This window comes from Camelina sativa, chromosome 12 (assembly GCF_030686135.1).
Source record: "Camelina sativa cultivar CO46 ecotype springtype chromosome 12, ASM3068613v1".
In the NCBI taxonomy this organism is placed as follows: Eukaryota; Viridiplantae; Streptophyta; class Magnoliopsida; order Brassicales; family Brassicaceae; genus Camelina; species Camelina sativa.
Genome location: NC_141891.1, coordinates 36,761,702 through 36,902,972, shown reverse-complemented (window position 1 = coordinate 36,902,972; position 141,271 = coordinate 36,761,702). Strand labels below are relative to the sequence as shown.

The 141,271-nt window shown below is 36.3% G+C and overlaps 13 protein-coding genes, 1 long non-coding RNA gene and 6 pseudogenes across 32 annotated transcripts; 7 read left to right on the top strand and 13 right to left on the bottom strand.

Moving 5' to 3' along the window:
* Positions 1–19,035: 19,035 nt before the first annotated feature.
* On the bottom strand, positions 19,036–20,463 carry LOC104730545 (casein kinase II subunit beta-2-like; annotated as a pseudogene). Its single transcript, XR_015575169.1, has 4 exons — positions 20,310–20,463; positions 19,769–20,005; positions 19,386–19,661; positions 19,036–19,295 (listed from the first exon to the last, which is right to left on the bottom strand). The product of XR_015575169.1 is annotated as a casein kinase II subunit beta-2-like (transcript).
* Positions 20,464–22,806: 2,343 nt separating this feature from the next.
* On the bottom strand, positions 22,807–23,660 carry LOC147933209 (uncharacterized). The gene is made up of 4 exons (XM_087477334.1): positions 23,507–23,660; positions 23,203–23,296; positions 22,974–23,116; positions 22,807–22,895 (listed from the first exon to the last, which is right to left on the bottom strand). Exons 1-4 carry the CDS (start codon positions 23,658–23,660, stop codon positions 22,807–22,809), a joined length of 480 nt encoding a protein of 159 aa, XP_087333460.1.
* Positions 23,661–24,426: 766 nt separating this feature from the next.
* On the bottom strand, positions 24,427–24,893 carry LOC147933208 (uncharacterized). Its single transcript, XM_087477333.1, has 2 exons — positions 24,757–24,893; positions 24,427–24,685 (listed from the first exon to the last, which is right to left on the bottom strand). Exons 1-2 carry the CDS (start codon positions 24,891–24,893, stop codon positions 24,427–24,429), a joined length of 396 nt encoding a protein of 131 aa, XP_087333459.1.
* A 4,489-nt stretch (positions 24,894–29,382) lies between these two features.
* LOC104754811 (putative F-box/LRR-repeat protein At5g41840) lies at positions 29,383–34,579 on the bottom strand. 3 transcript variants are annotated; one of them, XM_087478106.1, is made up of 5 exons: positions 34,294–34,579; positions 33,751–33,865; positions 30,317–31,328; positions 30,077–30,217; positions 29,383–29,999 (listed from the first exon to the last, which is right to left on the bottom strand). In XM_087478106.1, exons 3-5 carry the CDS (start codon positions 31,295–31,297, stop codon positions 29,595–29,597), a joined length of 1,527 nt encoding a protein of 508 aa, XP_087334232.1. In that variant the 5' UTR covers positions 31,298–31,328; positions 33,751–33,865; positions 34,294–34,579; the 3' UTR covers positions 29,383–29,594. The 3 variants fall into 3 exon arrangements, with proteins under 3 accessions (XP_087334232.1, XP_087334230.1, XP_087334231.1); XM_087478104.1 differs by lacking the exons at positions 33,751–33,865; positions 34,294–34,579 and adding an exon at positions 32,928–33,057; XM_087478105.1 differs by lacking the exons at positions 33,751–33,865; positions 34,294–34,579 and adding an exon at positions 31,439–31,562.
* A 2,302-nt stretch (positions 34,580–36,881) lies between these two features.
* Positions 36,882–40,477, bottom strand: LOC104754820 (uncharacterized; annotated as a pseudogene).
* Positions 40,478–41,084: 607 nt separating this feature from the next.
* LOC104754830 (uncharacterized) lies at positions 41,085–44,738 on the bottom strand (annotated as a pseudogene).
* A 12,201-nt stretch (positions 44,739–56,939) lies between these two features.
* LOC147933207 (uncharacterized) lies at positions 56,940–58,809 on the top strand. The gene is made up of 3 exons (XM_087477331.1): positions 56,940–57,441; positions 57,549–57,724; positions 57,928–58,809. Exons 1-3 carry the CDS (start codon positions 56,940–56,942, stop codon positions 58,807–58,809), a joined length of 1,560 nt encoding a protein of 519 aa, XP_087333457.1.
* A 3,613-nt stretch (positions 58,810–62,422) lies between these two features.
* LOC104732782 (uncharacterized) lies at positions 62,423–64,393 on the top strand. 12 transcript variants are annotated; one of them, XR_015575151.1, is made up of 8 exons: positions 62,423–62,734; positions 62,850–63,097; positions 63,217–63,328; positions 63,428–63,489; positions 63,573–63,637; positions 63,744–63,824; positions 63,920–63,968; positions 64,062–64,393. It is a non-coding gene; the product is annotated as an uncharacterized LOC104732782 (long non-coding RNA). The 12 variants fall into 12 exon arrangements; XR_015575148.1 differs by having other exon boundaries at positions 64,057–64,393; XR_015575152.1 differs by having other exon boundaries at positions 62,424–62,734; positions 62,929–63,097.
* Positions 64,394–64,778: 385 nt separating this feature from the next.
* On the top strand, positions 64,779–68,163 carry LOC147933206 (uncharacterized). Of its 2 annotated transcripts, none has more exons than XM_087479432.1 (6): positions 64,779–65,089; positions 65,351–65,986; positions 66,075–66,176; positions 66,315–67,024; positions 67,109–67,229; positions 67,328–68,163. In XM_087479432.1, exons 1-6 carry the CDS (start codon positions 64,880–64,882, stop codon positions 67,607–67,609), a joined length of 2,061 nt encoding a protein of 686 aa, XP_087335558.1. In that variant the 5' UTR covers positions 64,779–64,879; the 3' UTR covers positions 67,610–68,163. The 2 variants fall into 2 exon arrangements, with proteins under 2 accessions (XP_087335558.1, XP_087335559.1); XM_087479433.1 differs by having other exon boundaries at positions 64,834–65,089; positions 66,340–67,024.
* Positions 68,164–96,500: 28,337 nt separating this feature from the next.
* On the bottom strand, positions 96,501–98,086 carry LOC147933205 (uncharacterized protein At3g43530-like). The gene is made up of 4 exons (XM_087477330.1): positions 97,349–98,086; positions 97,104–97,263; positions 96,646–97,022; positions 96,501–96,563 (listed from the first exon to the last, which is right to left on the bottom strand). Exons 1-4 carry the CDS (start codon positions 98,072–98,074, stop codon positions 96,501–96,503), a joined length of 1,326 nt encoding a protein of 441 aa, XP_087333456.1. The 5' UTR covers positions 98,075–98,086.
* Positions 98,087–100,829: 2,743 nt separating this feature from the next.
* On the bottom strand, positions 100,830–103,740 carry LOC147933204 (putative F-box/LRR-repeat protein At5g41840; annotated as a pseudogene). Its single transcript, XR_015573984.1, has 4 exons — positions 103,558–103,740; positions 101,904–102,929; positions 101,614–101,754; positions 100,830–101,526 (listed from the first exon to the last, which is right to left on the bottom strand). The product of XR_015573984.1 is annotated as a putative F-box/LRR-repeat protein At5g41840 (transcript).
* A 743-nt stretch (positions 103,741–104,483) lies between these two features.
* Positions 104,484–107,322, bottom strand: LOC147933203 (putative F-box/LRR-repeat protein At5g41840 pseudogene; annotated as a pseudogene).
* Positions 107,323–108,391: 1,069 nt separating this feature from the next.
* On the bottom strand, positions 108,392–111,965 carry LOC147933202 (putative F-box/LRR-repeat protein At5g41630). Its single transcript, XM_087479881.1, has 5 exons — positions 111,850–111,965; positions 111,637–111,707; positions 109,443–110,423; positions 109,154–109,300; positions 108,392–109,058 (listed from the first exon to the last, which is right to left on the bottom strand). Exons 3-5 carry the CDS (start codon positions 110,418–110,420, stop codon positions 108,597–108,599), a joined length of 1,587 nt encoding a protein of 528 aa, XP_087336007.1. The 5' UTR covers positions 110,421–110,423; positions 111,637–111,707; positions 111,850–111,965; the 3' UTR covers positions 108,392–108,596.
* A 5,130-nt stretch (positions 111,966–117,095) lies between these two features.
* LOC104730578 (uncharacterized) lies at positions 117,096–118,744 on the bottom strand. 2 transcript variants are annotated; one of them, XM_010449768.3, is made up of 7 exons: positions 118,605–118,744; positions 118,240–118,414; positions 118,080–118,141; positions 117,853–117,988; positions 117,691–117,766; positions 117,553–117,618; positions 117,096–117,467 (listed from the first exon to the last, which is right to left on the bottom strand). In XM_010449768.3, the coding sequence occupies exons 2-7, from the start codon at positions 118,368–118,370 to the stop codon at positions 117,249–117,251; spliced, it is 690 nt and encodes a 229-aa protein (XP_010448070.1). In that variant the 5' UTR covers positions 118,371–118,414; positions 118,605–118,744; the 3' UTR covers positions 117,096–117,248. The 2 variants fall into 2 exon arrangements, with proteins under 2 accessions (XP_010448070.1, XP_010448078.1); XM_010449776.3 differs by having other exon boundaries at positions 118,240–118,378; positions 118,605–118,736.
* On the top strand, positions 118,637–119,342 carry LOC104754858 (uncharacterized). The gene has a single exon (XM_019236314.2). It carries the CDS (start codon positions 118,637–118,639, stop codon positions 119,150–119,152), a length of 516 nt encoding a protein of 171 aa, XP_019091859.1. The 3' UTR covers positions 119,153–119,342.
* Positions 119,295–121,847, bottom strand: LOC147933201 (putative polygalacturonase). Its single transcript, XM_087479281.1, has 5 exons — positions 121,127–121,847; positions 120,639–120,759; positions 120,359–120,533; positions 120,201–120,271; positions 119,295–120,119 (listed from the first exon to the last, which is right to left on the bottom strand). The coding sequence occupies exons 1-5, from the start codon at positions 121,466–121,468 to the stop codon at positions 119,482–119,484; spliced, it is 1,347 nt and encodes a 448-aa protein (XP_087335407.1). The 5' UTR covers positions 121,469–121,847; the 3' UTR covers positions 119,295–119,481.
* A 6,189-nt stretch (positions 121,848–128,036) lies between these two features.
* On the top strand, positions 128,037–129,700 carry LOC147933200 (uncharacterized; annotated as a pseudogene).
* Positions 129,701–130,024: 324 nt separating this feature from the next.
* On the top strand, positions 130,025–133,602 carry LOC104730605 (uncharacterized). 2 transcript variants are annotated; one of them, XM_010449799.2, is made up of 17 exons: positions 130,025–130,175; positions 130,330–130,476; positions 130,561–130,611; positions 130,700–130,875; positions 130,977–131,054; positions 131,159–131,270; positions 131,485–131,569; positions 131,678–131,729; positions 131,810–131,871; positions 131,951–132,066; positions 132,156–132,277; positions 132,413–132,481; positions 132,659–132,716; positions 132,830–132,903; positions 133,010–133,058; positions 133,143–133,222; positions 133,332–133,602. In XM_010449799.2, exons 2-17 carry the CDS (start codon positions 130,371–130,373, stop codon positions 133,392–133,394), a joined length of 1,353 nt encoding a protein of 450 aa, XP_010448101.1. In that variant the 5' UTR covers positions 130,025–130,175; positions 130,330–130,370; the 3' UTR covers positions 133,395–133,602. The 2 variants fall into 2 exon arrangements, with proteins under 2 accessions (XP_010448101.1, XP_019091863.1); XM_019236318.2 differs by having other exon boundaries at positions 130,101–130,175; positions 130,371–130,476.
* Positions 133,558–136,086, bottom strand: LOC104730594 (GDSL esterase/lipase At5g41890). The gene is made up of 5 exons (XM_087477515.1): positions 135,815–136,086; positions 135,118–135,248; positions 134,575–134,817; positions 133,932–134,199; positions 133,558–133,859 (listed from the first exon to the last, which is right to left on the bottom strand). Exons 1-5 carry the CDS (start codon positions 136,068–136,070, stop codon positions 133,627–133,629), a joined length of 1,131 nt encoding a protein of 376 aa, XP_087333641.1. The 5' UTR covers positions 136,071–136,086; the 3' UTR covers positions 133,558–133,626.
* A 1,697-nt stretch (positions 136,087–137,783) lies between these two features.
* On the top strand, positions 137,784–140,762 carry LOC147933199 (putative lysophospholipase BODYGUARD 2). The gene is made up of 4 exons (XM_087477889.1): positions 137,784–138,486; positions 138,687–139,021; positions 139,276–139,475; positions 140,138–140,762. The coding sequence occupies exons 1-4, from the start codon at positions 137,931–137,933 to the stop codon at positions 140,463–140,465; spliced, it is 1,419 nt and encodes a 472-aa protein (XP_087334015.1). The 5' UTR covers positions 137,784–137,930; the 3' UTR covers positions 140,466–140,762.
* The last annotated feature ends 509 nt before the right edge of the window (positions 140,763–141,271 follow it).

The following is a 141,271-nucleotide window of genomic DNA, read 5'->3' as shown; positions in this document are numbered from 1 at the left end:
AAACTTGCGTAAACCATAGAAAATTTAGAGTTTTAGTTGTATAATAATGATTCACTATCTTTAGTAGTTCAAATTACCCTAGAAACCTTACACCTTAACATATTGGCAAATCTCTATTGATAAAATCGCTAAATGAAACCTCGAGGGTCACTAAATGGAAGCAAAATCGTCACAACCTCAAGTTTTAGTCGCTAATAAGTAGCATGTATGTAGGTAATTTGTAACATTCTGTATATTTAGTCGCAAAATGTGACTCTTTTGTAACGCTCTATTCTTAATCAGTCACATTTTGTGACGTTTTTGAGACTACCTAATATACATCACAAAATAAAAATCTTAAATTCTACATATTATGAACAAAATTTTTTATATAAATCACTCATGAGCACTCATAGTACTAGTATAAAGTACATGTAATAGTAGATTTAGTGAAACATTGTTTTCATCAATTAGTTTTGAAATTTTTTCTCCATTGCAACACATTCTCATTAAAGAACAAGTAACATTTAAGATAGATTTAGAACTTATAGATGTTTAGTTTATAATCATTGAAATTTAAGACTTTGAGAAAGTTATTATTGATAAGGTCGAGCAAAACAAAGAATAAACATAAAACTAAACATGTAAATGAATATCAAATGTGAAATTTGAAATTAAAAATATCGAGAGTGGGTAAACAGTCTTAAAGGAGTAGCCAAATCAGGTGTTAGTCGCAAATTCTTCAGGTGTTAGTCACAATAGCGTCGCAAATATGTCGCTAAAAGGTAGCAGAAGAGTGACATATTCACGTAGTCCTAACAGCGTGGCAAATCAGTCGCATATTGTGACGTTTTTGAGACTACCTAATATACATCACAAAATAAAAATCTTGAATTCTACACATGATGAACAAAACTGTTTATATAAATCACTCAGGAGCATTCATAGTAGTAGTATAAAGTACATGTAATAGTAAGATTTAGTAAAACATTGTTTTCATCACTTAGTTTTAAGATTTTTTTTCATTGCAACACATTCTCATAAAAGAACATGTAACACTTAAGATAGATTTGGAACTTATGGATGTTTAGTTTATAATCATTGAAAATTAAGACTTTGAATAACTTATTATTGATAAGGTCGAACAAATCAAAGCATAAACATAAAATTAAACATGTAAATGAATCTCAAATGTGAAATTTCAAATTAAAAATATTCAGAGTGGGTAAACAGTCTTAAATGAGTAGTTAAATCAGGTGTTAGTCGCAAATTCTTCAGGTATCTGTCGCAATCTCGTCGCAAATTGTGACCTCTTTGTTACTAAATCAGGCTAAAAATGAAGTTGCAAATAAGTCCTCAATATTCGGCGTTTTTGCTACTATCATTACCGACTAATTAACGAGTCACATAGTAGTCGTAATTTGTGACAGTTATGCGACCAATATTTATTCGTCGCGAATTAGTTCTAATGTGGTCGCTAATTTGAGACTCTTTTGTGACTTATATATTTCATCGTTAATAAGCGACATTTTTCCCTCCAATTATTCTGTAGTCGTTGAATCATCCAAAGTAGTCTCATAAGAGTCGCTCTATTTTGCGACCAAAAAAATAGTCACAAACTGGAGTCCTAAAATGCATGTTTTCTTGTAGTGGCTGGTGGCACGGCTGGGCGGAGATGGAAGCTCAACCATCACCATTCTTTGCTCTTTTGTTGCTTGTCATCTCACCAAACTGAGAAATTGACACCGGATTCGGAAAAAGGAGAGAAATCTGTGTTAGTAAAGCCAAAAATCATCCAGATCCGTGAAGAAACGAAGAAGTTGTGATGATTTAAAGTTGTTTTTTTCTTCAATTTTGTGTTTTTGATAAGTGAAGAAGGAAATGAAGCCGTTAAGTTTAAAAGGAATGGTGTCGATAGACATCGATCCAATTCTATGAATGAGTTTTGGTTCAGCCCACTTCTTCCCTTCTCTCCTCAGGCCCAGTAACAAAATCCATATTGCTCAAGCCCAATAGCCCTTTTCTTCTTCAGTCCATTACCTGTGTCGACCGACATCCAGGTGGTGTCGGTCAACACTCACCTTTGATTCACGATTTTCTCTGAAGCAATTAGACTCAAAACAAAAAATTAAAAAGTTAGTGGGTTACCTCCCACCAACTGCTTGTTTTAAGTCATTAGCTTGACTTGACAACTGATTAGGCTGAAGATGCATCTTCCAAACGCACAATGTATTCGTCTAGTATCTCGGCTTTTGTCCAATAGTGCTTCATCCTCTATCCATTAACAGTGAATTTCTTGCCTTTGGAGTTGAGTAACACAATATTTCCATATGGTCGGACCTCCTTGATGGTGAAAGGAGCGGACCAACGGGAACTATTCTTATCGGGAAATAACTTTAAGCAAGAGTTGTATAAGAGAACTTGATCATTAGGCTTAAAGTTCCTGGAGATGATCTTATTATGATAAGCTTTGGTTCTCTCCTTGTATAGCTTAAAGTTCTCAAATGCATGATACTACAACTCATTCAACTCATTCAGCTGAACCAACCTCCTCTCTGAAGCAGCCTTAGAATAAAAATTCATCAACTTAACAGTCCAAGCAATCTTGTTCTCAAGCTCCACTAGAAGATGACATGCTTTCCAATAAAGCAGATGAAACGAAGTAGTGTGGAGTGGTGTCTTATATGCACTCTGATATGCCAAAACTGCATCGTCTAAATTTGCAGCTCAATCCTTCATTGTCACACCCACTGTCGTCTCAAGAATCTCCTTAATCTGACGGTTGGAAACCTCAAATTGACCTAGCCCTGGACGTTCGGGTACCCGAACCCGGTCGGGTTTGGATCTTCTGAGCTTCAGATCTTCGGATCTTTAGACATAGAATTTGATAGGGTATTTTGTAGAATCGGATCGGGTTCGGGTAATTTTGGGTGCACCTGATGTGTGTAGAATTTCACTCCAAATCTTTTACCTGAAAAGACTACACGACGACTGAAAGTTCACAGTTAGTCAATTGTAGTATTTTAGGATCGATCCCACAGAGTGTAATAGCAAACACAATTTGAATGAAAAGGGAAAGCACTATGGCTAAGACTAAATAAGAGATTGGGGGTTTTGCTTTTCCTAATAACTATTGCAAATAAATAAAAAGGGTTTAAAACTATAAGACTAAGGTGTTGGGCGTTTTGGGAGTCATCTTAGGGTTCTCATGGTTCTAAGCAATATTAAGTGTAAGATCTAACATGTAAATACTAATTTTCAGTGTAGGTCCTCAACTACGAAACACTAATGAACTAAGAGCTTCTTTATCGGGAGAATTTAGAAGGAACTCTTAGCATTACTATGATTAAAAATAAATCAAAAATAGGAAAATAATAAGAATTTGGTTCTTATTTAGGAGGTTTAAGGGGTTTCTCATTGTTGTTTGTAAGGGGTTTCTTAGAATTTTCCTTAGACCAAAATAATAATAAAATAAACAATATTCTTCAACAAATCAAAGGGACGTTTCTAATATAAGGAATGTTGGAAACGTTTCTTACTTGACACCATTTTTATATTATTAAAAAATGATTTAAGAAACAAACCAATGAGTACAGTGAATCCCTAAGAGGTGGTGACGTATTGATTTCTGATTGGACGAAAGTTTTGTTATGAAAAAAAAGGGAAAATGACACCCACACCCACTTTCTCCTAAAGTAATGACACTTACACCCACTTTCTACTATCCCTATACTTTTCTTATGTCAAATTACAACTTACACCCTCTAACTAAACTAACCTTCTCTTTCTACTTTTTTTTTCCTTCTCATCTCTCTCTCTAACTTTTCTCTTTCTTTTCTAATATTTTTTTTCTTTTACATTTATTTTTCATTTTCATTACTAAATTTTAAGTTTAGTAACTTTAGTTGGTGATAAACATACTAAATTTTAAGTTTAGTAACTTTAGTTGTTGACAAACAAAAAAAGTTAACCTTATACCCTAAATCTTAAATCCTAAACCCTAAACCATACACCTTGAACCCTAAATCCTAAACCATGAATTAAAAATATAGACACATCATCCACAAACCTAAATCTAAACTTTTAACCTTAACCCCTAAATCCTACACCTTGAACCTTAGACAATACAACTTGAACTCAAAACATAGACATTGAATCTATATACCATCTAAAGTCTAAACCCTAAACTATGGTGATGTTTGAACATGCAACAAACTTGTCAATAAATTTCATCTGGATTGCTTGTCCACGTGGTCAGAGTTTGGTGGATAGGCTTAGAGATTAATAATGACCATGTTTGTTGTGTAGTATGCTTCTAGTGACACTTCTAAGTTCTAATATCTCTAATTCTAGCTTAAAATAGTACAAAAACATTTGGCTAAAAGACATCTAAGTGGCTAAACTATAGTGATGTTTGAACATGCAACAAACTTGTCAATAAATTTCATCTGGATTGCTTGTCCACGTGGTCAGAATTTGGTGGATAGGCTTTGAGATTAATAATGACCATGTTTATTGTGTAGTATGCTTCTAGTGACACTTCTAAGTTCTAATATACCTACTTCTAGCTGAAAAATAGTACAAAAACATTTAGCTAAAAGAAATCTATGTGGCTAATTTATCTTGGACAAATTTCTGCTCATGTAAAGAATGAGCAAGATATTATAAGATAAGTATCCATAACTACTAATACACATGATTGATATTCAATGTTCTAAATAAATCAATGTTGTTAATTTTTATTTTGTTTATTAACCACTTATGAGTGTATATGTTTCTGGACCAACACAAAATATGAAGCAAGGAGCTCATGGTGTCTATGGATTTAATTGTGTGGATGTTGTATGATGATTCTTTGGTCTGTCTACATTGGTATCCACAAAAAAATATCCACATGATCACATCCATAGCCACCATTCAACTGCTATTCTTCAGCTTAATGTCTAGATATGCTTTGTAAATTCATGGAGACCTATCCATAGTTTTTCTATCCACTAAACTTTGTTTATTTTTTTTTAAAGTGAATAGTTTTGGTTTTAGGTTCAATGGTTTATGTTCTAGGATTTAAAATTTAGAATTAAAGGGTTTTGTACTTATTTGGTCTATGTTGTGTTATGGATAATATGCTATGGATAAAGATCTAACCAAATTTATGTATGTATATTTTGTATGAATAAACACAAGTAACTATCTATTAACAATACTGCAATTGATTATCCACTTATAATTGAACAAATGTTCAACGACTGATGGATACTGTATAATCTAAAAATTCATAAAAAATATAGCAATATGTATCTTAAAATGTAGAAAATATATAATCATAATATATTTTATATAAATAAATAGAAAATTTTTTTTATGATAACAAATAAATATATTTTACTTTGTTAAAGTGTTAACAACAAAAAAGAAAAGAAAAAGAGAGAAAAGAAGGAGAGAAAGAGGAGAGGGGCAAAATCATCCAAAATGTGTGGACACATAAGCAAAAAACTTGGGAAAGTATACCATGAGTGGAAAGTGGGTTTTTGTGACACAACTCACATCCAAAGTAGGTGTAGGTGTCATTTTCCCAAAAAAAAAAACTTCTCGTGTTTCTCTTTCTTCCTCTTCTCTCTCTTTCTTTCGCCTTTGCAATCGGAAGAGATTTTTCTCTCAAATCGGAACCAATCGGTGAATCTCCTTCAGCAATCTCTTTCTCGTGGTATGAGTCTCTTTTCGATTGTATGAATTCTTGTTTATTGAGGGTTTAGAAATTAGGGTTCTTTGATCTTTGAAAATTAGGGATATTTGAATAATCAGTGTATGTATGTGTTTTTAGGCATAACTGTAATTAGAATTAACGAAATTAGCCATGATTGATTGCTTTGTGTCTGTTTTTGCAATAAACATGTTAGCAAGCTTCTTGTAATCATTGGACTAGCCACTAAACTAAACCACTAGAGAAGAATATTGACGAAGTTGCTTTCGCAGTCGTATCGTTCTGTGTTATCCGAATATTGGGCCAATAACGAGACCGTACGCAGAGCACTTAATGTTGTGGAGGCAAGCAGTGCGGAAGTCTCTCTCTGATCAGTCTAGAATGATCAGACCGTAAGTCATCCTAAATGTTTTCTTTTGACATGTTTAAACAAGGTTCGGGCCTTTTCCCTGATCATAAATATTTTGATGGGATGATTGGCAGTTTCACATGGTAGAGGCCACATATCGGGTGAAGGAGGCACGAAAGCAATTGTACACTGAAAAAGGTAGGCATCCAGAGAACAAAGAAGTTGCAGAGGCAACAGGGCTGTCGATGAAAAGGCTCATGCCGGTTCTACTCTCTCCTAAACCTCCGAGGTCGCTAGACCAGAAGATTTGAATGAATCAAAACCTCAATCCTTCGGTTTGCCTCTCGTGACACAACAAAGTCCATATACATAAACATAAGTCTTCTTGTTAGTTTATAATAGTGATATGAGATGGGTGTGTAAATTATGCAGGAAGTGCTAGCAGATCCTGAAGCAGAAACATCAGAAGATATTCTGATAAAGCAGTTCATGAGGCAGGACTTAGACAAAGTGTTGGACTCGTTGGGAATGAGGGAGAAGCAGAACGAGAGAGAATGAAGACGTTGCAAGAGATCAGAGAGTTGATGGGAGTTAGCCGGAGAGTTGACACAGTTTTAGATCACTCTTTTCTGCTACTCCTTATTGATTTATATTTTGTTCTCTTGCTTATCGTAGAACTAGCATGTATCTTTTACTTGATCAAATTGGATCTATTTTGTGTGGGCTTCTCTTCAATAGCTATGGTGAAAGGCTTCTTTTGGTTGGTTGGATTGTATGTACCAATATATCTTAGTATAGTGGAACCAATTTATTTTCACATTCCACATCTTCTAATTGCTTTAGTTATTATGGTCTATAATTCTTGGTCATTTTCTTGTTCTGCTTGTTTGAGGTGGCCAATGGAGGATTACAATTTTTTTCAAAACTAAGAACCTAACTTATAAGAGCTTACCATTAGAGGAGTACAATTTTAATTAAGAAACAAAAAGTTCTTATTTTATAAAAGTACACTTTTTAATACTAAAAAATGTAAGAACCCTAAAATATGAACCTACCAATAAAGATGCTCTAACAAGCTATTCTCATAGAATGAAAGTCTAAAGTCTTCACACTCCGTTACTCAACTTTCACAGGCAACGACGCATGTCAACCAGCTAGTTAAACAAGTTCGATACATTCACCAAACTTCGCAATTCAACTTACACAGGTTATGAGCAAGGTTTCGGTATAACACTAGTTCAGAGAAGTAGGATAACGCGGTTAACACTCCCGTTCTCTAGATCAGCACTTGGTGATCAATCCAAGGACATGCATTAAGATAAAGATGTCCCAAAATAACTCTAATAATAAACTGAAAATAAGATCTAACAAACTAATTGAAGCGAACCATGAATTCCCCTTGAATCACCCCATAGAACCCAACAAATAAAACTACTCGCTCATGATGCAAAGAAACGACATTGATATTATATAGAACAGCATCAAAAACGAATCAATAAACAAAAAGGGGTTGGTTCAAAGTAAACTTCTCTATTTGTCACAAAAGTAACTTGATCCCAAAGCAAAGATAGCATGAAGTAACTAGAAAGAGTAGAAAGAGAGATATTGGTGACTTCGGCGATGGCTTCTAAGAGGAGGTGAGAGAGGACAAGCTTCTACGGTGGTAAAGGAGTCTATGGTCGTCTCTAGATCGGCTGCTGGTGGCATGGATGAAGAACTTAGAGGCACTAAGGAAGCACACCTTGAAACCCTAGGTCTTAAGAGTATTTATAGTCACAAAAGTAACTTGATCCCAAAGCAAAGATAGTATGAAGTAACTAGAAAGAGTAGAAAGAGAGATATTGGTGACTTCGGCGATGGCTTCTAAGAGGAGGTGAGAGAGGACGAGCTTCGACAGCGGTTAAGGAGTCTCTGGTCGTCTCTAGATCGGCTGCTGGTGGCATGGATGAAAAACTTAGAGGCATAAAGGAAGCACACCTTGAAACCCTAGGTCTTAAGAGTATTTATAGGGTTTTGTCTTGGATTAGGGTTTGTAAGGTTAGAAATGTCTTTTCTTGCAGGACAAGGGGCGGCGAAATAGGCTTCTGGACCGTGGAGGAGGCTTGGACTGGGCCGCCGTGATGGTCGCTGGTCAGGCCCTGAATAAAAGCTCATCGGCTGGTCGGTTCTTCTTACGTTGGTTTATAACACGTCTTGGTAAATCGGGCATAAATTCCGGATGGCTGGATGATTTGACTTGGTTCCACTTCGAGGAGAAGACGACTCTTTCAGCTTTCCATAGACACCAAGAACGTCAAAATGTGAGTACGGGAAGGTCTTCAAAAGTGGCCCGTACTGAAGAGCTCTGAAACTTTCTTAAAACGTATTTTCCTTGTCTTTTGGTCCAAATTGTTATAAAACCTGTAAAACCTTGTTGAAACCTGAAATATTTGATAATAGATCTTTTATACTTGAAATCCTATCAAACTCTTCCTAAATGCATATGAAAACTATAGCTAATATGAGTAAAATAATGATGTTATCAGCACCCGAAATCCAAACTGAGTTTCGGATATCCGATGGATTTCAGTATTTTTATCTGAACTTGATAAAAATACACGAAATTGGTATAAAAACTCAAACTAACATTAAAAACCCCTAAACAAGATATAACTTAAATCTCAAATACCAAGTAGAATGTATCAAAAGCAACCTAGAACTGAAAGATTGAAGAGTAGAAATGAAAGTCTTAAAGAGATGAGAAATTCAAACAGAATGCTAGTCTAAATTCTAAAGTTTAAAAGAGAGAAACAAGTAGCTAATGTCATCTTCTAAAAAATTCCAAGCTTTTTTCCCAAAACCGAACCAAACTAAACCAAATATTCAGCAGTCTCAACTTGAACCAAATTAACAGAAACATAATCTCTCTTAAAGTTTTTACTAGGTACTAAAAAACCCGTGTTGTGTTGAACATTTTCAATAATTGTGTTATTGTTGAAATGATTTTAATAAAGATCGTAATCATTCAATCGGGTTATATATTTAATTTTGACCCGATCCGTAAAGATGATACTTAAAAAATGTTAAGATAGATAAGTATGTTTTAGGTTTTTCGTCAAAAGGAAAAAAAGCTAATTATATAATTAACATGTTTGCTCCCGCACCTGATGATGTTTTTTATTTGATCTATAACGTTAACTAATAAATAAAAATGTTAGAAGTATCAATTTTTTGTAGTAATCTTTATTTTCGTCGAACAAAAGATACATTATATAAAAATAGTAATGGCAACTTTTTAGGATTCGTAGAGATGTTAGCGGAATTTGATCTTGTGATAAAAGAGCATGTTTTAAGGATTACTAATGGAAGTATTTATCATCATTATCTTAGTCCTAGTATTCAATGAACTGATTCTTTTAATTTCTTCAAAAATTAAATAAAAAATAATTATGAGGACTGACGAAGCCAAATATATTTCTGTGATTTTGGATTGCACTTCCGATCGATGCTAGCAATCAAAAGCTAATGTCAATAATTTTAAGTTGTATGTCTTTTTCCTCAAATTGTTTTAAAGTAGAAGAGTATTTTGTTGAATTTATTAAAGTAGATGACATAACGGATCAAGAGCTTTTTGAAGTGTTAAAGGATGTATTAAAATCTCAAGATTTTGATATAGATAACGTGAGGGAGATAAGGTTATGACAATGGGTCGTCTAATATGAAAGGATGCAAACAAGGTGTACAAAAAAATACTTTTGGATTTGAATCATAGAGCATTTTATACACCATGTGCTTGTCATAGTCTTAATTTAATTTTGTGTGATAATGGAAAAAAATCGGCGAAGGTTAAAGATTTTTTTGGGGGTAGTACAAAGTTTGTACTCTTTGTTTACTAATTCTATAAAGAGGTGAGATATTTTGAAAAAGAACAAAAAAAGTTATCACCAATCCGATGGAAAAGTCGTGTTGAGAGTATTAAGTCTATATGATTTCAGGTTATGGATATACGAGTGTTTATTTGAAGTGGCTAGCTGAAAATGATAATGATCCAATGATTTAAAGAAAATCTAAATCTTTAGCATTGAATGAGCTTAGTAGTTTTAAATTTTTGTTTTCTACTATTATTTGGTTTGACATATTGCATGTGGTAAATATAGTTAGCAAAAAGTTACAGTCAAAACTCAAAGGATATGCAAATTGATGTTGCAATTACTAAGGTTAGTGCATTAATTTCTTATTTTAAGAAATACTATAGAGAGATTGGATTTGTTGATGATATGACAAAAATAACCTACAATAAAATTTTAAGAGTAAATTAAAATATTTTTTAGTTTTTATATACGACATAAACATCTCTTAAATTTATCTTACTATTCATACAATTTTCATATAGAGTCTTAAGATTCATTTAACATGAAAATGTTTTTTTTTTGTCAACCATTGGGCCACAACAGGCCGATCCATTAGCCTAATCTCTACATTCGTAACGAGACTCGATCCCGGGTGTGATGGTGTCTTGTGTATTAAGGATTTATCTTTGACCACTGCACTAAGTTCACTTCACATATCAAAATGTTTTTTGTCAATATATTGTGAAAATATGAAATTTATTATATTACAAAATTGAAATATTATTAATAAACATAATTTTTTTATATATTTTAAAATGTTTAAAAAATGAATGCTAATATGGGTTTTTTTGTTTGTTCTATTTGTTCTTCATCAATTTTTTGGGGAGTAACATATTTGTTTTATTATTCCTCATATTTTTAGGAATATAGTGGAACAAATATTATTTTTAAATGGTAAAAAATTTGAGAAATGAAAAGGAATATCACATTTCTCATCATTATTTTCCTAAAGTGTGGTTAATAATTGCAGCTTAAAGGACTGGCTTTAATGGCTATTGAGAATGAATTTTTGAAGAATTAGATGTTGAAACTTTGATTGAGGATTTTGCTTCAAAACATGTAAGAAGAATGCTATTATTCACTAGAACAATGTCTGATTTTGCCTATTTTTCTATGAAAAAACAGTTACATCAGAATCGATGAGTTAGGATGGAAGGAGTAGCTAAAAAAAATGGTGACGATGATGAAAAAGATTCTCGCACCGGGTGTAGGCTGCTGGTAGCCGATGTCCAAATGGGCCTTTTTTTTTTGGCGATTACTCATAAGCGAGCCCACAATGTTAAAAGGAAAAGGAATATTGATCCGATCGATCTCTCACATTCTGGTCGAAATGGAATCCGATCGCGAAGCGTCGATGGCGTCTAAGGCGGGGGAATGGTTGGAGAAGTACACACAGGAAGAGATTGATCAGATGCGCGAGGAGTGTATACGCTTAATTGAGGAAATGGATCGGGAGAAGATGGCGAGAGACGAGGAGGTAATCAATAGTAAGGATAGAGAGGCGATGATAGAGGATTACAATGCGGAGGAGATGAATATCATTGCCAAGGAAAAAATGCAACGAAGGCGCAGAGAGAGGTTCGTGAGGCATTTCAGGAGGCGGAGTCAGACACCTAAGAAGAATTCCAAATCATCATCCGCGGAAGAATCTTTCACCAGTGACTCTGACGACGAGATGGAGGAAATGAAACGCCTCATGGAGAAAGCTATCCAGGAGAATATGACTTGGACTTTGACGGCGAAAGTGTTATCTTTGCAAGTAAGAAAGCTTTCTCAGAACCAAGAAAAACTGAATGTTTCGTGTTAAGAAAATAAAAGTTACAGGAAAAGGCAATGTTTTAAAATCCGACCCGGATTACGAACCGGACTACCTCTTGGGTCACCGGGTCACCGGGTCAACCGGGTTCGACCACGGGTCAATCGCACATCTGCAGAAATCTTCGAACACACATATGTATCCCCTTTCACGCCATCAAGATGGTGTTTCATCATATTATCACTTTGGGTCTTTTGATTGAATGACATACGGCCAAGCAATATCACTTTTTCTTTGGACTGAACGGTTTGCAGCTGCTTTTTCTTCATAGTTTTCCACTTCCTCTCTTACCATTTCCTGTTAAATTCACAACATAGAAATATAAAACACAGATCTGAAAAAGATTATACTAATAGTCTAATATTCTAAATCAATTAAACACATGATAATCACAAATAAAGATGAATTTTCAGAATAATAGAGAAAGATTAATATAGAACAACCAACGGTTTCTTACGCAAAGTATGAGAGATCAGAGATGACAAATAAGTTGAAGATGAGAGGTGTGCCATCGAAACTCTAAAGGAATAAAAGGTTTTAAAATAATTGAAACTGTGAAACTTTATATTTTTTTCCAAAAATCAACTGAATTTTTTTGAACCACTAACCGGCCGGGTCAACCGATTCACCGGGTCACGGGTTAATAGCGGTTTTTTCTGGGTTTTGCCGGTTTTATTACTACCGGTTATTAGTACTATTTCCGAACCGGTGAAGTCTCCGGGTCGCGGGTTAACCGGTCGGACCGGCTGGTCCGGGCCGGGCGTGAAAACACTGGGAAAAGGATTATATAGTAGAACTAAAACTAAGCACTACTTCCTAAAAAACCTGCAACTTATTCAACTGCTCCTACAAGTCAGGAAGACACATTCCCATGACTTGACTACTTCAAACTTAATAGAAAACACTTAAGACAACAACTAATACGACTTCATTTCCTCCCCTAAACTGAAAGTCTCTTTTCAGTTTACACTTCCTTCAAGCCAACACCCATCCTGCTCCTGAGTTTCTCAAACACTTCAAGCTTCACTGCTTTTGTCATTATGTCGGAGACCTGATCATGTGTACTGCAATAACCGAGCTGAATTACTCCATCATTCACCAATTCTCTCAAATAATGAAACCTGACATGAATATGCTTGCTCCTCCCATGTAACACCGGATTTTTAGACAACTTAATTGCTGAACTGTTATCGCAGAACATGATAGTACCTTCCTCTTGCTGAAAACCAATCTCACCCATAATGTTTCTGAGCCACACCGCTTGACAAGCCCCATAAGCTGCAGAAACAAACTCTGCTTCAGTCGTAGACAATGTGACAATTGGCTGCTTCTTTGAGACCCATGACACTGCGCCTCCACCTAACATAAAAACGTATCCAGAGGTGCTTTTGAAATCATCTGCATCTCCTGCATAGTCGCTATCCACATATCCAACCAGTTTTTGCTCACCACCATACTTGTACTGAATTCCATACTCTCGTGTACCCTGAACATATCTTAAGATCCTCTTTGCTGCTGCCATATGCTGTTCGTTTGGCTTCTCCATGTATCTGCTGACTAGATTTACTGAATAAATTAAATCTGGTCTAGTTGCAGTTAGATACCTTAAGCTCCCAACAAGCTGCTTAAACGTTGGTGCATTTACTTCTTCTCCAGCTCCTTCTCTTGTCAGCTTGTTACCCGGTACCATTGGATTCTTAACTGCATTACACTCCTCCATACCATACTTCTTCAAAGTTTCCTCTGCATACTTCTTCTGACTAATGAAGATACCTTTCTCATCTTGAACAACCTCCACTCCCAGAAAATATTTCATTTTCCCCAGATCGGTCATAGAGAACTCACTCATCATGGAGATCTTAAACTCTTCTAGCATTTCTGCAGAGTCTCCTGTGTAGATGAGATCATCAACATAAAGACTTACCACCAAGCTGCGTTCGTCTTTCTTCTTTACAAACAGCGTATGCTCACAGTAGCACTTCTCAAAACCTTCTCGCAGAAAGTAGCCTTCAATACGACTATACCAAGCTCTAGGAGCTTGTTTCAAGCCGTATAAGGCTTTTCTCAGTCTGTACACTTTCTCAGCTTCACTACTGACCTCAAACCCTCTTGGTTGCTCCACAAATACTTCTTCCTGCAGTTCTCCATGAAAGAAAGCACTCTTCACATCCAACTGGTAGACAAACCAACCCTTCTCTGCAGCCAGTCCTAATATCACCCTTATGGTATCCCACCTAGCAACTGGTGCGAAGACCTCATGATAATCTATCCCTTCCTTTTGATGATATCCCTTCGCCACCAATCTTGCCTTGAATTTGTCGATTTCACCATTCTCGTTGAGCTTTGTTTTGAATACCCACTTTACTCCAATCTTTTTTGCTCCTTCAGGTAGATCAACAAGCTCCCAAGTGTTATTCTCTTCAATTGATGCGATCTCCTTTTCCATTGCTTCTCTCCACACTACTTGTTGTGCTGCATCATCAAACGACGTGGGATCTTCTATAGCTATGAACATTGCTAAGATCTCTCTTTCATCTTCTTCTACTAGAAATCCTGCATCTCTAGTGTCAAAATCCTTGAACCACACTGGTCTCCTTATCGTCCTCTTGGATCCTTCTCTTATAGGAGCCTGAACTTCTCCAATTGGATTTTGAGCTTCTAAACCGGATTGAGCTTCCTCTGCTACAACAGTTTCTTCCTCTAGTACGCGGTTTTCTTCTTCTGCAACTGCACGTTTTTCTGCAGGTTCAGCGTCAGAGTCATCCCATTGAAGCTCTTTCTCCTCCTGTTTATCTTCCCAGTTCCATCCTCTACTCTCATCGAACTGGACATCTCTACTCGTTACAATCTTCTTTGTTACTGGATTGTATAACCGATACGCCTTTGACTCCTTGCTCACTCCAAAGAACACACACTTGACACTCTTCTCGTCAAGTTTAATTCTTTTCTCGTATGGTACCAGTCCATACGCAATGCTCCCGAACACTCTGAGATGCGTTACTGATGGTTTCATGTTGCTCCACTTCTCCTCCGGTGTGACATCGTTTAGAGCCTTTGATGGACTCATGTTCAATATGTACACAGCATATTGAACTGCTTTCGGCCAAAAACGTCTTGGAACACCGGTTTCAAGCAGCATGCATCTTGTCATGTTCATGATTGTTCTGTTCTTCCTCTCTGCGATTCCGTTCTGTTGAGGTGTATACGCGGCTGTGAGTTGATGTTTGATACCAAATTCTCTGCAGTATTCGTCAAACTCCCTGGAGTTAAACTCTCCTCCCCTGTCAGAACGTAGACACACCAACAATTGACCCAATTCTCTTTCTACTCCAACTTTGAACTCCTTAAACACTCTAAACGCTTCTGATTTTTCTGTCAAGAAGTATGTCCAGCACTTCCTACTGTAATCATCTATGAAATTGATGATGTACCTTTTTCCGCCTTCAGATGATGGAGTGATTGGTCCACATATATCAGTGTGAACCAGTTGAAGCCCCCGAGTAGATCTCCACACACTTCTCTTAGGAATGCTTTCACGGTTCTGCTTTCCTCTCATGCAGACATCACACACAACTCCTTCTGCTTCTTCGCTCAGCTTAGGCATCCCAGTTACCATGTTCTTCTCTGCTAATGTTCTTAAGCTTCCACTGTTGAGATGACCATATCTTCTGTGCCACAAGTCATTTGTCTTCTCCATCACTTGTAAGCACCGACTCTCTTCTCCTCTCTTAGCTTCTCTAACAGTGGCAAAAATTATGAACATCCTGTTTTTTGACATTGTTGAGTGCATTATCAACCTTTTCTCTCCTTTGTGCCACACTTCGCATGCCCCATCTTCAATTATGACTCTTAACCCTTTCTCCTGCAACTGTCCCACACTGAGGAGATTGTTCTTTAGCCCAGGCACAAGGTAGACGTCTGAGATTACCTGAATTCTCCCATTGATTTCAAGTCGTAGCTTCCCTCTTCCGTCTACTGACATCTTCCTGTCGTCTCCCAACTTCACTGTTCTCTTGAAGGTGTCATCTAACTCGATGAACCACTCTCTCGAACCACACATGTGATTACTGCAACCCGAGTTGAGGAACCAGACCTGTTCCCCCTCATCCTTGACTTCCTCTATATGCGCCATCAGCAATAGATCCTCCTCCAGCTCTACATAGTTCGCTTCTTTGTCCCACTCTGGACACTCTGATTTGTAGTGCCCCCTCTTGTGACATTTGAAGCATTCTACATGATCCTTGTTTGCATTGCCTCGACCTCTTCCTTGATATCCACTTCTTCCTCTTCCTCTAGATGAATATCCTCCCCGGCCTCTGGCATTGCTTACTCTCCATTGCCCTTCCACCTTAAGAGCTTTCTCCTCTCCATCGTGTCTGACCATGTTCTGCTCATGAACCCTCAAGGAGCTCTGCAGACCATCAACTGTCATACTCCGAATATCCTTGGACTCCTCAATTGCACATACGATGTATGTGAATTTCTCAGCCAAGGTTCTGAGAATCTTCTCGACAATCTTGGAGTCAGGCATATCTTCTCCAAGATTACGCATGTCGTTTGCTACTTCCATTACTCTTGAGAAGTAGTCTTCAATTGTTTCTCCATAGTTCATCTCAAGAACTTCAAAGGACCTTCTTAGCCTCTGCAGTTGTGCACTCTGCACCCTGTCGTTTCCTTGATACTTCTTCTTCATTGAATCCCACAGCTCCTTCGAGGTATCTTTCTTGAGAATCGATTTCAGAATCGTCTTGTCAATTGAGGCGAAGAGATAGTTTTTCACCTTGTGATCGGTGACTGTCTTCTCTGCAATTCTCTCAAGTAGCTCTGTTCTCTGTGCTCCTGACAGAACCGTTCCTCTTTCTTGACTAGGTATTCCGGTTTCAATCAGATCCCACCACTCCTTGGATCTGATCAGATTCTCCATGAGCATCGCCCAATGCTCGTAGTCTCCATCAAACTTTGGTAACACCATCGCGTCTTTGTCACTCATTCTCTCAGATTAGTAGCAATGGCTCTGATACCACTTTGTCATCTTTGCAAGTAAGAAAGCTTTCTCAGAACCAAGAAAAACTGAATGTTTCGTGTTAAGAAAATAAAAGTTACAGGAAAAGGATTATATAGTAGAACTAAAACTAAGCACTACTTCCTAAAAAACCTGCAACTTATTCAACTGCTCCTACAAGTCAGGAAGACACATTCCCATGACTTGACTACTTCAAACTTAATAGAAAACACTTAAGACAACAACTAATACGACTTCAGAAAGATGAGGTCATCAACATCAACGATGGAGAGGCGGCTTCCAAGGCGGAGGAGATCAATATAGCCGACGAGAAAATGTTCCCAAGGCGTAGAGGGAGACTAATCAGGTACTTAAGGCGGCAGAGCTCCAAACCACAGGATTCCGCCTTCCAAATCGAAGACCATCATCTCCAGCTGCCCATGGCGGAACAATCGTTCATGAGTTATTCAGACGAGTCTGATGATATTGACAAAGGCCCCACATAGCAATTGCTTCTCTTCCTCACCATCTCTGTATTCCACCACCAAAGTGTACTTTAGTCATTGTCCTGCTGCATCACACAGCCTTTGTTCATCTTAAGACCAACCTTCCCTCATAATGCTATGCAGAAATGTCAACAAATAACGTGAAATTGTATCCATTCTCTCTAGATATAATATAATTGAATGTAAAAGTTTATTCAAAAAAAAAAAAAAAGTTTTTACAGTTACTGCCTATGATGCACGGGGACGGCAGTTTGATGACGTCTCCCGTATTAGAAACGTCCCGGGTACGGGTACGGCACGGAAACGGCAAAAAAACGTCTCCAAGACGTTTCTAACAGGGCGGAGACGATGGCAGTTTTGGGGACGGCGGTAATAGGGTTTCAGAAACGTTTCGACGACTTATTCACTTATTTTTCCTCCAAATAAAACATAAAAGAATAGGAAATATCATTAAAGTTTGATTTCTTAAGATTTGACATTACTATACATGTTCACTAATTCCTATATCCTCTGTTTAGTCCTCATCTCTTTTACTTCAAATATGTTTAGAGCTTAGTGTTTGATGGATAACCATGAAACGTAAGCTAGAATCAGTCTTGGGCATATACACAAGTATAGAGGATAGTAATACATACTTGTAATTTTTTTATGTAGAGTCTTATATATGTGTGGTTACTTATATATTTGCATACTATAGATATTTTTATTGACATACCCCTGCCGTACCCGTACCCCTAAAAATTTACTTCGCCGTTTCCCGTCCCCGTACCCGATTCCCGTTCTAGTACCCGTCTCGGTGCAGCATAGGTTACTGCTTCATCTATTTGCAAACAATTAAACATTTTGAAACTGCATATGGAGGAGGATATGCGGTTTCTTACTTGTTTGTCTGAGTATTCTTTTGGTGGTGGTTTTGTCTTAGGGCCTAGCCAATCTTATCTATGTATTGAACCTTAAGCCGTAACTTTGATGTGTTTAGTTTTAGTCGACAACACATCTCTTCCTGTTAGTATTGTCTCAGTGTATCTTTTTGTATCCGATTTAATTTTGATGAAAATTGAGTTTTTTATTTTATTTTTTATTGTTTCAATGTATTTTGTACCAGATTTTGATGAAAAGATGAGTTTTTTTTTTTACTGTTTTCCCTATTAATGAAGTCTCTTTGAGAGCTAAATTTTTTATAATTATCTCAAGACATATTTTGTGTAAGAATTAAGATGGTAGTGAAGCATAAAACAAGACAAAAAGTTTCTCTGCAACCGGATCACTTACTCAGGGTATTGATTAGATGTGCTTACTCCACCCCTTAAGTTAAGTTTTAGCTGCCATACTTAGATCAAGATCACCATCCACGTCATCACATCAATTACTTTGTCTTATATCACCTGAAACCGGATTAGATCGTTGTAAAGGCATAAATACAAGACAAGAAGTTTCTCTGCAACCGGATGACCTAGAGTGAGTCTAGAACGGACACAAAAGAATACTCTTATGGTATGGTTTTAAGCCATCGATTAGGAGGATTACAGCCATCTTTCAAATGATTTGATCGACAAGAAGACAGTTCTTTGTTCTATTTACTTTGCTTATCTTCATAGTAGTATCCCCCAATATGTATGGATACTGCTATGAAGGCATACCGTAGTATCCCCCAATATGTATGTTCTACTATGAAGGCAGTTCTTTGTTCTATTTACTTTGCTTCTTTGCTTATCTTCTACTATGTAGTATCTAAAACGTAAAAAAGAACAAGACACACCTACAAAAGAGAGGGAGAGAGAGACAAAGTCTCTTACTGATACAATTATTTGTATTTGATAACACACATACAAGTCTCTTAGTGATACAATTATTTGTATGTGATTACACACATAAAAGTCTCTTCCTAGTAGTATTCGGTCTTACTTTAAGCTTTTTCCCTTCACGGCTTGTGTAACTTGAACCCAAACACTCTTGGAACATAGCTTTGCATTACCTTTTCTGGCCTCTTAAATTCGTAAGTCATCATAAACAGATGTGAAAATGTTGTCCCAAAGTAAGCTCCATCAATATCTGTTTTTCACATGTTTAAAGAAGAACAAAAAAAAAAACCAAAGATAGGAAATATATACCGAATGCCAAACAAACAAGAAAAAAGGATACTTGCTTGGTATTTTGATGGCGGGTAATACACATCTTCACATTTAGGACAATATATTTTCACGGTACTTGCTCGAGGGATATCGGATAGGCCAACAGGTAAACAAGGTTGGCCACGACAATAAAGTTTTGGGCATCTTCCAAAATCATACTTGTTGTATTTTTTAAACATAGAATTGAGTCCGTTGCCTGTCAATATGTAACGAGCATGAATCATTCCATATAACATCTCGGCTGCAGACTCGATCAACTCGTTCTGTTCTTCTGTAATGATCTCACCTGTTTGTGTAACCCCGTCCGTCGTCAATGCCAAATCAAGCATCAGTAAAAAAGAGTTCCCAAAGACAAACCAAACACATCATATCACATACGAAAGACAGACTTACCACGAGAAGAAGATTCTTCTACATCGAGAATCAAATCGAGAGCATAGTCGTAGTAAGGAACTTGATGGCTGAGTCCACACAAGTTGTAGTCATCTAGGATGTAATCTTCATCGACTTCACATAAGAATTTGTTCCCACGAAGGTTACAGAACCAAGAAATCCATGAGCTGTCTTCTTTGTCAGAACCACTGACCTCTGATTCCTCTGATATATCTACAGGTAAGAAAGATTTGCTGCCTAGAATCATGAACATAAGCTGTGTTTAAGGATCACGTTCCTAACATATATACGTTTGATTAGATGGAAAATGAATGATATAGTTGAATGAAACTATTGCTCTCGAGCCAAGTCTAAGATCAAGTTTCTCTGATAAATGCCCACCCAGAAAACAGTTTTTAATAATCATTTTTTTTCTAATTCGATTTTAAGCAAAGAAGATTGATTTGCTAAATTAGTAAACAGACTCGGAAGCGAATAAAATAAAAATAAAAAATCAGCTATTACAATAGCGATTAGAGGAGGGGAAAGTCGAGAACCTCACCGTCGGAAATGTTAGTCTTGGAGAGAAGAGGGGAAGGAGAATTATGCATCTGCTTCCCCATCAACACGGACCGCTTATTATTATCGTCAGCTTCGTTGATTCGTTCCCGATCGACCAGCTCGGCTTTCGATCCAACTGCTCTGCTCTCCTCTCCCTAAACATGATCATTATGAACGACTGATTTAGCATTTTAAAATTGGTGCGTTTACAGAAGTTTTACGACTAGTTGACCAGTGTGTAATAACGGTTAAAACATTAATGTCAAAGATAAATATAATATATAATTATACAAACGTTTAAAATTACCAAAAACTTCATTAAAACTTGGATAGGGCACTAATTTTCTCAAAACTTGGTGAGGGCATTAAAACTCGTTCACGGTAGGTAGAAGACACCTTCCTAGAACAGTAGAGATAGTTTTAGATTGGATAGGGGATTATTTTTCTCAAAACTTGGTGGCTAGATTTGTTCGATTGTTACTCGATGCAAGATTAATCTTGGAGCGACTCAGTTTTAATGCAATGCATACCAACTCCTTCAAACCTTGTTGAAGAGGACCAACATTATGATCCTGTCTCCAAGGAGCAGCGATTACCAAAACTCTTTCAACCTCTTATCTCGGCCTCATCTGAATACTTAATCCGCTCAAGTGCTCAATCAGTTGTTGCATCTGTGTGATTAAATATGTATTGGTATGTGTGTAGGGTTGGAGGCGATGTTGCCTAAATCTGAGTGACAACAGAATCAGGAGATTTTCAGCGCTTGACTCTCTAAGACATCTGAAGCAGCTTAGTGTGTTGGATGTTTTACATAACCACATCGGCGGCAAGAACCTAGTGGACACAACGAGGTACCTATGTTCTTCGTCGTTCTCTAATTTGGGTGAAACTGGAAGAAAGGTGCCTAGTAAATACAAGGATGCGTATTTGGTGCTTAGAGATTTGATGAAACTTAAGCAGTTAGATATAAGAGGTAACGACCTAATATCAGGGGAAGATTTTAGCTCCTTCGTCTGCCAGGTTGTGCCAACGCTTGTATGGCTTGATGGCCACAAACTCGCAAGTTAAACTGTTTAGGCCAGTTTCTAAGAGCATGGCCAGTGGTGTTCTTTAAGGGCTACTCATACAATTTCTCGTGTAAAAAGAAAAGAAAAATAAAAAAATTGGCCCACAAGAACTCATAATTGTTGCTCTGAGGAGAAGCGGAAGCAACTCTAAAGAAACAGTAAGTGGCAATATTTGGTTGGGTGCTGATTAAATATAAAACACAATTTTTTTTCCTCTTTTTCTTTTTTCTTTTCCCGAATATCTCTCTCTCTTTCCTCTCTCGATAAAACGGTGAATCCAGAATCTCTTCAGTTTTAATTGATTTCAATCGTTCAATCGATTGCTTTTTTCGGGCAAGAGCACAGACACGAGGAAGATGCAGGAGCCAACGAAGATGAAGACACCAGAGCTCAGATTGCTCTGATCGTTAGGCTTGAGGTGGTTGCCGTCACTACCGGCGAGGAAGATGAAGACGCCATCCTCGATCTGTAAGTCTATTTCTCAATTGCTCTGTTAATTTTCATTTTATTTTGTGTGATCTAGGTCAACTTGATCTGATCGAATCTATAGGGTTTAGCTTTTGGTGATGAGCAATGATCTTCTTAGAGATGTTTGACTGATTTTTTTTGGTTTGTTTGTGATGCGAAGATTGTTCATGGGAGATGTGAGTGTGGTTTCAAGATCTGTAGAGATTGTTACTTTGATTGTATCACAAGCGGTGGAGACTAAGGAACTTATGGCTATGGGAACGCTGTTTGGCCTAAAGATGGCTATGGGAATTCTGTATAATATTTTTGTTTCTTTTTTAAATATAATACTAGGGAGGTACCCGCGCTTTAAGCGCGGTAATAAGATTTTAACAACAATAGTTTTGTTACTTCGTGATATGTTACTTTTCTGATTTAATATGTAATAATTGACATATTTAAACATAGTATTTTATCTTTTGAAAAAGTTTAAAATATTTTATTGGATTGTTAAGTACTTTTTGTGTTTGCATATATACAGAAAGGTTTATCTTACTAAAGATAAATAATACTCTCAATGTGAAATATTAATTGAGTCTTTTAAATAAACAACTAAGTTGTAGTAAACAGATATTGAAATTCAATAAGTAAATTCTAAATTTTTAAAAGCATAAGCAATTTCCAATTGTTCAATAAAATAATGTATTATCTCAATTACAAAATAAAGATGAGAGTAATGCAAAGTTGGATTTCAAGTGGCGGTTAATACAAACATACTAAATTTTATAGATATTCAAAATGAGAAAAAAATAAACGGCCAACACCCCATTCTTTACATTTGAGTGCCTGAGCTTTCACCTTGTTGCTTCATCACATGGTTTATATAATAACGTACAGCAAATTCAGACCTATAAATTATAAAGTGTTTTAAGAAATTTTACTTTAACATCATACAAAACTTGTTTTAATATACATAATTACATCTTACATACCCTGGTGATGCTCCAGTCCTTCAAACTCTGGTTTTATGAAGATCTTCGAAGAGGCCAAGGTGTTTTCAAGACACGGTGCACCTACAGACATTTATAATTTTAAGTGAATATATTGGTTACCTTATGATGATTATATCAGAACTAATTTATGTTACATACCTTCATATTCTCCCACCCTCATAAACCGCATTACACATAACACCGGTTCGGATTTGTATATGAGATGGCACCCGCTTGATTGCCATATGGTCATGAATTGAGAAGCGTAGTTGTCTTTGAGACGACACTTCACCGTCTCACACCTACATGTTTATCAAATAAATAAAAATCTTAACAGAGACAACTCTAAAACGTAACTGTCTTAAAGGTAGAGTAAATATATTTTTACTTGCCATTCAACAACATGAGAACAACTTTATTAATATCAATAACACTCGCAGGCTTTCTTCTATCTTCCACATCCATTATACACGCACAAACATCTAGTTTGGGAAAAAGACAGAATTTAGGTTTCCAAAATGTAGCTAATCTATTTTTGGTAAAGTTTAAGTTGTACTTTTCTATGAGAAGGACCAATACACAAAGTTTCATAAATCCTAAAAAGAATCTAGTTTTTCGAATACAAAGATACCAATTAACTATATTGACGGCTTGTACCAAAATAATATAAAATCAATTAAATAAATACTTACCGAAAGAGATGGGATGATCTATTCTTCCACGATATATGTCATCCAAATCCTCGAACCGAAAGTAATTCTTAGGACTCAATGATTCAAGCAGCGTCATATTGGTATCATCTGTAAATTTAATCTGATAAGGATGATGAGTATTCCTCTCCTCCATGGTTGGATTGATCACTTTGAAATTTCTAATACTGTACCACTCACCATCGTCAATATATTTTGGGAGTTTAGCGAGTGTATCGGGTAAATAAGGAGCTTCAATTGTGTCACCTTCCCAGTTTAACAACAATTGTGTAAGAAGTCTTATATACAATAACTGTTAGAACTTGAAATTTAAGTAAAAATCATTCAACTAACAACCCTAACCTTTACATCCACAAGAAGCAGAACTCGTTTGGTAAAAAACTCTCTGACTCTCCAAGAATGTAAGACCTTGGCGTTGATACACCAATTAGTTATTTCGGGTAGCAGATCAGCAATATAATCGAACCTCATGATTTTCTCAAATTAGCTTTTTTCTTGAATCTTCTCTGTTATCGAAAACAAAAAGGAGATTTTTGATTTGTAAGAATACAAAGATTCACGACTAAACGTTGCGTCTTAATCTTTTTAGTTTCTCACCTTTAGTCTGATTATTAAAAATTCTAATATTATATAAATAAATACAGTTTTAATATAAGGTTTGTCACACTTGCATATGTACAAAATACAATTTATGTTAACATATTGAAGATGTTTTCACGTTTTCATTTTTAAAAACTTAACACTTAGATATTAATATGAAAAAGGTAATATTATTAAGGGGAAAAAACTGAAAATCTGATGACAATTGTATGAGCTTTGCAAACTCGATCACACTTCATAATATCTCGCAAACTCCTATCCAACGTTTCAAAACAAAATATGTTCATCATTGGAGACTCATCTCATATAATGAGCTTTGCTTCTCTAATCAACTCGGCAATATGGGATTGACCATCTATCGAATACGTTGTATATTCGTCCACATTGATGGATATACCAAATCTAGAATGAGTTCTCCTACCACCTTTCATAAGTAAAGCAGCTATACCACTTGATGCAACATTAAGAACAATATCATCCCTAGATCGTATATCAGCGCCAAGAATACTCCACAAGAATGTTTTTCCAGTACCACAAAATCCATGAACAAAAAATATACCTCTATTGTTTCAATTCACATCATCAATAATTTCTAGGAAGATATTTTTTTGCTCATCGGTTGACATACGAACCTGTCGTAATCCTCTCTTTGGTCAGCACATTTATAGTTCCTCTCCTCTATGAGAAGCCTATTCTCATTATTATCCATCATAGATTGGTCTGGTTTAGGATTCACAATAGTTGACAGAGAGCTTCCATTAGACCGCATAATCATTTCAATCTCAGCTAAACATAGGTTTGTTATCTGATCCTGACTTAACATTAGACCTGCATTATAGAGTATTTTGATTTTAGTTGACATATTTATGATCAAAATAATAATCGTAAACGTCTGTGTACACCAATATATCTTAAAATTTTCTTATATATATTTATAAAAATAACTATATATGTACTTTGGTTGTTCGTACGGTTCCTTTGCAAATACAAAATATCTTTGCACAATATATCTTTTGTAGCGACCCAGAGATCGAGAGACACTGAATCACCTTTCGAAAGTAATAGTATGACAAACAACTTCCTTCGAAACGGCCCAAAACACCATGTACTTACCTCCTTTATAGCTAAAATATATTCTTTGTCGTCATCCAATAATCCCAATGCAAAGCAGGCATCTTTAAATTCCTTGTACACATCTTTACCAACTGACGAATATGATCAGTTTGTGATATAAGCTCATACTTATTTCCGTTATTCGGAACCATAGAGTCTTTTATATGATCCCAAGTATTGAATTACCCAACATTGGTTACTTTTCCAATGACATCTTAAAATTTAAGATGTAAACTCATATCAAAATAGTGCATAGTACATTAGAATTAATTATTGGAGATTTTAAATTATGGAGCAAAGGTAACGTACCGACCAAGTAATCATCACAATAAGATTTTTCTATTCGTATTTTGAAGGATTCAAACGTGAAACACGATCAGTCAGAGAATACAGACCATAATATAACCTGCACTAAGCAAAACCAGTAATTGTAAGCAAATTTAGATTTTTAAATGCATTGAATGAAATTTTTTTTTAAGAACCTTGGAAAATATTCGAGATTTGATATCAATCATAAGCTCTGACCGACGTCTATATATATCACCTAAGAGATTGTTATATATTCCTAAATATATAAAATTATTTAATAATATAAAATTTGTGTATTTATAATAATAGATATGTGTAAATATATAACATATATATCTCTTCTATATGTTAATTTACTGATTTAAACAATACTTACTTACATCTTAATCTATCGATTATATAAAATCTAAATAAAAGACTACCAAAATATATTTATTTCCATCTTTATCACTTTAAGTTTATAATAAATACAAATAATCATCCATTTAAAGTAATTATATTTAACATATTTATATATTTATTTTCTGAGATATGTTATTTTTTTTTCAACAATAGTTATTTCCATCTTTATCATTTCAAATTTGTAAATTTTATTTGAATCATAAATTTTATCCTTTGGCAGTATGATTTTTACAAATAAAGGTATATAACAGTTATTTGAGTTGTCTAATATGTATATTTTTTTTATTAAATATGTGTAACTGACCGAACTATATTAATTCTGATCTTTAGATTTAATTGGACGTCTGGTGCTTGTTGAAAGCTCTGGATACCTTTCGGCTAACAACGTGCACACTGAACTTTTTTCGAAATAAAAAACGAAGAGTAAGTTTTCCTATTATAAAACTTTCTTACATATTTATCGTCTTAAATTTACCAAATTTCAAAAATTTGAAGATATACACGATTATTTCGTCATTCATTTATGTATAATTTATTAATCTATTATAGAATAAATTAGAACTTTTCAGAAACCTTTATAAATAAATATTTTCATAAATCCAAGCTTTATTAAAAATTTAAGATTCTATTATACAAAAGTCATAAAATAAATAATTCTATTGTTAATAAATTAAATAACCTTTAATGTTACAATTAAAAAAATTAGAATAAATTAAAGAAACAAATATTATAGGAATATTGTAGGGTGAAAAAATTGTCTTATATTTGATCTTGGCTTCCACATCATGTCTTTATGATACCAAACGGATGGGTTTGAAATTTCAGCATAAGCGATTTCTTTGGCTTGAGTAGCTTGTGTATTGAATATAATCCAATCTGAGAATTTAGTTGTTGTAGTCGTTGAAGGAATCATAACATCATCCTCAGGATCATCCTCAGGAACCATCCTCATTGTAGTATTCTTTAGGTTTAACCTGTTCAATATTTTTTTTATAATGAAAAGTAATAATTAAAACATAGAATTATTATCAATTCTCATATAACATCATTATTTAATAATCTACATGAAATTTAAGCTAAAGATAAAAATTAAACAATTTCGTTTCTATATTCCCAAAAATATACATGGCTATTAACGATCATAGTTATCCTGCAAATATGGCAATCCAAGTGTAATCAACTTATGAAAAGAAATTATATATAATAGAAATAATTTAACATGTTGATCATTCCGATTATATAAAATAATACCTGATATTAATTAGAAACAAATTAATTGATCGATATTATCTATTACATTAACAGAAAAATAAAAGAATAATAAGATCCATATGCAATATATTTCTTTAAAAAGATGGAAGATAAATATAAAAATATATTATAAATATTCGATTGAAGAAATTTCTTTTTTTGAATGTTATTATAATTTTGAGAACATAATAAAAGAATTAAATTTATAACCTCATCAAAAAAGCATAATTATTATACCTTTTTTGAAAGGTGCACCAACAACAACTAAAGCTTTATGATTTATGGACTTGCTTTCCAAGAAACCACTATACGAACAAAAAAGTAAAAAGAATGAGTCGATTAATCATAAAAACAGAAAATCAGAATACAAATAAAAAATGTTGAGAAAATGATTAAATAATTAAACGTAAAACCTCAACAAAAAAGCACAATATTATACATTTTTTGTAAGGTGAACCAACAACAACCAAAGCTTTATGATTTATTAATCTTGATTTCCAAGAAACCATTATACGAACATAAAAATAAAAAGAATCAGTCGATTAATCATAAAAATAGAAATTCGGAATACAAATAATTTTTTTTTGTGAACATGATTAAAGAACTAAACGTAAAACCTCAACAAAAAATCACAATATTATACATTTTTTGTAAGGTGAACCAAAAACTACCAAAGCGTTATGATTTTTGGATCTTGCTTTCCAAGAAACCACTATATGAACAGGAAAATAAATGGGATCAATCGATAATCATAAAAAACAGCAAGATCGGAATACAAATATAAATTTGAGAACATGATGAAAGAATTATTGAAATTGATAAAACTATAAATTCAATAGAAAAGAGTTTTTTTGAGAACATGATTAAAGAATTAAACGTAAAACCTCAACAAAAAAAGCACAATATTATACCTTTTTGTAAGGTGAACCAACAACAACCAAAGCGTTATGATAATTGGATCTTGCTTTCCAAGAAACCACTATATGAACAGGAAAATAAACAGGATCAGTTGATGAATCATAAAAAACATTAAGATCGGAATACAAATATAAATTTGAGAACATGATTAAAGAATTGTTGAAATTGATAAAATTATAAATTCAAGAGAAGAGAGTTTTTTTTCTTTTTTCTTTGTTGGGTTATGGTGAAAGCAAACGATAGCATTGTATTTATAGTTGTAAATGATCTATCTTTTTAGGGTTTCCAGTAAGGAGGTGTATTGTTCTCGGGTTTTTTTTTTCCTGCAGAAGCTCATTAATCTATAAACAATCTAAGCCCATTAATTATCTCAAATCTATAGAATTTATAGTATAAAACAAAATTATAGTTGTAAAAAAGATGTTTTCCAGGAAATTTAGGGATTAAATTAGCAAATTCTAGTTTTGCAAATAACTTTTTATGCAATTAGATTATTTCTAAATCGATTTTTGATTTATTTTTAATACGAAAATAGGTAAATTTACATCCAGGGGCAAAATATTTCAACGTCAAGGGCAATTTCATTAATGGTAAAATGGTAAATTTTGCTGAGATTGAATGTGGGACGTTTTCACTTCTCATTTAATATAATTGATAAGTAATTAAAATAATTTTTTATCATTTTAAAATTATTTAAATTTGAAAAATAAACAATAGTTTAAAAAAAATTATTTGAATAATTGAAAAACCTTTATAGGTTTCTCTAGTGAAAGGATGATTTTGGTTTAAATACTTAGTGATTTGATTTGATTAGTTTAATATTAATTATATGATTAGTTTATTTTTTAGCAACCTATTAGACATGGTCTAATGCTGTCCACGTAGGTTTTGAAAAACAACTTGAAGTTGAAGTTAGCCATAGCTCGTTCTCTTTGAAGAGAAACTTTATTGTGATATTTTTGCTTAAGGTTTACAATGACAGAGCATGGTTTATATTGGACAATACTAAGGGAGGAGGAACCTTAGGAAGTTTTGTGCTTCTTGCAGTATCTTCTTGGGAAGTGTTGTGCTCTTCCGGATTGAAACGGGACTCCTATATATGTTTACGTGTGCTGAAAGCATCAACCCTTTATTCTTACTTTTGTTAAATAATGAACGCCTATTTTTTACAACTCCCTCATTTTCTAATCCACAGTCAATAGTAACTCGACATAATCAAGAAACTATGATCCATTTCAAGAAGAGAACAATGAACACTAACCTTATTCAAGAGATAAGAAGAAAAGAGAGACAAATAAAAGATATTAAACATTCTCAGTCGACAAAAGGAGAAAGCAATAACACAAGCCTTTAAAAGGGGAATACAAAGCCAATAAAGAAAAAGAAAGAAGCACACGGCAGAAACAGAGTTTTAGAGTTTTTTCAGCAGCTATGCAAACTTGTAGCCTGATTGCTAAGAAACCATGAAAGGATATTCCTAAAGAAGATTACCCTTTCTAATGGAGATAGTAGTTGATAAGTTGGGGAAGATTAGCCGGACCTCACAGTTGGCTGATGCCACAGTAGGAAGCTCGTGAAGGTCCTTGTATAGTTTCATCAAATCTTCATCTTCTGGTGAATCGTAGTACAATATCACTTGTTCGAGTTCCGGCATTGTCCTTAAGAATTGCATGACCTGCTCTATCTGGTCCTCTATGTCTTCTTCCCGATAACAAATTTCACCAAAGTTAAATATCTTTATAACCTTCACCGGGCTTGATGATAGACAAGTATCAACAACCTTTTCCACCCATAATTCATCTTGATATTTGCAGTCACATTCTTCCTCGTCCTCGTCCTCGTCATCGTCCCAACATTTAAATGCATATTTGTGATGCAGTCCCTAAAACATATAAAAGAATCAGTATCAGAAATCTAAATTATATGTCAGCGGTTGATTTAAAGTTTGTATATGGGTACCTCGAAGACAAGGGTTTGTAGATTTGGAGAATTCTTGAGTAGAGGTAGCAATGGTTCCCATCCTACATCTAATGCAGTCTTAATAGTTAACTGAATAAGGTTCTCGAATACCGGCATTGTTACACGGCAGAGACCAAGTACCTGATGTACAAAAAACCAAATAAACTACATATATAATCACTCATCACTTGTGAATTGTAAACATCAACTTAAAAGGATTAGGAGAAAGATGTGACTAACCTTGATGGTGGCATAAGACAAGTAGAGAATCTTAACATTGCATATTCCCGTGAGAAGTCTTGTTACATTAATCTTGTCCTTTGCAATATTGCCAGATGTCCTTCTAAGTTTGAGCTTAGCTTCAACGAGCGAGTTAAAACTCACTTGATACCTATCCGCGAGAGTATCCGAGTACTTGAGGTAGACCAGATTCGGGTTGTCAAATAACAATGACACAAACTGGTTAAAATCATCACCCTCATCAAAAAATCTAGTCTCACGAAAACGAGAATACACTAGTCTCTTGAGGGCTGGGATAGACACGGTCGCGAAGTAAGGTTTAGGTTCCACACGCTCGTCCCACATCAAATTAACCAGCACTAATTCTTCGAGAGCGCGGCATCCAGAAAGAAGCTTGTTAAACATAGGTGTATCAATCCGAAAACAGTCAAGATGGAGGGTCTTAAGCTTCGGAAGAGAAATATCACCGTCCACCTCAATGCTGACGCCACTCCTAAACTGTATCTTCAGCCTAACCAGTGTCTTGCTCACGAAGATCTCAGAAGGCAGAGTATTTAAAGAGTAGGCACAATTCCGAGACGAAGAGAGGTGTAGATCAATATCTAACACACCACGTTTCAACACTTTGGGTATCCAATCCAACACCTGAGACTCGTCCACATCATCTTCACACTTGAGGTGGAATCTTTTCAACGCAGCATTCTCTTGCAAAGCCAATACACCATTCACAAAAATCATAAAACTTGTAGAATCCTTACTTCGTCGAGGATGGAAATAGATGGAGTCATCAAAATCAAGATTGGGTACATACTTAAGCAAAGGCTTCCATCTTTTTGCTAGAGCAGTAGTTGAAGCAGCTTCTTTTGTTGGAAGAAAGGTTAAGATGTGACAAAGAATGTCGTCTGGTAAACCGCTGATTATATCTCCATAATCATCAAAACCCTTCTTTCTCGAACCAAAACCCTTCTTTCTCGAACCCATCTTGTAACAGAAACAGATCCACCCTTACAACCTGAACAAAGAAGACATGTAACTCCTGTTAGAAAAAGGATTCCAAATTTTAACTTTATCAACTACAAACATAGTAAGAGACACAGAACCAAAATCGTTGGAGAGACATACGAAATGAGAAGTCAATGATATCAGATTATTTGTAGAAACCAAAGAGTCAGAGACAGGCTTCTATAACAAAGCCAGGGAAGCGTAGAAGACGAAGCGTTACGGTTCTATTGGGCTTTGTGTGCATGCGTAAAGTAGCATGCTTTCGTCAAGTGACAACTGAATTTATTACTAGCTTTTTAAAGTGACAACCTTTAACGTTTGGTTCATAGATGTGTTTTGAATGTAATAAGACTAGCATGGACTTGGTGAGAGAATCGTTAACGTTAAGTCTGTTGATACATTTTTAGTATATTTTAATTATAATGTAATTTAACTTGCAGATAATATTTGAAATTTTATTTTTACTTAAATGTAATTTAACTCTAATATTATATAATATATTGATATTTGTAAGGTAAAACTTAACTTGAATACTTATTTTAATTTTCATATTTTAGTTAATAGATTTTAACTCATATCAAAATTAAAATTTAAATATAATTAATAACGATAATATATTTGTAAATATTATTAGTAAAACATTATAAATACTATTAAAATAATATTATATATACTTACTCATGCATAGCTTGTTAGGTATATGCAATTTTATTTTGTAATTTATCACATAATTCAAAATAATAATAAGAGCATATAACAATTAATCAACTTATTAAACTATTGTGGATTTGATTTATCATAAAAAATAAAGATATCTATTACAAATAAGAAATCCTTTAAGAGATTCTCAAATGAGAATTAATTTTCACCCACTTTGTTTTAGAAAAAAACTATATATATAATTACTTTTACTTGGAAGTCCCTGTGGCTCAATGGTTGATTAATGCTTCTACACCAGGAGGTCTGGGGTTCGAACCCGAGATCTCTTGGGTGACAAAAAAATAAAAATGAATCTGAAATCTTATATCATTCCAAATTATAGGTATCTTACTCATTCAGATATTTAAATTTATGATACACAGATCCCATTTATATATAAACTGTTCAAATATTTGTATAAGATTTATAAATATTTTATAAAAAATAGTAGAATTGCTTAAAATTTGTGTAGCTATTTTCTTTTGTTAGTGGATATCCAGATCCCCAGATCCGAAACTAGATACTTGTTTTATGGATTCAATGACTATGGATCTAGTATCCCAAAATTTTAGCTAAACTATTTGTGATGATCACCCTTATCCACAACCAAAGTAACAAAAATAAAAATCTTGATAAATCCGCAAATTCAAGTCTAGATAGTTGTTCATCGATCTGCCGATCTCGAAATGGATATCTGACGAAATAAAAATTTAGTAAAAATAATTTCTATTCACTCTTATTTACAACCTATAAAATAAAAACAATGTCTTGAGAAATTCGCAAATCCAGATCTAGATAGTTGTTTCATGGATCCGACATATCTCGATATAGGTATGTTAAAATTTTAGCCAAACTAATTCATGTTCACCCTATTGAGAAATTGAAAAAGTTTGATGATATGAAATTTTACCTTTTTTTGAGTAAAGCACCGAATACCTCGTCTCGAGATTATCGAGAGCTTTTTGCGCACACACTTGTCATGTTTTTTAGTTTTTTTTTTTTTTTTTTTTGGTAAAATGAGGGGCAATAAAATAGGAGGCGGAGCAAATATAATTTCAAGATATATTTATATAAAAGAGCACTTTTTAGTTCTAGGGTTTTCAGAAGATTTATTTCCTAAATGTAATAAGTTATTCAAAATTAATATTTAGGACTGATTGAAACTCTTAGTAAATACCTTAGTTTAATAATATTAGAAAACAAATTATAATAGTGACCGATTTTATTTTAAATAATATAGTACAAAACAAAACTGAAAAAATGCCCAAAAGATGTTTAAAGTATAATATTTCAAATAAAGCTCCTAAGATATACTGTAAGTATAGACCAACACATCGCCACACATACGAACAATACAATTGTTTTATTAACTACATGAACTATTATTATTACATAAGGACATGCATAAACACACATTAGTTATGTGTACAACACTATAACCATCTAATTTTGATGCTTTGTTTGCCGGAATCTGGTGTTGACCAGTATTAACCAGCGTTGACCGATGTTGACCGATATTGACCGGCGTTGACAAAGAAAAAATTAATTTTTTTTTTATAAACAACAAATTTTGTTTTAAATGATTATATAGTAAAACTTTGCTACAAAATAGTATAATTCAGATATACATTTTCATTTTGTAAATCAATAGTTGGTTTTAATTTTATATCATATAATTTGTATATCATACCATATTATAGAGAAATGTGTTCCCAATAGCAATAATGACATACCTCATGACCAGATGTATACCATCTGTCTGTGTAGATGACTTGGAATCATATAGCCCGTTTCTGAATAGGCTTCAGAAATCTTATTCATTTGAAAACTGAGCAGGAAATGCAACCTCTGTAAAATCTCTAGCAAATCCATAAATGCCATAGAGATCCCTGATTGATAGCTTGTAGCAAATACCTCTAATAAAGAAAGATAGAAATCCTGCCTGCGCATTCTTAACTGTCTCATCATGATAATACACTCCCCTATGGCCATGATCTAACAAACAAGATCTGGCTACATATCATATTGCCTAGATGCAATGGTTCCCAAACTAATCCTATCCAACATAGCTAGAACTTCACCTTCAATACCCATTTGTCTCGTAGCAACCAAATCAAGCGTTCTAGTATGCTTAAAATTAACTCCTATCCATCCATTGAAGAAAAGTGTATCATACTCATCCCAATCCTCTAAAGCATGCCTATTAATGTATTCCAGTGTCTCAAGATCCTTTCTAATATCATCATTCCAAACTCTATGAGGGTGGATTCTTTTACCTTCTATCTTGGGCCAAGGAGGGTGAGATGAAACTCTAGGAGCTAGAGGAGTGGTCGCTCTGACTGGCGGCACGGCTGGGCGGAGATGGAAGCTCGACCGTCACCTTTCTTTGCTTTTTTGTTACTTGTCATCTCACCAAACTGAGAAATTGACACCAGACTCGGAAAGAAGAGAGAAATCTGTGTGAGTTAAAGCTAAAAATCACCCAAATCCGTGAAGAAACGAAGAAGTTGTGATGATTTAAAGTTGTTTTTTTTTTTTTCAGTTTTGTGTTTTTGGAAAGTGAAGAAGAAAATGAAGCCGCCAACCTTAAAAGGAATGGTGTTGATCGACACTGATCCAATCCTGCGAATGAGATTGGGTTCGGCCCACTTCTTCCCATCTCTCCTCAGACCCAGTAACAAAATCCATATTGCTCAAGCCCAATAGCCCTTTTCTTCTTCTTCGGTCCATTACTTGTACCTTGGTGTCAGTCGACACTCACCTCTGATTCACAATTTCTGAAGCAACTAGACTTAAAACGAAATATTTAAAAGGTAGTGAAAACAAAACCAAAAACAGGAAAAAAAAATAGTTAGATCCTACGAATGGGTCACCTCCCATCAATCGCTTGTTTTAAGTCATTAGCTTAACTTGACTATTTTTTTGTAGCAGTATCCTATTCTATTATAACATTGAGAAAATGCAATTGATTACCAAATTTGATCGTATTTTAAATTTGGCAGTATCCTATTTTGTTGTATATGTTTTTTATGCTTTTTTATGAAATTGTAATTTAGGAAAAAATATTAGAAATATAAGATTTCATTAATGGGATTTAGGGATTCACTTTTTACACTAAGAAGAGGCCTCTTAGCCCAACAAAAAGATAATTCAAAACCCAACATATACAACATGAAATCTTCTTATTACAGGAGACCAAATTCTAAAGTCTAAAAAATAATACAACTTCTCATATTCTCCTTCATCTTCTTCTTCTTATTCTCCTTCATCTTCTTCTTCTCGAAGAACACCTAAGAACATCAAAATCAACCAAACACAAATTAGAACATAGATATTATAATATGACCATCTTAATTAATGGACATACAAACAACAAAGTGTTCTAACCTATTTTTTGTTTAAGCCATATGAACAATAAAGTGAACAGCGATTTCCTTTCGGAACTGCAATTCCCTGAATAAAACATAATCGTCGATGAGTTAAAATTGGAAACCATAATCTTTCGTCGATGAGTTAGAATTGGAAACCATAATCTTTCGTCGATGAGTAAAGAAAGAATAAAACTTGAACCATAACCTTTCGTCGATTTATGGAAGTTAATCCGACGGTAGAGAGGAGCAAGAGTCACATCTCCATCTTAGACGGTGGAGTAGATCGGTGTCGTCACAACGTGATGGAAGAGAAGAGCAAAAGTCACGGTGAGAACAAAAGAAATGACACGGAGATGTTAAAGAAAGCTCAAAATAATTGAACCGTTAGAGGGCACTTATTTGATCTTATGGTGAGACTAAACGTCATGTCATCAATCCTGATGATCTATTTCTGTTGGCTATGTGTTAACTATTTTTCTTTTTTGCATTTTAATTATATACTTCTTAAATTAAAATATATACATTACAATTATGAAATAAAAATGTGTTATAATTAGTCTTAGATAAGTATGAATAAGATATTTATTTTGATTTAATTTATTTTAATATTAAAACTATACAACACAATGTAAAACTATTGATAAAAGAATAAATATTCGTCAGCTCTTACCAAATATTAGAACTAATTTCTATATTCTAAACATAGAAATTTAATCTTATTTATGTTATTATAGATTTCTTATATTTTGTAACTAATTTAATTATATAATTGTTTTATTGTGTAAATAATAAAATATTTTCATAGGTGAATCGTAAACCATAAAATCTATACCCTAAAAGGTTTAGGGTATAGAGTTTTAGGGTATAGAATTTAAACTTTTGAGATACATATATCTATATATATATATATATTTGTTTTTTTAACTATTTCATATATTAGTTTTATTTTTCAAATAATGAATTTTTTTGTGAAATATTTAATCCTATACCCTAAACCCTAGGGTTTAGGGTTTAGGGTTTAGGATTCAATATTTCACAAAAAAATTCATTATTTGAAAAATAAAACAAATATATTGATTAGTTATATATATGTAGTTAAGTATTATGTAACAATCCAAAATTAGCTATAAAATATGAACTTTTTACATCTTCATATCTGTTTTTAACTTGTTATAATTAGCATTGACCTTTATTTTTCAATTTTTGTTATTGGTCGGTTATATATATAAAATTTGGGCGGTTATATCATTTATAGAATTTGGTCGGTTATATCATTTATAGAATTTGGTCGGTTATATGTTATTCATGAGCATAGTACTAGTATTAGAAAGAGAAATATCTATTAAATTATTAAACACATGAAAGAAACATGCTTAATTATCTCGTTCCAACAGCAAGTACTTAGCCTAAAACGTTTGACTCGAGAAGGATTACTTTTTTTTTGGGTGGATGTTACAAAGTTGCAGCTAATTAAACGGATAGCCTAAAACGTCTCACTCGAAAAGGAGTTTATCATTTGGCCATGCCACTATTGAGCCGATTGCATCAGAAATGTATTGGATTTTTGAATTTGGTCTCCATACACTTGCAGTACCAATCTTCGAAACTTCTACCCAGACCTTGCTGGAATTCTTGCCTAATGGGACGTGATGGACAACATCTGCAGGATCAGTAGAACACACTCTGCCTTCTGCTACTTTGCGTCCAGAGTTATTACACTCTAACAAGATGCACTTCTTCTTTGCATCTTTCCTAGTATTGGTGTTGGTACTTGTAGCACTCTATAGCACCCAAAAACATCAAAACTACTGATATATCATGGTTTTTGTGGTTTTTAACCATGATATAAAGAGTCTTTTAGTGTCTTTTCATTTGTTTCTAGATTGTTTTTGAGTCTTTACAGGTTTTTAGCATGGAAGGAGTAAAATGGAGCAATTTGGATGTTTTGGAGCATAAATCTTGAAGAATCAATTTGGTCTCGGATGAAAGCAGGAGCATCGACCGACACCAAGATAGGAGGCATCGGTCGACACCCATTGCAAATCGAGACAAGTCTACAAATTTGGAAGTTTTACAAATCTGCCCCAAAGTTTTCCATATTTGCAACATAAGTCCCTGACGTGTTTTAGGACATATAAATAGTGTTTTTAGGTTTTCCAAACCCTCAAGTTTTATTCTATCAAGCTTTATTTTTCCTGCAACCCTGAGAGATTTTTAAGAGCTTTGGGAGAGAGAGATCAGATCTGCTTTGTAGAGAAGAATTCTTGAACTCCTTCTTATTGTTTTAATCTCTATTGCTTATTATTCAGAATTATGTTTTGTTCTTCATTGAATATGTCTGAGTAGTTTGCTTGTTAGGTTTAGGGTTTTTCACAGGGATTTTATGATTTATTAGTTCTGTTTATTTAGGATTCTTTATCTTGCTAGATCTTCATCTTAGGTTGTTCTTCATATTAATCCTTGATTGGCCATCTAGAATTAATACTCTAGGAAAATAAATTGATATGAGAATATAATTGTTTTCCTGATAAAACCTTTTGATGAGCAAAATTATTTTCTGCAAAGAGATTTGATTTAATAATTTTGTGAGCAATCTAAACCTGATTTTATTGCTGATTTTTAACCTAGAATTTTACAAAGAGATTTAGATTTTCTGGTTTTAAATTTAGATATTATTTGCAGTGAGAACTGATTTAATTTACAAAAGTGTTTAGAGTTCTAGATCTGTTCTTAATTGTTTGAATCCTAATTTATTGATTGATTTAATATTTCATAATTTCCTGAGAAATTCCCTAAGCCTAACTTTTTGATCCATTGAATTTACAACAGTCTTTAATTTAATATTTTGCATTGCTTTTATTTTAATTTAATTTAATCTGTTTAGCATAATTGAAAAACTCTATAATTTATTGTGTAGACTTGAGTCCTTGTGGAATTCGACCCCTAAGTACTGCATTGACCTCTTAATTTGAGAGAGTAGCTCTAGGGTAAATTTGAGCATATCAAATTTTGGCGCCGTTGCCGGGGATCGAACCCGGGTCACCCGCGTGACAGGCGGGAATACTTTCCTAGTATTGGTGTTGGTACTTGTAGCACTCTATAGCACCCAAAAACATCAAAACTACTATTAAACATCCATCACAGCAAAATCAAAACTCTAACACAATAATGTATCCAAAAAGAGTATCATACCTGACTAGACTTTCTCTGTATTTCTTCTGGTGCATGTATGTAGTCTATCCTTTGGATTGGCCATGCGATTTTCACATTCAGTGCTTCACCCATCAAATATATTTTGGAACTTGGTCTCCACAAATAAGCATTAGGGTTAATAACACTTTCAACTTGCAAAACAACCGCATTTTGACCTATACGAGTATTATCCACCATTTCGTTTTGATCAGTCGACAACACAACACCCTCAGCAATAATTTCATCTTCAAATAAACCCAAGATTTTGCATCTAGCAACTTGGTCATTTGTTGTAGGATCCTACATTTATCGTGTGTATGGTTAGTCATGAAACAACTGCTGGGACATCGTAAAATATCCCAAATGGTTATTAAAATTTACCTGCTTAGAGCCATCAGTTTGATGAGAGACATCTTCATTGTCCAATATCACTTTATGAGATGGCCATGCTATTTTGGTCCCTACAGCTTCTGGCAGGGAAAATACATCTGTCGTAGGCCTCCAAATACATGCTTCTGGGACAAGTACAGACTTGATGATTATAGATGCCATGTTAGGACCTAATGGAATTCCGCCAATCCTATACTGAGGTTCAGCAGAGCAAAATTCTCCTTCACCAACAACAATATATGTTTTAGAAACCCAATCCAGGATCTTACACCTAACTCCTCTGCTAACATTACTATCCTCAGATTGAGAAGCAGCATTACCACCACTTTTCTTGTCAGCTAATTCCCGGACCATATTCTTCAAGTCCTAAACCTCGATTTGCAATTCTTCAATTTTAGAATCTCTGGCATGAAGGTGTGCTAGCTTGGTAGCAGTAATCCCTCTGCCCATCCCTTTGACGCATCCAGGTTTGTCAATTCCCAACACTTTGCTCACATCATCCTCTTTAATATTAAAAGAACCGCTTGTTGAGTCCATTTGATTATCAAGTGATTTGATTTGTTCCTGAACAAATGAAATTCATGTAGATTGGTCAAAAAACTATAGAGAAGACTTGTTACTTAACAGGAATTATGTACGATTCTTACAATAGTGTCAGCAAACTCGGGCTTCACAGGTCTGCCGTCAGCATGTGTGTGTCCTGCAATCCAGATCTTACTTCTAGTGACCGTTCTAGGGTCTACACTATTTTTATTCTATAAGCAAGTCATAGTATTTATCAGCATTATGGAACTCATAATATAACTTGTATGAAATATACAAGATAGAGAGTTACTAACCATTTTTGACCTAGTCTAAACATTCCTTGGCGACTAGTGGTGTGAGGAATCTGTTTCTTCCTCATTTCTCTAAACTTGTTGCTTTTTTCCTGCACAATGTAATGAGGTTAATTAAATTACAGAACAATAATATGAACATCCTCAAATAAATTTAAACACATTCAACCTTAAAAGCTGCTGTACTCCTACTTTTAATCCAAGAGTTCCAAGTTGCAATAGATGAGATGTTACTTGGTTTTAATGAATTCCTCTCTGTAGTACTCTTTGCATCTCGAACTTGGTTTGACAGCTTAGACTTTCCACTCCTCCAAATACCACCCATTTGTTTTAAAACAGCATCCTTCTGCCACTCTTCTCTTAAATTAAATCGTGCCTATAAGAAAAACATATTTCCAAGAGTTAAACAAGATAATTGAGATGAGTTTATTAAATATAGTAGAATAGAGTAAAACCTGAACTGCTTCCCATAATGTATCCTTCGTCTGCTTATCGACTTTCCTCCAGTCATCAAGTACTACCGGAACATGTTCCCGGACAAGACCAAGAAAAGATGATAGTGTTACTGAACCTTCTCCGTAGTGCTCACCAAGCTCACTGAATTCCACATCTACTTTGTCCTCAGGATCCTTCGCCACTTTACGCATCTTGGTTGGTCCTCTTTTCTTCTTTTCTTTTTCACCTGACTGCGGTGTTTGTACTTCTTCATTGATAGGATAATGAGATTCTTGCTCCCTAGTCTCAGTTCCATCTTAGAATTTAGGTTGATCTTCTGGAAGCATACCATCTGGTATCTGAGAAGGAGTTTCCTCAACAGCTTGTTCTGCAACCCCACCATCTGGTATCTGAGAAGGAGTTTCCTCAACAGTTTGTTCTGCAACCCCACTATTGACGTCCTCAGGATTTTGTTCTGGAACCCAACCATCAACTTCAACGACGTTTTGGTCTAGAACCCCACAGTCAACTTCATCGACGTTTTGCTCTGGAACCCCACCATCTGGTTTCTCAGTAGATTTTATTGGATCAGTTTCTATAATAACAACTTCTTGATTCTCAACACCATCAACGTCACCCAAATTACGTGCCAAAATATTTTGTTTCTTTTGTTTATTAGCTTTTTCGTATCTATGGGAGACCTGGGCTCCAAACCTTGCTGACGTGCACTTCGACGGACTAGTCCTCCTCTTGTCTTCACCATTTTTTTATCCTGGACCACCAACCAAAAAGTTAAATTAGCTACAAATCACAGTTGTTCAAACCTAAGTCAACGTGGACATATTATTCTGCCACTATAATCCCATCACAATCATCCCTAGCAAAAAAAATCTCATCATCAGAAGATTGATTATCCAAATCATCAGGAATCTGGACTGATGAAGGTGCACCAACAAAGTCCTCTACTGTCTCCAACTCGTGATAGCCCCTTAGTGGTGCTGTCATTACAACATACCACAGAGATGAGTCCTCTTCTCTAGAGTAAAAGACTTGTTTTGCTTGTGATGGGAGAATGTATGGATCTCAGAGGTATGCTGTTTGGTTCATATGAAGGTTAACGAGCGTGAATCCGTCTTCTTCTTTCACACCATATCCTCTGTTGGCCCAATTGCATTTGAATAATGGAACTGTGAACATATGGTAGTCAAGAAGAATTATCTCCTTAATCACACCATAGTATGTAACTATGTCAGCCATATGTCTACTATCGCGTGCAGAAGATCTACACATGCTGAAAGCTTCATATGTCACTCCAGAATTTTGAGTCTTCCGCTTAACATCATCAGTGTGAAAGCGATGCCCATTAATAACACAACCTTTATGAGCTTGTGCAATGTATCTTGGTCCAAATGCTAACCACCTCAACTTCTTCGAATGATCTTTCGAGTTAGAAGGAATCTAGTTAATAAGAATATAAAAATGTAAGTGACTGATTTAAAACTAAAGACTACTTAACATATAAATGGATGTGTACAAACCTTTTCTTTAATCCATTCTGTAAACTGGCCAGTATGATATTTCCATAAAACAGTTTCACTTCTAGCGTATCGAACATCCTTAGCTTGCAATTCTTCTAAATGCATCCTGTTTTACCATACAAAACGATGTATATGATATGCAAGATAAGTAAAATTGCGGCTAATTGACAGGGGATGTTTTAACTTACTGTACATAAGGATCCATACTCGCCAAGTTCATGAAAACATATCGATGTGCTACCTCTCTCTCTCTATCTGAAAGGGTCACCTCTCTGCCCTTCTGTAGAGATCGTCCTTCGACAACAAGTCCATCTGTCTCAATATCTTCATTACGGTTTACTGCTTCTTGAACAGGTACTGATTTTTTTAAGAACTCCAAACAGAATGCTATACATTCTCCAGCCAAGTATCCCTCAGCCATACACGCTTCTGGCCTTGCATAATTTTTAACATATGCCTTGAGTATCTTCATGTACCTGCACAATGTAATATCAGTATCCTAAAACTAACACATTTATAAAATAAGACAAATACAATAAATAGAACTTAACCTCTCGAAATGATACATCCAACGAAAGTGTACAGGTCCTCCTAAACGTGCTTCTCTTGCTAGATTTATAGGGAGATGGAACATGATATCAAAATGTGATGGAGGAAAATACCGCTCCAGTTGGCACATCGTCTCCATAATCTCATAATCCAATGAGAGCAGCTTCTCAGGATCAATGGTACGCTGGCACAATCTGTTGAAGAAGTTACATAATCGAGTTACCGCCACCCGAGGTCCTCTTGGAAGCAATCCTCTCAATGCAGCAGGTAACAAATTATGGATGAGTACATGATGATCATGGGACTTTAAACTACCAATCATAGGAGGGTTTATTGAAACAGAATTGGCAATATTTCTGCAGTAGCCATCAGGGCCTCTGAATTTAGCCAACCGCTCACAAAATCTTCTTTTTTCTGCCTTAGACAACCAGTAAGCCGAAGGAGGCAAGTACATTTTCTTACCCCGTACTTCTGAATGCAAGTGTTGTCGAATCCCAATATCTTCCAAGTCTTTTCTTGCTTTCAGGCCATCTTTTGACTTAGCATTCTGCATCAATGTAGATAATAAAGCATCCGATACGTTCTTTTCTACGTGCATAACATCAATGTTGTGTCGCACCGGCAATTCCTAACACATGAAAAGACAAAAATTAATAAAAATCAATTAACTGGCAATGATGTTAATTGACCTTACAAATTAATAAAATATAAAATATTACCTTCCAATAAGGTAAGTCAAATAAGATTGACCGCTTCTTCCATCGCCACTGATCAGAAGTTTCTTCACACTCTTCCTCTGAAATCTCCTTATCTGCTTCCTGAAATCTGTAAGTGTCTCAAAAATTTCAGGACCTGTTTGAATCCTATTCGCAGTCCCTTCCTCAACAGTGTTGTCAAACCATCCTTTTCTGCGTCTGTAAGGATGTCCAGGTCTGAGTCGTCTCCTATTTCCCATATATACATACTGACGACTAAACTTCAACCACCTAGCAGGTGTATCCTTTCCACAAACATTACACGCTTGCTTACCCTTCACTTTACAGCCAGACAATGTCCCTAAGGCTGGATAGTCACTGATAGTCCACAATAACAAAGCTCTAAGTGTGAAATGCTCTTTCAGATATGAATCATAGACCTCTAAACCTTCATTCCACAAATCCTTCAAATCATATATCAAAGGAGCTAGATAAACATCAATGTTGTTACTCGGAGCTCTTGGACCAGGGATCAACATAGTCAACATGATATTCTCAGCCTTCATACACAAAGTTGGATGCATGTTGTAGTTCACCAACAACGCTGGCCACACACTGTATTTGGTATTTTGAATAGCAAAAGGATTCATCCCATCTGTAGAAAGACCGAGTCGAAGGTTTCTCGGTTCAGCAGCAAAATCAGGCAATTTATCATTGACATGAGCCCAAGATATAGAATCTACAGGGTGTCGCATTGTACCATCTTCGCTGGCATTGGTATAATGCCAACGTAAATCCTCAGCCATTTTTTTGGATCTAAACATCCTCCTGAATCTGTCATTGATCGGAAAATACCTAAGAACCTTTCCTGGAATCCCCTTCTTTTCCTCACCACTTTGTTTATCTATCTCCCATCTTGAAGCACTACATCTTGGGCAGCTTTCCATCTCACCAAACTGTTTCCTGTAGAGAATACAATCATTATTGCACGCATGAATGATATCATATCCAAACCCAAAAACCTTCAAGAATTTCTTGATTGTATCCATAGACTTTGGCAGCACATTGTCTTTCGGCAGCATGTCATGAACTATCGTCAATAACTGATCGAAGAAGTTCTCTGATAGTCCGCTTTTCACTTTAATCTGATAGAGGGCCATGATTGCAGAAACCTTGGTGTAATTAGAACATGTTGCATACAATGGAGTTTCAGCATCTCTCAAACTCTTCCTAAATTCAGAGTCTCCAGTAGTTGCATCCTCCTCAGATTCTCCTGGGTTTGATTGTTGTGGACTGCTTTCACATCAAAATAAGCCGTCCTTAGCAAATCATAAGCTTCAGTTTCTGATGTTGGAACGCTATCCGACATCTCATCCTTTCTTTCACCATGCATACTCCAACACTTATTCCTCATGTACTTCCTATCCATACCCTTAATCACTAGATGCTCCACTACTTTGTCTAAGAGTTGATGTGAAACATTGCAACAATCGATGCACGGATAGATAATTTCAGTCCCATTACCCATCCTCCTTGCTGAAGCAGTAACAAAATTAGTTGCCCCTTCCACATACTCAAGGCTAGCCCTATATGTTTAATCAGAAAATTGAAAGTAAATATATCAATAATGTTCAAAATCATATCATATGGAATATACAAAGTTCATATATATCAACAGATTAATACCTTGGAAGCCAAACCCATGTCTTGTCCATATATCCCCAATACGATCACCAAAACTCCACCACAGTTCAAACGATAAGACACTCAAATAACTAGAACGAAAGTACAGAAATAGAAAAAGTTTGAAAAGAACAGCTTACAATGAAAATCAATCGGACCCAAAATCGTGATGCTTTTACCTAGTAAAAAACCGATAAGTAAAGATCGAGACAAAACCCAAACAATTCTAAAGTTTGAGCATAAAAACACAAAACAATTCTCAAGTTTACTAATATCGAATTTTACCTTTATCAGACAAAACACAAAACAATTCTTTCACTGGCCTGCGAGCATAAAAAAACTGGATTAGTGTAGAAATAAAATGCTCAAAATATACTGTAATTGAAAGCTACGAGATCTAAGAGTGAAAGATCAACACATGCATAAACAGATACATCTGAGAATGATATATCGACAAATGGATATACAGACAGATCTGAGAGTGAGAGATCGATATAGATATAAATCATAGAGATTGAGAGTGATAGAGAGGAAGAAGTTATACTCACTCTATCACGACCAAATAAGAGTGGTTGCGAGAATTCTGATGAGAGTAGGAGATCGAGACAGAGACAAAAACGAAGAAGAAGGAGGAATGATTAAGCGAGACAAAGCTTAAGAGACCGAAGGAGAAGACGTTCAGAGAGTAAAAAAAAAAATGGAAGAAGAAGGAGAAACGATTTTTAATTTTACAATCCCTAGCTTTCAATATTTTCCCCCAAATCAATTTTCAAGTCGCGGACACTAAAAAAATTATTTCCCGGTTACTATTATTATAGCGTTTATAACCTGAAAATGCTATTACTAATCGATCCAACTAAGCGCAAGACCAAATTATTTTGCCGCTCAAAATAAGATAGCGTTTATTTAAAAGAAACGCTGTTAAATATTAAGAAAGAAGATAACTATAGCATAACTGAACAAAACACTATATCCCGATGCTATTAATCCCCCGATTTCCTGTAGTGAATATATCCGTCTGGTATCTCGGCTTTCGCCTAATAGTGTTTTACCCTCAGTCAATTAACACTGAATTTTTTGCCTTTGGATTTGAGTAACACAATATCTCCATATGGTCGGACCTCCTTGATGGTGAAAGGACCGGACCAACGAGAACGAATCTTATCGGGAAACAACTTCAAACGAGAGTTGTATAAGAGAACTTGATCATTAGGCTCAAAGTCCGAGATGATATTTTTATCATGATATAAGCTTTGGTTCTCTCCTTGTACAGCTTAGAGTTCTTAAATGCATGATACCGCAACTCATCCAACTCATTCAGCTGAACCAACCTCCTCTCTAAAGCAGCCTTAGAATAAAAATTCATCAACTTAACAGCCCAAGCCATCTTGTGTTCAAGCTCCATTTGAAGATGACATGCTCTCCAATAAAGCAGATGAAACAAAGTAGTGCCGAGTGGTGTCTTATATGCAGTCCGATATGCCCAAAGTGCATCGTCTAACTTCTCAGCTCAATCCTTCCTTGTCAAATCCACTGTCGTCTCAAGACTCTCCTTAATCTGACGGTTCGGGTACCGGATCTTTGGATCTATAGACATAAAATTGAATTGGGTATTATATGGATTTCGGTATTATTATCTGAACTTGATAAAAATACACAAAATTGGTATAAAAACCCGAACTAACATTAAAAACCCCGAAACAATGTATAACTTGAATCTCAAATACCAAGTAGAATGTATCAAAAGATACATAGAACTGAAAGATTGAAGAGTAGAAATGAAAGTCTTAAAGAAATGAGAAATTCAAATAGAATGCTAGTCTAAATTCTGAAACTTAAAAGAGAGAAACAAGTAGCTAATGTCATCTTCCAAAATTCTAAATGGACCAAAAAACATAGTTCCACAGTCTTCTACTCATCTTCTTCTGCCATAAGAAATGTAATCACATAGGAGTCTTCTGTTAGGGTTCCAAACACTGAAAATAAACAAACAAAACATTACAAATGGTAACTTGTAATTAAGTAATTAACATCAAAGAAAGAGAAAAGAAAATTGACCTCTTTGAAGCTCATGTTCAAACTCAACTTCTGCAAGAATTTGTGCATTGTAAGCATATTTTCTTCAAACTTAATGTCTTGTTTTAACCATTGTTCAGTACACATCAAAATCTCCACCATGTAGTGCGTAACACAACTCCTATATGGATCGATTATCCTTCCACTAGTGCTAAAATCACTTTCAGAAGCAACAAATGACATTTGCATTGCAAATAAATCTCTAGCCATCTGATATAAAAGAGGGTACCTCACACTGTTGACTTTCCACCAAGAAAGTACATCATACTCAACTTCCATCATCAAATCCGGATTCGAAACTTCTTCTCTCAGATATGTATCCAATTCAGTAGTATCTCTAACTCCAATACTTCTGAGCAATGTATCATACTTTTTCTCCATCGGGTTGTATCCATCAAAGTCATCATCGAGTGAGTCGAATGCGTCTTAATGCCATTACAGACTGCAATCACACTATCTTTAATTTCAGACATTTCATCCTTCACTATCAAGTTTATAATATGACCAGTGCACCTCATATGCATGAAATCTGCATCCATAACATATCAAAGAGAAACTAATTGAAACTGACTCAGAGCATTGCCATTAGCAGTTTCATTATCAACAATGACACTGAACACCTTCTCTATCCCCCATTCAGAATCACATTCTAGAAGTGTAATCATCTCAGAATGATTAGGATGGTTTACTTCTAGAGTTGCAGAGGACAATGAGTAAAAAAAAATATTATTGCAGAGGACGATGATCAAAAAGATGATTGCAGAGGAGAGGACAAAGAAGACGAAGTACCAGTGCTTTCCTTCGTGAAGTCGCAGAAGGAGGAGAAGACGGTATACGATTTAGGGTTTCAAGCTTGAACAAATGAGAATAAGATCTAATTTTCGGATAAAGGCAAAAAACAGCCTCGATTTTGAAGCTTGGAAGTCAAATGGGCTATAATAAGTTCTACAATCGAAAAAAAAATGAAAAGGGGATTAGGAATTTAATGGGTTGTGCATTGTGTTCGGGTTATTTTGGATCTATTTCGGGTATCAAGTATTACCTGAATCCGATCGGGTATTCGATTTTATGAGACATTAAACCCGATCAGGTATTTTACACTACCCGAACCCGAACCAAACTGCTTACTTTGGGCCAGGTTCAGGTTTTTGTTTCGGATTCGGTTAATAAGCCTAGGGCTAACTTGACCAGTAGTCTGAGGATGATATGGAGTAGCGACACAATATTAAACTCCGTACTTCTGTAACAACTTGTCAAACACTTTATTCATAAAATGTTTACCTCCATCACTTATAACAATCCGAGAAACTCTAAACCGTGGAAAAATAATGGTCGTAAACAAATTCAGAACCACAACAGAATTATTCTTAGGACTTGCAATTGCCTCCACCCACTTAGAGACATAGTCAACAACTACAAGAATGTATTGGTTCTTATAAGGCGAAGGGAATGGTCCATAAAATCAATGCCCCAACAATCAAAAACTTGAACCTCAAGGATGAAATTTTGTGGCATCTGTCTCCTTCTCTGACAAGCATCACAGCGAGAAAAACTTTATGGGCATTTTTAAACATTATCGGCCACTTAAACTTGGCTTGAAAAACTTTAGACACAGTTTAAAAAGTGGCAAAGTGTCCAACATACTCTGACCCATGAAATAGCACATCTGGAACCTTAGTCTCAGCTAGACATCTCCTATAAACCCCATCAGAACAATGCTTGTATAAATACGGCTCATCCCAGTAGAATCTGATAAGAAATCTCAAGAACTTCTTCTTAGCATAGCCTGTGAACTTCTCTTCTTCTACCTCTACAACAAGATAATTCGCTATATCATCATACTACAGTTGATTGGAAGCAGCCAGAGCAGCCACATCCTCATCAATCTCACAAACCGTAACAGCAGAGGATGGGTGTCGAGTGACACTGGTAATAGTGTCGATCAACATTGGTAGTACTATCGATCGACACTAAGCAATTGTGTGGATCATTAGTGTAGAGATGGGGATTGGTGGCTCGACATTGATCCGTCTCGGAAATTATGTCAACCGACACCCAGGTGGTGTCGATCCACACCGACTCTGTAGTTCGACAATCTCGACGATTCTTCACCAAATCAACTTGTGAACCAATATCAATGACATAAACATTATCTTATGGAAGAGAATCATAGATTAGAACATCATCATATATCCTAATCCGTGATAGATGGTCAGCAACTCCGTACTCAATTATTTCTTGTCCTGTACTTCGATATCAAATTCTTGAAGAAAAGAAATCATCTTAACAACCTTGGCTTGACATCCTTTTTCTGCATCAAGTATTTTAGTGCAGTATGATCTGTATAAACTATCACCTTTGATCCAACCAAGTAAGAGAGAAATTTCTCAAAGGCGAACACTACCGCCAACAACTCTTTCTCGGTTGTTGCATTCCTCTGAGCATCATCAAATGTTCTACTTGCATAGTAAATAGCATGAAGCTTCTTACCTTCCTTTTTCTCAACATATCTCCAACTGTAAAATCACTGGCATAACACATTACCTCAAAATTGAAAATCCCAATCCGGTGGATGTACAATCAGAGCACTCACTAGCTCTTGTTCAATCTATTTAAAGAATAAACAACATTCATTTGTAAACTCACACTTGACATCCTTACAAAGTAAAGCTGAAAGTGGTTTGGCAATCCTGCTGAAATCTTTGATGAAGCGTCTGTAGCACCAGCATGTCCAAGAAAACTCCTCACTGGTTTCACACTGTTTCACAGTTGAAGACCTATTATCACTTCAATCTTTGCGCGGTAAACCTCTATACCAGCTTCTGAAACTCGGTGCCCACGCACAATACCATATCTTACCATAAAATGGCACTTCTCCCAATTAATAACCAAGTGTTTCTGCTCACATCTAGCAACCACTTTACAGAGATTATCCAAATAACTCTTGAATGAAGATCCATGAACTGAGAAATCATCCATGAAGACCTCCATGTATTCCTCAATCATGTATGTGAAGATAGGTATCATGCATCTCAGAAAAATCGCAGGAGCATTACAGAGACCAAAAGGCATTCTGCGGTATGCAAAAGTACCATAGGGACAAGTGAAAGTGGTCTTCTCCTGATCATCCCGATTAATCGGAATCTGGAAAAACCCAGAATAACCATCCAAAAAGCAGTGGTATGGATGATTAGCCAACCTCTCAAGCATCTAATCAATGAAGGGTAGTGAAAAGTGATCTTTCCGAGTCGTGGCATTCAACTTTCTTTAGTCGATGCACATCCTGTGTCCAGTGATAGTCCGCGTTGGAATCAGCTTATTTATATCGTTCTTCACCACTGTGACTACTCCCTTCTTGGGAACAACATGCACTGGGCTGACCCAATTACTGTCAGAAATTGAATAGATGATTCCGACATTCAGCAGTTTCATGATCTCCTTCTTAACAACCTCTTGCATATTTGGATTCAGCCTCCTCTCATGCTCAATTGAAGATATCACTCCTTCCTCAGTATAAATCCTATGCATGCATCAATCTGGAGAAATACCTGCAATATCATCAAGAGAATTGCCAAGAGCTTTGTGAAACTTGCGCAGCTTACTTAGCAATAACGTGAGCTCTGCATTCTTTAAAAAGCATTAACAATAACTGAATAAGTAGAATTTTCACCAATAAATGCATACCTTAACCTGCAAGAAGAGGCCTAGATCAAGTGTTTGAGCTTTCTCAATGCTCTAACCCGTGAATGTTTCAGCCTTTGCCGAAGTATAAACAAATTCTTCTTGTGCAACCAACTTTTTCACTTGCTCATTAGCATCAAGAAACTTGAACGTACCCAGCAGCAATGTCATCCAGCTTCCTTAGAAAAACAACCAATGCTCTTTGCTAGTGGATCCTCAAGATGCATCTCGTTAAAAATCTCCTCAACAAGATTAGACAATGTCTCCACATATAAAGTCTGTCCGTCAATCGTTGGTCTCTTTACCAGCTTATCCATATCAAAACACATCTGTAGATCACCAACATTCAAACCAATTTATCCCTTCTTGACATCGATTATAGCTCCAGCTGTAGCCAAGTATGATCTCCCAAGGATAAGAGGATCGTTGGCTCTTCCTCATACTTCAATACCACAAAAACAGTAGGTATCAAACAATCACCAATCCTAATTGGAACATCTTCAAGAATACCGTTAGGAATATGAACTGAGCGCGATCCACAAGTATAAAAGTAATCTTTGTAGCCTTGAAGTCTGTCATCCCAAGGCTGAATACAACTGATCGAGGCATCAAATTAATGCTAGAACGGAGATCACACAAATATCTAGCAAACCTATTAGTGAAGATCGTACAATCTAGAACAAAACCACCATGATCAGAAAGCTTCTATGGAAACTTGTTATGAATAATAGCACTGATTTAAACTGATATCATCATCACACCCTACTCAGTATTCAAATTCTTTGTCACCATCTTCTTCACATATATCCTAAGCATTTGAGGCGTTCTTACTGCATCAATCAAAGGAATCTCAACAATGAGCTTATCCATCATATCCTTGCACTTAGCATAATCTAGCTCTTGTTTGGACTTCCTTAGGTTCTTAGGAAAGGGAATCTTCGTTTTGTAAACCCTTTTAGGAACTGGAATCAAAGGCTTCGGAAATTCTTTTCAGTCAGCAATGAGTGTTGACCGACACCATGGTCTGGTGTCGACTGCTTAGTGTTGTGCATGCCTTATTTCTTTGCGTATCGTAATTCTTCTTTGACAATTGGCTGTGGTGTCAAGCGACACTCTTCATTGGTGGCGGTAGACACTGGCTCCGCTGAAGCAAACTCGTCATTATTTTCATCGATCAATTCCTATAACTTATCCGATTGAAGCTTCTTCTTTTGAATTGGTTGTAGCTGCTTTCCACTCCCCAAGGTCAATGCATTACAAGAATTCTTAGGGTTCGATTCGGTTCTCCCTGGAAGGAATCTTTCTTGCTGTTTCACAGACCCATCACTCTACACAACCTTATTCTCTAGCTTCTTAACATGAATATTCAACGCATCAAACTTCTTGGTTAACTCAGTGTACACAGAATCAATCTTCCCATTGAAGTCCACTGTCAAATTCTGACCTTGCAATATATGCTCAAGCATTGCCTCTATCCTAATCTCAAAAGGCTTTGGAGGTGGAGACTGATACAAAGAGTTATTGTATGTCCTTGTGAAGCTGCTGCCCTATTATTTTTTTCTGATTGTCTGGCTTAGGAGTGTAGCTTGAAGAGTTCCCTTGGTAGTTGTTATGCTGGCTGTTCCCACTATAAGGCTTTTTGCCTTGTTGATTGCAAAATTTCTATCCCTGATAACCAGCTCCATACACAAATTTTACATCCTATTCACATATCTCTAGCTCTGGCTCACAAGTCTCAACCTCGGCAGCAAAATGGACTAAATTTTTTCCCACAAGAAGATTGTGCATTGTATCCAACTTAGTATTCACTTTAGCAAGCTGATTCGCATAATAGTTCCCGTGTAACTCTTCCTCTCAGAATCTGCATGTTTCGTGTTATTGCTGGAAGGTAGATTTTCAATCAAATTTTCAGCCTCATCGGGAAACCTTGTCTTGAAATTTCCATGGTTAGCAGCATCTAAAAGCTAGTTGATACTCCCAGTCAATTCCTCTGAAGAAAATACTTAGCAGTTGCACCTGCGAGAAACCATGATGTAAACAATCTCTCTGATAAGGCTTGAATCTGACCCAAGCTGCCTTGAAAGCTTCATTTGGTCTTTGTTTAAACACGGAGAGTATGACTCTCACTTCATCAGACATTGCATCATCATAGAAATAGATGAGGAAGGCCACCTTGATTTCGTGCAAGGTTGTCAAAGATTTGGGCTTCAACTGTTTCAGCCATGGAGATGTTTCTCATGCACGAGAGTATGGGAAAATCTTGCAGTAGATGTAATCCTCTATAACTCCATTTGCTTTGATCCTCAAAGTGTTCAATGTGGTCCAGAGGGCTCTCATGTGGCAGATTCTGGAAATGACTCAGCCTAATTACTAAAGTGAAGTACGCAAGTTTCAGTTTATAATCATTCCTCGGAAATGGAGGAGGAACAATTGCGGATCGGTTCTCATAAACCAAATATGCCTTGTTGAAGTCTGTGATAGCCTTGATCAACTTTCACTTATGGCCCTGTCATCGAGCTGGTTGCGGGTTGTTAACATGGTTTGCAGTTCCATGTTCACCCGCAGGTCGTGGGTGTCGAGTGACATCGTCGACGTTTTCATCAGTAACCACGATTTCTTCAGCAATCACTCTCCCTTCTGCATCAATCTTTTGACCTTGCTCGTTACGTAAATGGCCCTCTTGATCCCTCAAAACTCTAGCCTCATCAACTCTCAGAATGATTGGATTGACCATCTTCGAAGATTTAGCTGCTTTTCTATTGTCACGCTCTTACTTTCCCAACTCTTGATTTGTAAAATTCAGGGATTGACTAGTTCAAATGCAGCGTTTGCGGTTGCGGTTGTGGTTGTGGTTTCAAGCGTTATTAAGCATTTTGAATGACTGGTTCAGCGTATTAAAATGGGTACGTTTGCGGGAGTTTTACGATTGGCTAACCAGCGGGTGCAATAGCGGTTAAAACATAATAAATATAATATAATTAGATAAATGTTTAAGAACACAAAAAAAATTATTAAACTTGATTTATAGTTAAAAATCACAAAAAGTACTAAAGTAATTATTCAAAAATCAAATAAATTTCATATTGAAATATTTATTACTTTATGCATTTAGATTTTTACCAAAAAATTCATCAAGTAATGTGATCGTAGATAGATCTTCTCTGTTAGATCTCACACTCAATAAATTCCTCACTATGAATCTCAAGGCCAATGTAAATTAATTATGAAAGAGAAATGTTCTTGATGTTTGGAAGAGACACATTTTTAGTTTTCTTAACTCTCACATAAGGGCAGACCCAAGAGAGAGAGTATGGGTTCAGTTGACCCCCCCCCCCCCCCCCATTTAGTTTTTTTTTTAAGTTATATAGTTTTAATTTACCAGTTTAATACTACAATTTATTATAATGAATCCATAAAAATAGTTTATTTAGTCAAAAAACCATAAATCAATTTTTTTTTGTTTAATTTTCTTGTAATATTTTAGTAGCCCAATTCTAAAAAACATTTTATATATGTTTTAATTACAATAAATATAGAAAGAAAATAAAATATTTCTCTCCCTTAATATATCAGTAATATTTAGTGATTTTACATATTGTCATATCATACAAAACCAAAAATAAAAATATAAAATCTCATATTTTCTAATTTTCTTTCTTCAACGAAGAAAAACCTCTAACTTAATTTGCATAAGTCTATTTAACAAAAAAAAACTATATCAAAAATTGATTCTTCAAAATTATATTTTTATCCCAGTAGAAAATGTTTCTAGGTCCGCCATTGCTCTCACATAACGATTTTTGTCATTCAGTTTCATGGAGTTGTAGTTGAATAGGTAGAAATGATCAAGCGAGAGCTGAGAAGAGTCATTGTTGATTTGTTTTAGGAATTTGTTTTAATATTTTTAACAAAAAAAAATTTTTTCTTAAACTTCTGATGAAATTTAATATTTATTTAGACTTTTTTGAACCTATGTGCGATGTGCCATTAACTTTAAATCAAGTTTTTCGGGCTTTTGTATGGAAAAGTTGGCCAAGGTTTGGTTTAAATTTTTATTTTGACAATTTGTAATTGTCTCTACTTCTTCTTAAGTATAGATCTTGGTTTTCTTCTTAAGTATAGATCTTGTTGGAATCTTATTTTCTTGTAGTTAAACTTTATTTTCTAATCTCCACGATCATATCCATACTTTTTTTTCTCTTATCTTTAGTGAGTACAATGGTTAGGTAGAAGATATAAGAAAAAAAATATTTCGATGTCGTTGATTTGTTTTTTATTTAAAAAGAAAAACTCAATCGCAATCGCCCGCAACCGCAAACGTAGGTACGCTTGTGGGAAGCAGCTTTTGGAATTCAGTAGTTTCAAGCGGTTGGGAGCGATTGGGAGCGGTTGGGAGCGATTAGGAGCAGTTTCTATTATTGACACCAATCGCTAGCAACCGCTATCACCCGCAAACACAACGTTTTTGGGAGGTAGCGGGAGAACCAATCAACACCTCATTTGCGGACCGGTCTTATTTGTTCTGGTGCTAGGCTTAGGAGGCATGCACCTGAAACACACAAAAGAAAAGGAAAGTGTGTTAGTAACAAATAAAAAAAATTTAGACAAAATTTAAAACTCAAATCCAATAGTAAATCAAAAGACTCCCTGGCAACGGTGCTAAAATTTGATAAACTCAAATTGTAATACCTAAAGGTACTAATAGCTTTGCAGTTGTAATACGTGGGAGTCGAATCCACATAAACTCAAGATCACACAATAAATTGTAAAGCTTTGTTATTATGCTAAACAAGATGATTTGAATTGAAAATAGCAATGCAAATATTTAAATTAAAGTTGTGTAAATTCTAGATGATAAAACGCTAGGCCTAAGGAAATTTTCAGGAAATCATAGAATATTAAATCAATCATTTAAGTAGGATTCAGTCAATCAAAACCGTTCTTGAACTGTAAACAAGATTGTAAAATAAATCAATTCTTACTGTAAATATTATCTAATTTTAAAACCAGAAATCAAAATCTCTTTGTAAAATCCATGAATTAAACCAGCTTTGAGGACACATTTAGTTTGTTCACAAAATCACTAAATAAAATCTTTTTGTAAAAAATAATTTTATTCACCAAAGGTTTTTATCAGGAAATCAATCAAAATCTCGTTTTTAAATTAATTATCCTAAGTTATTAATTCTATGTGATCAATCAAGAAGTAAGGGAAATAACAACCTAAGATGAAGAACAGAAAGATAAAGAATCCCAATCAAAAATCAATTCAACAAACCATGAAATTTCTAATGAAAAACCTTAAACCTAACAAGCAAATTACTCAGACATAATCAATGAAAAGCAAATCATCTTCTGAATAAATTGCATAAGAAAGAGAATAAATAAGTAAGGAGTTTGAAATCTCTCTCAGCAAAGGTGACTTCTGACATGTCTCTCCCAAAAGCTCTCTGGATCTCTCCTCAAAAGTTGCAGCCAAAATAAAGCATGAGGGTTTGTAAAACCCAAAAAGTACCAAAAAAAAGCATGATGGTTAGTAAAACCCAAAAAGTCTATATATATATATATATATATATGAGAGATAATCTCATAAGTCCCTAAAAATTTTTGACAAATCTCCTATCTCCCTCTGTATTCTTCATACCCCACCTTTTTGAATAATAGGTGGTGAGACGATTTTACCCTTTTTGTTTCAGTGAATTAGATTAAATTTTTTAAATAAAAAAAATCCAGCTTCTTTCGACCCGAGAAACCCGACCTGGTTACTGACCTCTCAACCCAGCCACCGGCGATTCTTCCATCGTCGGAGCTCCTACTGCTGTCGTTCTTCACCAACTCGAGTTGATTAAAGTTGTTCTTCAAAATGCAGGTGCATTACTTCACATTATAGTAGCTTTTGGTTGTTTTTTTTTTGATTTGTAAATTTAGAAATTCAATTGGATTTAGATCAAAGAAAGCTTAGCACATTGGGTGTTTTACAAAGGTTTATGGGTCGATTGAGCTATCTATTAGATAAAAAAGGGATTTGGCTTTCGATTTCAGTGAATTAAGAAGATTAGAACTCGTTTACCATTCGATTTGATTTTGATAGGAGAGAGAAGGTGGTGAAACTGGTAATACTGGTATATTTAGTAAAACTAGTAATACTGATTCATGTAGTACAACTAGTATAACTAGTAGTAGTACTAATTTAGATTTTTTTATATTGGTTGGTTTGGCAGGATACAATATGCGAGAACGTTAGCCTACATTTTAAATTTGAAGGTCGCATGTATAGTATAATGTTCAAGAGGAATATAACATTGTTGATGTTAAAAGCAAGGATACTCATGAAGCTTGGGTTAGTTGAAAGTAACGTTCAGTTGCAGCTGAGCTACAAGCCACTACTGGTAGAAACATTGGAGCATTGTGAGCTTAATGATGATGAGGATGTTAATGTTTATCTAGACTCCGTTAATTATGAGAAGCGAAGATGTATGTTGTTTGTGAATGTCATCCCTTTTGAGCCTCAGCCTGAGCAAGTTCCCATAGTGCCCACAGTGCCCACAGTGCCCATAGTGGACCAAAGTTCTGTTGGCATGAACTTTGAAAACCAACATGCGAACGATGGTGAAATCGGACCTAACGCCATTGTTATCTATGTGGGCAAAGAAAATGTTGTAAAGGGTGATTCTAATAAAGAGGGTGAAGCTATATCATGTGATGAAGGTGATGAATATACTGAACCACGCCCTGTTGTAGAACTGTGTAAGTATATTGAACCATGGGATGACGGTTTAGGTCTGACTAAACTTCAAGAATTTCCAAACAAGAAGGCATTGCAAGATGCGGTGGATAGAGCTTCATTCGCTAATTGTTTTAGTTTTGAAATAGTAAAGTCGGACAAGGTGCGTTATGTGCTCAAATTTCCTAAAGAAGGATGTAACTGGGGTTTACGAGCTGGTAGGATTCGAGATACAGATATTTCTCGATTAGAAGGCACAACAAGATGCATACATGCTCTCGGGCTAGTCAAAGTTCAAGCAACAGTAAGAGACAAGGCACTCCACAATTAGTTGCTTCTCTTTTACATGGTGATTATCCAGGGCAAATGGAAACTCCACCTCCAAAAATTATCATGGATCTTGTCAAGACAAAATTAGGTGTTGATATATCATATTCCACGGCGTTGAGAGGGAAAAATCAAGCTGTTACTGATTTGAAAGGTAGCCCAGAAGAAAGCTACAAGATGTTGCGATGTTATCTACACATGTTAGAGAAGGTTAATCATGGTACAAGATCATATGTGCTTTGCAATGAGAATAATAAATTCATGTACTTGTTCATAGCTTTGGGAGCTAGCGTTTAAGGATTTAAAGTCAATGGGAAAGTTATAACTATGGATGCAACTTTCTAAAGAACGGATATAAGGGTGTTCTTGTTTTTGTGTCGGCTCAAGATCCTAATTGTCACCATTATCCCTAGGCGTTTGGGGTTCTTGATAGTGAGAATGATGCAAGTCGGAATTGGTTTTTGGAGATGTTGAAAACCGTTGTTGGGGATTCTTCTGAAATAGTATTTATGACTGACAGAAATACAAGTCTCATAAAAGCCATAGCTAATGTGTATCCTCCGGCTCATCATGGTTTTTGTATATGGCATTTATCCCAAAATGTGAAAGGTTATGCTCGTAACGTCAACAAAGACGTTGTTGCATGGAGATTCATAGAGTGTAGTAGGTTTTACACAGTGGCTGAGTTCAACATTGCTTACGCTTCTTTTACGACAAGATATCCTTCTGCTACCAAGTATCTTGAAGAATCTACCCAGAAAGAAAGATGGGCAAGATGTGTTTTTCCAGGAGATAGATACAACCTAGACACAAGCATTTGTGTTGAATCGATGAACAGCGTATTTAAAGATGCAAGGAGTTACTTCTTGATACCCATGCTTGATGCAATACTTCAAAAATTCTCTGAATGGTTTAATGAACATCGGAAAGATGTTGTGTCTGGACCAGTCGCAAACAAATTGGTGCCTTTAGTGGAGAACTACTTACAAGATTTATGGGCTACTGCTGAGAAACTAAAGGTGACAGAGCTAAATGGTTTCGAACTTGAATACAATGTCATTGACAGTGACGGAAAGCCTTGTTTGGTGAAGTTGCGATTGAGAAGTTGCAGTTGCAGGTTTTTCGATATACAAAAGTATCCTTGTGTGCATGCATTGGCGTCTTTCATTACATTCCAAAAATATGGAGGTAAGGATATCGAGTTACATGAGTTGTGTTTTAAGTATTATTGGACGGAGCTGTGGGCAATTGCATATTGCAGGACAATTTATTTAGTACCTGATAAGTCTCGATAGGATGTCCTAGATGAAGTCCAAGATATGCAGATCATTCCTCCGGATCGAAAAATAAAAAGGGGAAGAAAGAAAGAAAAAGGTATGCATCTGCTGGGGAAAAACGACCGAAAACTCGACCTAGGACGCAGAATAAAAGGCGGCGGAGACAAGGACTCCAATGGTTGTTATTTGGAGATAATGTTCATGTTTGATTCACCTCTTCATGTATCAATTGTGTTTGGTTTGACTACTCTCTACTTTTTTATGGCATAACTCCCTCTTGAAACTTAATTTAAGTCTATTAATGTTTTCTTCTTTCAAAATATGTGAATATAAGAGAGTAGAACTGGCACAACTAAGATAAAACTGGTAAAAATGGTAAAATTGGTATTACTGAAAATAATAAAATTGGTACTACCTATAACCAGTGTTGACAATACATATTGTATAAATGTTGATATGTTTCTACTATAAATGAATAATTTTCCAAAATATACTAATTTTAATTTATTTATGAAAGAATCTCAACAATTGTTTCCTTACACTTTTAATGCAACTTTGTAAATAATAATCAAGTAAGCATGAAAAAGTTATAGAATTATAAGTTTTAACTTATGAAGTTGCAAAAAGCTTGTAATTGTATGTTAGTTAAGTTTAAGAAAGAATTACTCAAATGCTATCCAAAAGTTGGTTTATTACTCAAATCTATAAATCTTTTAAAAATTACTAGAATCTTTAGTGTCCTGGGTGTAATTACAATTTACCCCTTGGGTTTTGTTTTTCGAATTGGAGTAAATTTTTTTTTAAAAAATACACATCAACAAATTAAAATACACATCAGATATGATTTAACACGTCATTAAGCAGTTTTTTTAGATCCACAGTTTTGTTTTCTCTCGTTTATATCAAAGAGAGGGAAAGTGAATAGTTTTAACTATTCACAAACCGCGAAAAAAAAAATTATCGAAACTCTCGTCTCTCGTCGCCGGCGATACTGTCATTGTCCACTCTCTTGCCGTCAATATCCCGCCGTAATCTCTCTCCGTCATCTCTCGCCGTCTTTCTTCGTCGTCGCACTCTCTTTCTTCAATTCGCTCTCTCTCTCTTCGTCTTCTTCGTCTTCTTCTATCCGGTATGTGTCGACTGTTTAATTTCGAGTTTTCCGGCTGAATATGGGTTTTTTCGATGATTTACGGCTGATTGTCGCTGTTGTTAATGCGGCTGATTTGTTAGATTTATTCGATTCGATGGCTGAATTACTTTTTGTTTTATGTTGCGGCTCAGTTATTTTAGGGTTTACGGCTGATTTGTAACATTTATTCGATTCGATGGCTGATTTACTGTTTGTTTTATTTTGCGGCTGAGTTACGGCTGAGTTGTGACTGAGATATTTTGTGCTTTAGATCTGAGTTATGTGTTTGTGGCTGAGTTATGTTATGCTTTGTGTATGAGTTTGTTTTATGTTATGGCTGAGTTTGTTTTATGTTATGGCTGATTTATGTTATGATTTACTTATGAACTATGAACTATAACAGATGTCGATGGTGATTATTTCTAAAGAACAAGCAAGGGATTACCCTTCAAGACTATACGTTAAAATAGAGTCTAGAGATATCAACACCAATTTCAGGATGAGAGAATTCACTCAGATTAGAGAATCAATAGGACTGGATGCGTGGGAAAAAACGAAGGATGTACCTATTGGAATAATCTTTAAGCTAGTTGATAGCCAATTCGTCTGGTCTGGTAAGGTTGTTCATTTCCTACTATGTAACCAGTTAAGGGTACATAAGAAGGAGCTTTGGTTTGTGGTCGGCGGTCAACCTATCAGGCTTGGGTTGAATGAATTTAATTATCTGACGGGTTAAACATAGACCCAATGCCTACTGAACGGTTTGAACTTGAAGAGGAACACAAAGAGTTCTTCAGACTTTTGAAAGTGCCTGGTGGGGCAGGTCCAACGCTACTTGAACTCAGGGAAACATTAAAAGTGTACCGGGGATGGGTTAACCTTGATCATCGTAAATGGTTGGGGCTCCTGTTCAAAAACGCGGCCGCCGAGGCCGTTTAATCGGCGATTATACACTTGGCGGAGGGCAACCGCCGCGATTTCATCCTATGCGGCAAACAAATCGGAAATCTTAAAATAATTCAATTTTTCACGTTTTTTAAGTTGGAAATATGTTTTTCTTTGTAGATCTATGATGTAGGGACGAAATCTATAAGAAAACAAACAAAAACCGCAAAAAAAAAAGAAGAAAAAAAAAAAACGGCGCTGATTAGGGTTACAGGTCGCATACCAGGGAAGAAGACAGGGGTATATTCGACATTTCGTTTTAGTTAAGTGTATTTCTAAGAAAATAGGCAAAAAGACCCACTGCCTAGTGTCGAACCCTAGTTTACAATGTTTACATTACGCCTCAAACCACTAGACTACACTACAACTTCAGTAAATACTCACAACTTTATCATTTTATACCTATATATACATAAAAATACCTAAAACTAGTCCCCGATTAATCCCCGTGTAATTCCCGATTAATTGATTAGGCGCTAGGCGCTGCCTCACCGCCCGATCAGCGCCTAGCGATTTTTAAAACATGGGTTGGGGCTGTTGCTTCTTCAACACATTGGACTTAATGGTTTGCATCATAACTCTAGAATTCCATATGAAAGTGCCAAAAGAGTTTTTGATGATGAAGCAATGAAGACGTATCCGTCACTACAAGAAAACATGGTTTTTACTACTACAATTGGTGACTACATATGTAGTCGTTATTTTTGGTGACTATCTAATGACTATTGGGCGACTATTTTACGACTATAAATATTTGGTCGTATATTAGTCGCCTTTTTGTGACTACATATAATAGTCGGTATATTAGTCGCAATTTAGCGACTATTTTATGACTATATTGCATATCAAAACAAATAGTCACCAATTTAGCGACTATTTTATGACTATATCGCATACCAGAACAAGTAGTCACTAAATAGTCACCAATTTAGCGACTAATATGTGACTCAAGGTAAAGGTCGCTAAAAAATCGCATATCAGTCGCTATTTAAGAAAATTAAAAAATTTAAAATTTAGCTTTAAACTTTAACCAAACTCCAAAACTTAAATCATAAACTCTAAATTTTTAACTTTCAATTTTTAATCTTAGAAATTAATTCATAAACCATAAAACCAAAACATAATTATTATTATATATACATAAACAAAGCTTTAGAACTTATAAGAAAATTAATCTATCCCAAATCTTAAATCTTAACCCTAAACCCTATACCCAAAACCATTAACCAAACTCCAAAACCTAAATCATAAACTTTAAATTCTTGATCATAGAAATGAATTCATAAACCATAAAACTAATATTTAAAACTATTTACATATTTTCTTTACAAAAAATAAGTTTTAAAAAACCTACTAACTTATAAATTTAAATCTTTAACCAACAATTCAATATATATATATATATATATATATAATTTTCTAGTTCCAAATTTCTAAAACTTAAATCCCAAACCATGTTATAAACTCTAAACCTTGAACTTTATACTCATACTTCAAAATTGAAAATAATCTAAAATTTACATTGAAAGATTTATAATATAGAGGGAAAATGAAATATGGGCCTAAAATTCTTCAAAGCCTTTTCTATTTTTGTGCTTCTTCTTCTGCCGTAATTCATCTCTCTCTCTCTCTCTCTCTCTCTCTCTCACAGAATCCAAATTCACCCTTTGAAATTCCGACTATGAGCGAGCTTGTTGCTGGTGGGTTCGAGATCGGCGATGATTGGATCTGGCCTTTCTAAGAAGGCGACAACTAAAAAGCAGTACAGCCGGTCTCCTGTTCCCCATTGGCCGATTAGCTCGATTTCGTAAGAAGGACGAGTACGCCGAACGTGTTGGTGTCGTAGCTTGGATTTAGTTAGCCGCCGAGGTAATTACCCCTTCTCTCTCAGTTATTTTGACCTTCAAATTCATAAAACCCTAATTTGAACGGGGTTTCATAAAACCCTAATTTGAAAGGGGTTTTTTTTTTTTTTGTAAATTAGATCTGTGTAAGTTATGGAATTGACTGGAAACACAGAGAGGGATAATAAGAAGACTATGATTGTGTCACTTCACTTTCAGCTTGCGGTGAGAAACGATGGGGAGCTGTGTGAGTTGGTTGGTGATGTGACGAATTCTAATGGAGGTGTGATGACTAACATTCACAGTCTTCTTCTCCTCCTTCCTCAATCGCCGTTCCTCAGCTCTCATTCTCTTCAAAGACTAAAATTCACAATCAAGCCAAGCCAAGGTCAGATGTCTTAATATTGTGGGTCATGAGATTTTTTTGAACATTGTTGATTATATAACTATGGTTTTTGTTTGCAACTACATCAGCGATGTTACTTACTCAAACTAGTTCTTATTTAGGTCAATGGAGATGGAAAGTATGAGCGGATAGGTCAACAAGCCTTTGGTGGAGGTTCTTACCAAGAAGAGTGTTGTCTTTTCCCCATCCTTCGTCCGGTTGTTCATGCATGAGGTTTTAGTTTATCCTTCTGTATCTGTCATTCGTTTTTGGGGCTTTAGTTTAACACCATACAGTAGATCTCTATTATATCTTCTCTATATTTAATTGTAGGATGATCTACTATTTAAAGTCCTCCTGCAGTTCCTGTCTGTACCATTGCATAGAGAAGAACTGTAAGTAGGGTAAAACACTGCCTTTTTTGCAAACAGTTACCCAGATTTCTATGAGCTCTTATGGGCGTTTTTTAACTTATAAGGCTTAACGTGGAAGAGCATTCGCGTCAGGATGAGGACCAAACTATTTTCTTCCGTTTATCAAAGGGCTCTCATGTTTAAACCAATGCAGCACCCTTCGTTGTATTCAACCTGTCAAGAATCTACAAAGATCAATTTTCGCATCTAACAGTTTGGATTCCCTTGTGTTACAGATTGACATGGACACAATTCAAGTCAGTAACCTGAATAGGCAATTTATATTCCGTCCTTCTCATGTTGGCTCCAAGGCTAAGGTATATTTGCTTGAGCTAAGTCCAAGAGAATCCAGTTCATAAGAGAATTCATGTGACCATATAGACTCAAAGTTGTTTGGGTTTGTTGAATCCAGTTTAGGAGGTATATGTTAGCAACCTGAGCTCATTCTCCCTCGCTTCAAGGTATGTAAGCAGCCTGAGCTCATTCTCCCTCGTTTGTGTTTGTTAAATCCAGTTTAGGTATATGTAAGCAAACTTCTTTTTTCTCCAGTTCAGCTGATTTCTCTCTGATGGTGTCATTAAGCAACCTGAGCTCATTCTCCCTTGCCTTAAGTTCCTTAAGAGATGCTTCCATCAGCTCAGCTTCCTTTCTCCTTGTCTCGTCTCTGCAGTTTGCTTCAGGTCAAAATCTTTAACATTCATCTCAAAAGCAAAAGACTTCTCATATGGGAAAGCAAAGTAACCTCCTTGATGTTTCTGCATTACCCCAAGATACCTCTAATATTTACTTTCTTTTTTAGTAGTATGATGTATTCTTATATTTAATTATGTTTTTAGTTTTATTTTGTAATACAGTTTTTTTAATATCATGGTTTCATAATAATAAATATAGTATTTATTTTTAATATCAATTCATTCCAAAAACAAACCGTTATTCAATAACTTATATATGTTTAAAAATAATTAATATATATATATATATATATATATATTAAAATAGTATATATAAAATGCTGTATAAATACAATATTTTTTTAAATTAGTCGTCAATTAGTCACTAAATTTAGTGACTACATTACGACTATTTTGCATAGTCGTAAATAGTCGTAGCGTAGTCGCTAAATTTAGTGACTACATTACGACTAAATTTACGACTATGCAAAATAGTCGTAATGTAGTCGCTATTTGGCGACTAATTTTACGACTATTTATTTTAGCGACTCTCGATTTACGACTATTAGTTTTAGTCGCTATTTAGTCGTAATACACCGTTTAGCGACTAAATAGTGACTAATAGTGCAGTCGCTAATTGCTTGTTTTCCTGTAGTGCGTGGGGTCGGTCAGCATTTGAAGCTCTTGTTGATTCCATAAAGATGTTGAACGCTACGGGAAAGTCGTACACCCTTTGTGGGTTTACACCCGTGTTACAGGTTTGGGCGTATGAGTCCATCAAATGCTTTAGAGAACGGTTTGGGAATGCATCAGCTGAAGATGGTGGCATACCAATGCTTCAATGGGGCGGAAACCGTACACATTCATCGCTGGAAACCGCAATTGCTGAAGAGATCAAAGCGCTTGGTGAGGTAAGGTTTATATGTGGTTGAGTGATTGTTTAGTAATGGATGAGTTATGATTTAGTTATGGCTGAGTTATTGTTTAGTAACGGCTGAGTTATGTTTTACTAATGGCTGATTTATGCTTTAGTGTTGGCTGAGTTATGTTTTAGTAATGGCTGATTTATGCTTTAGTGTTGGCTAAGTTATGTTTTAGTAATGGTTGAATTATGCTTTAGTGTTGGCTGAGTTAAAACTTACTGATGGGTTTCATAATCTCTTATGTTACAGCTGCGTGTGATTAATATGGTTATGAAGGAAAATGGCTGCGAGCTATTTCATTCGTGGCCAGAACAAGAAGACGACCCAGCAATCGATCGCCTGATCGAAGACATACATATGAATACGTTTGTTAAAGGTTTTTGGGATGTTAAGGGGAGTGATAAGAAGAAAAAGAAAAAGAAAGCTGAAGCAGTTGTTGAGTCTGAATCTCCTCCCGCAAAGAAGCGGAAAGTCCAGAAGATGAAAGTTTCCAATAGTCAGGAGTTGGAAACTAGTGAAGGAGTTGCACAGGAGAGGAAGAAGAAAGGAAAAAAGGTAAGTGAGGAGGAAGATGTTGGGAAAGATGGGTCGGTTAGAACTATCGAAGATGAGTTGGTTAGAACTATCTACGAATTGATCACTAAGTTATACACAAGGTTTGACACCATTGATAGGAACACTGAAAATGTATCGGCGAATCTGGAGAAGAAGATGGATGAAAGGATTGAAACCAGGCTTGGATCTTTTGAGACGGACCTCAAACAGATGAAAGAGCTCGTGCTTTCAAAGAGCACGACTGACCAGATTTTAAAATTGGGACAGGAACTAAATAACCTGGGACATGGACAGGAACTTCAGACATCAAAAGGTCCACCAAAAGTTCCGGTAATGTCTGATTTATCTTTGTTTTATGGCTGATTTTTTAGAATGTTTAGGCTGTGATTTTTCAGAATGTCTTTGCTATGATATACAGGCAAAAAACTATTTGACATCTCCAGATGCTAAGAAACCAGCTGATACGAAAACAGGGCCTTCCACGAGGAGAAATGCCAAAGAGTTAGAGGCGGCAAAGAAGGTAATGTCTGATTTATCTTTGTTTTATGGCTGATTTTTTAGAATGTTTAGGCTGAGTTATCATAATGTCTGATTTATCTTTGTTTTAGGGCTGATTTTCATAATGTTTAGGCTTAGTTATTATAATTTTAATATACAGGAAAAGAACTATTTGACTTCTCCAGATGCTAAGATGTCTCCAGCTACTAAGAGACCAGCTGATACGAAAACATGGCCTTCCACGAGGAGAAATGTCAAAGAGTTAGAGGCGGCAGAGAAGGCCAAAGAGTTAGAGGCGACAGAGAAGGCCAAAGAGTTAGAGGCGGCAAAGAAAGCCAAAGAAGTAGCTGCGTCAAAGAAGCCCAAAAAAGTAGCTGCGGTTGGAGGTAGAGGTGGAGGTAGAGGTAGAGGTAGAGGTAGAGGTAGAGGTAGAGGTAGAGGTAGAGGTAGGGCGCCTAAAAATCCTACTGCTGCTGTTGTTAAGCCGTTGAAATTTGTACTACCTGGAGGTTTGAATAAGGGAGAAGCTGGTTCAGAAGCAGGTGCAGAAGGTCTTGAGCTTTATAATATTACAGACGAGTTTATTGCTGAAGCCAACTCACTTGAACCTGAATCTGAGGATGATGAGGAGGAAAAGATTAGGCTTGATAGAATTAAAGCTTTAAGGCTGGAGAGTGTTAAGCTGTCAGCGGATGGGAGTGCATTGAATACACAACAAGATCATCCAAGCTGGATTTACCCTAATATTGGAGACAACGGACTGACGTGCATGAGGAAGAACTATTCACCTGGACCTGGAATATATGATCCTCTGGCACCTGTTGATCCGGTCAAGTTGCAGAAACTTTTGGAGTTCCTAAAGAGCGCCGAGTATGACCCTTTAGACCCTTTTGCTTAACAAGTTAATAACAGCTTGTTAACATTAATATTAACTTGTGTTTATTTGTTTGTTAGGAATATTCCGTTAAGCAAAGGCGGAATCAAAATTGAATTCTATAGGGTGCTAATCACCGAACGAAAGGACTGGACAGTGAGGCCAGAAGAATATGGTAAATATGGGTGGCTTACTGATGAAGTAAGTTTATCTTAATGTCTTAGTTATTTTTGTCGTTGTCTGACTTATATTACATTATGGCTGCGTTGTTGTTTACTACTCATTTTTCTGTTGTACAGCACTTGGGCGCGTTTATGAGAGTCCTTAGGTGTAGGTACAAACGAGATCCATTCCCATTCTCCAACAAACGCATTGTGTTTATAGACCCGTGGTTCACCAGTGAAATGGTTCACCGTCATTATCCGATGTTCGAGATGAGACCCAAGTTTTTTACAATAACTGGCAATAGTTATGAAGATTTAGTTAAAGGTTTGATTCCATCAGATGAAAAGACTAATTTGAAGTGGATAGAAGATGTGGATCACCTGTATATTGCTCCACAAACTGGAGGCGATCACTAGGTGGCGCTGCACGTGGATCTCATCAGAAGTCATATTGATTGCTATGATAGCATCGTGGGACAAGTAACCGTAGACAGTGAGCTTAGAATGTTGAATGCTTATAGGGCGTTTATGCGGATGATTCCAGCAATGATGAACGCGAACGTTCCTCACGAAATTCGTACACCTACTTTCAAACAGTTTACCTTCAGGAGGAGGACAGTCTCCAAGGTCCCGCAAAACGTACAGGTTGGTGACTGTGGCGTGTACGCTTTAAAGTTTATAGAATGTCTAGCGCTTGGTGTGTCTTTCGATGGAATCTGTGATCAAAACATCCAGGGTATACGTGTTAAAATGGCAGCAGAAATCTACGATGAGTCACCTGATTTTATGAATCAGTTCAGTTAAAAAACATTTGTATTTCTTTTGGTAGGTAGGACTTGCACTTGGATATGTAAAAAAAAATTTGGATTTCTTTTGGTAGGAATTCTACTTGGATATGTAAAAAAAACATTTGGATTTCTTTTGGTAGGAATTGTACTTGGATATTGAAAATATTTGGATTTCTTTTGGTAGGAATTGTACTTGGATAAGAAAGTCCATTGTTTAGTATCTTTTCAATGTTACGGCTGAGTTATAATTAAATATTAAATAAACATATATGTTATGGCTGAGTTATATATTTCGAACGGCTGAGTTATCTACTTCGTACGGATGAATGAGTTATGGCTGAGTTATGTACTTGGTACGGCTTCGTTTAGTCTTTCGTGCCGTGCCTCGATATTACTAAAAGTGTTGTTGGGGAAGCCCAAACAATAATTCTGTGCCTGCTCAGATCCACACGCGTAATCAATTTATAAAGTTAGCTTTTTCACAATATATTATACAAAATAATTAAAAAATTGAACTCAAAATTTGAATAAAAAATCTTAAAATTCCGACAAAGTGACTAAGTGATGGTTGAGTTATTGACTTACACGGCTGACTTATGAAATATTCGTAAATTTACATTATTATAACTCAACATTTAAATGTACAATTGAATTATGAATATTACAGTTATTATAACCAATAACAAGTAATAATTATAGAGAAAGATTGATTTTTACACATTCTCACCAAGGATGTGTAAAATATACAACACATGACGTTTAGGGGTTAGGGTTAGGGTTAGGGTTGGGGTTTAGGGTTTGAGATGTAGGGTTCAGATGAGTAACATTATTTGATTTTACATAACTCAACATTTAATTGTACAATTGAATTATGAATATTACAGTTATTATAACCAATAAAAAGTAATAATTATAGAGAAAGATTGATTTTTACACATTCTCACCAAGGATGTGTAAAACATACAACACATGACGTTTAGGGGTTAGGGTTAGGGTTGGGGTTTAGAGTTTGAGATGTAGGGTTCAGATGAGTAACATTATTTGATTTTTGGATTTGGTTCTAATGTGTTTTAATGTGTATGGTTTAAGGTGATAATATGGATATACTAATGTTATTACCATTTGAATATTTTTAAAAAATCAAAAAAATCAAAAAAAAATTTGGTTATTTCCGGTTATGGGTCGGATATATTAATATCTAACAATAAATAACCCAAAATATATTGTAATTAAGTAGATTAGCCTAATATAACCGAAATTAAGCCAAATATATCTGAAATAACCAAACATACCAATTAAAAAATATCAAATTGGAAAATTTATTTTATCGGTCGGTTCGGTTTAGTCGGTTATTTAGTCATTCTAATTTGAAGGTTTGTTGAGATATCGTTTATGACGGCTGAGTTATAATTAATCATGACTGAGTTATTAAAATAGATTGATAAAACACCACAACATAGAAAGTTCATATCAATTCCAAAAAAAAAAAAAACAACGGAGCTTGACTAATCTCACAGATACTTGTTCAAGCTCTCAAACTTCTTCTCCAGAGCGTCATATTTCTTTTCCAAATACAAGATCATTTCTTCTTGAATTTCTTCTTGAATCCAAGTCCTGCTTCATCTCATTCTTCTCCTCCTGAATAACCCTAAACGCTTCGCGCACTGCATCAGTCCACCACTTCCTGAAACCGCAGCCTTGACCGGGACCCTTACAAATAGTACATAATTCATATTAGACTAAAAAAAAGTCAGAAGCAGAACACAAAACTCAAAAATAAGAGTACAAAAATCTTTACATCTGTGATGTCATACGGACAACTGAAATAACGTTCTCCTCTCGTGGTAGGATAATTAGAAGTGGCAACGAGAAGCACCGCACCGCAATTACACCCGATTGGAACACCCTTGTCTCGCCTCCGGATTTCGCCGTACCTCATTTTCATATTTATTTCATTACGATTCAGCTCCTACAGTTCCACAAACACAATATTAAGATAATGCTTTGAGATTTCAGATAGTCCAGAGATCTACCTCAGCTAGTGCTTCAGAAGCAGTTTTCTCATCAGCCCTGGAGTTGCCGCCGTAGATATCTCTATTTGCCATCATCTTGACTCGATCTCGATTACTCAAGCAATAAATCACAACAAATCCCATAATTTATACTAAAACAATATATCGAACGACGTCGTTTGACAGTAATATACTTGAAGGCTGAGTTGTGTTCTTTACACGACTGACTTAGGATAGTCAGTTAAATTAACAACTATGTTATGGCTGACTTATGCAACGGCCATAATAATGGTGTTACGGCTGATTTATCCGACGGCCACCCTATTATTACATACCCGCTCGGGAATGCAAAAAGGGTTGTTGGGGAGACGCAAACAATAATTATGTTTCTTGTTATCATCCATACGCTTAATAAAAATATTTTAAACGATTTATTATTAAAAATAAATTCATTAATTTGAATTCAAATTTTTCATGTATTTTTATTTATTATTAAAAAAGGGGCACAGTAATTTGACTAAGTAGTGGCTGAGTTATTGACTTAAACGGCTGAGTTATGAGATATTTGTAAAATAAGGTTAGAATGGCAAAATGAATATTACTATTATTATAACTAATAAAAATAATAATTATAGACAAAAGAGTGATTTTTACACATTCTGATCAAAATGTGTCAAACATACCAAAACATGTCGTTTAGGGGTTAGGGTTTAGGGTTTAGGGTTTAGATGAGGTAACATTATTTGTTTTTAATATAACAATTTGGTTTTGGATATAATGTGTTTGGATTAAGGTGGTAATATGGATATACTAATATGAGTACCATTTTGAAATTAATTTTTAAAAAAATTTTGAAATTAATTTTTGGTTATTTTCGGTTATAGGTCGGTTAGATGAATATATAACCATAAATAACCCAAAATATATTGTAATTAAGTAGATTAGCATAATATAACCGAAATAAGCCGAATATAAGAAAACTAGGCAAACATACCAATACAAAAATACCAAATTGGGAAAAATTATTTTTTCGGTTCGGTTCGGTTTGGTCGGTTATTTAGTCATTCTAATTTGAGGGTTGGCTGAGATACCGTTTATGACTGCTGAGTTATCTTTCCAGAATCGACAATTACAATGAGAGGGAAAGTGAACAGTTTTTAAACCGCGAAAAAAAAAACTCTCTGTCCCTATCGTCGGCAAAATCTAACCCTAATTCCGCCGGCGATAATCTGTCTTTTTCTACTCTCTCGCCGTCATCTCTCGCCGTCCTCGCTCGATATCCTCATTCGCTCTTTCTTCTCTTTGTCGTCGCTATCTTGTTCGTTTCCGTCTAAGCCGTCTCGTCTTCGAATTCCGGTATGTGTCTTCCAATTTATTTTTGAGTTACGGGTGATTGTCGCCGTCTTTGATGGCTGAGTTTGAACTGAGTTATCTTATGCTTTACGGCTGAGTTATGTATTTATGGCGAAGTTATTATATGCATTGTGTTTGCCATATGTTATGGCTGATTTATTTTATGCTTTACTATCAGATGGCTAAGGATATTTCTGAAGAACAAGCAAGGGATTACCCACCAAGACTTTGGCCAGAAATGAAGTCTATTATACATACTAAACAAATTAACACCAATTTCACGATGTTAGAATTACCTCAGATTAGGGAATCAATAGGACTGGATGCGTGGGAAAAAATGAAGGATGTACCTATTGGAATAATCTCTAAGCTAGTTGATAGCCAATTCGTCTGGTCTGGTAAGGTTGTTCATTTCCTACTATGTAACCAGTTAAGGGTACATAAGAAGGAGCTTTGGTTTGTGATCGGCGGTCAACCTATCAGGTTTGGGTTGAATGAATTTCATTATCTGACAAGGTTAAACATAGACCCAATGCCTACTGAACGGTTTGAACTTGAAGAGGAACACAAAGAGTTCTTCAGACTTTTGAAAGTGCCTAGTGGGAAAGGTCCAACGCTACTTGAACTCAGGGAAGCATTAAAAGTGTGTCGGGGATGGGTTAACCTTGATCATCGTAAATGGTTGGGGCTGTTGCTTCTTCAACACATTGGACTTTATGGTTTGCATAATAACTCTAGAATTCCATATGAAAGTGCCAAAAGAGTTTTTGATGATGAAGCAATGAAGACGTATCCGTGGGGTCGGTCAGCATTTGAAGCTCTTGTTGATTCCATAAAGATGTTGAACTCTACGGGAAAGTCGTATACCCTCAGTGGGTTTACACCCGTGTTACAGGCTTGGGCGTATGAGTCCATCAAAAAATTTGGAGAACGGTTTGGGAATGCATCAGCTAATGATGGTGGCATATCGATGCTTCAATGAGGTGGAAACCGTACATGTTCTACGATGGTATCGGTAATTGCTGAAGAGATCAAAGCGCTTGGTGAGGTAAGGTTTATATCTGGTTGAGTGATTGTTTAGTAATGGATGAGTTATGATTTAGTTATGGCTGAGTTATTGTTTAGTAACGGCTGAGTTATATTTTAGTAATGGCTGATTTATGCTTTAGTGTTGGCTGAGTTATGTTTCACTGATGGATCTCATATTCTCTTATGTTACAGCTGCGTGTGACTAAAATGGTTATGAAGGATGATGTACGCGAGCTACTTCATACGTGGCCAGATCAAAAAGACGACGCAGTTGATCGCCTTATCCAAGACATACATGAGGATAAGTTTGTTAAAGGTTTTTGGGATGTTAAAGCAGCTGTTGATTCTGACTCTCCTCCCGCAAAGAAGCAGAAAGTTGATTCTGACTCTCCTCTCGCAAAGAAGCAGAAAGTCAAGAAGGTGGTAGTTTCCAACAGTCAGGGTGGTGGATCTGGTGAATGAGCTGAACAGAAGGTGGTAGTTTCCAACAGTCAGGGTGGTGGACCGGTTGGAACTCTCATTGAGTTGGTGTCTAATTTAACCTCAAGGTTTGACACCTTGGAAAAAAACATTGGAGATAGAATAGAAGAGAGGATGAATGAAAGGTTTGAAACCAGGTTTGTATCTATTGAGAGTGATCTCAAGCAGATGAAAGAGCACGTGCTTTCCTTGGGTGTTGGGCAAACTGGCCAAAACAATGTTGAAGACCTTTGGGATGAACTGTTGTCACAAAACACTTACAAAAATTATAAAAATTTCAAAATAAAGAACCTTCAGGATGAACTGTTGTCACCAAAAAGTCCACCAAAAAGTCCATCAGTACCAGTAGTTCCAGGAAAAATGCACCAAAACTACTCTGTCAACAGTCCTCCGGTAATGTCTGAATTATGTTAATGTTATGGCTGAGTTTCCAGATTGTTTAGGTTGAGTTATCATTATCTTTAATTGTCTTCGCTATGTTATACAGGTAGTTGGCAGTGGTTTGGCTGGGGTCAGTAGGAATCTGAATAAAGAGTTTGATAAAGACGATCCTATTAATTTCATTGAGAAATCTCCAGCTGCTACGAAACCAATCAACGGCCTAACACGAGGAAAAATGCCAATGATGGAAAGAAGGACGAAGAATTAGATGCAAAGAAGATCAAAAAGTTGGTGGCAAAGAAGGCCAAAGATGAGGCAGCGGCTGCAAAGAAGGCCAAAAATGAGGCGGCGGCTGCGAAGAAGGTCAAAGAATTGGCGGAAAAGAAGGCAAAAGATGAGGCGACGGCTGCAAAGAAGGGTGGAAATAATCCGCTAAAGAGAAGAGGTAGAAAGACTACTAACCCTAATCACGTCATTTCAATTGGAATATGTAGAACCTGATTTGAATGAGGGAGTATCCGAAGCTGGTGCAAACGCTGGTGCCGACGCTGCTGACAGCAGTATATGTGATATGACAGCCAATAATATGGCATCCTTGAACCTTAATCTGAGGATGATGAGGAGGAAAAGATTAGGCTTGATAGAATCAAAGCTTTAAGGCTGGAGAATGTTAAGCTGTCCCTGGATGGAAGTTCATTGAATAAACTACAAGCTACACAAGCGAGGATTTTTCCTTATATTGGGGACAACGGACTGACGTGTATGAGGAAGAACTGTTCACCTGGACCTGGAATATATGATCCTCTGGCACCTGTTGATCCGGTCAAGTTGCAGAAACTTTTGGAGTACCTAAAGACAGCCGAGTATGACCCTTTAGACCCTTGTTAATCACATCTTGTTAAAATTATATTAACCTGTTCTTATTTTTTTTAGGGGTACACCATTAGGCAAGTCAACACCAAATATTGAATTATATAGGACTCTCATCACCGAAAGAAAGAACTGGCTGTCTGGTACATTTGGGTGGCTGTCTGATAAAGTAAGTTTAACTATATGTCTGAGTTATTATGTTTACGGCTGAGATATTATACATAATGGCTGAGTTATTATGTTTACGGCTGAGATATAATACATAATGGCTGAGTTATTATGTTTACGGCTGAGATATAATACATAGTGGCTGAGTTGTAATGTTTACGGCTGTGTTATAATACATAATGACAGTAGGTGGCAGTGGTATGATTTGTTATTGTTTACGACTGACTTATATTACATTATGGCTGAGTTGTTGTTTACTAATCAGTTTTCTATTTTACAGCACATGGGCGCGTTTATAAGACTCCTCAGTATTAGGTACAAACGAGATCCCTTCCCATTCCACAACAAACGCATTGCATTTATAGACCCATGGTTCACCATAACGATGATTTGTGATTATAAGATGTTCGATATAAAACCCAAGTTTTTTAAAATGACTGGCAATAATTATGAAGGTTTAGTTAAAGGTTTGTTACCACTAGATGAACCGACTAATTTGAAGTGGATTGGAGATGTGGATCACCTGTATATTAATCCACGAACTGGAGGCAATCACTGGGTGGCGCTGCACATGGATCTCAACAGAAGGCATATTGATTGCTGTGATAGCATCGTGGGACAAGTAACCGTAGACAGTGATCTTAAAATGCTGAATGATTGTAGGGCGTTTAAGCGGATGATTCCAGCAATGATGAACGAGAACGTTCCTCATGAAATTCGTACACCTACTACCAGTCAGTTCGGTTTCAGGAGGAAGAGTGCATCCAAGGTCCCTCAAAACGTAAAGGTTGGTGACTGTGGCGTGTACGCTTTAAAGTTTATTGAATTTCTAGCGCTTGGTGTGTCTTTCGATGGAATCAGTGATCAAAATATCCAGGCTATACGGGTTACAATGGCAGCAGGAATCTATGATGAGGCACCTGATTTTTTGAGTTCAGATTAAATAATGCATTATGTCCTTCGTTTTGTTTCTTTTGGAATTGTACTTGGATTTGTAAAACTTTGATTTGTCTATTTTCAAAATTATGGCTGGTTTACGGTTAAGTTACGGCTGATTTACATACTCCACACGGCTGACTTATGAAATATTTGTAAATTAAAATTATTATAACTCAAAATTAAAATATAGAATGAAAAAAGGAATATTACAATCACTATAAGCAATGAAAAGTAATTATTATAGACAAAGATTGATTTTTACACATTCTGATCAAAATGTGTAAAACATTCAAATCATGAAATTTAGGGGTTAGGGTTAGGGTTAGGGTTAGGGTTAGGGTTAGGGTTAGAGGTGTATGTTTCATATTTCCAACATTATGGGTTTTAATATAACAGTTTGGTTTTGGTTATATTGTGTTTGGTTTAAGGTGGTAAGTTGGATATACTAATATGATAACCATTTTTCAAATTTTAAAAATTTTTGAAATTACTTTTCGGTTATTTCCGGTTATGTGTTGGTTAGACGAATATATAACCATAAATAACCCAAATGTTATTCAAATTAGGTCGATTAACTTAATATAACCGATAGCAAGCCAAATATAACCGTAATTAACCAAAAATAATGGAAAAAATAGTTTCCGGTTTGGTTTGGTTTGGTCGGTTATTTAGTCATTCTAATTTGGGGGTTGGCTGAGTTATGGTAAAGTTATGGCTGAGTTATGCAACGGATAAATTAATTTATTATATACATTCTCGAGAATACAAAAAGTGTTGTTGGAGAGACACAAACAATAATTATGTTTATTGTTAAGAACCACACGCGTAATAAATAAGAATTTTAGCGATTTTTTATTTAAAAGGAATTCAAAATTTGAATTTTAGTTTTAACTTTTTTTTTTAATAAAAGTATTTCTCAAACATTTGACTGCTATGGCTGAGTTGTCGACATAAACGGCTGACTTATGAAATATTTGTAAATTAGAATTATTATAACTCAAAATTAAAATATAGAATGAAAAAAAAGAATATTGCAATCACTATAAGCAATAAAAAGTAATAATTATAGACAAAGATTGACTTTTACACATTCTGATCAAAATGTGTAAAACATTCAAAACATGAAATTTAGGGGTTAGGGTTAGGGTTAGGGTTAGAGGTGTATGTTATATATTTCCAACATTATGGGTTTTAATATAACAGTTTGGTTTTGGTTATATTGTGTTTGGTTTAAGGTGGTAATTTGGATATACTAATATGATAACCATTTATCAAATTTTAAAATTTTTTGAAATTACTTTTCGATTATTTTTGGTTATGTGTCGGTTAGACGAATATATAACCATAAATAACCCAAATGTTATCCAAATTAGGTCGATTAACTTAATATAACTGATATCAAGCCGAATATAACCGTAATTAACCGAAAATAATGGAAAAAATAATTTCCGGTTTGGTTCGGTTTGGTCGGTTATTTAGTCATTCTAATTAGGGGGTTGGCTGAGTTATGGTAAATTTATGGCTGAGTTATCGTTTAGGGTCTTCTCAATAATATGAAGATATGAAAACGTATTCTTCTTTCTTTCTTGGGTCTTTTGTTCTGTCAGATTCCTAATAAGTATTAAAACGTCTCTCGATATTACAAAAAGTGTTGTTAGGGAAGCGCGAAAAATCACTAATTCTGTGCCTGCTCAAATCCACACACATAATAAATTCATAAAGTGAGCTTTTTATCACAAGATATTATTGCAAATAATTAAATAATTATTATTCGAATTTAGAATTTTATTTTTCTTAAAGTATTAAAATGTCTCTCGATATTATTAAAACGTTTCACGAATTTTTATTTTTTGTAAAAGTATTTGTCCGACAATTTAAAATTATTATTCAAAGTGTTACGGTAAAGTGATGGCTGAGTTATTCTATATTGTGGTTGACTTATTGAACTTTATGATTGAGTTATCATTCTGTGATGGCTGAGATATCGTAATAACGATTAATTTATATTAATATGAAAGTATAACATAAACGAAATCAAAAAAAAAAAAAACACAAAATCATAGTTTGTAGTTCATAGTTCATTAGTTCATGTAGAAGACGACACAAAAGTACAATGAAAATCACTTTTTGAAACCGACCAAATCATTCCAAACTATGCTAGTCAGCATCTCGGGTTTATTGCCACCACTCGCCCATATCCTCTTGAGAGCACGTATCTGGGATCTGAATAACGTTCTAGCCACCAAATTAAACTGCGTCTAGACCGTTAAAGTATGCTTCGGATCCCACGTGTATTTACGCTACAATTAAAGGAAAGAAACGATAAGAGTATAGAATAATATCAATATGGTTTGTTTTATTGATCTTACCGTGAGGAGGAGAAACCACCGTCTCTTAAAATGGAAGGGAATCAAGCGGTACGTCAGCCACGGTTGTGTTGAAGTATTCCTCCAATCGCGATAGAGAGAACGTGAAGGAACTTGAACCATGTAACAGTGGTTTTGTCAACCTTGGAACCCACACTAGGGTTTAGAACCGGCATATTCTCTCGACCAGTGGCGCAAATGATCGCTTCGACATCTCTAAAAAACTGTCCATCGATGTGAGGAACAACTTCCATGTCGATAGGAAGATGTAACAGATAGACAAATCTGTGATTTAAGAGAAGATAAAGAGAAACAATAGAAACAAAGAAGAGATGAAAGAGATGAAAGAGAGTCAGACATATGAATGAGGAAAATATAAAGGAAAAACAATAGGAAAAACGAAAGGTCGCGTCTATTATTAGGTTAACTTATGGTTTCCCGCCAAAATATCGCTTGACGGCTGAGTTATAATATTTACGGAAAACGAAAGGACATATTATAACTGAGTTATAGAGAGTAATGGCTGGGTTATCACAAGAAAAATTTTGAAGGTAAATGAATGATATATATGATTTGACGGCTGACTTATATTATTTACTGGTAAACGAAAGATCATGTTACGACTGAGTTATAGTGAGTTATGGCTGAGTTATCAAAAGAGTAATGGCTGATATATTCACTTTATAGTTGAGTTGTAATATTTACGGGAAAACGAAATTCATCTTCCAAATAAATTTCTTGTACTCTGGTCCAACCAAATAATATAATATTATTCCATCTCTGTATATATACAAGTATACCCGTTACTTTAGTCTATTACCTCTCAACTACAAACTAGAATAAAATTATTTTTTACAACACTATGTCCGCTCGAGCACCCAAGATGCCGGATCTCCCCGACGATGTTTTCATAAAAATCGTTTCCCTTGTTGCAGAAGATGCTGCAGAAGATCGATGGTCCTCACTTGGTTCTATTTTAAGGGCTGGTCATAAGGGGAAAAATGCAGTATACAGTGATGAAGTTCTAAAGACAGCTGCTATATATTGGCTTTGTACTGATCCATCAGAAATCAACACATCCAATGCCCCTGATGGTGGCCTCCAAAATGAAGGGCGGCACAGGCCTTTCTTTGTCAAATGCTTTGACGCCGGCAACCCCATTGCCATTTACTACGAAGGGCTAAGGGTTGTGGCTGAGGATAGAGATATCCAGCGTGGGATTGATATTCTCGGTCGTATTGTACCGGCCAATGCTTATGCCACCTTAGCATGTGGGGTACTAAGTATTTTTCAAGGGAATGAGGTTATGGCCGTCCATTACCTCCAGCTGTTTGATGCAAATCATTCTCCTCTGATGTCTTCAGGTGCCATGTTAACCTGTAATGATTTTATGTTTGAGTTATCTCGTTATAAGACGGCCCGAAAAACCTCATACACAGTCTCCCTTCGCTATCCTGACAGCCCGCCACTCCCTTCACCCGCTTGTGCTGTGATGTGTTATTTAGATAACGGTCTCCATCATCTCAACGGTCTCCTTCCTCTCCGCTGTGGAGACAGTTATCAAATAATGTGCAAAAACTGTTACCTTTTGGTGGTTGTCCCTCAAAGTCTCTGAGATCCTTTAGGGTTTCCAGCAGTGAATTCCAGTTTTAGCTTATCAACTCGTGACTCTAAATTCTGTTTATTTTAAAATAATTATTTTCCATTTCTTAGGCGAGTATCTTTTTCATGTATTAAAGGTCTCTATTTTCCACATTTTAGTATCTCCTCTCATTTATCGGCTGAGTTATAGTAAAGTTATGGCTGAGGTATCACAACAAACAATCTGAAAGCAAACGACTGATTTATACGAATTTATGGCTGAGTTATAGTAGTTAATGGAAAACGAAAGTTCTCGTCGACTCATATAACAGCTGAGTTATATTGATTTATAAATCCGTAATGGCTGAGATATCGTAATACCGGCTAGATTATAAATCCGCAATGTATAATTTTTATAGACTTATAGTGATTTTTATACGTTCTATTATTAGGTTAACTTATGGTTTCCCGCCAAAATATTGCTTTACGGCTGAGTTATAATATTTACGGTATAACGAAAGGTCATGTGATGGCTGAGTTATATTGAGTGATGGCTGAGTTATCACTAGAAATAATTCTGAAAGAAACAATCTGATATATATGACTTTACGGCTGAGTTATAATATTTACGGGAAAATGAAAGGTCTCGTCGATTCATGTGACAACTGAGTTATAGTGATTTATAAATCCGTAATGGCTGAGATATCGTAATACCGGCTAAATTATAAATCCGTAATGTAGGATTTTTATAGACTTATAGTGATTTTTACACGTTCTATTATTTGGTTAACTTATGGTTTCCTGCCTATTATTAGGTTAACTTATGGTTTCCCGGCAGTGGAATCAATGGGGGTTGCGTTCCAAGTTTTAGTATAAATAGGGAAAGGGTTGGAAATGTTCAGAGCATTCCAAACTAGATCGAAACTAGCAAAGATGCCAGTGACTACCCGATCTGCATGGTTGAAACGGGCCCGAGAACTGACAGCCGCTGGAACTAGCGGTTTCGATCCGAATGCATCGGATAATGCCCCCCCTCAAGAGTCTCCGTCTCGATCCCGTTACTTTAATCCTTTGCAAAAGGAACTCCGGATGTACCGAGCTTGCCGCAAGAGACTTGGCGCTTATATTAAAGCATTTCGTCTTAAATTCGACCAAGTCTTTCGGCTCTGCCGATTGGAAGGGACTATCCGAGTCCTGGATGAGCTCATCGCCGAAGGTTTTTTCTGGCGAAGTGGCGCATGACTCGTCTACTTGCTGAGCATGCCTCTTGCGAAGAACAGGTCTCCCGTATGGTGGTGCCCAACTTACCCGAAGGTGATTACGAACCTTTGGGAGATTCTAACTTCCCGCACAACACGGAAGTCTGGGCTTACCAAGCTTGCCTAGAGAGGCTGAGGCGGTACATCAACCACTTGGAGTCAACGGACCATTTCTTCCGCGAAAGCCATGACGCAGAAGGTCCATGTGCCTTCTTGGAGGAGATGGTGTCCAAGGGCTCCGAAGTGCCAATGGAAAGGCTTGAATCCTTAAGGTGGGATTGTCAGATCTGGCGATCTGAACTGAGCAAGCTGGTGGTGGAAGAACCGTTGGAGTCCGATCTATCTGGTCCGCTCCCATCCTGAGACTTCAGGACCGTCCAGAATGCTAGAGACGATAGCCTTCCCATGGGAACTGAATGTAATCAATGCTAGAGACGATCTATCTTGTCGCTTTTTTTATTTTTATTTTTTTTTTGGCGAATTGAAGAACTGAATGTAATCAATTCGAATTTAATGGAAAACGAAAGCTGAGTTATAGTGAGTTATGGCTCTGTGTATGTGTGACTTGACGGCTGATTTATAATATTTACGGGAAAACGAAAGGCCATGTGACGGCTGATTTATATTGATTTATGGCTGAGTTATCACAAGTAACAATTTGAAAGTAAATGAGTGATATATATGACTTGACGGCTGAGTTATAATATTTACGGGAAAACAAAAGGTCATGTGACGGCTGAGTAATGGCTGAGTTATCACAAGAAACAATTTGAAAGTAAATGAGTGATATATATGACTTGATGGCTGAGTTATAATATTTACGGGAAAACGAAAGGTCATGTGACGGCTGAGTTATAGTGAGTTATGGTTGAGTTATCAAGGTTTAGGGTTTAGGGCTGAGTTATTGAAATACCCCGACCCGGACGTCCCAGCGTCCACGGTCACGGCTTCCCCTCGGCCCAACTCCCGGCCGAATATCCTTTAACCCGTCCACTTAGCTTTGGCTCGCGGCCTTGCCTTTGGACCTTTATACGCAGCGGAATATCATATTAACCTTAACCCATCCCTTGGTGCTTAGCCATACAACCAACCAACCCCACAGGCTTGCACAGTTTAGGGATGGGGACTTATAGTCCCTTCGGTTCACAGGGATCGGTTGTGCTATCGGCTTCCCGTACCACTCGTGTCTGAAGCTTACCGAACGTACCGTCCGTTGACCTATCGGTCATATCTTGGTACCCCGGTCGATTTGCCGGTCTTGGTATCAGAGCCTAGTCCGATCCAACGATCCGACCCCATAATCGAATCGCCAATCCACAGACCGAGCCGATACTTCCGACTGACTCGTCGACCACCCGACCGATCCATCCGACCTACGGCTCGTATCGTCGATCCTTAGATCGCCCAATCCGACTAGCGATCGAATCACCGGTCGACCCTTGTTCGATCCGTCCGTGGACGCAGATCGTCAATGACCATTCGATCGGTCCGACACTATGATCGAACTGTCGATCATCCTGCGGCCAGTTCGACTCTCCGGACGAACCACCGCTTATCCTATGATCGGCTCGACCCGATTGCCGACCCATCGCTCGTCTCATCGTACCTTCGATAGAGAGGTAGCGTGCGCATCAGTTCGGACGAGAATACTCGCCGAGCCGCACCCCCTTTTCTTCTTAGGCTTTGATGGACGATGGAAGGATGATGGTTGGTGTCTGAAACTGAAGGCAACGCCCTCTATTTATAGGGTCCTGGCCGAAGTCTAGGTCCCAAAAGGTACCTGTTCGACGAGACCCTTCGATCGCACACGTTCCGCCGTGCCTGTTCGGCCATGACCGTTCGTCATGCCTGTTTGGTCACGCCTATTCGCTTATGTCCGATCGTCCGTGACTATTCGGTCATGCCTGTTCGGTCCTGCCTGTTCAGTCACGCCTGTTCGTCCATACCCGTTCGTCACCGCGTCCCATGACCGACACGAGCTCCCCAGCTGACTCGTACAATCCACTATTGTCCAGCTGGCCGAGCTCGGTCGAGCTTCCTAGCAGCTGGTCGAGCTGTCCGAGAGCTGTCTGCAGCTGACTTAACTTGTTCGTCGAGCTCGCGGAGCTCGTTAAGCTCATATTCCAGCTGGTTGAGCTAGTAGCTTAGCTACTTAAGCTCATTCAGCTATCATTTCCCTTAAAACAAATTGCCCCCCTTTAGGATCGCGGGACGCGGGCGTTACAGTTATAGCGCCCTATAACGTTATGGCTGAGTTATAGCCACCAGAGGCTTGTAAAACCGTAATTGATTGAAGGCGTAATACGCAAAGCGTCGCTTTAGTTTGGTTATAATTACGCGTTGAAGGGGTAAGAATAATGTATTTATGATAAAGGCGGTAAGAATTATGTATTTATGAAGTCGAAGGGGTATTTTTTGTAAACCAAAGCGACGCTTCACCGATTATAAATACTTTTTGCTCTTGACTTACACATCAAACCTTTGTCTCACGAAAACTCCTAAATCATCCCTCAGATTCGAAAAATCTATTTACCTTCTTCCTTCAATCCGTCAGAAATGGCCCGTTGTTCTCCTTCAAGCCATATAAGGACTGATTTGAAATATCTGAACAGGGATCTTTCGCCAAACGTGACAGCAGGTAAACACATACATCTTCAGATTAGATTTGTTTTACTGTTAAGGATAAAAGAGATTGAGTGTTTGCCTTTTTGTTAGTAACTGTTGATGACGACATTTTCCGTTGGGAGGCTACTCTAATCGGACCGGTGAACACCCCTTATGAAGGGGGAGTGTTTAAAATTAGTGTTACTTTTCCATTTGATTACCCAAGAAATCCCCCCCAAGGTATCTATTTTTGATTATACACCTTTTTATTTTAGCAGGCATGTTTATTAGGACTCCTCTTTTTGCGGCAACTCAATGGTTTTTTAAATAAAGTTTCTTGATAATGCAGGTTGTTTTCATCACAAGAATTTGCCACCCAAACGTATCAGATAGTGGAGGCATTTACCTAAGAGTGTTGAGGGCCGACTATTGGATTCCCATGTCGATGGTTTAGTTTTTCAAGGGATTAGTGGAGAAGTTGATTGAACCAGAGGTCAATGATGAGGAACAGACCATTGAATATCTTGCCAACCTCTACAAATCTGATAGGAGAAGGTTTGAAGCAATGGCTACACAGATGACAATTCAATACGCTGGGAGAGGAAACTGAAATATGAACTTAAATAGTTCAAATCTATTTTAAAAACTCTTGAGTAATTGATCTTGTATTTGTTCTTTTTAATAAAATATTTCAGTCTCTGGTGTTGTAAACTCCATTTTAAAATAATATTTTATTCAGATTTTACTGTTTTAAAACATTAGAAACAACTTGTAAAGCTTTTAGAAAAGCAAATCAAATTGATATATATCATTATAAACAATTTGTAAAACTTTTTAAAACTTTCTAAAAACCAGATATACTCTTGTAAATGAATGATATATATAACTTGACGGCTGAGTTATAATATTTACGGGAAAACGAAAGGTCATGTGACGGCTGAGTTATAGTAAGTTATGGCTGAGTTATCACAAGAAACAATTTGAAAGTAAATGAGTGATACATATGACTTGACGGCTGAGTAATAATATTTACGGAAAAACGAAAAGTCATGTGACGGTTGAGTTATAGTGAGTTATGGCTGAGTTATAGTAAATTTATGGCTGAGTTATTTAAAGAGATTGATAAAACACCACTAACAACACAACATTAGTTTGCTTGGAATCCATAACCATTAACAACAACATTATGGAAACATAATCCCATTATACACTAGCTCATCCTGCTATCTTAAATAGACCAAACATGATCATATAACCAAAAACTATCACAACTATCATCATCTTCATCCTTGCTTTCAATTCTGATTTTGCATCTTCAACCCTCTCAAATAGCTCTTTCTCAAGCTCCATTTGCATCATCTTCTCAATCTCCATTTCCATTTGTAGTTTTACAGTTTGAACAGAGAAATTTTTACCTCATCCAACAGTGCCTCATCGACCCACTTGAAGACGTGGTCATCATTCATAAGCTATCAAGGTGATGGAGACAACAATTGGAACAAGAACAGATTCAACATAAACCAAATCAACAAGAACAGATTCAACATAACCAAGACAGACTCTACCTTCTGCGCAGCTGCATACCCACAACGGAAGTATCGTCGACACCGATTTGACTCCGATTTCGAATTTTTGGCCACGATTGGTTCTCCACACCAACATCTCTTAGGCACGCCAACAACTGTACCTCGTCCTCTCTCTCGGACATTTGATGCACAACTCGAATCTCCAGATATATTGCTCATGATTCCCAGAACTTGATTTACGAGAATTTGATTTTTTAGGGTTTAAGCATTTGACATTTGGGGATTTTCGTTTTTAAGAAGAAGAACATCACTCGGGTCAATAATTAAATATTAATATTATTAGGTTAACTTCTGGTTTCTCGCCAAAATATTGCATTACGGCTGAGTTATAATCATTACTGGAAAACGAAAGGTCATGTAACGGCTGAGTTAAAGTGAGTTAAGGCTGAGTTATCACAAGAAACAATTTGAAAGCAAATAAATGATATATATGATTTGACGGCTGAGTTATCATATTTATGGGAAATCGAAAGGTCTCATCGATTCATGTTACGGCTGAGTTATAGTAAATGGCTGATATATATGACTTTACGGCTGAGTTATAGTATTTACGGAAAAACAAAAAGTCTCGACGATTCATGTGACGGCTGAGTTATAGTGATTTATAAATCTTTAGTGGCTGATTTATCGTAATACCGGCTGAGTTATATAAATATGAAACATTACAAAAAGATATAAAAAAAAAAACAAGTTCAGAGTTCATAAAGAAGAAGACACGACATTACAATGGAATTCACTTCTAAAAACCGATTAAAAGGAGGAGGAACCATGAGCTTTTAGTTTATCCAAATCAAGAGGACGAGGAACCACACACTGGTCGGCATCGGCCTCCGCAATCTCTCTCATCTGCTCTAACCTCTTGTGCTCTGTCGCTAAGTCGACAAGTTCTCCACCCACAATTTGATTCAGTAGGGATAGTTGAGCGTCGATTAGTTCCACTTGATGCACGAGGAAGGTCTTATCTTCCTTCTTCTTCATATGCTCATCCATCATACGTAGAATTTCTGTGTAGTGACGCTTTGTCTCCGCCTCGGCCGCGAGTCTTGTCTGAGTAAAAGCTTCGAACACGGCCAATAGTGATTCCTCTTCCCACTCGTAATCTGGGACTCTTGCTGGCGATATTGCTTCGTCTGCCTTGCGTTTTTGACCTCTACTGGAACCCTCTCTGTCCATAGCTCGGCTATCAAAATAAAAACAACCATCACCAACTGATAGGTGCAATGATCGGAAAATATGCAATAGATTGAGAGGGGATGGAGAGAGGAGACTTACATATGCAATGATCGAAGGAAATGCAATATATTGATATTGGTTGTAGAGGAGATTTGTAGGAAACCGAAACGATACAATGAGTAAGAAACCGAAACGATACAGTGAATTAAGAGAATATAAAGGAAAACAATAGGAAAACGAAAGGTCACGTTGATTATTAGGTTAACTTATGGTTTCCCGCCAAAATATTGTTTTACGGCTGAGTTATAGTTTTACGGGAAAACGAAAGGTCACATCAATTCATGTGATGGCTGAGTTATAGTTATCAAAAGAAAGGTCGCGTCTATTATTAGGTTAACTTACGGTTTCCTGCCAAAGTATTGCTTAACGGCTGAGTTATAGTTTTACGGGAAAACGAAAGGTCTCGTATGGCTGAGTTATAGTAAGTGATGGCTGAGTTATAGTAAGTGATGGTTGAGTTATCACTAGGAATAATCTGATAGTAGGTAGCTGAAATATATATATGACTTGACGGCTGAGTTATAGTATTTATAGGAAAACGAAAGGTCTCGTTTATTCATGTTATGGCTGAGTTATAGTGATTTATAAATCCGTAAAGGTCTCGTCGATGCGTCTATTACAACATGGTTTCCCGCCAAAATATTGCTTAACAATAAAATTATTAGTCTATTTATTACCTCTCATCTACAAATATTTACGGGAAAACAAAATTCATATTCCAAATAACTTTCTTGTACTCTGGTCCAACCAAATAATATACTATTATTCCATCTCTGTATATATACAAATATTCCCGTTACTTTAGTCTATTACCTCTCAACTACAAACTAGAAAAAAATTATTTTTTACAACACTATGTCCGCTCTAGCACCCAAAATGCCGGATCTCCCCGACGATGTTTTCATAAAAATCGTTTCCCTTGTTGCAGAATATGCTGCAGAATATGGTGGATGGACCGCACTTGGTTCTATTTTAATGGCTGGTCGTAGGGGGAAAAATGCAGTATACAGTAAAGAAGTTCTAAAGACAACTGCTATCTATTGTCTTTGTACTGATCCCTCATCAGAAATCCACACATCCAATGCCCCTGATGGTGGCCTCCAAATTGAAGGGCGGCACAGGCCTTTCTTCGTCAGATGTTTTGAGGCCGGCAACCCCATTGCCGTTTACTTCGAAGGGCTAAGGGTTGTGGCTGAGGATAGAGATATCCAGTGTGGGATTGATATTCTCAGTCGTATTGTACCGGCCAATGATTATGCCACCTTAGCATGTGGGGTACTAAGTATTTGTCAAGGGAATGAGGATATGGCCGTCCATTACCTCCAGCTGTTTGATGCAAATCATTATCCTCTGATGTCTTCGGATGCCATTGTAAGCAGTAATTATTTTCTGGATGATTTATCTCGTTTTGATACGGCCCAGAAAAACTCATACTCAGCCTCCCATCGTTATCCTGACAGCCCGCCACTCCCTTCACCCACTTGTGATGTGATGTGTTCCCGTTCTCTCCGCTACGAAGACTTTGAAATCATGTGCAAAAACTGTTACCTTTGGTGGTTGTCCCTCAAAGTCTCTAAGATCCTTTAGGGTTTCTAGCAGTGATTTCCAGTTTTACCTTATCAATTTGTGACTCTAATTTCTGTTTATTTTAAAATAATTATTTTCCATTTCTTCGTATAGTTTCCCATCTTTTTCATGTATTAAACGTCCCTTTTTTCTTCGGCTAATTCTATGTATCCACCTTTCATGCTTCCACATTTTAGTATCTACTCTCACTTTGAGGCTGAGTTATAGTTTTACGGGAACACAAAAGGTCACGTCGATTCATGTGACGGCTGAGTTATAGTGAATAACGGATGAGTTATCAAAATGAACAATCTATATGGCTGAGTTATCAAAAGAAAGGTCGCGTCTATTATTAGGTTAACTTGCCAAAATATTGCTTAACGGCTGAGTTATAGTGAGTTATGACTGAGTTATCGAAAGAAACAATATGAAAACAAACGACTAATTTATACGACTGATCTATATGGCTGAGTTATAGGTCATGTGACGGCTGAGTTATAGAGAATTATGACTGAGTTATCATTATAAACAATTTGAAGAAATGACCTTCGTTTCTAATGATAACTCAGCCATAATTCTCATCGATTCATGTAATGGCTGAGTTATAGTAAGTAATGTCTGAGTTATCAGTAGGAATAATCTGAAAAGGTCTCGTCGATGCGTCTAATACAGGAATAACTTATGGTTTCCCGCCAAAATATTGCATAACAATAAAATTAGGTTAACTTAACTTAATTTTATTGTTTAGTTTCCCGCCAAAATATTGCTTTACGGCTGAGTTATAGTTTTACGGGAAAGCGAAAGGTCACGTTGATTCATGTTATGGCTGAGTTATTGTTTTACGGGAAAGCGAAAGGTCACGTCGATTCATGTCATGTTATCAGTAGGAATAATCTGGAAAGGTCTCGTCAATGCGTCTATTACAGGAATAACTTATAGTTTCCCGCCAAAATATTGCTTAACCCTAAAATTATTAGTCTATTTATTACCTATCAACTACAAATAGAACCAAGTGACTGAGTTATAATATTCCCGTTTTTAGTCTATTACCTCTCAACTACAAACTAGAAAAAATTTATTTTTTACAACACTATGTCCGCTCCACCCAAGATGCCGGATCTCCCCGACGATGTTTTCATAAAAATTGTTTCCCTTGTTGCAGAATATGGTGCAGAATATGGTCGATGGTCCTCACTTGGTTCTATTTTAAGGGCTGGTCATAGGGGGAAAAATGCAGTATACAGTGATGAAGTTCTAAAGACAGCTGCTATATATTGGCTTTGTACTGATCCATCAGAAATCAACACATCCAATGCCCCTGCTGGTGGCCTCCAAAATGAAGGGCGGCATAGGCCTTTCTTCGTCAAATGCTTTGACGCCGGCAACCCCATTGCCATATACTTCGAAGGGCTAAGGGTTGTGGCTGAGGATAGAGATATCCAGCGTGGGATTGATATTCTCAGTCGTATTGTACCGGCCAATCCTTATGCCACCGTAGCATGTGGGGTACTAAGTATTTGTCAAGGGAATGAGGCTATGGCCGTCAATTACCTCCAGCTGTTGGGTGCAAATCATTATCCTCTGATGTCTTCGAATACCATGATAACCGGTAATTATTTTCAGGATGATTTATCTCGTTATAATACGGCCCGCAAAAACTCATACTCAGCCACCCATCGCTATCCTGACATCCCGCCACTCCCTTCACCTGCTTGTGCTGTGATGTGTTGTTTGAATTATGGTTTCCATTCTCTCCGCTATGGAGACTATGAAATCATGTGCAACAAGTGTTACCTTATGTGGTTGTCCCTCAAAGTCTCTAAGATCCTTTAGGGTTTCTAGCAGTGATTTCCAGTTTTACCTTATCAATTTGTGACTCTAATTTCTGTTTATTTTAAAATAATTATTTTCCATTTCTTCGTACAGTTTCCCATCTTTTTCATGTATTAAACGTCCCTTTTTTCTTCGGCTAATTCTATGTATCCACCTTTCATGCTTCCACATTTTAGTATCTACTCTCACTTTGAGGCTGAGTTATAGTTTTACGGGAACACAAAGGTCACGTCGATTCATGTGACGGCTGAGTTATAGTGAATAACGGATGAGTTATCAAAATGAACAATCTATATGGCTGAGTTATCAAAAGAAAGGTCGCGTCTATTATTAGGTTAACTTGCCAAAATATTGCTTATCGGCTGAGTTATAGCTTTACGGGAAAACGAAAGATATAGTTGATTCATGTCAACAAGCTGAGTTATAGTGAGTTATGACTGAGTTATCGAAAGAAACAATATGAAAACAAACGACTGATTTATACGACTGATCTATATGGCTGAGTTATCAAAAGAAAGGTCGCGTCTATTATTGGGTTAACTTGCCAAAATATTGCTTAACGGTTGAGTTATAGCTTTACGGGAAAACGAAAGATATAGTCGATTCATGTCATGGCTGAGTTATAGTGAGTTATGACTGAGTTATCAAAAGAAACAATATGAAAACAAACGATTGATTTATACGACTGATTATATGGCTGAGTTATATTTTCTGACGGCTGAGTTATGAAAACAAAAGACGTGTTTCATAAAATGTGTTGCACGGTCTTTTATAGTTATTCTCGGGACACAGCGGAAATTTCGCTGCAGTCTGATTGGTGGACTCAGCGGCGGTTACATCCCATGAATCTATATAAATAGGGTTTAAGGTTAGGGGAATAAAACATTCTAACTTCCACAAATTTATGAAATAGAAGGATGCCAGCAACTACTCCATCCGCATGGCTGAGACAGGCCCGGGAAAGGATAGCCGCCGCATCCGGCAATCTAGAGCCAGAAAATCCCATCCCACAGGAGGTAGGAGAGACGTCCCGATCTCGTGAGGTTGCTTCGAACTCAAATACTGTTCACCCTGGGGAGTCTCCCCTTCAGCTAGAACTCCGATAGTACCGAGCTCGGCGAAAGAGGATGGGCGCGTATATTCGGGCGCTTCGGCTGAAACTTGACCAGCTCCATCGTTTTTACCGTTTAGAGGGAACCATTCTAGTCTTGGAAGACCTTATCGTCGAAGGTTACTTCTTGGCACACTGGCGAATGGTCCGTCTACTTGATGAGCACAAGGCGTGCAAAGAACTGGTCGATCGGATGGATGTACCCGATCTCCCGGAAGGCGATCGCGAACCCCTGGGGGAAACCGCCTTCCTGTTCGTGACGGATGTCTGGGCCTATCAAGCTTGCTTGACTAGGTTAATCCGATACGTCAATTTCCTAGAGTCGTCGGGTCAAGCCTTCCGCGAGCGCCATCTTCTTGAAGGCCCATGTGCCTTTATAGAGGACATGATGTCCAGAGGCTCCGGATTGCCAATCGAAAGGCTAGAGGCCTTACAACGGGAACGAGAGATCTGTCAACTGCGGTGAACGAACTCGCAGTGGAGGAACCATTGGAGACTGACATATCTGGCCCAGCTCTCGTCATGCGATTGCAGGACCGTCCAGAACGCTAGAGGGTTGGTGGCGAAACTTTTCGATCGGGCTCCCCGACCAGAGATCTACCGTTTAGGCGTTATATATTTTTTGTTGCTGTTTGGATGAAGTGTAATGGAAACTAATCAAAACGATTTTAGCAAATTTTTATGTTTGAAGTTTGTCCAACAAGATATAGTCGATTCATGTCATGGCTGAGTTATAGCTTTACGGGAAAACGAAAGATATAGTCGATTCATGTCATGTCTGAGTTATAATTAGTTATGACTGAGTTATCAAAAGAAACAATATGAAAACAAAACGACTGATTTATACGACTGATTATATGGCTGAATTATATTTTATGACGGCTGAGTTATATGGGACAAAATGTCTTGTCGATTCATGTGATGGCTGAGTTATAGTGAGTTGAGGCTGAGTTATAGTGAGTTATGGCTGAGTTATAATACTTGACAGATGAGTAATAACACAAAATAAAATAAATCTCCCTAACTATAGAGCACAAGTTTTTGCATTGTGCCCAACTTGATTACATCACGAACATGCGTATTGCTTCCTAGGGCGTTTATTTTCAGTGGCAACTTCCAAAGATGATTTAATCCTACGCTTCTTTGGCCTTCCTGGCTAGTTCACAACAATCGGAGGCAAGCACTTCTGATTATCCACAACTTCAGGAGCAGGGAATGATTCATCTGGAGGCATGATTGAACCAGCCCATCCGTTAACCAAATCTACACTCCTAAATTTTGGATCGCACATGGATATATGAGACACATCCATATGCTCTGCAGCTGCGATTGCATGGATGCATGGTATTTTCTCGTGGTCGAAACGACGGCATGTGCAACTTTTTATTTCTAAATTTACAACATGCAAAGATGATCCATATTTCACTTGCACGTGTACAGCATCAATCGTTTGTACCTCCATAAGTCATGCTGCGGTGACACGGTACTATTAAGAAAAAACGGTTTAGGCTGAGAGTTATGAAAACAATTACGGCTGAGTTATTGAAACAACAATGGCTGAGTTATGAAAACTATAATGGTAATGGCTGAGGTAAGGAAACAATAACAGCTGAGATATTGTAACTGTTATGACTGAGTTATTAACATTGACGACTGACTTATGTAAACTTACCTGTAACAGTTTCACAACACCTCGAGTGAGCGTTGTTAGCTGCGATTTTGCATCCTCTCTCCGTTCAGAAAACCATCTGGTCATCATATCACGTATCGATTCTAGAAGTCAAACTATGGGAAGACTTCTAGCATTTGATAGTGCATTGTTCATTGATTCTGCAATATTCGTTGTCATTAAATTGTACCTTTCACTCGGGAAATGAACACGCGCCCACATTCGGACACCAGCTCGTTGGAGGTATCCATGTAGTTCGGGATGACGTGCTTCAATCTCATTGAAGGCCTCATTAAAATCAGTTAGCCTAAAACAATTTGCCGCTTTTTTCACCAGAGGGAACAAATGTTTGCCTTTGAACTTCACCAAGATGTTCTTATACAAATGGTAAGTGCAAATTCCACGCGAAGCCAACGGATACACTTGACCAATCCCTTTCCCTATTGACTTATGTCTGTCGGAGATTCTCGCAAGATCCTTTTCGTCTGGAATGGCAACTTTGAGTTGTGTAAAGAACCAACGCCAAGACTCATCATTTTCAGTTTCAACAACAGCGAAAGCCAATGGGAAAATTTGAAAGTTACCATCCTGAGCTAGGGCTGTTAGAAGCGTCCCTTTGTAACTACCATGGAGAAACGTTCCGTCGACAACAACAACTTTGCGCATGAAAGCAAACCCAGCAATACTCGCACCAAAAGCAATAAAAACATATTTGAATCTATCTTCATCACCTATTTGAAGATGCGTGACTGTACCCGGATTTTCCCTTTTTAACTTGTATATGTAAGAAGGCAACTCGCTAAAACTTTCATTAGGAGTTCCCTGATCGATCTGCCTTGCATTCAGCAGCGTTCGATATGCCTTCCAATAACCAATCTGTTAAATCAGCCATAATATATATATAACTCATCCGATACATTCGAATAAGTCAGCCGTAAATAATCAATAAATGAGCCGTAAAATGTAAATAACTCAGCCATTATTATCAATAAGTCACATATTAAAATGTAAATAACTCAGCCTATACATAACTATAACTCAGCCATTATTATCAATAATTCAGTCGAAACATAGTAATTACCTTTAGACTAAATTGCTTATTGAAAATGACTCCGACACTTTTAGGTTTAACATCCGGACCTAGATCACCAAGATAGTCCCTGTAAAGACCTGCCAATACATCAGCTGTTGATTGGAGGCATCTAGTAGAACGTTCCGTCACAGAACATGTGTGTTCTGAATCGTATACACGAACATGAAAATCCGGGTCATCGCCTTGTACAGATGCACGAACTCTCCAAAGACATCCTTTAACCCAACACCTAAAAACCACTTGTTTCGGATTTGAGGTTGGTACATTAAAATCAAATCCATCCCTAACCGAAATAAGTTTCACGTGATTTCTGAACTGCTTTTTGCTACTGTATCGTTGTCCTACAGCAATTTTTAGCGTTGACACCTCCAACCTAATAGCCTCCGGATTCATCTTCGATCCGGCAAAGTTATCATCTTTATGAGCTTTCTTCTGAGGAGGCAGAGTAGGTGGGTCTTCCACTTTACTTTGAGGCTCGCCCAATACAGAAAACTTCTCGTTATCAGATGACTCACCATCGGAGTCGTCGAAAACATCAAATCGGGTTGAAAATTCAGCGTCTTCTTCTTTGTCAGATGCTACTTCGACAGCTTCTTCTTCGTTTTCTTTGTCAACGATCTTACCATAATCAAAACAAGTGCCTTCAAATCCCCCACCACACACTTCGTATGTAGATTCTGCTTTCGAGTCTCTGCTTTGCTGAATCATACTTCCTCTAGCTCCACTAGACTCTTTCGCCGAAAACTCCACACAGAGACGTAGCTGATCCGTTTTCCATAGCCCCAAAAAACATTGCAATTGTCGATCATTGGAGACAAAAACTGGTGGAGTATCATGCGCCATATGTTTCATTGCCCTGTTCGAGAACATGTAGCTCAGCTTTAGCTCATGGCTAAACGAGTCCAATCTGTAGTCTTCAAGAACAAGCTTCACAAGCTTGTCGTGTGTTGTGCCTCCATCTATCTGCACAACTATACACCTTCTATCGTTGGAGTTAAATATATTTCTCTGTGTCTTTATCCAATTACCGGACACAACTAGTACCGGAACTGAATCCATGAAAGATAATGAAGATAATGAAGAACAAGGTGGAGAAGAAGAACAAGGTGGAGAAGAAGTAGAAGAACAAGGTGAAGAAGAAAGTGAAGAAGTAGAAGAACAAGGTGAATAAGAAGGTAAATAGTTCACTTCTTAACCAGTTGAAGAACAAGAGTCGAACGACGTTTCATATTTCCGGAGAAAAAAAATGATGACATGGAATGCTGACATGGATGCTACGTCCGACGTGGCAAGTCAGCCATCAAACAATACCATAACGCGGCCTAATGAAAACTCAGCCACAACATGAAAAACATTACAGTAATTAAAAAGCAAAAAAAAATTGCTGCCAAACTCAGCCGCTTCATCAACTGAAAATATGTAACTCAGCCGTATCGTTTGATAAGTCAGCCGTAACTGAATAATATTCTAGTAATTAATATTTTGCTAATAAGTCAGCCGTCAAATGGCTGAGTTGTCAATAAGTCAGCCTATGACGGCTGAGTTATAGTTTTTTTACCATAACTCAGCCGTAACAACATCTCATAAGTCAGCCGTTTTTCATAACTCAGCCAGGCGGAAAATGGTAACTCAGCCGTGTCGTAGTGATAACTCAGCCAAAATTTTGACAACTCAGCCGTGTTGTTGTGATAACTCAGCCAAAATTTTGACAACTCAACCATCGGGTGAAAACTCAGCCGTAACTACAGCTGAGTTATGTGCATAACTCAGCCAGAATTAATAAGTCAGCCGTAACCCTTGGCTGACTTATGAGCATAACTCAGCCAGATTTTCATAAGTCAGCCGTCCGCTCTTACTCAAATGTTTTTCCGATAACTCAGCTGCAACATACCTATAACTCAGCCGCAACATACTCTGTAACGCTTTACGGCTGAGTTATGGTTACACGTCAGTAATTTCTGACGTGGCGTCTGACGTGGCAATGGCATTTTTGTAATAACATTTTTTCCGGTAACATAAAACAGGGGCACGCTGGGTATTTTGAAAATACCCGAAACATTCTAGTAATAAAAAAGTTTTTTGTAGATTCTGGTAATATTACCTAAATGAGTACCATTTGAGTAATTCACCCTAAGTTTAATCAACTGTAAAACTAAAAAAAGTAATGCTAAGGTTTAGTATAACTAATTAAACTGAGAAACCTCTAAAGTACATCTAATTGCAAGTTTAGTGCAACTGCATTAATCGGTAAAACTGTGTGTGAACACGTAATGTGAACATGCAGTGTGAATACGCAGTGTGAACACGCAGTGTGAACGCACACATCTTTTATACTTGGCCAGAATTTTGTTTTTTCTTTCTTCACCACAGCTCCGAAGATTTTTCTTCTCATTCTCATCCATTCATTCATTTTCCTCGTAACTGAAAACTGAAAGTCTTCTCTTCTCTCATCTTGAAAGTCGAATTCTAGATCTATAATTTATCTCCTTCTCAAACTATGGAACAATTTGAGGCCGACCCATACTATGCTGATCAGAAGAGGGTGAGGAAGTTAGAAGCATTGCGACAAGCCATAGTCGATGGTGATTTGGGCATGCCTCGAATTTGCCCTTGTGGCGAACGAATCGTCGAAGAGATCTCTCCAACAGAAACAGAGAAAAAGGAGATGGTTTACTTGCGTTAAGTTTAAGGTAAATTAAATTAAATCAAATACAATTGAGAGATCTGAGTACGATGTCTGTTCGTTGATATATTTTGCAGGATGATGGATTGCACAGGCGGAAAATTTAGGCTGATGCAATTGAAGAAGAAACCCAAAGCTTAAGGAAGGATGTTGATAACCATTGGGAGAGATTGAAGGAATTCGACCTCCATCATACTCAGATCTATAATTTGCAGATGCAGCTTAAGGAGAAGAGTGACGAGATTGCCAAACTAAGGGAGGAGGTGGCGTTGCTTTCCACTCGAGTCGATCTCCTGGATAGGTTGTGTTTCGATTGATATTATCTGAGTCGATCATTCTGATCTTCTACGTTGGTTTAAAACTTGTTGAATCAGTTTCAGTTTCTTATCTTTTATATGAATTCTCTTGTTGAATCAGTTTCTTATCTTTTATGTGACTTCTCTTGTTGAATCATGTTCTATCTTTTATGTGACTTCTAAGATTATGTCTCCTTGTTGAATCATGTTCTATATTTTTCTTCTATGAATTCTCTAGTTTTGTTTAGTTTTACCAAAAATACGAACGGCAAATCAAAGAAAATAACGTAGTTTTACATAGTTTTACTAGTAATACCAATCGCAAATCCAAGAAAATAACAAAGTTTTACATAGTTTTACTAGTACTACGATGACAAATCAAAGAAAATAACATATTTGTACTCCTTCTTAGACCTTTTTCTCTTTTCGTCCCTCTCCCTCCTTCTTGCGAAGTACTCGGTTGCTCATCATCTACAGGCGCCTGACTTGAAACCAAATATTGTTAACACCTTCTAGTATTACAAAATATTACTATAGTATTACGAAGTATTACCTTTGATTTCTCTTGCTTTTTCACATATACTTCCAACGGTTCGATCCTTTTTTCAAGCCCATCAATCTTCGCCGAAATGTTATCGAACTGGGTTTTCATATCCTGCTTCATGGTGCTTAGAAGATCCACCAACTCAATAGTATCTTCTCTCGGTTGTTCATTGGCGTCTATTTCCTCATTCGCATTGTTTTGTCCTGAACGAGTAGCTACATCTGCTGTGTACATCTCCTCCAAAAGTACAGGTAGTCCTCTACGAAGGCGCCACATCCAACTGGCAACTACAACATCATGGGTATCGTCTTCCTCAGCTTCTTCCATGATTAAATCGAGAAGAGGAATTTCTTCATCAATATGAGGGATCACACTAGCAATTGCATGTGTAAACGACCTACTTTAGATACATTACAAACTAATTTATTCAAATGATTAATAATTTCAATTGTTAGGATAACTAACCGTTGTTGTACCAAGTGTATCACCTATATTCTTTAGAGGAAAACCTTTCTGACCGGTACTCTTAAATTTCCTCCTGCACATCCTAGGACAACTTGCATCCGCCTCAGGAATTTGGTCAATGTAAGTGTTCGCCAAAATTGGAACTGCCTCAAATAGTAAAAACTACACAACAACAAAAAAACTAAAATCAGCTTCACTTATAAGAAATATCAATAATGAAAAGACTTCAAATTTTAAACTAACTAACCTCCAATGGAATACATAAACCTGAAACAGGCCATAACGCTTTCTCATTATGCATGACCCCTTTAAAATGCCTCATTGTATGGGAAATCTCTTCTAGCATGTTCTCGAATGATAATCTCCCCCAAGGAAAAGACACACAAAAATCTAGATCATTCACTGCTCTTACAACAAAATCATCGATACCCGCAACATCTTTCCCCGAGTCTTTTGTATGGCCTACAATGATGCTTCCTAAAAAGTAGAGAACCGCCATCTTCAACCTATCACGAGTACGACCTTTTTGCATTACCATTAGCTTTTCCCTCACATCTTGAAGTCTAACCTTTGTTTTTCGTAAAAAATACTTCCTTCGAAACTCGTTACTGCCGGCTTCTGTGTAATCAAGTGGATAGCACCGACAATCTAATCCAGACATCAACGCGTGTTCTCTCAGACCATAATGAATTGGAACACCATTCACAACAAACCATGCTTCCTTCTTTTTTTCAATTTCTGCAGTTCGAAGTAAGAGCAACCACATTCCCATAAGCTTGTGGTTTGGGTCCCTTGGCATGTGGAAAATGTGCTTGAATTGTGGGTGTTTCTCAAACCAATCCCTCTCAGAACTAGTCAGTGGATGCTCTAATTTATCAAGCGTTGTCAAAGTTTCAAAAATATGACACCTTGTCGATAGCTTGATTTTCTTGTTGTACTGACTAGGCTTGAAGTGCATTCCTAAAGGTTGCATCGCTTATGTTTCCTCCTCCGATTCCTGCAACAATATCAGTTTTACATGAGTTCTACCAGTTATACACCAACTAGTTGTACGAGTTCTACTAGTTCTACACCACCTAGTTGTACCAGTTCTACTAGTTCTACACCCAATAGTTGCACCAGTTCTACTAGATCGATTTCAAATTCCAATTCAACTCCGAATGACACAGACTTGTTGTACTTACACTTGCATCGTTGTGCTCCTCGTGCTCCCTCTCACTTTCGCTTGTACTCCTTCTCGAGTTACCTGCCGAGTTCGAACTTCCCTTCTTATATTCTTCTTCTTCTTCTCCTTCTCCTTCATCGTCTTTTTCTTACCCTTCTTCTCCTTCATCGTTTTCTTCTTCCCCTTCATCGTTTTCTTCTTCCCCTTCATCGTCTTTTCCTTCCCCTTCTTCACCTTCTTCTCCTTCATCGTTTTCTTCTTCTCCTTCATTGTTTCCTTCTTCCCTTTCATCGTTTCCTTCTCCCCTTCATCGTTTCCTTCTTCTTCTCCATCGCTTGATTCCACAGAAGTAGATCTCTCGTTATCTCCTCCTTCTTCATCATCTTCTTCTTGATTACTTGATTCTGGAGTACTGGATTTTTCTTTCTCTCCTTCGTTCGCACTTTCTCCTTCGACCACCGGATTAGGTTCCTCAGAAACTTGAGTTTCACTTTCTTCCGCCACCGTACTCAAAGCTCTCTCTCCTCCTACTGTCGCTGGACTCAAACCCGACACACCTACTTCCGGCGAATCGGATTTTGCTTTCGAACCACCATCTCCTTGTGAGATCTTCTTTTCTTTCAAACGCTCACTCCTCCTCACACGACCCCCTCCCCCTTGTTTTCACCATCTTCTTACTCGATTTTTGGTTGATTGAAAGAAAACGAGAAACCCCTAGTTCTACAGTTTCACCCAAATCGATTCGAGTTTCCCGAAGAAAGAGAAGAGTGACGAGAGAGCGGTTTTAAACATAAATTTTATAGTTTTTTTTTAGAAAAGATACCGATTCAGTTTCTCGGGTTTTAGATCCGATTTCGTTTGGTTGGGTGGATACTACCCAGGTATTTTTTGTAAATATCTTAGTTTTCTTTGGACAATAATGTAAAACAACACATTCTCGATTTTAAAAAAAAATAAAAAGAAATGCCAAAAAAGAGAGGGAGTTTTGAGATTGTCAGTAATCTTTTAGGGATTTCTGAGATGAAAACTCTATATATATATATGTCTAAAACACGTCGGAGACTAATGTTGCAATTAGGGAAAACTTTAGGGAAGCTTTGTAAATCTTCAGAACTTGAGAAAGTTGGGTTTCTTCTTGTGTCGCAAAGGGTGTTGAGCGACACCAATGTGGTGTCGATCGACACCATCATCAGAGATCGTCTCCAAGCTTCACAGCTTCATCCTCAATGCTTGAATGTGCTCCAAATCATCCCAATTTGCTCCATTATGCTCTCATCCCAATTTGCTCAATTATGCTCTCATCCATGCCAAATGGTAATTAGTCCTAAAAAGACTTAGAAAGACCCTAAAAACAAATCAAAAGACTCTAAAAACACACTTATATCATGGTTAAAACCGTAAAATCTATGATATATCACTTATTCAGTTTATGTAGTACTTCAATAACATGTGATCTGACTATCTCTAACAGTAGTTGAAAAGCATTTGAAAGTCGGGATAGACAGTGTGATAAAGAGAAGTTTACTCTATAGCACTTTGGCGTGTTTTTATCTAGATCTTCGGATAGGCTTTATAAAAAATATATTAAAAAAGAAAATTAGGTTTTAGGTTATAAAACCATCTCTATTAATCATCTTAGAGCACCTCCAATAAGAAGATTTTAGTATGTTAAAATATTAAAAAATATAGAAAAGTGAGAGAGAAAAATTAGAAGTTGTATCTAAATATCTAATTTTAAAACTTAAGACCATCATTACTAGGAGATGCTCTCTCAAATACTTTTATTATAAAATAATAAAAGGAAGAGAGAGAAGAAAAAAAAGAAAGGAAACGTTTCTTCCCAGAGTTACTTGAGAAACGATACTCAGACCAAACAAGATATGTGTCATTTATTCAGTGGAACAGAAATTAAAAAATAAATAAATAATAATAATTTGTAAAATAAATAATTTTTTTGTTTTTTTGAGAAATGTTCAGCCGTTACTCGAGTAATGATGCTCTTGTGAAAACATCATTAGAAACTCTTACAACACTTGTCTATTTATGATTGGTTTGATTTTTTATTTTTCACCAAAATTTAATTTATAATCTAACTAAATAAATTTTTTAATATTTAAACTTTTGGAACTCAAAAATTAGAACGTGATGGTCTTAGTGTGAGTGTCTTAAGATTTTTCTATTATTAGTTTTTTAATGATGAGTTTCTTTAAAATAGGTAAAACCGTAAAAGTGTCTACTTTCTAAATGATTGATATTTAAGATACTAAGATACTTTAAGTGTCTTTTAAATGATTGATATTAAGATACTTGTATATGGTACCGTTCTAGAATCTTGGACCGCGTTGCCCTACATTTCTAAAAGTGGGTTTGAAATGGCCAAAGTGTTTGGAGGTCACAGTGAAAAGAGTCACATTCCAGATGAGATCATTACTTGGAACAAAGAGAATCATGTTCATAGTTTCAATATCTGAATCACGAATGAGACAATTCTTCAGAATGTTCATATAGGAAGAATAAAACCGGCTGAGACCGACTTACAGAACAAAATGTGATCTTGTTCAAGGAGAAAACAAACAGAGTGCTAATTTTCTTTGAAGGAAGAGAAGAGAGAAAAACAAAAGATAACCAACATTTTCAGTCAAAAGCAAAAGAGCAAACATTAAAGTACTCAAGTCATTAAAGAAAGAACAAAAGGCAGAAACAAGAGAGTCCACATCTTGGATTGGAGTTTAGATCTTTTAGCAACTAAACGAACTTGTAGCCTGAGACATATCCATGGCTGAGAAACCACAAGAAGAATCTTCTATAGACGAGTACCTCGTTTAGTCGAAGAAGACGACAAGCTGAGGTTCTTCGAGTTTATTTGGACATTGCAATTAGCTGAAGCTACTCGAGGAAGCTTTTGAAGTTTCCTGAATACTTTCATCACATCTTGATCATTTGGTGAATTGTAGTACAATATCACTTGTTCAAGATCCGGCATTGTCTCTAGGAAGTGCTTGACATGCTCAATCTGCTCCTCTGCGACATCATCAACTTCATCGCAAGATCCAGCATCTTGATCATCATCGTCATCATCAGCTCGATCAGCATCAGCATCATCATCAAAAGCTTCACCAAACTTCAATATCTTCAGAACCTTCACTGGACTTGATGATAGACAAGTACGAACATCCATCTTCACCCCCCCAATCATTATCATATTTGCACAAGCATCCGTCTTTCTCTCCACATTTATCTGTATAATTGTGATACAGTCCCTGAAACATTTAAACGAATCAGTTTCATAATCAAATAATGTGCTTAAAAACGTGTCAGCAGTTTATCTAAAGGATGTGTAATAGTACTTCGAAGACCAAGGTTTCTAGACTTGGACAACTCTTGAGTAGAGGTGGCAATGATTCCCATCCTACATACGGTGTAGTCTTAATAGTTAACTCGATTAGGTTGTGGAACACCGGTATTCTTCTTCGGCAGCAAGCAAGTACCTGAAACACAAACCAAACCAAATCAAATTACATCAACACTCAGTAGTGAAAGGTGATTATTAACTCAATCCCTTAATCATTATTTTTGGTCTACTAATAGAAACAAAAGTAGTCAATAAAAGAATGTTAAGGAGGAAGAAGGTACTGACCTCAAGAGTGTCATTAGACAAGTAGAGAATCTTAACATTGCGTATTCCCATGAGAAGCTTTGGTACATTGAACTTGTCTGTTTCAGTTTCATCATCATCAGGTGTATTTCGAAGTCTGAGTTTAGCTTCGACAAGTGAGTCAAAACTCACATGTTTATACTTGTCCACAACAGCGTCAGAATACTCCAGGTAGACCAAATTCGGATTATCAAACGACAAAGACACTCCCTCTCTTTCCTCATCATAGTAGCCATACTCATGAAAATCAGCCTCATAGAAATCTTCAGAACGGCAAAACTTTAGTCTCTTGAGGGTTGGGATAGACACAGTCACAGGGCAAAAAGGTTCAGGTTCTTCAGACTCATCCCACATCAAATTAACCAGCACTAATTCTTCAAGCGCGTGACAGCCAGAGAGAAGCTTGTTAAACGTACTCGTTTCTATCTGGATATAATCAAGATGGAGAGTCTTAAGCTTCGGAAGGGAAACACCACGTTTCACATGAATGTTGACGCCATCTTTAAACTGTATCTTCAGCCTAACCAATGTCTTGCTCTCAAAGAGCTTAGAAGGCAGAGGATAGAAGCTCGATTTTTCACAAATATCACGAGAGGTAGGGATTTGTAGATCAATATCTAACACACCACGTTTCAAGACTTTGGGTATCCATTCGAGAACCCAATATTGATCAACAAAATGTTTACACTTGACATGGAATCTGTTCAACGGAGCTTTGGCTTTCGCTTGCAAAGCCAATACACCATCCACGAACTGCAAAAAACTTTCACAACTGTTTGTCGCTCTTTGGTAAGTCCTTGGAGGATGGAAACAGAAAGAGTCGTCGAAGTCAAGATTTGGTACAAAAGCAAGCAGAGGCTTCCATCTCTTGGCAAGAACAGTGGTTGAAGCAGCTTCTTTTGTGGGAAGAAAGCTTAAGATGTGACAAATCAGTGCGTCCGGTAAACTGCTGATTCTGTCACTGGAACCACCAACAACCTTCTTTCTCGATTTCATATTGAAACAGACCTGAAAAATAGACACACACAGATACATTTCATTAAGATATATACTAACTGAGAACAAAAACACCAAAGAGACTAAAGAAAGAGCAAATACCCACAAAACCAAATCGTTGGAGACAATATAGAAACACGCATACATTACACAGTGTGAGATCATAAGACGTAAATTGGGCAAACGATTCTTATATCAGTTTCAGATTATCACAGAGAGATCCATTATCTACAACCTGAACAAAAAGGCTAATACAGAGAGATACAAAAGGATTCGCCTTTTTTGTAAAATCAGCAAGACCCATGAAAGAAAAACCAAATCTTTGGAGATATTATACAAAAGGCTAAGAGATCAGCAAGTACCCACAGAACCAAATCGCTGGAGACAAAATAGAAACACACATACATAATACATTACACTGAGAGATCATAAGACGTAAATGGGCAAACATATCGATTTCAGTTTATCACAGAGAGATCCATTACTTACTTACAAGTTACAACCTCAACAAGAAGACTAGATACAGAAAAGGCGAATCCTTTATGTAGAATCAGCAAGTACCCACGAAGAAAAACCAAATCTTTGGAGATATACACTACAAGAGCAACGAGATCATAAGAAGAAAATGGAGAAAACTTACTTGAGTTTCAGAGCAGAGCCCAACGGTTGAGTCTTCTTGAGGGGTTTCTCTTCTTTTATATCCAAAATGGTAAAGAGAAGACGAGAAAGTTAGGGTTTCTTTCTTTTTCGACGAAATTAAAAGTCTCACTTTTTTCTCTCAGAGTCGAAACTGAATTTATTTTTATATGATGACTGGTTGTGCAGTGCTTACTGACTCGGTTACTCTTCTTATACATAAGCAAGTTTAAATTGTTTTTTTTTTACTAAATGGTTCTACAAAATACAAAAAAAAAATTTGTATTTCAAAAACTTTTAAAAATTTATACATTTTCACTTGATGTTTATAATTTTACAAATATTTTTTTCATATATTTTTACAAAAAAAAAAAAAAAAAAAAATTGTGATTATGTTTTCTTCTTTTTCATTTTCATAAAAAACACAAGCAGTGGAACTCATCAGTGAGCATGTGGTTTGGTGTGATTTCGCTCTTGAGGAGGACTGTATATTATTATTTTTACAAATGCTAAGAATTTTGTACTAAAAGTCTAAAACCATTACTTTTGGGGTTTGTTAATAATTTATTTCACATTCAAGATGAGATCAGTGTTACGTAAAAACAATAATGCTTTAGAAATGGTATGTCAACTTTGACTTACAAAACAAGATTATGGACACGACATATCACTATTATCATCAACAAACTGTGATCCATTTCAAGAAGAGAACAGTGAGCTAATGCTAAGATTCTTCAACAAACTATAGAAGAAAAGAGAAGACAAACAAAAGATGATCACCTTCCTCAGTACTCAAAAGGAGTAAGCAAGTCATTATAGGAAGAACAAACAAACAAAAGAAACAAGAGAATCTTTGAATAGAGTTTAGATATTCTTAAAGCCCGAGACATATCAAGAAATAAGGATCTTATCAAGAATAGTACCTCCGTTTTAGTACTCGACAAAGTAGAAGATAAGCTTGAGGTTATCTGAGATAACTTGGACAGTGCACTTGGTTGATGCCACTGTCGGAAGCTGGAGAAATTTCTTGAATAGTTCCATCACATCTTTATCATGGGGTGTCTTGTAGTACAGTATCACTTGTTCAAGATCCGGCATTGTCTCTATGAATTGCCTGACTTGCTCTACCTGCTCTTCTATGCCTTCATCAATTTCATCACAAGATTCACCATCTTCATCCTCATCCTCATCCTCAGCCTCATCCTCCTCATCATCAACACATATTTCACCAAACTTCAATATCTTTATAACCTTCACCGGGCTTGATGACAGGCAAGAACGAGTCTCCCACCCACTACGATATGCACAAGCACCCATCCTCATCGTGACATCTATTTGTAAATTTGTGATGTAGTCCCTGAAACGTATATAAAGAAATCAGTTTCAAAAACCTAAGCGTGTCTTAAAAAACATGGCAGCTGTTGATATAAAGGGGGGGGTGTGTGTGTATAGTATATGGTACTACTTCGAAGACAAGGGTTTCTAGATGAGGACAATGGTACTACTTCGAAAACAACAAATATCAAATCAACTCAAGCCATAAGAAGAGTAAGTAACGAACAAAAGATGGGACTGACCTCAAGAGTGTCATTAGACAAGTAGAGGATCTTGACATTGCATATTCGGGTGAGAAGATTTGTGACATTAATCTTGTCCTTGGATTCCAAAAAAGAGTCCGTCATATACAATGGCATATAGATCTGATCAGATGTCACTCGAAGTCCGAGACTAGCTTCAACAAGCGAATCAAAGCGCACTTGTTGATACTTGTCAGCAATAGTATCAGAATATTCTAGATAGACCAGATGTGGATTATCAAGTGACAATGACACGTAATCAGTATCTTCATCAAATCTTTTGGACCGACAAAACTTCATTCTCTTGAGGGTTGGGATAGACACGGTCACGGAGAAAGGTTCTACACTAACCCAAGGATCGTCCCACATCAAATTAACCAGCAATAGTTCTTCGAGAGCGTGACATCAAGAAAGAAGCTTGTTAAACATACCTGTATCGATCCGAAAATAACAAGATGTAGTGTCTTAAGATTCGGAAGAGAAACACCACGTTTCACCTTAGTGCTGACACCATCCTCAAACTGTATCTTCAGCCTAACTAATGTCTTGCTCACAAAGATACCTAGTGGCAGCGTATAAAAAGAGTCCATACCATCCCAAGAACTCGGAACGTATAGATCGATATCTAGCAGACCACGTTTCAACACTTTGATTATCCAATCCATGGGCATTGGTGTCCCATAGTTTTTGGTCCCCCAAATTTAATATTATTATTTTGAAAGTTTCTTGTTTTTAGTATCAGCATTGGTGTCCCATAGTTTTTGGTCCCTCATATAAAATAATAATATTTTGAATCCAAATCAATCCTCCTTACAAGTTAAGTCCTAAATCAATGCAACAAACTCACAATACGGTAAAGAAAATGGAGAAGCAGAAGTAAGTCTAGTCCCCGTATGGTAACATTTGATGCACATGGCATGGCAACAGTTGGGCAACACCATCTTCGTGCATGGCTCTAAGCATATCCCGCATTCGTCTTCTCTTTCCAAGTCAATGCTATTCATGAATCTGCTGCCTTCAATGTCATACTGCTGCTGACTTTGGATTCGGATACCACATGCTTTCTTTGGTAAGTCAGCAAAGTTGATATGAAGTCAGGCCGTACCTGGATAGATTCCACCGCCCATCAGGCCGTACCTGTACAAGACAAAGAAGACACCTATAAAACAAACAAGCCAAGAGAAAAGGGGGAAAAACTATCAGGGAATCTACCCATCTACACACACCTAATTCTAAAGCATATTTTCAAAAATGTCGTGCAGTATTAACGAATATGTGGCTATGAAACTCAAGCATTTCCATGGTCGAAGGACCAGCCCATCACAATTAGCTAAAATGGCAACACAATAAATAGCTTGTCCAACACAGATCAACAACTATGCTATCGATTCAGCAATTAGGAAACAACATTCACGGTGAAATAGCTTGTCCCCAAGAAACAATTCGAAAGAAATGGATATAATCAGAATTTTTGAATCGATTGGCTAACCTGCTGAGAAATCGATTCGTGAGCGACCAAGAAAAAGACGCAGAGAACAGAGAAATCGACCAAGGAAAAGACACAGTATTAACGAATATGTGGCTATGAAATCTATTCGTGAGCAGCCCATCACAATCGATTTGTAATCCTTGTAGAGAACAGAGAATCCGATAAAAGACGCAGTCCGATAATCCATTCTTCTTCTTCTTTCCTTCTCTTCTCAAATCTTTTTTTTTTTTTGCTTTAGAGAAGAAGAGAAGACCAAACGCCGCCACGTGTGCTGAGGGACGCATAAAAATTGTCCCGTTTTAAGGAACGTTTCTTCGTAAAATATTTGATTTCGATTTAAATTAATTGGTTTAATTATGTGGGACGGACGAAGGACGGTGCGATGCACATGCTCTTATATTCATCGACGAACATTTTTACACTTGAGGTGGAATCTTGTCAACGGAGCATTTTCTTGCAAAGCCAACACAGTATCCACAAAAGCCATAAAACTCTTACTTTCTGGAGGAGGGTGGAGATGGATGGAGTCATCAAACTCAAGATTTGGTACAAAAGCAAGCAAAGGCTTCCATCTTTTGGCTAGAACACTAGTTGAGGCAGCTTCTTTAGTTGGAAGAAAGGTTAAGATGTGACAAAGCATTGCGTCTGGTAAACCGCTGATTATATCTCTACAACCACCAATTTTGTTCTTTTCATTTTTCATTTTGTGACAGAGACACTACTTACAACCTGAACATGATACATGACACTCCGGTAAGAAATAGATTCCAAGTTTCAACCGAAAAGGAAGAAGGCTACGAAACAATAAGTACCCACAAAACTAAAATCGTTAAAGGTAAATCAGACATGAACAGTTAAATCATAAGAAGAAAATGGAGAAAACTTACTAGGGCTGCTCTGTGAGGTTTCTTATCATAGAGACAAGTGACGACGTTTGGCTTTCTCTTTGTGTGTCAAGTCTCCACATTTATCTCTCAAGAGTGACATAAATAAATCAATTTATTTGAACAGTAATGTGACTCCAAAAACAAAAAGTACAATTCACCTTTCAATATAAATTTAATTTTCCAATTTTAAATTAAAAACAGTAATGTGACCATAGTAACTTAATGAGACCTCCACTACAACTTTCAAAAATGTTACTTACCAAAAAAAAAAAACACTTTTAATTTGTTATATATTGTGAAAGTTTATAAGCAGATTATAAAACAGAATTCTGTAAAATACAAAATAGTTCAAAATATCCTTCTTATTTATTGTATTATTTTTTTATTCAAAACTTTTCAAATATATTCAGTTGCATTTGAGATTTAGGATTAACAAATATCTTTTGAAATTAAAAATAATTAAAAATTTCTGATTTCATCTACAACGCACACATGATTGTACCATGCAAATGCAAGCAAAATAAAATACAACTACAAAGAAACACTTGGGACGTCTAAGTGTCTAACACATTACACAGACATACATTACATATATGATATATTTATCTTCACTTTTTAATTATATAGTTGATTTCAGATCAGAGAGCTCGACTACAGACAGAGGAATGAGCAAAAGAAAGACTCAAAAAATAAAACTCATTGCAAAAAAGAACTATCATGTAAATGCTGCCACAAAATTTGACGGCATTAACCATTTGGAGTTGAAAAAAGCTATATATAGTGGATGGTGAAGTCAAGCAAATCTAGTCTATCATTTGGTTTGCTAACTTTTTTCAACATACACGCAGAAAATATATAGTCAAAACAAAATATGATATTACCATAAGCCAAAAGGGGAAACCATAAATTAAACACAAGAGTCATTAAGGGAAATAAAACCAAAAAAAAAAAAAAAAAAGAGAAAAGAAAAGAGAGTTGTCAAATAAAGAAACAAACGGCATAAGCAAAGAGAATCATAGGATCTTTCAGCAACTACACAAACTTGTAGCTTGAAAAAAAAGATCTTCTAAAGACAAGGACCACGGCCCATTTAGTCGGAAGTATTATATGATAGGCTGAGGTTATCAGAGAATACTTGGATTTTGCAGTTGGGTGAAGCTACTTTGGGAAGATTCTGAAGTTTCTTGAATACTTTCATCATTACATCTTCTTCATTTGATAAAAGAAAGCGCATTTTCACTTGCTCAAGATTCGGCATTGTCTCTAGGAAGTACTTGACATACTCTATCTTCTCCCTTAAGCAATGAACAAGTCCACCATTTTCATCATCATCGTCATCGTCTGATAAGGTCGTGAGCATGCGTACTATGTTATTATCATCTTCGTCGTCATCATTGTCATCAAGAATTTCACCAAAGTTAAGTATCTCTATAACCTTGACCGGACTTGATGACAGGCAAGTACGAGCAACCACTTCCGTATACTCAATAAAACACTTGCATAAGCACCCGTCCTCATCCTCACATCTTTCTGTGTATATATGATGCAGTCCCTGAAACAAAACAAAAAAGGAAATAGTTTTAAAATCTAAATGTGTGTTGAGCAACGTGGCATGGTTGTTGATATAAAGGATTGTGTATATGGTACTTTGAAGACGAGGGTTTCTAGATTTGGACAACTCTTGAGTAAAGCTGGCAATGGTTTCCATAGTACTTCGGTTTCTGGTTTAGTCTCGATAGTTAAACGAGTGAGGCTGTTGAATATTGGTATTGTATCACGGCAGCAACCAAGTACCTGAAAAAAAACAAAATAGAAAAACAAATCAACTCAAGCCTTATATATTGCTACGACTAATCAATATCCAGGTTGTTTTTATTTCTGATTCTGAGTAGCATTATATTAACAAAAGGTTAAGAGAAAGATGAATGGAACTGACCTGAAGCATGTCAGGAGTCAAGTGGAGGATCTTGACATTGAGTATTCCGTTGAGAAAATTTGTTACATTAGACTTTTCACTGGATATCAAATAATTCTCACATTCATACCATTGGAAATAGGACTGGTCTGGTGTAAGTCGAAGTCCGATGGTAGCTTCAACAAGCGAACCAAAACTCACTTGTTGATACCTATCCGCAATAGTATCAAAATATTCCATGTAGACCAGATTTGGATTATCAAATGACAAGGACACGGTTTTGTTAGCATCATCATATTGTTCATAGCGACAAAATTTGAGTCTCTTGAGGGTTGGGATAGATATGAACACAACATCATGTTCCAAATACTTAGTCCACATCAAATTAGTCAGCACTAATTCTTCGAGCGCATGACAGCCAGAGAGAAGCTTGTTAAACATACTCGTTGCTATCTTGAAATAATTAAGATGGAGAGTCTTAAGCTTCGGAAGAGAAACATCACCTTTCACACTAATGTTGACGCCATGTTCAAATATGATTGTCAGCCTAACCAGTGTCTTGCTTACAAACATCTCTGGAGGCAGAGGATTAAATTTCGGGTACTCAAAATTTTCCCAATGCGAAGACATGCTTAGATGAATATCTGATACACCACGTCTCAACACTTTTGGTACCCAATCCAGCACCCACAGTTCATTGACAACATCACTACCTACAAGTTGGAATCTCTTGATCGGAGCATTCCCTTGCAAAGCCAATACACGATCCACAAAATGCATAAAACTTGTACCATTCGTTCTCTTTTCTTCATAACTCATTGGGGGGTTGCGACAGTTGGAGTCATCTAAGTCAAGACTTGGTACATCAACAAACAGAGGCTTCCACTTTTTGGCAAGAACAGAAGTCGAAACAGCTTCTTTTGTTGGAAGAAAGGATAAGATGTGACATATCAGTGGGTCTGGTAAATCACTGATCCTATCCTTATTTTCCGATTCCATTTTCTGACACACCAATCAACACTTACAGTGAGGTCACAATACCACTTTGTACGTAATATCAGTTAAGAATTTTGTATGTTAAGTTTTGCTTTCTTAGACCATCTCCATTGCTTATACTATAGGTGTCTTAAAGCAATATTTTTAATATAATTTTAAGACTCCCAAGAGAAGAAAAGAGTGATTTAGGTCATCTTTATCAGTCATACTTGGTGAGTGTCTACTAATTTAAAAAAAAAATTAAGAAAAATAGGAAAGAGAGTGTGATAGTGTCTCTGCATAAATATATTAAGACACACTCAGACCCTATTTCGTGGTATTACCGATAAGACACACTCAGACCCTATTTCGTGGTATTACCGATGGGAATGGTTTTAGGAAGACGATAAAAACATCTCTTAAGACATTTCCTATCCACATGTCATTTTTTATTGGTTTTCATTTAATTACAATTCATCATTTATTTTTTAAATCTAAATAAAGACACTCCAGTTCTATCACCAATAAAGATACTCTTACGTATTAAATAAAATATGATTTTAAAAAATATTTAAAAAAAAAAATGCTTAGAAGATCCACCACAACCAAAAACTAGGATGGGATGATCAAATTATTTTTATATGATTAAAATGTTTTAGACAAGATATGATATAATTCATACCCAAAAATATGATATAATAGAAAAAACAGATATGAAGTCCGACTGCAAAAAAATAAAGTATTTGGAGCTCATAGATCCGGATTCGGATATATAGATTTAAAGTTACGATATACATATTCAGATCAGATCCGCTTTTATATAAAAATAATTCAATTATTTGTATACAAATTATATATATTTAATCAAAATAGTAGAATTGCTTAAAATATGACATATCACAAACACATAAACTATATCTTGAAAACCCATGCGTATTTTTAAGAAGCACTATGTCTTAAATATTTTTAAATTGTTTTAAAATATTTTTTATTAGATTTTATTTTAAAAAATAATTACAAGATTCATAGCTACTTTTGTCTGGATCTAGATACACGTGGATATTTGTGGATCCGAATCTCGATAATTGTTTCACGGATCCGACAGATCCAAACTCGGGTATATCAAAATTTTAAAGTATCTACTATTTAATATATGCTCGGCCCTATTCAGAACCCAGAAAACAAAAACAAATATTTTAATTTGAGAATTTGAAAAAGTTCGATAATATGCGATTTTTACCTTTTTCAAGTCAAATACCGATACCCCTTCTCGAGATTATTGAGGACTTTTCTCGAACGCCTTCGCTATATCTTTTGGTTGTTTTGAAAAATACGGACAAGAAAATATAAGAGGCAGAGCAAATAGATTTAATTAAGATTATGTTTTAATTTGAAAATTTGAAGGAGTTAGATGATATGAGATTTTTATCTCTTTCGAGTAAAGTACTGATACCTCGTCTCGAGATTATTGAGAGTTTTTCTCGAACGCCGTCGCCATATCTTTTGGTTGTTTTACAAGACAAATGTAAGAAAAAATAAGAGGCGGAGCGAATAGATTTAATTAAGATTATGTTTAAGATTAGTAGAGGTGTATATTTATATAAGAGGAGCAAAAAAATTTGAGTTATAGGGTTTATTCATAAGATTTATTTCCTTACTTTGATAAGTCTTTCAAAACAATTATTTTGCATTGACTGGATATTTTTGTAAATACAGTACCTTGGTTTAATAAAATCTGGAAAAAATAACAAAAGATAAAATATTGAAATTTCATCAAAAATATTGTGAAAATATGTTGAATACATATTAATTCTGAAATTAAAACCTGAACATATTCTAATAATTATGTATATGAATAAATTTGTTAGAAATATTTTAAAAATAAAAAATAAATAAATAACATTAGTCAGAAATTTTTATTTTAAAGTTATTTGTATTAGGCAATCATTTTCAAAAAGGCCCCAGTTAATCATAACCAACTATTTCTTTTGACAATTGTTCTAAAAAGTGGGCTAGGCGGCCGTCTAGGCGCTAGGCACTCATCCAACGCCTAAACAACCACCTAGACCATCTAAAATCACATATGTTCTATTTTAATATATTCTCTAAGTTTAAATCTTTTTTTTGTTGGGAGCAAGGTGTCTTTGGTGGAGTCCATCTCCACTTCATTCGGAGTTAGCCGCGAATAATGTGGACTCTTTTGTCAGCGCTATGAAACGGATTGTGCTGAGCTAGTCGCGATGGTCCAAGCCCCTGAAGATTGGTTAGTGTTTTTTAACCTGTTGGATGAGTTCAGTCTGCTCAAGGAGTCGTTTCCACTCTTATCCCTCTCTCGGATTCCACGTGCGTCAAACTTGAAAACGGATTATCTTGTTCGTACTTCGCGTAAGATCTGCGAGACTTGTAAATAGCTAAGGGGAAAAATGTTTGTTTTGTTTTGTTTTTAGGATTATAAATAAAAATGCAAGAAAAAAACGATGAAAATTATAAGATTAAAAAACATTGGGTCATAGGGTATTTCAGAGATCAATGACTAATGAGAAAAAAAAAATTCAATAATTAAGAACTGTTCTAGAACATGAACACAATAATAGACTAACCCTCTATCAACGCATTAGAAGCTAAATTTTGACTATTAGTTTGCTAAACTTTCATTTGCAACCTCATAGCCAAATTTGCACAATCAAGTTCATAAAGTTCACAATACGTCCTAAAATTAACTTTCATTAACTTTTGCTGGCTAGAAATACATTGCTCAATTCATTAGTTCATGCATTCTATTGAATACTTTTGATGCATAGAAAAACCTAGAATCTAGAACAAGGTGATCAGTCCTATTCTAGCATTAAGAGCATCTGAATCAAAGAACCTAAAGATTAAGAACTCTAAATAACAATCAAAACATCAATGCATTGAATCCCCTAATTAGAACCCTAAAACCTAGTCCTGGGCGTTCGGGTATTCGGTTCGGTTCCAGATATATCCTGATATATCATGGTTTTTGTGGTTTTTAACCATGATATAAAGAGTCTTTTAGTGTCTTTTCATTTGTTTCTAGATTGTTTTTGAGTCTTTACAGGTTTTTAGCATGGAAGGAGCAAAATGGAGCAATTTGGATTGTTTTGGAGCATAAATCTTGAAGAATCAATTTGGTCTCGGATGAAAGCAGGAGCATCGACCGACACCAAGATAGGAGGCATCGATCGACACTCATCTCTGCCGACTCAAGACCCAAGTTTTGGAAAATTTACAAATCTGCCCCAAAGTTTTCCATATTTGCAACATAAGTCCCTGACGTGTTTTAGGACATATATATATAGTTTTTAGGTTTTCCAAACCCTCAAGTTTTTATTCTACCAAGTTTTATTTTTTCTGCAACCCTGAGAGATTTTTGAGAGCTTTGGAGAGAGAGAGATCTGCTTTGAGAGAAGAATTTCTTGAACTCCTTATTACTCTTTTTAATTTCAATTGCTTATTATTCAGAATCATGTCTTGTTCTTCAATGATTATGTCTGAGTAGTTTGCTTGTTAGGTTTAGGGTTTTTCACAGGGATTTTATGATTTATTAGATCTGATTATTTAGGATTCATTATCTATCTAGATCTTCATCTTAGGTTGTTCTTCATATTAATCCTTGATTGGCCATCTAGAATTAATACCCTAGGAAAATAAATTGATATGAGAATATAATTGATTTTCCTGACAAAAACCTTTTGATGAGCAAAATTATTTCTTGCAAAGAGATTTGATTTAATAATTTTGTGAACAATCTAAACCTGTTTTTATTGCTGATTTATTACCTAGAATTTTACAAAGAGATTTGGATTTTCTGGTTTTAAATTTAGATATTATTTGCAGTGAGAACTGATTTAATTTACAAAAGTGTTTAGAGTTCTAGATCTGTTCTTAATTGTTTGAATCCTAATTTATTGATTGATTTAATATTTCATAATTTCCTGAGAAATTCCCTAATCCTAGCTTTTTGATCCATTGAATTTACAACAGTCTTTAATTTAATATTTTGCATTGCTTTTATTTTAATTTAATTTAATCTGTTTAGCATAATTGAAAAACTCTATAATTTATTGTGTAGTCTTGAGTCCTTGTGGAATTCGACCCCTAAGTACTGCATTGATCTCTTAATTTGAGAGAGTAGCTCTAGGGTTTAATTTGAGCATATCATATCCATTCGGTTCCGGATAGTTCGGATATAGAGGTTTAGGATCCATTCGGTTAATTTACTATTTCGGTTCGGGTTTGGTTCGGTTTCGGTTCCGGGTATCCAAAACAGTGTAATATATTTTTAAAAAAATATTATTTAAATAAAACTTGATTATAATTTAACAAATATATCTAAAAACTTCCAAATATTTGGTTTATTTAAAATATTTTGGTATTTTGGTCTAAATATATATGATATTGGTGTGGTTTTTTAGTTTAATTTTATTACGTTATATATTTTAACATGTATTAGAATGTCAAAACTTCAACGTAGTGCAGTGGCCACTTTGCACGGTCAAGTTTGCAGGGGACTCAAGTTCGATTCTTGGCTAAAACATAATTTTTATATGAGTTCGGTTTGATTCGGATAACCGAATGGATATCGGTTCGGTTCGGTTAATAACCGATATCTATGGGTAATTGAAACACTATCCAATCGGTTATTATCTACTAACCATACTCGAACCGGAACCGAAATTTCGGTTCGGTCCGTTCGGTTCCGGTTATTTGCCCAGGACTACTAAAACCTAATAAAGAGACTACTAACACATATTGAATTGAACAACACAAAGAGATAAAAGAAGACATAATAGACTAATGAAATGAAAATGAAAAGAGTTTAGAAATCTTCTCCAAAGGGTTGAAGATGATGAATCTCTAATCTCCTGAAATGGCTTGTAAAGGTATCAATTGCAGAAAAACTCAAAAATAGAACGTACTGCTAATTAGGCCTTTGAGGTATTTATACCCATTATTAAAATAAAAGAAATAATATAAAAATGAAAATAGAAAAAATCAGAAAAAATAAATAAGTTTCTGGATCGCATGTATAAAGAAAACAGACTTCACCAGACTTCTCCATACTTCAACAGACTTGCCTACATACTTCACCTGATTTTTGTACATATTACACCAGACTTCAGCCAAAGTGTCGAAGATGATGAATCTCTAATCTCCTGAAATGGCTTACAAAGGTATCAAATGCAGAAAAACTCGAAAAAATAGAACGTCCTGCTAATTAGGTCTTTGAGGTATTTATACCCATTATTAAAAATTTTTAAAAAAAAATAGAAAAAAATCAGAAAAAGAAATAAGTTTCTCAATTTCAGGTATAAAGACAACAGACTTCACCAGACTTCTCCATGCTTCAACAGACTTGTCTATAGACTTCATCAGACTTCTCCAGACTTCAGTAGACTTTTGTACAGACATCACCAGACTTCTTCAGACTTGTCTACAGACTTTACCAGACTTGTCTACAGATTTCCCTAGACTTCACTACAGCCTTCGCTAGAGTTGTCTACAAACTTCACCAGACTTCTCCAGACTTCTGATTTAGTTCAACTTAGAGATGTCCACAAGTCACTTCCTGCTTTTTTACTCCGGTTAAGCTCGAATCCAACCAAAAGACTCGAAATCTAGCATATCGTCTCCACACCTATTCACAACTCAAGAAAAGACCAATAAGACAAAAAGACGGACAAATATGGAACAAATGAGTCAAAACGAATACTAAATGAAGGAAAAACACCAAAAACACAATACATCACTTATCTCTGAAACTTCTTTTGTAAACACTATCCTTCCGGTTTGGGCTACCAACTGTGGGATTCTCTTTTAATTTAATGTTTGGTTGACTAAGTTTTAACTTTTAACTACGTATATTTAAATTTAAAATTTTTACATCCATATACATAATTATAAATATCTATATATTGTTGATACAAATTAAATAAATATTTATTTTCTAATTTTCGTTTATGATTGATTACTTTTATTTATCTAACATATATTTTTACATAATTTTTTGTCTATAACATTATACATATAATGTTTTATGTTGAAAAATGCCTAAATCTCCTAGACTCCGATTAGGCATTCTAAACATCAGGTGTTGGTCATCAATCAGTTACCGCCTACCACTTTCTTGAACATTCAGATACTTTATAGGATATAAGTATATCAATTCGTGAAATGTAATTTAGTAATCAACTATATTAAAATTTTATAGATTTGGATTAATAATATTTTATTAATTTATAGAGATTAATTTATCGATATATTAATTGGTTCGAAAAATCAGTTCAAGACCGGAAATTTGTGTTGAAACAAATTCATCGTAAACTTTGTCAAAATGTATTAATTCCATTTGAAATAAAATTTACTATTAACAAATACATTTTTGAAAGAAATATTAAAAATTTGTGATTTAGCTTCTTTTGTCATAAAAATCTATGATTTTGTTTCAAAATGCACAGAAGTAATTGGGAAATTATACAATATTGTACCATGTAAATGGAAAAGCATAAACAAACAACAATTGAGAAGAAACTAGGAGTCTTATTAATAATATATATGTTAATTAATGGGACAGTATCACACAAAGCCAAGATCGATGCTTAGTTGAAGGAGACTTCATAACTACATTAACTAACCAAAAACACTTGACTTTGGTGTAAAAGAAGTAGTAAAAAGAAATCTAAGAACTGCAGTTTACCATTAGAAATATAAAACTAAAGTTGGCACAAGATTGACAGCATTAGCCATTAGGAGTTGAATAAGCAATGTACTACAGGGCAGGCGAAGAAAATGTAGTTTATACCCACAAACCTGGTAAACCTTGACTACAAATTATGAGCTTTGAGCAAGAGATTTGGAGACAAAAGCGGCTATTGCTTTCAGAGCAACATCTTCGACTTCATCTTGTGTCAACCCCTTTGTTTCAAGGTGTTTCTTCCCAATCTTGAAGGAGTGATCTCCACCATCAATCACATGCAGCTCAGTCACAGCTTTCATTTCGTTACAAACAGCTTCAAGCTTATCCAGAGGACACATAGGATCTTTGCTACCCTTTAGACAATCCAAAATATCCAATCATTTCCTTAATCAATCCATGTGCAAAATAGAGTTTTGTTGCTTACGCATAGAAGAATACCTGAACAAACATCACTGGGACTCCCATTTCCAGCAAGGTCTCGTCTCTTATCACACCTTTAGCGCCCTAAGAAAACAACGTATATCATACAACTGGTCATTCATACACTATGGATAGTCATGGTCATTAAGTGCAAACCTTAAGTGGATATCCTAAACATATCACAGCTGAAACTGTAATATCTTCATTCACAGCTGAAACCATACAGCTTACCCTGCAAGTGATAATAAGGGTCACACTCAACACCGAAACGTAAAAAAAACGTGTGGGTGACTGGGAGGGGGAGAAACGAAATGGTACCTAGAACCCATTGATTTGCCAGCTAATATCAAAGGATGACCAGGGAATTTAGCAGCAGTTTCTTTAACAACATCCAAATGAAACTCAATCAATTTTTCAGCTTTAGGAGCAACTCCTCTTTTCCCACCAGCAAGATCTACGCATCAAGTCCGCAATCACTTTATGCTTACAAGTACCATCACTATTATCAAATTTAACGATTCAGACCAAAAAAAAAAATCACTTACAAGGGTAGTCAAATGTGACCACTTCAACAGCTGCTAATGACTTCTTTAACATTTCCTTCCATCTAAAGCAAACCCACCAACAAATATAGATAAAAATTCAAACCCAATATGTGTATGAATCACTCAGACACGAGTGAGCGATTAAACTCAGAAGAAGTACCTAATCATCCAGTCGGAAGAAGAGGGAGCACCGGCACCGTGAGCTAATACAACGACTGGCGAACATGGAATTTTTGATTTATCAGCACATGATTCTTGATACACCTTTCTTCTTTTCCTCCGTGAAGTCATGGAGAAACCTAGAAATCTCAGTCAGACGAACAGCCTCAAAATCCCTAAGAAAATGGGTGTACAGGATTTGAGTTTCTCGCGCCAAACTAATTGGGCCAATAAATAATGCTCAGTCCATTAATATTTGGGCTTCCAGACCAAAACAGGCTCAAACTTATTAAAAATACAATTTTTATCGACTTTTAAAAAAATAATTTTTGTTAATAAATAGTTAACACCGTTTATCATCGATACCTCATAGTTCAGAATTCCTTCTTCACACAACAATGGCCTCGCTCCCCGTTACCGTTACCGTCACCGTTCTTCTGTTCACGTTGGCTCTCTCCGTCGCTTCCTCCAAGCCGGGAAATGACATCAACGACGAACCCTTAACCACTGTATCAGCCGAACCCGACCCAGATTCCACAAAACCAACCCTTCCCGGATCCGACGAGGTCACAGTGCCGGTGAGTTTCGTCAATTTCCATCCGATCAACCGTCATTTTCCTAGACGTCCGTTAACGACGACGGAACCTTTCAAACGCCGTCCGTGCCACGAGCTGTGGGGACGTGGCCTTCAAATCTCTTACGGCAACGACATGATCTTGTCCGGCGAAGATGAGAAGGCAGCAGGTACAACAGACGTCGTCGTTGCGGATATCTCGGCGATTAAGATCTTAGTCGGCTCGGAGGAGGATGATGGGTCCAAGAAGGCGAAGGTGAAATTGGTAAAGCGCAAAGAAGAAGATGAGAGAGACTATTACAAGAGAAAGATTCGCAAGTTTCTCAACCATTTGGTCTGAATGAAGAAGATGAACAATTACAAGACTCGAGTTTGTGTTAGAATCTAAGATATGATTAAATAAATAGCATGCACTATGTTCATATGATCTGAAAATGCTGATGATGTATTTTGTTTATATATATCAGTATCAGTAGAAGATGTTTTTGTAAACCTTTTTATTCTATAGATTGATGATACCAGTCTATATAGATTAATCGTCCCAAGTGTTGTTGACTGCAGAGGTATATGTGGCAATGGTGATGAAAGAAGATAGAATGAATAACTGATTTGATTGTGAATATTACAATAACTTACATTACTCTACATGGTCTCTTAGCTTTTGGAGTGTTAAGATTGGTTTTCGCAGGAACCACCTTGTTGGGTGGTTGCGGTTAGCTCAGGGCAAGGCGTGGGGTTGACCTTGTGGGCGGCTCCTACGACATCTGAGCATTTCCATATAGGAGGACTTTTTGTTCCGGTGAGTGTAACATTGGAGAAGCAGAGATTGGTGAAAGGTGAATCTTTTAATCCCTGGATCATGCCAGCACGCTCTACTTTGATTCCCCATACGTTCTTGATCGTTATGCCTCTTACAACGGGAAGAGCGGTCAGGTTGAATTTATCGTCTGGGTGATCTCCGGTGTCGCCAGAGATCTTAATCCCGGTTCGAACATTTTCCATGTAAACCCCAGAGATTGTGATTCCCTGGATGCTTCCTCCTCGGCCAGTGTTTGTCTTGATGTGGATGCCGATCCCCGAATTGTACAGAGTGATGTTTTCCACCGTGATATTTTGGATTCCGCCAGAGGTTTCGCTTCCGATGGCTATTCCAGCGAATCGTGAAGATCCGGTGATGCGGCGAATGGTGATATCTCGGCTTGAACGGTTGTAGGCAATGCCATACTCGTCCCAACCGCTCTTCACCGCAACAAGGTCATCACCAGTAGACATGTAGGAATCTTCTATACAGACGTTAGAGCTTGAATCTGTGGCAATTAGTTAGCACATCAGTCATGATTTGAAACGAAAGAAAAATGTGATCAAGTGCAAGGGAAACTGATAAAAACCTGGATCAATTCCATCGGTGTTGTAGGAATCAGTTGGAGCAAGAATGGTAACGTGATGAACAACAACACCACTGTAAGAAAAGAGGTAGTAAGTACTAATCACCAAGTGCATATTCAAGTTCATGAGAGATGCTTACAAAGAGAGAAAGATTGCAAACCTGCAATAAACCGGATGAACTGTCCAGAAAGGGGAGTTCTGAAGAACAACATGAGAGATGACGATGTTTGTTGAGTTCTTGAATTCAATGAGTCCCGGTCTTGTAAACTTCAGAGTTCTACTTCTATACATGTTCCACCAAGGTTCTCCTTGGCCATCAATCGTCCCATTTCTGCCTAGCAAACGGCATTAACACACAAACGAGTTCTCATTTTCAGCAACAAAACAATCTGATTTCAGAAGTTACATTTTCGACATTCTAAGCTGACGACCAACCTCACCTGTAATAACAACATCATTGAGTCCGTCTCCATGGATAAAGCTGATATATCTTCGTCCAGGGCGCTCTCGTCCTCTTCCATAAGACGGCAAAGGATCGGTCAAAGGCCATTTCTCCGTATCCTAAAAATAATAAAAACAAGCATTTTTCAGAAAGGCAATTCTATCCAATTCCAAATACAATCATGTATAGCAATGTTACAATGTTTTGACTCTTGAACCGGAGATATCAATATTAAAGATGGAACCACAGTAAAGAAGCTAATCTTCAAATAAACAAGATATACAATGATACAACAACAAGATCAAACAAACTACCTAAGAAAACTCAAAACCTTAATGCATATTTACAATGATACACACCTAAACGTAAATCCCCAAATACAATCACAGTTTCAAGATCAAACATCATTAGAGAACAATCAAACCAAACAATTCCACTGAATCAAGTATCTTCATAAGGTTAATTCGATTAAGAGCAATCACTCACCTGAAGGGCTTTAATAACCGCACCATCGGCGAGGTATAGAGTCATGTGACTCGTGAGATTGAAGCTCTGAGTCAGATACACACCACGAGGCACATACACAAGCGTTCCATTGCTACTGTTGGAGTTCCTTATCCGATCAATCGCCGCATTGAATGCGTTGGTGTTCAGGGTCTTTCCGTCACCGACAGCGCCAAAATCAGAAATCGATAACATCGCGGTCCTGTGTTTCATCGGGACTATACCAGAACACGTAATCGGAGTTCCGAGCGAGAGATGGTGACGCAAAACAGCAGAGAGGAAGAAGAGTACGAAAACAGAGATCGGAGGTCGAGAAATCTTCATATCTGAGATGAGAGCCTTTGCTAGTGTGAAAGAAGAAAGAGAGAGTAAAAAAGATCTAGCAGCTATAGCCTATAGGGAGAGAGAGAGAGAGAGAGAGAGAGAGTCAAAGCAAGAATTAATTAATGGCAAGGACAAGGAAGAAGAAAGCAAAAAAAAAACAGAGGGGATTAGAGGGGATTGTTAATTTACGTTATTCTCCTTCGGTTAGCTTTAAAGTTTAAATGGTCTGATAAGTAAATTTCGAATCTTTGGTAATTTAAATATCTTATAATATCAACTAATAAAGGACTAAATCTAATTTAACCAACCAACTAACCAAGGTTACCAAGGTTAGAAGCCTTTTTAGCCTTGAACCTATAAAAAAAAAAAAAAAAAAAAACCCCTTTAGGAAAGCTTTGTCTTTTTAGGGAAATAGTCAATTTAGTTTTGTTGGTTGACACTTTGGTTTTGGTTTACAAAGAAAAAAAAAAGGAACTTAAATTTACAATCCTTAATAGTTTTATTTCATGATAAATGATTTTCTAGAACTATATTATTTGTTACTAGGTAGTTGTATTATCATTACAATAGGAAGTGATCAAAAATCTTCTAATAATGATGTAAAAGATGATAAAAAAAAAATTATATTATTTTTTATAACATAGATGTCATTTTTTTAAAAAATATTTAATATAAATTTTGTTAAAGAAATATAAAACTAATATCATAAAGTAATGAAAATATCAATTGTCAAATTGTTTTGTAAGGATATATCTGATTTTTTTTTTTTTAATTTGTTTGAAAATTATCATAATGATATTTATTGTGGAATGAAATGAAGAACCGACAATAGTCTTTTTATTATTAATTTTATCTTTTACAAAGTAAAATGATAAAGTGGATTAAATTTATATTTCTGAATAATATATTTTCATATTATTCTAAAGATAATACAAAATATGTATGAAAGATCTACAATAAATACTTTAAATTTTTTTAGCAATTCAAAACCATACTTTTATGAACAACTATTGTCAAAGGCAAGGCTTGACAATAACTTGTTGTTATAATTATAGTCCTCAACATCATTAAAAATCGTTTAGTGATTATGGAAAATATAAGTCTCAATCCAAAACCTTAGCAAATTTGAAAATTAATTTGCAAGCACTTGGCATTTAGATTTTAGTAATTTATGATCAATTTCTGTTCATATATCTTTGTTGCTTAGGTGTTTGTAACACTTTCTTGAGAAAGTATATGTGATTTTTTTCTCAGATTTTGTGCTAGTATACATCCCCATTCAAACTAAACAAATCACTTTTTTTTCATCATTATCAATTTACTAGTTTCTTGGTTAATTTACTACATTCAGATCAAAATGACAAGAATGTTATGTGCCGAAAAAAGAAGAAGACAAGAATGGTATGTTAGCTATACTGTCTCCACCTCTTTCATCACCACCATTACATAAACTAGAGATGAGTAAGTATTAATTTCTCTCATCCATGCTTTTTATTTATGAACAAACATTATAGAAATTAATATTAAAATTTTCCAGATCAAGATTTTCGTCTATCAGTTATAGTAAGTTCAGCTATAGTATTGGCATATGAAACTAGATCCTCCTTTCCGGGCAGAGGCACTCAGGTTAAATGTTGAAACCAATCAGAAGGTTTACAATAATAGCAAATTGGTTGACTTGATTAGATTTGTAAGAAATATTCTTTCTCATGTCCGTCAAAATAATTCTGCTATACAGGTTCATCAATTTTGTAACTTTTTTATTAGCTCTCATCATGCAAAGACTTCTCAAGAAAATAAGAAATCTAGGTAATAATCAGATGAGATTTTGAAAACCAAGGTTTTCATATGCAATTGGAGATGCTAGAAGTTGTTATGAAAAGGTATAAAACGATATAAAAAACATAAGAAAAATCTATTATATTTTAAAGTTTTATCAGTATAGAAATACAAGGTTGATAAATGAAAAAAAAAAAATACTTACAAAATTTACCTTTTCAGAATTACAACACAAGTATTAGTTGACTATGAATACTCTCTGCTAATAACATTTTTAGTCCATAAGCCAAAATTATGTGTGGTGGTTAGAGTTGAATCAAAACTTCATATAGGCTAATAGATCGATCACTTAAAAAAAATAGGATTTTTGAATTATTACATTTTCTATTAACCCAATTATTAGAAAATACTCTCTCTATTCTTTCTTAATTTAATTTACAGGAAATATTGTTACAAAAAGATACATTTCAAAAACTTTTTCTGCATTTATTTAGTTATTAATGATGGATTATAAATTTTGAAAATAATTAAATATTATTGATTTAGAATTATAAATATTTATTAATAAAAATTATGTATTTCTTATCAGTTTAATTTCATCTTAATATATGTGAAAATTTTTTAAATAAATGAATAAAGATCAAAGCTAAACCGTAAATGTTCGGTAACCAAACCGTGTTCCAAAATTGGTTTTATGTTTTACTGCTTTTAACGTAAGAAAATAAAAAGAAACTTAGAAAGTGTTAAAACAAAAAGAGAAGTTGACTTCTCGTTGACTTCTCTCTCTGGTTCGGTTTCCAATGCAGAGTCGCTGGTTCTTCAATGGCCGTGCTTCCGCCCTGAATCCGCTGCTTCCCGCCGCTGGTGGTAACCTCAACCCCCCCCCCCCCCCCCTCCATCCCTCCGGACCCTCCTGACCCCCCCCCCCCCTCCTCAAATTCCCTTTCCCACTTCCCTCCCCTTTCCCCCTCTGTTTCACCCATTACAAGACTCTTGTCTCAAACTGCTCAAACTGCTGGGCCTAGTGATAGGAGTGTTGTTTGCATCACTGAAGTCTCCCCCAATACTACTGATGTTGAGATGCATCAGGTAGATCTCCCTGTTTCAGATCTTAGTCAAAACCCTAGATCTGGAACTACTGTTCCGGCAAACTTCACCGGATCTGAAAACTACACTGTTCTACCACCCAAATCAACTTCCCCCATCTTCACAAATAAGGCTTCTACCTCAAACCCACTGAGAACTAACCCACCTCCCTCCCAAACTAGCTATCCCATTGACCATCAACCTCCCCCTCCACCTTCCTTGACTCCTAACCCTTCCTTGACCACTACTGTGTCACGTGGAGCATCTACTTCGAGCAGGACTACTACAACTACTCCTCTCGGCGAAAAAGACAAACCAACGCTTGCTGAAAGACTGAAGCAGTCTACTAGCAGATCTCTTAAAAGACTAGCTCCAGTCTCCATTGCGGACTCTGGTCGACCCCGTATACACATTCCTGATGCGGTGTTTGAGAGAGGTGATGCGTTGCATAAGGATTTTATCATCTGTTCTTTCAATGGTAGGCCTCCCTCCTATCATCAAATCCAGAGTGTTCTGAATCACATATGGGGAAAAGGGAAACGTCTTGAGATCCATATGAATCACATGACCCGTTCAATGCTTGTAAGAATTCCTAATGATTATATTAGGCAGAAAGTTCTTGAAAAAGGTATATGGTATATAGGGGACTCAATGTTTCATACCTCACCATGGGCTCCTAACTACTCTTCTGAGACGCCTACACTTGCCTCCATCCCCATCTGGATTCATCTACTTGATATCCCCTTAGACCTGCGTACCACGGAAGGGATAAGTCTAATAGCTGGACTAGTAGGTGAGCCAAAAGAAACTGATCATTTCACCTTAAACTTGGTCAGCCTAAAGATATCTCATGCGAAGGTAATTGTGGATCTCACAAAACCCCTCCCTGATGTTGTGGAATACACAAGAGATAATGGTCAAGTAGTTGAAGTTAAGGTGACTTACCCATGGCTCCCCCCAACGTGCTCTTATTGTAAGGAACTGGGTCACATTGCAAAGAATTGTCTTCAGCTCCCTCCTCCTCAAGACTCTCAAAAGGTCACGATCCCTGGGTCAACAAACAAGGTAGAGAAGACGTCGGTTAGTGCAAAGAAAAAAGGAAAAGGCAAGATGACTACCTCTCTTACCGTCTCAAAAATGAGCTCTCTGGTGATTAATGAGGGAGGTCTCTCTGCTACTGTCTCCAAAAAGCAACCCTCAGACAACTCCCCCTCAATCAATTCCCACATCTAACCAATTTTCGTCACTATCCCCCCAACTACCAAAAGACCCTTCAACAATATATAACATGCCTTTACTCCCTGTCCCCACCATTTCAACCCACTCATCCAGCTCGAAAGTTACCCATCCTGTTCTTTTACCCCCCCCCCCCCAAAAGCCACACCCCAAAAAGCCACCCCACAAAAACCTACCCCACTTACTTTGTCTTCTTCTACTCATTGTCCTGACTCTCATACACAAATCTTAACTAATCAAAACCCTTCCCAACACTATATTGTGGGCCTTCCTGATTCAATCACCCATAATGGGCTCCAATATCCCCACTCCCCCCCTTCAGAACAACGCCAACCAACCTCCTTGAAACGTTCCCGGTCCCACCCTTCACTCCTCCAAACTTCCCCACCCCAAACATGTCCCATCTCTGCTAATCATCCTGCTTCTCCAACCTCCGAGATGCTGCTGGACACCGCTCCTCCTTTGGGAGAGCCCCCTACCCAACAGTAATGGATATCAAACAATTTTTTTGGAATATCCGAGTTCTAAATGATCCGGATAAGCATCAGCCTTTTTGTAGTTGGCTTAGTATTAATCAGCCTCTTTTTAAAGCAATTTTGGAAACACATATTAAAGATCGTAACTTGAACCACATAATGGCAAAGATTTGTCCTAGATGGAAGTTTACCTCGAATCACCTGTCTGATGAGGATGGCCGCATAGTTATCATCTGGAAGGATCCTGCTGCCGTGAGAGTCCTGCATCAGTCAAAGCAAACACTCACTTGCGAAGTCACAGTGGCAAACAAGTTTAACTTTGTGTTTACGGCGGTATATGCGTCAAATATCAGAGAGGAGAGAACAAACCTCTGGGTGGAGCTAATACAAATCCAACAATATTTCTCCTTATCCACTTGTCCATGGCTAGTGGGGGGAGATTTCAATCAGATCACTCACTATGCTGAACACTCCTCATCTACTATCAACGCGCTAACCCCTCCCATGACAGAATTCAAAGACTGTCTTACTCATTTGGATCTTTTCGACATGCGGTTTCAAGGACCTCTTTACACTTGGAGTAACAATCAACCAGCTTCCCCTGTAGCGAAAAAACTGGACCGTGTTCTTGTCAATGATCACTGGCTGAACTACTTCCCGGACAGCATCACTACTTTCCTTGCATTCTTGCCCTCAGACCACTCCCCTAGTCTTGTAAGCCTAGCCTATACCATACCCCGTGCTGGAACCAAGCCTTTCAAGTTTTTTAACTACCTTGTTAAACACCCAAAGTTCCACCAGACAGTGGAGGAAGCGTGGATTCAGGCCAGAAGCTTTGCTTTCACCCTCGCAGATTTTTGCTGGAAGCAAAAGACCATTAAAAGAGAACTAAAGCTGCTAAACCGAGAAAATTTTTCAAAAATACAAGAGAGAGTGAGTGAGGCTAACCTTTTATTACTTAATGTGCAGGTACAAGTGCTTCAAGACCCATCTACTCTGAACTTTGAGCTTGAAAAGGAACTTCATGCTAAGTGGTCTTTCCTCAGAAGCATTGAAGAATCCTATTACAAGCAGAAATCAAGGGTCAACTGGTTAAAGGAAGGGGACTTAAACACCTCGTATTTTCACAAAGTGTGTCAGATGCGAGCAAGCTACAACACTATAAAGTCTTTCTACCTGGACTCGGGGGATATTCTAACTGACCCTATAGAGATGAGTTCTCATGCTCTAGCTCACTTTCAGGCAATCTTAGCACCACCCTGTTTACCATGCTTCTCATACCTTAGTACTCTCACTTGGTTGCGTCAGATAAACCCTTTCAGATGCAGTGAAGTTCAGACACATTCGATGCTTGTTGTCCCCTCGGTGACCGAAATCACCTCAGTGCTCTTCAAGCTAAACCCAAACAAGGCGCCTGGCCCTGATGGCCTAACCTCTGGTTTTTACAAAGCCTCCTGGGACTTACTAGGTGGAGTTGTCACTGCTTCACTCAGTCATTTCTTCCACTCCTCCTTCCTGCCATCTTCAGCGAATGCTACAATACTTACACTAGTACCAAAAAGACCAGGAGCTTCGAAGATTGTTGACTACCGCCCCATTTCTTGCCTGAACACGCTATACGAAGTGATCTCCAAGCTTCTTGTTCGAAGACTAAAACCTCTTCTCCCAGAACTGATCGTCCCCAATCAAACAGCTTTTGTCCAGGATCGCTTATTGTTGGAAAATACAATCCTTGCAGGTGAACTTGTCAATGGCTATCATAAGGCCCAAGGTCCGAAGCGAATTGTTCTCAAGGTTGACATAGCGAAAGCTTTTGACACCCTTTCGTGGGATTTCCTCTTCACGTGTCTCCAAGGATTGGATATCCCTGACCAATTCATATGCTGGCTAAAGGCTTGTATCTGCACTCCAAACTTCATCATGGATATTTTAAAGGTAAAAGAGGACTTAGGCAAGGTGACCCTTTATCCCCTTACCTTTTTGTGATTGCAATGAACACCCTCTCCCTAATGTTGAACAAAGCTGCTGAGGATGGGAAAATAGGCTATCACTATCACTGTGAGATGGCAAAGCTTACCCATCTTTGTTTTGCGGATGATCTTCTGATATTCCTGGATGGGTCGCTAACTTCAGTGCAGAATGTCCTGCAAGTGTTAAAAGAGTTTGAGGAGCTATCTGGTCTAGCTATTAGTGTTCAAAAATCATCCTTCTACACGGGAGGAATGTCTGATGCTGAAACCAACCTTATTGCCACCACTACTGGTCTCTCTCATGGCGTACTCCCTGTGAGATATCTTGGTGTACCCCTATGCACAAAGAAACTCTCGCTTCAGGATTGTGAACCACTTTTGCAACAGGTTAAGGAAAAATAAATAACTGGTGCACAAAAGCCTTATCTTTTGCGGGTCGACTGCTACTTATCAATACTGTCATCGCCGGTCTCTCGAATTTCTGGTCATCCACTTTCGTTCTCCCCAAGGGCTGCATCAGAAAGATAAATTCATTATGTAGTGCCTTTCTTTGGAAGGGAACTTTAGAAGGTCACCACTCTGCTAGAGTTGCTTGGGACAAAGTCACAAAGCCAAAGAATCAAGGAGGACTAGGAATAAGAGATCTCACCTACTGGAATAAAGCATGCACTATTAGGCTGATTTGGTTGCTCTTTTTTAGGTCCGGATCGATTTGGGTAGCATGGTTTAAGTATCACTTTCTACGTGGATCACTCAGCAACTTCTGGACAATGAAACCAAGGCCAAGTTACTCATGGCTGGCGTACAAGTTGGTTAAAACTAGAGAGGTAGCATATAATTGGATGAAGCTAAGGATTGGGAATGGTCTTACTTGCAGGTTCTGGTCGGATAATTGGTCACCCTTTGGGAATATACAGCAATTCCTACGGAATCCTTCACACTCTAGTCTGGGAATCCCCAAGAACTCCACTCTTGCTCAACTCTTTTCGCGTGGTCGATGGTGTTTGCCTCATGCAAGATCAGAAGAACAGGTTTCTCTTCAAGTCTATCTCACAACTGTCAACCTCACTGACAATGAAGACACTTATGATTGGGAAATTTCTGGAGCCACGGGTCCTACTACCATGCGTTTCTCCACTGGACTCGTTTATGACAAGCTCCGGGATGCTTCGCCCACAATACCATGGAGTAAAGTAACATGGATCTCTGGTGGAATCCCGAAGCACTGCTTTCTCACCTAGCTTCTAATGCTAGATCGCCTCCCCACTCGGGATCGCCTTCTGAACTGGGGCTTACAGACTGATCCAAGCTGCATCCTATGTAACCTCTACCCAGAAAGCCACTCACATCTCTTCTACTCTTGCTCATTCACTTGGACCGTGTGGAGATCGATTGCAAACAAATGCCAGATTCAACCTCAACCATCATGGAACTCAACCGTGAATCAGATGCAAACACTACAAGGCTCAAAGGAGAGATGTCGGCTAACTCTACTTGCTTGGCAGTGTTCGTCCTACTTGATCTGGTCCGAGAGAAATAATCGACTACATCGCCAACACTTCAAAACTACTGACCAGCTCCTCCGCCTCATTGACTCCACGATCCATAGCAGAATCGATTCTTACAGGGACTCCAATCCATCGATGTCTGCCTTGATGCTGCAGCACTGGTTCTCCACACCTTAGGTGATCAAGTGACGCTTACTATTCCATCGGCTAGGTTAGCCTATTACTAGGTTCAAGTTCACGATCCTTTCATTATGTGGTTTTCTCTTTTGCTCACTAGACTTGGCCCAAAAAACACTAAGGCTGGACCTTTGTAATCTTTTTTATTTCAGTTTTAAATAGAAAGCTCTTTGACAAAAAAAAAAAAAACGTAAGAAAATAAAACAAAACAAAATTATGAAGATCTACACAAATATAACGGGCCTAAATAAATAAGCCCATAACTACTAATTGAGCCCATTGTTTCTTCCAATATTCCCCCGCCAAATTTACCCTAGTTGCTTTCTTCTTTCCCGCTGTTTCCAACACTACTACACAGTACACACAGTTGCCCACTCCAAAAATCTCCCAAACGCCACAACAAATTTCTAAATCGACGACGACGACGACGACATTGTTCTCCGTCAGGCTTCTCCTTTTACCACCTTCAAGATTCGTAAGCTTTCTCTTTCTCTTCCAATCAATTCAATCGGAAGCTTAATCATTTCAATCTGAATCTAATGTTCTGTATCTCTTGGTATCACAACTTATTTCAATCCGATTATGATGTCCTTACTTATAAAAATTCGATTTGTTTTTTGGTTACCCAGATAGTAATAAAAGCAACTCTTTTTGTTACTGTGCGGGGAAGATGACGAGAGAGGAGATTGATAACAATGGAGATGCTATGATGATTGATGACCCAAATCCTAAAATCGAAAACGAATTCAATGTTCATTACCTCCGGATTTACTACGGCAAGTTTTAATTTTTGGTTTTTTTCTTTGTTCTCTCTTCATATAATCAAATCTATCTCCCTTACACTGATAAACATATTGCAGGCAATCTATTTCCTTACTCTGATATTCACAAATGGCTCTCATACGGACACGGTACTTGTTTGTTTCTTTCACATATGAAAAAGCTTGTAACTGGTTGTAAATTTTGTAATGAATTGTCTGTGTTTTGTAAATCTGTTAGATGGGAAACATCCTGGTTGTGATGAATACTACTTTGGTAGAAGAGAGTTCTCCTTTACCCTTGAGAACGATGTTTATTTGCGGTACAAGTCTTTCAAGAATGCTTCAGCTATGGAAGATGCTATCAAATCTAATTTCCCATACAAGATTGATATTGGTGCTGTGTATAGCGTTGATGTAAGCTGTAAATCCTGTTTTCTAAAATCAAATTTGGTAACTTGTCTATGTTTTAGGAACCGTCCTTACTCATTTGAGGTTTCTGAATGTGTTCTTTTCAGCCAGATAAGAGACATGCCTATGCACACAGTGGAACTAATTTGTTTACTCCAGTGGAGAGGGAGTTAGTCTTTGATATTGTGAGTTTTAATATCTTATCAATTGATTTTTGGAATTGGTTTTGTATTCGTATTCTTATGTTTTTTGTTGTAGTTGCTTGACTTGAATATGTTGTTTTGCTCAGGATATAACAGATTATGATGATGTTAGATACTGTTGCTCGGGAGCTGATGTTTGCGCCAAGTGTTGGCCTTTAATGACAGTTGCTATCAAAGTCATTGATACTTCTTTAAGAGGTATCACAAATGTTTTCTTAACTTTCAACAACTAGAGTTTGTAGTGTTCCTGAGATTTTCCATCCCTATGACTTTTTGTAATATTTATATCCCCTGTAACCTGAAGGTCATTGTGGAGTTCACTGCTTGATCTAGTTTTTGTCAATGTGCAAGACTGCTTGGTCTTATCATAGAACGAACTTTTAGTCACTCATTTTGGTCTTGTCAATTGCAGAGGATTTTGGTTTCAAATATATTCTCTGGGTCTTCAGTGGACGCCGTGGAGTTCATTGTTGGGTTTGTGATGCTAAAGCTCGAAGGTGAAACTAAGACCACTAACTAACACCATTTCTCCTTTTGCTTGGTTTATCTTTCCGCATTTGATCTTCTGCTCTGTGAATGAAAATCTGTATGATTAAATCCTGCAGGTTGACTAATGAACAAAGATCAGCAGTTGCTGAGTACTTCCGTGTTTATAAGGTGGTGTTCTCAAGAGCTTATTTTGTTGGTTTCTGGCATTTTGAAATTATCTAAGTTTAATTATTGTTTCTCTGACACAGGGAAACGAAAACAATGCCAAGAAAGTCGATCTTATGGGTCATTCTCTTCATCCGTTCCTTGCGTATGGGTTTATCCATCACCTCTTCCTTTCTGAATTCAAAATCACTGTTTTCGTTACTAATTTCAATTTGGCTTTTCAGGAGATCATATGTGGATTTTCTTAAGAATTTCTTTGAGGGTGAGTTACAGACGAACCAAAGTATATTCTCAAGCAAAGAAAAGTATGAGAAGATACTTGGGATGATAACAGATGAAGGTATGGAAGAGTGATGATTTATTTTTCCAGCGTATGAGAGGTCCTTACCTCAGTTTGGCCATTTACAATAATTTAAATTTTCACGACAGATATCCAATCAGATCTCAGAGGCAAGTGGGAGAATTCTGCGAGATCATCACTATCAGAAGAAGCCACCAGCCTTTTAAGGTGGGAGCAGCTTAAAAAAACGCTTCAGTCAAAGAAAAACAAGGTGTGTAATTTCTTAAATGATTGAAAACATGTATGTTAAATGTTGTGAAAAGCTTAGTTGTTTCTACTCAGCTTTTAGCTTAATGAACTTGAATCCCAGATTTATTTATCTTCAATCCTCTCTCCAATGTTTTAGGCTCTATCACTGCGGACGTGCATAGAAGAAATTGTCTTTACCTTTACCTATCCTCGAATTGATTTGGAGGTTTGTTCTAATCTATGCTACAATTTTAGTAAACCCAGCGTACTATAATGGTATATTTCCTTGCTGTATAGTGTTCAAGATCCTGTAGCAACTGATAAGATCTTGTAGCAACTGATAAGATGGAGGCCGGACAAGTTTAGTGACTGTTTAGTTGTATGGTGCTTTCTTTTATTTCAGGTCTCTAAACAAATGAACCATTTGCTTAAGGCACCCTTCTGTGTCCATCCAAAAACAGGTCTCTTCACTGGTTCTTGACTACACTACACCAGTTGATAAGAGTTATGTTCATACTCAGTTCAATATATGGATATGAGCTCAAATTGTTAAGAAATGTCGTCTGGTTTTCAGGTCGTGTCTGTGTTCCTATTGATCCGAATAACTGCGATGAGTTTGATCCATTGGCAGTTCCAACGCTTTCACAGGTAAAATAATAGATAATGTGATACATCTAGAGTGTGGATCTGAAATTATTTTATCACTGAGATGTTTTTTTTGTTAGCTTATGTTTCATTTTCTAATGAATTTCAGCTAATAGAAGAAATCAACGCAGGAGGCCTCAGCATGGATGTAGATGATGGTATGTTCTCAATACCATCAATGTGGAATTGCTTTGGCTTAAACTTTACTAGTATAAATAATTTCAGTTATTTAACGCCTGCAGATTCAGATAAAAGTTTACTTGGGAAATCAATCAAATTCTTCAGATCCTCATTCCTAGAACCACTACTAAAATCCTGCAAGGTAAATCTCTCGTTGCTCTACTTTTTACCCACGGTTTTGAATCGATGCTTGATCATGTCGAAAAATATGTTACTGAAAGAGTGATGATATGTTAATGAAATCTCTGCAGGAAGAAATAGAGAGTTCGTACAAAACCAAAATTGGGAAGTCTAAGGATACATTCAGCTGGTGACTAAGGTATTGAGTTTAATGCGGCTTATAGTCCGCTTATTTCTGTCTTCGTTTTTATTTCAGTTTGTAATGTACATGCTTCACTAAGCTTTGTAATCTATCAGTAGAGTCTCTCTACCTTGTTGTGATGTTTCCTAAGAAAATTATAGCTTTTTAGTGGGTGATTGATGTGCATGACATGTGACTGAATATATTTATATGGTTATGAATCACACGAACATTAGGTTTAGTAATCAAAGATCGTTAAGATAACGAATGTTAAAAGGTGTGGCCACAGTTTGGTCACCATCGAGAAGTGCTTTGGCAACAATGAGATTGGCAGCTTCGGTTGGGTGATACGTGTCCCAAAAGACAAACTTGGAGCGGTCCTCACAAGCCGCTTGGCTTGAGTTCTGGTTTGGTCCCTTGAAGCACGTAAATGGTGGAAAGTAGCCGCCACAACACGGTTTGTCGGCGTTCTCCAAGCCTTCCAAACAATTTCATTAGATTCTAGTCAATAAAATCAGTGACTAGAATCAGCCAAAACACCAATACTTACCAAATTGTCGATAGTTCAGGACCAGTTCCAAGAAAAGGTCGTAAGAGTTGGCGTAGACAAATGTAGTGTTGTGATCTCCGGATCTTAACTCTGTGTTCAATGTCCTAAGAGAGTCTCTAAGCTTCATGTTGTAGCCTCGGACAATTTGGTTGACTTGGTCGGAGCATTTTCCTGCCGGTATTAAATTCAAGGCACGAGCAAATGGTATGCAACCGAGTGGCCCTACTCCAACCACCACGAACTTCCTAGCTCCTAGTTGATGCAAACGCTGTTAACACGCAATTGAAAACCGTTTTAGGATGTATCTACGTTTACGTTTCTGTAAAATGTACACGTAAACACATCAAGCGTAACAAAAAAAAAACAATAGTGTGGCATTTGCTTGTACAATGTACAGATTGCAAAAATATTTTATGAAAACTTTTGTTTGCGCAAAAATAGTTTATAGAAACTTTACAGGAATGCAAGGATGGCCCCAATGATACTTTTTTTATTATCTCACCACGAAATAAATGTTGGACCCCAAGTGATAATAACAAATGATCATAATAATAATTGTTTCACTCAAAGACTTAGTCAAGGTGTCCGACTTTGTAGGCATTATTTATCTATATATAATGTACTATTTTTGGAGAAATATTACCTTAAGATGTGTGGTCAAATGGAACACCATGGAATCTTGTAGGACATCAGTGGGGAGCTTGTCTTGCGAGAAGAAAGGTATAGATGGTTGGATATAATTTAATATATCATTTGACCCAATTGTGATTGTGAACATTGCCTTCTTCAACATTTCTTTTGCACCATTTTCACCAATCACTTTTATCATATAATCTCTACTCTTCTCAAAATAACTCACTTGTTCTCTCAATGGAACTCTACCGATCTGTCAAGAAAAAGAAAAATAAAAATCATAAGTAGTATCCGTAAAATTGAATAATCTATTTTTATCGAATGGAAAATAGAGTTATTTACAAACTGTTTCGAAAAAAGTAGAAGTCGAATTGTAAACATGGTTTCCTTTCATTCCTTTCATAACATATGAAAAAATGGTTTTACAATTTTATTTCATGAAAATATTGGTCTTGTATACACGAATTTTATTACATTTTCGCTTTGTTTAAAGATATATATCATAAAATAGTAGTATACGTTAAAAAGTTAATATATAGATGGTGGAGCTTACGAACAAAAGTCCAGTGTCGTCCAAGATTCCAGCCGCACCAGAAGCATAGTTGATTCCATTGAGAATTGAGTTAGCCTCAGTGTCTGGTTCAAGATAGGGAGGTGGTGCAGATTTTGCTCCTAAGGCTTCACCTATTGTTTCAATTTATTCCAATAAAACTATATATATATTATTCTACCTTATGATTAATGATATTGATAACTATATGTTATGCGTAAAACAATTAAACACAGAGTGGCATTATCAACACAGAGTGGCATCATCTTAAAACTCTGAAAAAAACTTTGAAGTGATTGAAAAGAAGAGAGGACCAACTGAGTAAGGGGTTTAATAAATTGTTAAAATTAAATAGAACTCCTTACCAAACTCGCATTTATGTGATTAGCCTTTGACTTCTCTCCATTACAATTTTTCAATTACGCGTAACTAATTTGTTCGGTCCAATCAAACCCACTTATGACAATTACATGCTTCAAGAAGAGTCAACTTATCAATATAGTTGACTTGTGCACCAAAGTCTTGTTCTGTTAGATACTTAGATCGTATTGAATACTGTAACTAACCGTTAAATCAAGCACATTTATTTCTAATTACGTAGTACTCACTACTCGTTTTCAATATTTATGAATTAAAAAAATTAGGCAGGGCAAGATATATAATATATACTCGATCTATGTATTCTAAAATAAACACATACCCACAATATCAGAAATGGTCCGACCATTAGTGAATCTTCCCGTGGGTTGGCCATTGGAAGGTCCAAAGTCGATGCCATAAGGGGAAGAATCAGCTTTTGACAATGTGAAGATATAGTTGTTGTTTCCAACATCTACCAATGAGTCTCCAAAAATAAAGTTTGTAAATGATTGAGCAACCTGAAAATGTGATAGCCAGAGAAGAAGAAAACTGAAATGGAAATGAGGCCTGAGAAAACATCTATAAATGATATCCATTTTTTTTCACTTTCTCAAGATCATCTGAAATAGACTTGTTTGGTTAAATATAGTTGATCAGTACATTAACACTTTTGAACCATTCCTTTTGCTTACGTCTGTTACAGCATGACTTGTTCAAAAGATAGCACATGGTTCTACGTATTCACTGTTACTTGTTTGGTCGAGTAACACAAAAATTGATTCCACTCTTGTGTGCTGCTATATATACTTGACTGTTTTGAAATTTACAAGATGATTATAGATTTCAAAAAACAGTCGTTTTTTTTCCTTACAAAATTGTACGTAATCAATATTATAAAATTTATTATTACTTTTGATGATTATAATTTAGGACAACAATCAAAGGTAGGCTGTCTTTCAGATGGAGTACTACTGGTCAATAGCAATACTACTAGTCAAAGAGGGTGATGGCAAAGAGCTTAATTAATGGTACATGTGCCTCATCGAACACGCTTCATAGTTTCTTCTTCTCAAACAACACTAAAAATAATTTATATGTGTATATACATATATATATATATTATAAATATTATTCAATATATCTAACATATTATTATTTGTATGTGGATTAGTTTCAACTAAATACAGTACAATACATTCAAACAAAACTCAGACATATAAACTTCATGTACCTTCAAAATGCCACTAATAATGTTTTCTTTGTAAAATAGTTTTATGTAAAATAAATAAAAATTAAGGGAGGCATTTGAATGCTTTTTAAAAAAATCGATTCTATATATAATTTTAAAGATATTATTTACTAAAATGAACTAATTATATATTTATTAAAATTACTACATTTATTGGATTTATATATTTCATTAAGTTATCAAAAACATAAAATATTTAAGGGAATGTTAAAATATGTTGTTGAAAATTATTTTTTGTTTATGTAAAGACTAATCAAATCGTGACATAGAGATATCAAATCCAATATGGTGAATACTGTCACTCCATGTCAATTTATCTAAAAGCTCTTAATTAGGACAAGGTGTGGAAAAAAGTAAAGCTTAATCGAAAATGTAAGGCATCTCCCAAGATGGGTACAAATTAAAGTAGTCATTGTCCTAATTCTCTTTTGATTCAACCTTCGAACCCATAAACTGACGTTGTAATTATATGTCTCATCAGTTCATCCTGGTCCTCAAGCACTAGACCTATATTCTAATTTTAAGTGATACGAAAGTAGTCATTGTCCTTATTCTTTACATTCAACCTTCGAACCCTTAAAACAAATGCTGTAATTAATTATCTCTAGTCATCCTGGTACTCAAGCTCTAGAAGAAGTATGTGGAGCCTTGGAGGTCCATAGGAAGACACCTCATAAGTGATCTTCAATGACATTGACTACGATCATATTTTTCTTACATGTTTGTTTACTTCAGATCAGCCAATCTCAAAAAGTAAACGCAAGATGATGAAACACAAAGTTCTACATGATTATTAAACCAAAATGTAAGACTTTTCTTTTCTTTTTTTTTTTCATTCAAAACACTTTAGCATATATATATATAGTGATGAGGCATAGTTTCTTGTTGGTACTTTTACCTCAAAAGTCTCTCAAACCATAAATTAATATAGTACATTCCAAATTATAAACATATTATGACAAAGTATAATGAAAATTAAATATTTAATTTAGGGTTTGCAAAAAAAAAAGGTTCAACCTCCACCCAATTTCATCACTTTGGACAGCAAATTATTTTAAATGAAACAATAAATTCATATATCTGTCATCTGCTATAAATTACCCTCTCTCTCATCATCATCATCATAAACTTATATAACACTCTCACTAACACATTTCCAAGGTTCAAATCAAACCCCTTCTTCAACATTCACCACCACAACATCATCATGGGCTTTGCACGGTGGCTCAACCGCACTGTGGGCTTCTTTGTCTTCTCCCTCCTCGACATTGCCGATTTCTTGCTTTGTTTTACGTACAAGACTTTGGATTACTTCTTGGAGTCAGAGAGGAAACCTTGCTACTGCTATTCTCCACCAGAGGCTAAAGCCAAGACCGAGAGGATCATAGTGTCGGAACGGGGAGAGTACTCAAAGGTTGTGTCATTGACAAGAAATAAGATCCATTTCGATGAGATCTCGGACACGCTCTACTCACGTGGTCCTTCACTTCTAACGAGGCTCTCTAAGCTCGTGAGGTCCGTGAAATGTTTTAACTATAGGGGTTTGATCATGAGAGGCAATGTGGTGGCATCTTGTGATCACGATGAGTCTAAGAAGAAGAAGATTAGTAAAAGTAAAAAGAGATTAATGACTCTGAATTCTACGGTGGTAGAGAAATCTTCGACAGCTCCAAGATGGTCGGATTGTCATTGCAGTTTCTGCACTTCTTGGCTCACTTCTTCCAACAGAGATTCTCTGTTTGTCAAAGTTCAACAACCCAAAGGTAAATTAATTTTATCCACTTCCAACATTTATTTCTGTGCATGTAAATTAATTTATCCACTTCCAACATTTTTTTTGTGTTACGTAGAAGTATCAAAATTTTAATATACTATATTTTTCTAGTTGCCACCCGTTACACAAAAGTTGACTTATTTTGATATATTAAGGTAACATAAATAAAATGATATACTGTATGTGCAGATAAAAAGAAGGTCCGAGACAACGTTGTGTTTATACATGGTTTCGTATCATCATCCGCGTTTTGGACGGAGACTCTCTTCCCAAACTTTTCTGATTCGGCCAAATCGAAGTATAGGTTCATCGCAGTCGATCTTTTGGGCTATGGAAGAAGTCCTAAGCCAAATGACTCGTTATATACATTAAGAGAACATTTAGAGATGATTGAGAAATCGGTAATCTCTCAGTTCAAACTCAAAACGTTCCACATCGTCGCTCACTCCCTAGGCTGCATTTTGGCTCTTGCACTCGCCGTTAAACATCCAGGAGCTATCAAATCCCTTACTCTTTTGGCTCCTGTAAGTCAACAATTATACGTGATAATAATATATCCTTAAATTAATTTAAATTTTTGGTTTTTTTAACCCTTTTTAAATATACTATATATATGGGTTTTGGTTCGTGTGTTTGAAAAGTATATTAGCCAAACCAAAAATGAATAAGTTTGGTATTGTTTTTTCCTGGACGTTCTGTTTTCCCAAGTACTATCTTTTGTTTTAGTTATGAATATTTTGGACTTAAGAGGTAACTAATTGAAGTTATATTATGGCAGCCATATTACAAGGTGCCAAAGGGAGTCCAACCAGCCCAATACATAATGAAGGAAGTGGCTCGAAAGGAAGTTTGGCCACCAATGCAGTTTGGTGCATCAGTGCTTAGCTGGTACGAGCACCTAGGCCGCACCATTGGCCTCGTCCTTATCAAAAACCATCACTTGATTGAATTTGTCACCCGCCTTCTCACCCTAAACAGGTACATATATCATACATGGGGAAACTAAGAAAATAGGAACAACAAACTTGGCCTTAATTAATTACGTTTCAATCTGTTATAAAAGATAATTTACGTCGACGATATTTTGAAAAGTAGAATAAGCAAAATCAACCCACCGTACATGCAGTTAGGCGTTTAAATGAACCAACCACTCATCTTCTTCAATACCTTGAAACTGACGCGTCGGAATTGTTATATGTGATAAACTTACACAACCTTTTCTTTTATATAATCTTTGATTGGTCAACTTTATTAGTTTTAACATAAATTATGTGATACTATATTTGGAATTAAAATAGGCGAGATTGAGAATGCAAGCTTTATGTTATAGAAAAAGTTGTCTTGAAACGTATAGAAAGCGACTTATATCGACCGTGTCTCCTCCATTATTTGACCCCATGCATTTAATTCATTTTGGCGTTTTATATCATACTAATAAATATATGTAAAACTTTTTACTGTTTATATGCCATATAAAGTGAGATACCAGAACAAAACATCTTGAATTTTAGGTCACCTAATGTATCTATCAAAATGAAATTTGCACCATAGAAATATATGTGGAATATGACTAATTTGAACGTTTGATAGAAGGATGCGAAAAAGAGGTTGAATAACAAAATAAATATCATGTGTTTCAGGATGCGAACGTATTTGATAGAGGGATTCTTATGTCACACACATAATGGGTCATTTCACACATTACACAACATCATCTTCGGGTCAGGAGCCAAGCTCGACTCGTATCTCGACCATGTACGTGACCACGTTGACTGTGACATCGCCATATTCCACGGTGGCAAGGACGAGCTCATTCCTGTGGAGTGTAGCTACAGTGTCAAGAGCAAATTGCCACGTGCCACTGTCCACGTCATCCCTGACAAAGACCACATCACCATTGTCGTCGGCCGACAAAAAGACTTTGCTCGAGAGCTTGAGCTCATTTGGCAAAGATCCCACTCAACTTAAGTGAATATAGTTATATATTATGAGACTCTTTTTTTCTCTACTAAGTGAAGTATATATTTTCTTATCTATAAAGTTAGATATACATCTTTTCTATTCAATGAAGATTTTGTTTTTTATTTACAAAGAAAAAAATGTGAAGACTCTAATTTTATTTTTCTTTTTATAAATGGAAATTAGAGTATGTGTTGCATCTTGTAGAGCCACTTCTTGTTATACATTATGTTTATGTGATTGTAATCGAATACTTTAATGCTTGTCGGTATTAGAAACAAAAGAATTCGGTGTTTAAGGGTTAAATTGGTTTTGTATATAAATATTGCAGTCAGATTCAACATTCAAGTAATGTTTGTTATTAAACTGTTTTTTTTTTTTTTTGAACTTTTTCAAGATTTTAAGAAACTTCACGAATACATATAACCTTTTCTTCCTGATAAATATATATTTTATTTAATACTGATATTATAATTAAAAATACATATTTTTGTTATATACTCAATAAATTTTTTTTTTCTTTCGTTAATCGGAAAAATATAAAAAGTGGTTGTGTGTGATCAAGTAGTCTATTTTTCAACAAATTAAGAGAATGTACTTTAATTTTATAGTTGTTATAATCATCTCATATCTATGGATTCAAAAGAAAATATCTTACTACTTGGAGTCAAACATCTTGGATTCAGAACATACGAATCATATATATAAAAGTAGAGTTTCAGTCTCTTCTTATTGGTCCACTTGGCAATGCAATTTTAACAAAAAAAAAATTATATTAAAATACAAATTTAAAACAATAAATTTTCACATTTAAC

What these genes read in the sequence shown, in the direction of transcription:
- LOC147933205 (XM_087477330.1), bottom strand. Translation starts at nt 98,074, where the DNA reads ATGCAACCTTTAGGAATGCACTTCAAGCCTAGTCAGTACAACAAGAAA. An exon ending in TGATACACTTGGTACAACAA is followed by an intron (nt 97,023 to 97,103) that starts CGGTTAGTTATC and finishes GGTCGTTTACAC; the next exon opens with ATGCAATTGCTAGTGTGATC. An exon ending in AAAAGCAAGAGAAATCAAAG is followed by an intron (nt 96,564 to 96,645) that starts GTAATACTTCGT and finishes AGGCGCCTGTAG; the next exon opens with ATGATGAGCAACCGAGTACT.
- LOC147933206 (XM_087479432.1), top strand. Translation starts at nt 64,880, where the DNA reads ATGTTGAACGCTACGGGAAAGTCGTACACCCTTTGTGGGTTTACACCC. An exon ending in GAGTTCCTAAAGAGCGCCGA is followed by an intron (nt 67,025 to 67,108) that starts GTATGACCCTTT and finishes TTTGTTTGTTAG; the next exon opens with GAATATTCCGTTAAGCAAAG. An exon ending in ATGGGTGGCTTACTGATGAA is followed by an intron (nt 67,230 to 67,327) that starts GTAAGTTTATCT and finishes TCTGTTGTACAG; the next exon opens with CACTTGGGCGCGTTTATGAG.
- LOC147933207 (XM_087477331.1), top strand. Translation starts at nt 56,940, where the DNA reads ATGTTGTTTGTGAATGTCATCCCTTTTGAGCCTCAGCCTGAGCAAGTT. An exon ending in AGATATTTCTCGATTAGAAG is followed by an intron (nt 57,442 to 57,548) that starts GCACAACAAGAT and finishes GTGATTATCCAG; the next exon opens with GGCAAATGGAAACTCCACCT. An exon ending in ATCTACACATGTTAGAGAAG is followed by an intron (nt 57,725 to 57,927) that starts GTTAATCATGGT and finishes CATTATCCCTAG; the next exon opens with GCGTTTGGGGTTCTTGATAG.
- LOC147933202 (XM_087479881.1), bottom strand. Translation starts at nt 110,420, where the DNA reads ATGGAATCGGAAAATAAGGATAGGATCAGTGATTTACCAGACCCACTG. An exon ending in TGACTCCTGACATGCTTCAG is followed by an intron (nt 109,301 to 109,442) that starts GTCAGTTCCATT and finishes GTTTTTTTTCAG; the next exon opens with GTACTTGGTTGCTGCCGTGA. An exon ending in TAGAAACCCTCGTCTTCAAA is followed by an intron (nt 109,059 to 109,153) that starts GTACCATATACA and finishes GTTTTGTTTCAG; the next exon opens with GGACTGCATCATATATACAC.
- LOC147933199 (XM_087477889.1), top strand. Translation starts at nt 137,931, where the DNA reads ATGGGCTTTGCACGGTGGCTCAACCGCACTGTGGGCTTCTTTGTCTTC. An exon ending in CAAAGTTCAACAACCCAAAG is followed by an intron (nt 138,487 to 138,686) that starts GTAAATTAATTT and finishes CTGTATGTGCAG; the next exon opens with ATAAAAAGAAGGTCCGAGAC. An exon ending in CCCTTACTCTTTTGGCTCCT is followed by an intron (nt 139,022 to 139,275) that starts GTAAGTCAACAA and finishes ATATTATGGCAG; the next exon opens with CCATATTACAAGGTGCCAAA.
- LOC104754858 (XM_019236314.2), top strand. Translation starts at nt 118,637, where the DNA reads ATGGCCTCGCTCCCCGTTACCGTTACCGTCACCGTTCTTCTGTTCACG.
- LOC104754811 (XM_087478106.1), bottom strand. Translation starts at nt 31,297, where the DNA reads ATGGGTTCGAGAAAGAAGGGTTTTGGTTCGAGAAAGAAGGGTTTTGAT. An exon ending in TGTCTTATGCCACCATCAAG is followed by an intron (nt 30,218 to 30,316) that starts GTTAGTCACATC and finishes TTTGTACATCAG; the next exon opens with GTACTTGGTCTCTGCCGTGT. An exon ending in TACAAACCCTTGTCTTCGAG is followed by an intron (nt 30,000 to 30,076) that starts GTACCCATATAC and finishes TATATGTTTTAG; the next exon opens with GGACTGCATCACAAATATGC.
- LOC104730594 (XM_087477515.1), bottom strand. Translation starts at nt 136,070, where the DNA reads ATGGATATCATTTATAGATGTTTTCTCAGGCCTCATTTCCATTTCAGT. An exon ending in ACGACACTGGACTTTTGTTC is followed by an intron (nt 134,818 to 135,117) that starts GTAAGCTCCACC and finishes TTTTCTTGACAG; the next exon opens with ATCGGTAGAGTTCCATTGAG. An exon ending in CCTGAACTATCGACAATTTG is followed by an intron (nt 133,860 to 133,931) that starts GTAAGTATTGGT and finishes ATTGTTTGGAAG; the next exon opens with GCTTGGAGAACGCCGACAAA.
- LOC147933201 (XM_087479281.1), bottom strand. Translation starts at nt 121,468, where the DNA reads ATGAAGATTTCTCGACCTCCGATCTCTGTTTTCGTACTCTTCTTCCTC. An exon ending in CAATGATGTTGTTATTACAG is followed by an intron (nt 120,534 to 120,638) that starts GTGAGGTTGGTC and finishes GCCGTTTGCTAG; the next exon opens with GCAGAAATGGGACGATTGAT. An exon ending in GTTCATCCGGTTTATTGCAG is followed by an intron (nt 120,272 to 120,358) that starts GTTTGCAATCTT and finishes CTTTTCTTACAG; the next exon opens with TGGTGTTGTTGTTCATCACG.
- LOC147933209 (XM_087477334.1), bottom strand. Translation starts at nt 23,660, where the DNA reads ATGGAGGAGAGGAATACTCATCATCCTTATCAGATTAAATTTACAGAT. An exon ending in AGATCATCCCATCTCTTTCG is followed by an intron (nt 23,297 to 23,506) that starts GTAAGTATTTAT and finishes TTCCCAAACTAG; the next exon opens with ATGTTTGTGCGTGTATAATG. An exon ending in GAGGGTGGGAGAATATGAAG is followed by an intron (nt 22,896 to 22,973) that starts GTATGTAACATA and finishes AAATGTCTGTAG; the next exon opens with GTGCACCGTGTCTTGAAAAC.
- LOC104730605 (XM_010449799.2), top strand. Translation starts at nt 130,371, where the DNA reads ATGACGAGAGAGGAGATTGATAACAATGGAGATGCTATGATGATTGAT. An exon ending in GGGAGTTAGTCTTTGATATT is followed by an intron (nt 131,055 to 131,158) that starts GTGAGTTTTAAT and finishes TGTTTTGCTCAG; the next exon opens with GATATAACAGATTATGATGA. An exon ending in CAGTTCCAACGCTTTCACAG is followed by an intron (nt 132,904 to 133,009) that starts GTAAAATAATAG and finishes AATGAATTTCAG; the next exon opens with CTAATAGAAGAAATCAACGC.
- LOC147933208 (XM_087477333.1), bottom strand. Translation starts at nt 24,893, where the DNA reads ATGCGGTCTAATGGAAGCTCTCTGTCAACTATTGTGAATCCTAAACCA. An exon ending in CAAAGAGAGGATTACGACAG is followed by an intron (nt 24,686 to 24,756) that starts GTTCGTATGTCA and finishes TTGAAACAATAG; the next exon opens with AGGTATATTTTTTGTTCATG.
- LOC104730578 (XM_010449768.3), bottom strand. Translation starts at nt 118,370, where the DNA reads ATGACTTCACGGAGGAAAAGAAGAAAGGTGTATCAAGAATCATGTGCT. An exon ending in TCTTCCGACTGGATGATTAG is followed by an intron (nt 118,142 to 118,239) that starts GTACTTCTTCTG and finishes GGTTTGCTTTAG; the next exon opens with ATGGAAGGAAATGTTAAAGA. An exon ending in GTTTAGGATATCCACTTAAG is followed by an intron (nt 117,619 to 117,690) that starts GTTTGCACTTAA and finishes TTGTTTTCTTAG; the next exon opens with GGCGCTAAAGGTGTGATAAG.